The sequence below is a fragment of the Echeneis naucrates genome, chromosome 12, assembly GCF_900963305.1.
Source record: "Echeneis naucrates chromosome 12, fEcheNa1.1, whole genome shotgun sequence".
NCBI lineage: Eukaryota > Metazoa > Chordata > Actinopteri > Carangiformes > Echeneidae > Echeneis > Echeneis naucrates.
This window is the reverse complement of record NC_042522.1, coordinates 713,358-857,536: the sequence shown is the minus strand read 5'-3', so window position 1 is coordinate 857,536 and position 144,179 is coordinate 713,358. Positions and strand designations below refer to the sequence as shown.

Here is a 144,179-nt window from a genome sequence, read left to right as displayed (position 1 = left end):
CATTGTATTTTTTAATTTTCACATAAGGAGTTAGTCCCGCCTCGTTTAATGCAGCCCTAATTTTTTTCATCCATGTCACTTTCGGCTGCACGTCTCATGGTTTGAGCCGGAGATTCCGTACCCAGGTCGACCTTCGGGCCTGACGTCTGCGTCAATCGGCTCAGCTGCTGAGGGTTAAGCAGAAACATCTTCTGGCTCATTTTCTGACTCATGATTTAGTTTTGTGAATCAGACTGCCGAGAAGCTGGCACGGCAGAGAGCAGAGGCAAATGAAAACCTCCGGTCTGTTTTATCAAAACCCCTTGTTTTCTCTTCAGACTAGTTTTTTTGTCTGCCAGCAATCTGATAATTTTCTTCCGGCTTTTGAGTTTTTTATATTGACAAGTGTTCAACGGCACGTTTCCTTTCAACACGTTTAAACAGAGCTCGCTGAGACACTGAAGAAAGTCTGTGGAACAGTGCTGGAAAATGTCTTTACGTTTCAGTGGCGTGGCTCGACTCAAGGCCCTCAGTAAAGCAGCGTTCCTTTTTATGCGCGCCGACATACTGTCTTTTCAAATATGTAAATGATTTCACTTTGTTTTAGGCAAATAAACCACTGGTGAGGTAGTATTCCCGACCTGAATCAGAATTTTTCTGGACAGGCGGGTGTGAGGTCCACCAATAAATAACCGAGTAGCGTCTTCAAAACTTTGAATACTGGGTCAACAGCATCACGCTCATATTTTTAGTGTCTGTATTGCGTGAAAATTCTTACACTTCTGGATGATCCGCTGCTTGTAATAACACGTCGTCTAATATAATGAGATGGTTTCATTGAGGGGGAAATAATTGAGCATCTTCAAAAGAATCCGGCAGTCCTTCGACAAATTTAATATTTGTCATGCGTTCTGTGCAGTAATCCTCAGCTCAAGGGTAAGGGCCTTCGTACTTCAAACACTGCTCAGAGCTAAAACCGTGAGGAAAATAGCCTTTGGTTTTCTCAGCAAAACCTAAAGCTTTGGGCATGGCGGAGAGAGGCATGGCCAGAAAACTCAGGGAATCTATGTATTTATGACCGTAATCGCTTTCTGAAAAACAAATCACTTTGCTACCCTGCATGACCAAGGACGGCTTTATGCACAGCTCTATCATGGCATTGAGGACCAAGTAGCTGTCAAAACCTTTAGAATTATGTGCTATAAAGATGGTTTTCTGATAAGACGCCATTCTGAAATGTCTGACAAACTCTAATGCGCATGTCACACCGTAGGCATTCCATCTAACACCGTCTAAGGTTTTTGTGCATGCCCTGCTCGTTCGTGTAGGTTTCAAAATCATAAAAGACTATTTTCTGGATATGATCCGTGTCTGCCTGTAAAGGCTGCATGTAACACAGATGCTTTTCGCTCCCTGACTCCTCCTCCTCCTCGTCACCGGTGACCTCCCCACATATTCTGCATTTGAATTTTTGACACACGTGAGGTTTGCTCTTGCTGTTCATAGCGACGTACCACAGTCTGACATTTTTCACACTGATTGCACATTTTTTATGCCATAATAGTGATTCTGGTGTAAAAACATAAACACAGTTTTGTCTTTTCTAGGGTTAGGGGTAAGGAATTTGGAGAGGGCTCGTGTGCCTTTGTTTCTATAAAACATTACAATTTTACATTCCAAGGCCCTCTCAAATTTTGAAACATCAAACGTCGCCTCCATCTGATCATCAAAACCTACAATCGTCTGAATCTCTCTGGCCTTTCTCTCAGCCTCTCTATCGCAGAGATGGGAGATGGCAGAGATCCTTCCTGGATTTCTTCCTCTGCTTCTCCATAGAGTCTGTCTATCTTAAGAGCTCCCCCTGCTGGACCCCCAGCTACTATTACGTCTTCTAACCCAAATCCACTGACTGGATCTTACTGCCTCATCTGACATTTCCTTCACTATTTTCCTCACCCTCTGTCCCCTTCCTCCTAACTCCTTCAACAAAGCAACAGCAGATCTTACTACAAACCCTCTACATCCTACTTCCACTGGACAAATCCTAACCTTCCATCCTCGCAGCTCAGTATCCTTACCTAGATCTGCATACCTGAGCTTTTTCCTTTCGTATGCTTCTTCAACTGAATCCTCCCACGGTACAGTCAGCTCTATGAAATATACTCTCATTCTACTCCTAGACCACAAAATTATATCAGGCCTTAGCTTTGCGCAGGCTATTTCCTGGGGAACAACAAGCTTTCCTCATAAATCTACCTGCATCTCCCAGTCACTAGCATCCTCTAAGCTGCCTTGCTTCCTTATTAGATTATTAACTTTCCCTCCTTCCTGAACAAACTGTATTGCAACTCTCTTTGTCTTAGACCCTCCTAGAATTTCCTGCCTCCGTATATCTTCAATGCTTGCAGCTAAGCTTTTTAAAACCTGGTTATGTCGCCATGTATATCGGCCTTGTGAGAGACTAACCTTACAACCGGACAAGATGTGCTTTAGAGTTGCAGCACCTGAACACAACAAACATAACGGGTCATTTACCAAGAGTTTTAGGTTCTGGGGAGTTACATACATCATATGTTGCCCCTATCAAAAATCTAATACTACTTTCCTCCATACTCCACAGCTCTTTCCAACTAAGCATTTTCTTCTCTACACCTTCCCAGTTCAACCACTGTCCCTGCTTAGCCTGAGCCACTGACCTCACACCCCTTAATATTTCCTCCTGTCTACAAACCTGCTCTACAACTGGCTTCCTCATCTCTTTGGAACCTGCTCTACTCCACACCGGTTTGCCTGGGCCAAGCCCCAAGCCTCCCCGGCCTATCTGTACATTACCCACAATCTCTGTATGCCTAAGAGTTGCTTTTGCTTCCTGCACTGCCATTCTTAGATTCCATTTTCTTCCCTTGGTTGGGTTTGGAACTACTTTACTAACAACCACATCTTTACTCCCAGATAACAGGAGCTCTGTCCTAACCTTAGTACATTTAAACTCCTCCACGAGACTAGATACTGGGAGCTGAAGTATGCCTTTCCCATACAGGCCCACAGTGCTTAAACATCTCGGAACACCTAGTCACTTCCTAATGTAAAAGCTTACTAGTCTTTCTATTTTCTCTGCAGCAGATATTGGAATCTCATATACTGACAGTGGCCACATCAACTTGGGAAATAATCCAAACTGCAAACACCACAGCTTCCTGGAAGTCCTGATTTATCTATTCTGTCCAGTCCCTCAGCAAAATCCTTCCGCAACTGCACTACCTGTTCTCCGTCATGCGAAAAAGTGCTGTGAACGAGGAGGAATATGTGACCAGCGGTCCAAACAACCACTCAAAAATTACCGTGGTCTCTCAAAGTTGACTTCTGCTCTCTCACTTGAAACTTTTGGCACAATAGGGGAGGGAACCAGAGTCTGGTTCTGGCTCTGCTGTGATTGGTCATTTCTGAAGAGCAAAATTTGACACCTTACAAATAGACAACCCTCCTTTCAGAAAGCCCGGAAAAGTGAACTCCTTCAGAGTTCACTTTCCACTTTGTCTTCGAACTCCGCTGCTGAGCAGGCATTTTTTTTCAGGTAGGATAACCTAGATTGAATTCCACTATTGAAAGAAAATAGTGGCTTTAGTAGAGTTTCATGAAAATGTTTCTGAGAAATATTTTGTGTAGTGTAGTTCACCTAATTCTATCTAGCTAATGCTACCTTTAACTTTTGTAAACTAACACTAGTGATTAGCTTACTCAAGATTAATATTAACTAGCTCCCATGTCTGGCAGGCAATTTAACAGGGAATATAACCTATTATGTCAAATTACTGCTAGTTACTAGTGAATTGTATATCTAGCAATTTTACTTCTCATTAGTTGTCGAACAGTTTGCTAGGTTGGAAGAGGTTGGCGGTAGCTAAGGGTAGTCGTGTAGCAGACATGAAACGCGGATCCTTACGGACAAAGCAGTCTATGCATCAGAGTGATTTGACGTATGCCTTTAGAAATGGTATCGTTTAAAAGAGGAGGATCTTAGCTTCAAAATTGTCAGGTTTTGAGTTAATTCTGGTGTTTAGTGTTCTGTCCATGTAACTTCCTGTTTTATTTTGTAGTCCTGGTTCCTTCGTGTTCCCTGTTATGTTACTTCCTGGTTGTGTCCCATGTTGAATGCCTTCCCTGCCCTAATGTGGATCACCTGTGTCTTGTCTAGCACGATGTATTTAAGTCCTGTTTTCGGTCTAGTCCTTGTCGGATCATTGTCGTTTTGTTCCTGCCTTGTCGTTGCTTGTCCATCCCCTGCCTTGTTGTTTTGCCCATGCCCTGTCGTTTTGTCCTTGTTCTCTCGTTCAGTTTATGTTGTAGCTATAGTTAAGATTAAAGTCTTTTTTTTCTTTTTTTTTTGTCACCTACCTGGTTTTCCGGCTCCTGCATTTGGGTCCTCCCTGCAACGCACTCGCACCACGTTTCCCAGCCTGACAAAAATAAGCTGTACTGTATTTTACTGTAACTACGCACCACAGGAAATGCTGTGTCGAACGTTAGAACGTAATGGACCTCCAGACAGTAAACAATGCTAAGCATAGAGATAAGTCATGGAATGTTCATGATAATTGGCAGTTTCTCCAATATGATGATATATTTCATAATATAGGATTAACCGTTCGTTTGTCTGGATTCTTGTTCCAGTCTGTTTTGGCTTTTTGGGGTGTCTGGAACATGGTTCCTAACTGCTATATGTGCAGTTAAGGCTCCCTAATTATTCGATGAAAAGTGAGTATCCCTAATTCAAGCAATTATTTCTGGGTTTAGCATGAGCATTTTACAATTTTTTTTTAATAACAAAAAAAAAAAAAAAAAAAACAGGACAAAAATATTCTTAAACATAATTTACTATTGTCTAAAATGACATAGCGGTCTGTATAAATATGGTGGTGTTCAAAAATGCCAAAACAACACGTTCTGGCCAGCCCACTCTCTTCCACCACCACAAAAAAAGTACGATTGGAAGAAGCAGGTGGCTTTAAAATATTAATGTGGGTCCTAATTCATTACATTGTTGTATCAGTAAGTATCTCTTATCTCTCCAGTAATTGGTGTCAGACTGCTGCGCCGGGCAACATAATTCTGCTGTGGTGTTCCACGGCGCCAAACACCAAGTGACCTTAGCTAAACTCGGCCCCAGAAGATTGTTTTGGTGGTGATTCTCAGTCATCAAAGAATCATACAAATATTACAAATGTCACAAAGCTCCCTGCTTCGTCAAGCTTGAAACAGAAACAGTTGAACAACCACAGACTGGTATATAACGGAGATCTGATATTATACTTTTATTTGTTCATTTACGTACCTGTAGTGACCCACAGGATTGGACCTGTGGGTAAAGGATCAGATTTTAACTTGAGGCTATCCTACTATGCACAGGTTGCTTACTTGCTTGCTCAAGCTGTCTAAAATTTAGCTTGTTTTTGGCAGTTTTTTCTACATGGCGGGCCCAAATGAGGTAAATGCTAAGTATTAAACATCCATCCATATAAACAGTTGAATTGCCCCCCTTTACCCACTTGGAATATGACAGTGATACTGGAAGTGTCTTTTAAAGATTAGTAACATCATGAGTGCCAAGACATTTCACCTTTTATCCAAAAGGCTTCTTTTGTTCTAAACCTGGTGATGGGAGACCTAGGAAGTATCTCCATCTCTAGGAAGGTCTCCTCACCAGGTTTAGAACTGAAGAAGACTTTTGGATAAAAGGTGAAATGTCTTCAAACTCACAAAAAGAAGTCCAGCTGCCTACAACTTGGCACTCATGACCACCATGGCCTGGATAAATGTCTTCATAGACATCAGTAACAAATCATTTCTGTACTTAACACTTCTGAGATTGATTCAATTCCATAAAATTAACATGGAATCATTATTTACTTCTAATAAGTGCATTTTCTCTATAGTACCTCCGGAAAATTTGCGCAACATGCGCAAGATGGCCATGATCAGGATCTCTTTGGGCAGTACTAATGGGAAGTTTGGAGAATATTCACACACACTTATTTTGAAATACAAGAGACACTGTATGACACAAATCTCTTTAGTACTGGTTGTTTATATGTCAACCACCCACAAAGACAATGATATGAAGCCACTGAATGAATTGTGTTGAATGTATTTTAACTGAAGGTCAGGGTCAAGGTTCAGGTCAGAGGCAAGGGCAAGAGGACAGGGCAGGACCTTCCACAACACCCATCCAGAACAACATGAACAGGTTTGTATGTTCTTGTAGCATGTAAGGACTGCCTCTCTCTCTTTCTGTGTGCCTATGTGCATTAGTGTAGAGTGTAATTGTGTGACTTTCTGTGTGTTTGTATCCACCTCTCTTTCTCTCTCTCTCTATGAACTTGCGTACAGTGTATTTTGTGAGAAGTGAAATCAAGCTGTCTGGAAATGATTTAGTTAAGGTCTTGAATTAATTTTAATCTACACATTTCATGCAGGCCCGCACCAAAAAGTATGTTCAAGTGTGCTTCAAGTATAGTCTATTTAAACTAAGTATGCGCTCAGTTCACTTTTTATGCACTTCTCAGATATATACTTTGTAAAGTTTGTAAAGTATACTTGGCTTGTACAGAAAATTATACTAAAAGTCAAAATATATTTAACCAATACTTAAACTTTTGATCAAGATATACTTGCAGTAAGTATGTATTTGTGCCTTAGGCGTAAGTATACTTGGCTTGTACTTGTGCTTATCATTTTGAGAGTAGCGTATTATATTTTCACGCATACTAGTTTCTTTGTGGTATACTGCAAGTTATTTTATATCCTATCTTATGGCAACAGGTCAGGTGCTCACTGAGCAGTGGTGTAAGTGAACCTGATCTTTCATGTACACTGTACATGTACATGTACACAGAGACAGATACATTTGTCTGACGTTTATGTGAAATCAAAAATGACAATTTTCATAATACTGGCATAACACATTTGTTTAAAAATACAAACAAACAAACAAACAAAAAAAAACAATACTAGTACCCCCAAAGTAAAAAAAAAAAAAAAACCTGAACTGTGAGGGACACCTGATCGTTACAGTTACATATGGACTGTGAGTGGCATGTGTTTCTGAATTGTACTTTTTGTGACATTACTCATAACCTACACGCAAAGTGGCATTCATTGATTTGCAAGAGAAGTGTTATATTGATGCTAATAATAGTTTTCATTTTCTTCTTGCATTAACTAGTGTCTGCTTTCAGTTAGTTTTCTCCTTTTCAAATCAAATCAAATCACATCAGATTTTACAGTAGGATTATTTATTTTTTAAAGGGGTACTGTTTAATGTGAATACATTCCTCACATTTTGCTAGTGAGTTATTAATATCTGTGTTGCACTACAAGTTAGACAATACTTTAACCTTTAAAACTAAAAGTGTAGCATGGCGTCTCATCCTGACTTATCAGACCTTGATGTTGACACTGAATTTATGCTCCCTCCACCTCAAGCGGCACCAAGTTAGCCCACTGCTAATCTTGAACTGAAAGTGAAGACCTTGCACGCTGAAGTGGAGATGCTTCAATTGTGTCTGCGTGACTCCTTTGATTAACAAGAGAGTATCTTGGAGCACTGTTCACACATTCAGGTCCTCCTTAGACTTAACAGATGCCCAGATTATTAAAGAGCTGCAACATTTCCTGGCTAAAGAACGGAGGAGTTGGTTTGGTGTACTCAACACGTCGTCACCTGGACTCACTTTTGTAAACTATTCAGAGTGGTTTTCCTACCTGCTGATAATCAAGAGCGTATCATGAGAAGCATCTTAGACCGTGTCCAGAGGCCTGAGGAACCCCTCTCCACATTCATTGCTCATATGCTCAGTGAATTTAAGAAACTGAGAAGTCCACCCTCAGAGCAGGAACAAATTGAGCTCATCTGTAAACAAGCTCTTTTATAGAGTTGCACTTTATGGCACACCTGTCAAATCAGTCATAGAACTAATGCTGCGAGCACATGAACTTCACTCTGTCCTTGGCCCCAACAACCCACAGCCACCTCATGACCATACTAACAGCAAGCCAGACAGAGAGACTTATTGTTTCAAATGCTCCATGCCAAGTTTCACTTCCCGCACCTGCCCTAACTGCTGTACAGCTTCCCAGGGGCCTCAACATTCCCCTAGGTCCACCCTTGAGCCACCACAAGCTCCGACTCCTGACCAAAGTCTGGACAATGATGCTGCGAGAGCGGAAAATTAAAATGCTGTGGCGAAGACAAGGCCCTTCAATGGGAAGCAGGGAAACTTCCCAGGGGGGAGGACATTTCACAAAGGCAACCCTCCCCCAGTCACTAGATCCGTCTCCCCTCTTTCATCCACCCTAAATGTTCAACATGAACTTGGCCACGTGGACGACGCAACTTCAGAGTTATCATGGAAGATCCCACTCAAGGCAAAAGTGAACTTGAAAGGTGCAGAAATAGATGCCACATTCGATGCAGGTGCCACACTTTCTTCCATGAGAGCAGGCTTAGTTCCTGAAAATGTTCAAATCTGATCCCCAGCCACCACATGGTGAGGCCCACCAGTCAGACTAGCTAATAATGCGCCCTGCACCCCCCCAGGGACCACATGGTTGACTATTGGGTTTATGAGTAAACTTTTCTATCAACAATTTCCCATTATCCCTGACCTTTCTTCTCCCCAAGTTATGGGAATGGACTTTATGAAACGTGCATCAATCGTCATACATGTACCTACCAGAACAGTGCTCATTGATGATGATGACCTGCCGTACTTTAATGAACTTGAGGAAGACAGTCTGGATGCAGCTTACCTGGCAGGGGAAACCATGATGCCTCTGACTGATTTGCCACCTGCCTTTGACAAAGTGGAGCAGGTAAACCTGGTGGAGAATGAAAAAACCGAGCTGTTACAGCTACTTGAAGATTACAGTATTCTGTTCAGTGGTCATCTTGGCCGCACCTCCCTGGCAGAGCATGCCATTGTCTCCAGGGACGTGAAGCTTGTCAACCTTCCCCCTTATCGCACGTCTCCTGTTAAGAAAAAAATTATTGAGGAGCAGATTGAAAAAATGCTGCAGCACGACATCATCGAGCCAGCATTGGGGCCCTTGGCCACCCCGGTGGTCATTGTGAACAGGCTGCCTCATGACCCATGGTTCTGTGTAGACTTTCGAGGCCTCAATCAAATGACCATGAAAGACTCCTATCCTCTCCCTCGAGTTGATGAGTCTCTTGACTTCCTATCCAGGGGAAAGTTTCTCACCACTCTGGACCTTGCTCGAGGTTATTGGCAGGTGGCCGTCGCAGAGGAGTCCAAACCAAAGACTGCTTTCATCACACACTGTGGGCTGTTCCAATTCAAAGTCCTCCCATTTGGCCTTTGTAATGCGCCAGCCACTTTTCAGAGGCTGATGAACTCAGTTCTTTCTGGTCTCATATACAAATCCTGTGCTGTCTATCTCGACGACATCATCATGGCCTCGCCCACCTTTGAACAACATTTGGAGGACCTGAATGAGGTCTTCACTAGACTAAAATCAGCTGGCCTCACTCAGCATACTCAGCGCTGAGTTTTCCCTGCTGACTTTGAATCCCGGAAATTCAGATTTGGACTGCTCAGTAATCTGTGGTTCACGTGGAAAGTGCACCAGCCAACCTCCAAATGGAGCTGACTGAACTCCAGTGTAGTGACACGCTCAAGTCAAAGTATGAGTCTCTGGGTGCTGCAGTTTCCATGTTTCCTCCCCAACACACTGCCCCAACTCCGTGCCCAAGCTGCTCAAATACTTTCTATCTTCGGCAGCACGTCTATGTGAGCAACTGTTCTCTTTGATGAAGATGAACAAAACACCACTAAGGAGTCGTCTCACTGATGAACATCTTCTCTCAGTCCTGAGCATTTCCTCAACACAGAGTGTGCCAACCAATGTGCATCAGAGGAAATTAGAGCAAACTGAGCTTGAATGAATATTGTGTTAATGCACTTTTTCTACTCCAAGGCATGGGCTATTAATAGTAAAATTTTCATTGAAGGAAAGATTTACATTAAATAGGAACTTGAAAGGCTACAGATGGAGAGAAACAGAAAGAGAAACAAATATGTGTCATACGACTGATATGTGTTTTATTTCAAATTTAAATTCTCATGTTAATAATTTTAAGCTTGGGTTGTTCCAGATTCAATGTTTACGCAAAGCTAAAGTTGTTTCCATATGAACAGGTTCAACATTACATGTCTGGAGAGAAGGGAAAAGATGCACAGTTGCAGTCTATTTTTCAAGAAATATTGAGTTTGGCCCACAACTTCATCCCAGTTTTTAATTGTTGTAAAAAACTGTGAATTTGAGTTTGACATCCTTGGTCTATAAAAACCTGCTCACTCACTTACTCAATGTGCACTGCACATGCATTTATGCACAGACCGCTTCACAAAAAAGTTTTGCTAATATTGTCATGCAAAATTGACAATATTGTACCATACCTGATTATCAGGGTGTGAAATCTGTACATCTGTAGGGTCCGGGCTCCTTATGTCATTTGAGATGACTGATGTGTTGACATCACTGTTGATCCTCTGCATCCCGTGTGTTTGGGTGGCACAGTCAGAAAAAATTGTGATTTCAAAATGTTCACCTCCAATTTGAGACAGGTCAGATGAAACTGTTGTCATCCATCCTGTGGATGGTTGTCCAGTTGCAAAATATAGAGCATGTGTACGTCTAATAAAAGGAGTTGAAGACTCTGTATTCCATGGTACAGCCATCATTCCCGCATAGCACAGTGATCAAATTTTGATGATGCTGCCCCTCTCAAAAATAAAGTAATCAAACAGAGGAGGCTGGTCCATGGTACAGTGTGGCAAAAAAGTATTTAGTCAACCTCTCATTGTACAAGTTCTCCTATTTATGAGGTCTGTAATTTTCATCATAGGTACACTTCAACTATGAGAGACAAAATGACTTTCACTTTTTTGCCCCACTGTATAGATTTTGGTGTTCCAGTAACTCGGAAGAGTCTCAGTGAGCCTGGAAAGATAGCTTAAAAAAAGCTCTCTGCAGTGCTAGAAGTTCATATCACTCAACACTAATAAAAGAAAACAAGAACAACCCCAGGTTTCTCTTCAGCACTGTAGCCAGCCTGACAGAGAGTCATAGATCAATTGAACTAGTGATCCCCTTAGCTCTCAGCAGTGATGATTTTATGGGCTTTTTTACAGATACAATAAGAGAAAGAATTAATCAGCTCTTACCTACATTAGACAATTATCTTCTACTGAATACAGCAACTCCTAAATCAACTGCAATGCCTATACATGTAATCATTTTCACCTCTGAATCTCAGAGCTAGCTTCTATAGTCTCATCATCCAGACCATCAACCTGTCTATTAGACCCAGTACCAACTAGCCTACTTAAAGAGATTTTTTACTTAATTGAGCCGTTCCTTGTATATCTCATTAATCTGACCTTATCTTTGAGTTATGTACCTAAGACTCTTTAGACTGCAGTCATCAAACCCCAATTTAAAAAGCCAAATCTTGATCCAGATGTTTTGGCCATCTATAGACCCATATCCAACCTTCCATTCATTTCTAAAGTCATTGAGAAAACGGTTGCAAACCAATTACACAACAATCTGGCTGGGAACTGTTGCGCACTAGTAGTAGCAATTTGGAGGTTGGCGATTAATATCAATGATATCTAAGACTACTTACTATAATTAGTAAATTTCGGGGCATCACCCTGTTACTAGGGACCAATGTCCAAATTAGCAAACTCAATATACAGTCTCAGAAAGTTAACAGAACAGCAATTGTCACAATTATAGCCACAACAATCACAAACAACAACAGTTTAAATTATAACATAACTTATTCACAGCAATAATTATTCAAAATAACATCACTCCGGATAAATAGCTGTTATAGTTTTATTATCCAATGACACACATCAGCTACTAATCTACAACAGGTAACACACATGTAATGGAGGAATGGATTAGCAATATCGATAGCCTTAGCGATGGTGATAGCTATAGCGGTAACAGTAGTAACATCATATGCAAGAACACTAATAAATAGTGATAGCAATGACAAGACCCATGGATAGACTGGTCTGATTGCGGTTGCTGTTGCTTTGCCATTGTGATTGAGTGTGTGTGTGTGTGTGTGTGTGAGCAGTAAAGATGGCCGGAGAGTCACGTGAATGACATCTTCAATGGCCAAGATGGCAACAGAGTGACATCGATTACACACCCATCTGAGCCAAGTTGGCGACTGATCGCCACGTGTGAATGTGTGTGAGGGGAAGAAAAGAGAAGGAGAAAGAGATCGCAGACAACGGCACCACAGTTGACTATTACAATATCACTATACAACAGCCGAGCCGTTCCTTTTAACTAGTGATATTGCTCAATCACTGATCACGGTGACGGTGATGTGAAGATCTGTAGCACCAAACAAATTTCCAACTTATGGGATTTAAGGGAGATAAAAAAAAAGAAAAGAAAAGCAAACAAACAAATCTGAATCCCAAATAAACAAAAGACACGGTAAAACAAAATGCAATGCACGCTATTCTAATTATCTCTGCTCAGACATAAGCCTCTTACTTTGTTGCTCCGCTCCTCCGGAGTGAGGGAGGAAAAGGGAGCTAGAGAGATCCACTCTGAGTGTCCACAACGCGTTCTTCAGCTCAGTTGAGCGGTCGGTGATGCTCCTCAGATAACAGTGACGTGATAAATTCCTTGGCAGCAGCGGGGAAGATCACGTAAGTTGATGTTCTTGTTAGCTTCGAGCAACAAATTTGCCGTGCTGTTCTTCACAGCACGTGGAATCAGCTGATTGCAGTCCGTGCTGGGTTTGAGGAGAGGAAAAAAAAAACAAAAAAAAAAAACACAGCAGTCTGCACTCATCCCACGAGTTGAAGACTGTGACCCAGGTTTTTGTGGTGGTAGGATCCAAACGTTGCTCCCTTCAGTGGTCCGGTCGAGACGAAAGCTGGGACAGCTCTCGACTGCAACTAGGGCCTGGGATAAAGTGAAGGTGGACGGCTGCCATGGGTCTTTATCACCTGGGTGACATCACCAGGGACCCCTGCTGAGGGCACCTGAGTCCAGCCAATGTCTGCGTTCAGTTCCTGTTCAAACTTGAATCCACACTTTAAGTGTGAATCGTGGGGGGGTTGTGGCACTGTTTTCAAAAAGACAGACAACTCTGGCCCAAGTAGGCCTCTCTATTGTTCTTTTCAGAGCACATGTGAGGAACGGAACGGTTTGCTTGAAGAGTTTCAGTCAGAATTTAGAGCCCATCATAGCACAGAAACAGCGCTGGTTTAAGTCTCCAATGACATTCTAATGGCTTCAGAAAATGGATCAGCCTCCATACTTCTCCTCTTAGATCTCAGTGCTGCATTCGTCACCATAGATCATAATGTTTTACTATAGAGGCTGGAACATGAAATTGGCATTAAAGGAACTGCACTAAGGTGGTTCAAATCCTATTTATCAGATAGACATCAGTTTGTTCATGTTAACAATAGCTCCTCCTCATGCGCTGTAGTCAGTTAAGGAGTCCCACAGAGTTTACTACTTCCAATCCTCTTCACTCTTTATCTGCTTTCTCTAGGCAACATTATGAGGAAACACAGCATCAACTTTTACTGTTACACAGATGACACTCAGCTGTAATTATCAAGCCAAATGAAGTCAGTCAGATAGTCAAACTGCAGACATGTCTTGAAGACATAAAATTCTGGATGAGAAAAAATGTTTTACTCCTTAACTCCTTAACAAAACTGAAGTTATTGTACTTGGCCCTAAGCACCTCAGAGAAACGCTATCTAACCATCTAATCAGTCTGGACGGCATTGCTTTGGCTTCCAGCCAAACTTTGGAGTAACTTTTGACCAGGACATGTCCTTTGTCCCTCACATAAAACAAGTCAGTAGGGCAGCTTTCTTCCAGCTGAGAAATTAGGAAAACCAGAAACATGTTCTCTCAGGGTGATGCAGAAAAATCAGTGTCAGGGAGGTTACAGGGGGACCCAAAAAAGTACTACGTATGTTGTATAAATAAATCTGATTTCATTTCATTTAATAGGCTTGATTGCAATATCGCAGCCACCCCCCTTCTCTACCTGTGGTATGAGGGACATGAAAATTAACATGAGTGGGAGTGTAGCTTCATTAAGACTAACATGCAGCCAAGTTTCCGTTATATAAAATAAATCAATGCGATGATCAGTTATGAGACCATTGACTCGTAGAGATTTTGACAATCGTGATTGATTATTCAACAGTCCACATTTAATTGTGGTATTTTTGAGGTCGAATTTGTGGCTGTTTTGATTTCAGTTACGTTTCTGTTTATAACTCGCCTTCAGTTTAATTTAACTTTAGTAACTTGGTCGGGGGACATACACAGTTTCTATAGACCTAAATATAGACCGAGACTCTATTCCATTCTCGGCAGGGAACCGCTCTGACTGAGGCGCAGAGGAGTGTGTTAAACTGCAGTTCTGCCTCCTGGTCTCGACTCGGGGCTGTCAGGGTTTTAGCTTTTTAACAAACTTGGCCATATTCCTAGATATGAGAGCAGCACCACCCACGGTGGGATGGACACCATCTCTCCTAATCAGACCAGGCCTACCCCAGAAAGTATTCCAGTTATCTAAGTAGCCCACATTTTTTTCAGGATACCATCTCAACAGCCAGCGGTTAAATGACGACATGCGGCTGTACATGTCATCACTGATCCGATTGTTGGACACTGTAGTTTTCTCTGTCTCCCTCCCCATTGTTTTAGCAAAGGTACACACCGACTCCACATTAATCTTTGAGACCTCCGACTGGCAAAGTCGGTTGTCGTTACTGCCAACGTGAATAACAATTTTACCATATTTACATTTTTACATTAACATTTCAGGCATGACTGGATGTTGCCTGTTCTGTAACTAGACATGTAGCACGAAGGACAGGACTTTGAGCTTCGGCGAGGACAATCGCACTCCTCTTCTCTCTACCCTCTCTATCTTGTCTTGTGTCTGTCTCTGTCTCAAATTTGACGAGCCCTATCTCAACTCAGCTGTGAATCCTCTAAACTCCAAACTTCAACATGGAATTGATCAACTGGTTTCTCTGCGCCATTGACCCCATGATTTCGACAAGAAAATCAGGATCGGGGGAGCCTGCTTGCCCGGATGGAACCCACCCCACGGGCCATGTCCTCAGTTCCTGGGGAAACTGGCGTGTTACGTGCTTCGCGCCACTCTCCGTAGAGGAGAGAGCACCTCTACTTCTTTGGATTCATGGTTGGACCTTCTTCTCAGATTAGGAGGTGCCCTCGCATACCGCAAAATTGGCAAGACGATGGCTGTGACCAAATCTGGATCTCCACATCTGCCCGTCATGATTAACGAGGTTGGCAACGCGATGCAACAACAGACTGTGTTAATTCTTGATCTGAAACGCAAAATGGAAAACATCTGCTAAATTGACCAGTAAGTTGTGAATAAGTTGTTGCTGAAGACCGAAAAATATGGCTTATTACATCAACTGGAATGGACAGAAAGAGGAGACGTATCGGAATCTGTGCTCCTCTGCTAAACCCAAACCATGGCAATTTTTATCAGCTCTGAAGGACATCTGCCACATCGTTTATGCTCCTGGAGAATTCCATCTGCATTGGAGACGCAAATCTGCTCCATTTCACTCGCCCCCCCTACATTCTGACCTGCAAGGTCACTCGGAACCTACACACATACAGACAAAGACTGATACCAACCACCTCATGTCACTGCCCCACCCCCATCCTGCCTCTGCCCTCATCAGACTGGATGGCAGCACCTGACAGAGGCTGCAGCCGACCGCCTCCTAGCCCTCTCCAAGCTCAACTAGGCGCGACACATGTCGCGACTGCTCACACCCACAAGGCCTCTATTCGGATGACAGACTGTTCAAAGTTTAGTGTACACAATCAAATGTATATGTGCTGTTATGTAAATTCTGATGTGTGCCATTACAAAAAATGTCGTTGTACTTATGTACAATGACAATAAAGGCACTCAAGTAGAGGGAGAAGGAGGAGGAGAGAGCGCTAGAGGCCATTGCTAATCATTAGCCCAATTAGTGGAACTACACTATCATCTATAAGTTTAGGAAAGGGGAAAGAGATTGAGTTCTTGAGATTCATGACATGTATGCCACTTTCACCGCTGCCAGCATGAAACCCAAAAGTAGTGTGTTGTATGTGCAACACCAGCAACGAAGGACTAAACAATTTCTATATTGAGTTGCAGTCTGTCAAAAATCTACTGTGGTCATGGATGTCAGATAATTCAGACATTGTGTCAAAATTGTAAATGATCATCATCCACTCTGAATGAACTTTAACTTCCTGATGTCTTGACATGTTGCTTCGACATAACCACATTATTTTTCTCCCTGATCATACAGTCCATTGCACTAGTAAATCTCCCTGTGACCCTGATGGAAATGCAGTTGAAAATTAAAAATTTAAACCAGTAACACTTTGAGCACAGTACATCTACCATTACACTGTTACCTCACAGCAAGAAGGTCACGGGTTTGATTCCCAAGCCTGGGGCATTTCTGTGTGGAGTTTCCTCCACTTAATCTGGTTTCCTCCCACCATCCAAAGACATACATTTCTCAGTTAATTAGTGACTAAATTGTCCGCAGGTCTGAGTGTGAGTGGTTGTTTGTCTTTGTCTGTTTCTATCTGTTTGTGCTGTGATAGACTGGTGACCTATGCAGGGTGTAAACTGCTCTTGCCAGATGTGAACTGGTATTGGCTCCAGCATCCACCTCAGCCCAGAAATGGATAAGCAGGAGAAGATGAATGAATGAATGAGACATCCGATGCTTCATGGTTGAGATGGCGCACTTTGGCTCTGATACCCTTTCATCGCCAAAAATATGATGGTCATTATGCACACAGTCAAATTTTGGTTTCAATAGACAACAGGTCCCCTTTCCACAGCATGAGATAGGTGCAGTTCCGTAGTCCCTTTTTATGTTTTTTTTTTTTTTCTTTTTACACTGCATATGTATACACTGAACACCCTTGATTGTTGTTGATTTGTGTTTTCTGCAAAAAAATATATAATTTTTAGAGAATTCCTGTGCTATCATAGGGGTCGTTGCTTAACCATATTTAGTGACTGGGAGCAATAGACCTGAAAATCACAGAGCAAACAGTGTCTTGACAAAGGGGTGCCTGCTTCTTAAATTTAGGACTGATACTGATTACAGCAGATAGAACTCGACTCTCTGAGCTCAGCCAGCTCTGGTTCGGAATACAAACATGCTACCTAGATGCATGGGTAACCATTGCCCCCTGCTGATCACCATGCACACTTGTGGTGCTGCTTACAAGCCAAAATTATTCTGGATTTGGGAAATGCGAATATAGGACTACATTCATTGTAGACACAATTTAATTTCCTACTAGTAGAAACTTGTATAACCCCTTTATCCATGGCTACAGGAAACTGAAAAGACAACAACAAAGTAATAAAAAGTGGGGTTCATTTCAACATGAATTTAGGGTTAGAATCTATAAAATTTTATATTGTATTAGGGTTAGTTAGTTTTTTGAAAATTTTAATTATTCATTTAACACACACGCTTCACATAGACAGATAATTAAACTATCCAATATTCAAAATTTATTGTTTATAGACAAATTTACCATCAAGCTTTAAAACAGTGTTTAAAGCATTTGCTGTAAGTTTCAAAAGAATGTGCATGTATTTAGACATCACGTGTGGAAACTCCACAAAGACTCACACTGGGGATTCAAATTGAGAATCTTTTTGCTGCTGGACAGCTGTTTTTTGCGTTTTTGTTTGTTTGTTTGTTTTTTGTAATTGAATCATATTCTGTTTCCATTGATCCAAGTATTTAGGGAAGATTGTGAGGCAAGTAGGGGAGTGGGAGTGGAACTGACCTGACCTGTGGTTGCCATCCATGGTACAGTTTGTCAATAATGGACTAGCCACATCCAAATTATACCCTATTTAATGGACCATTGACCTCCAAATTGGACCATTAGTTAAAAACATTAACACCATGTTGTATAATACAAGACGTGAAAATAGACTGAGATGATAAATTCATTATAAAAACATTTACATTTATATAAATCAAGTAGTGATTCACTAGTGGAAAACTGGTGAACCAGCGATGGTGTTACAGTCACTGGCAGTGAAAGCTAATGACTGTAATGGTTCGTATGGTCCATTCCAATGGAGGAACTTCTGTAGCTGCTGAAGATATCTGTGCTGGTTCTGATAGAAAGCTGTCTAAAACAGAAAGTGCATCACAGGCTGGAAAAGCTGCAGATCAGGCAAGGAAAACTCCTTCTGCAATATGTTGCTCCCTGTCTCACCGCAACAATAGCTTTAAAAATTTAAATTGTTTGTCTCTTGTCTTATTCTTTTCCTTTTTTTCCGGTGAGAAGTGCATTGTATTCTATTCTATTCTATTTTCATTCATTCACAGGTTTGATGGAAATTCAGGTTGTGTTTGCAACAGGTTATTATGATCTGTTGTTACATTTCATTGCTTAGAAACAATAGTAATAGTAATAGTAATAATGATGGTAGCAATGTAGTTGTCATGGTCTGGGTTTTTGTGTTTGTATCTCTTTTTTTCTTTTGTGTTATTTTTGCAGGGTGTGTGGCAGGGGGCGTGGCTGGCCAAATTCTACCTTCCCAGGCTTCCACGAGGCACACCTGTTTCCCATCTCACCTTCATCAAGCTCTCCATAAAAGACTGGTTCAGATCCCACTATGCTGCCAGATAGTTCTGCCTTGTTGTGTGGTGTGCCTCATGCCTGACTTTTTTGTTTATATCGTTCCTGTGGCCGGCCTGCCTTCTGCTGCCCCCCTCTGGATTTTGTTTATCTTCTTGAGGGGCTGGTGTTTTTGTGTTTTTTTTTTTTTCCTATTGTGAACAAACTGACTATTAAATACCGGAAGACGACTCCCGCTTCCCTTCTCATCTCTTGCTACTCTGATCCATATCTAAACTTATTACCACATCACAGTACTGATGTAATTGAAAATGCAAAATGATGGTTGGCTAATTACTTTTGAATATTGTCCATTGTAGAGCAAGTTAAGAAGGAAGGGCGAAATTATAAAACGAACCATTGCATTTTTATTTATCCTCTATTAACACAAAATTATGCAAAATTACAATGTTATATCACCCTTTGACCCCTGAATTTATTTATTTATTTTGTATTTTTGGTTTCAAGCAGATGCTAAATTAACAAGAGATTGTTAATTTGACTATAGTACATAGAATAAATATAAATGTAGCTAGTATGCAAATTAGTGACAACAGGCAATAATAACCGGTCCTATGAGAAACCAGTGCTTGCAAAAGGCTCTTTAGGCATGCATCGAATATGCACAAGCAGGCATTGGGGAAATAAATACAATATCTTGGCTGGATCCTGAATGGAAGCGGTTAGATTTTTTGCAGGTCAATGCATGAAACAGAATCACATGACACATTTACACAAAGGCTTGAGTTTGAGGTTTACGGCCCATTTATACAATTATTCGAATGTCATTCTCCATTGACTTCCAAAATTTACCACCAATACTCCAGTGCTGGCCATCATCATCAATGCTGGAAAGGAGCAGCAGCAGCACATGAAATAATTATGTAAGTCTTAATGGCTGTATGGAGATTTTTTTGAAAGAAAGTAATTTTGGGAGCATTTTAGAGTTTAATGTTTCAATTTATTCTTTGAATTAATGAAAATGACTGAAAAGAAGTCGTTTTATGGCTGTAATCAGCAATCACTTACAATTTCTAAAGATAGTATCATGCACTTTTTTATAGGGGTTAATAAACTAATTAATAACCATTGCTAATTGTACACTTTTTTTATTCCATTTTCTCCCAATTTAAAAATTTGTTTTTAATACTAGATATTGTGATATTACAATTTCACAACTCCAACCCACTGCACCACAGCTTCTTTCACCTGCTGCTATGATTTGCTGGTTTCAAGGGGAATCAAGCTTCCTGAGGTTCTGCTGAGTTTTCTGAGCTCGTCTGAGTCTCTCCTCAAAGAAACTCTGTTGGTGCTGATTTCTATGATCCAACCTGATAACCCACTGCTCCTTCAGCCTGAAGAGAAAGAGAGACGGGGAGGGAGTAGTGAAGACATGGTTGTCTTTTTTTTTTTTTTTTTTTCAGTTGATACAAATTTATGTATTATTGCTGGTATGATGCCTTTATACGTCAACATATTCTTTGTGACACAAGCACAAGCAAATTGGTCAAATTGGCCTTGGAATTTGCTGGGGTTGTAGTCACACAAATAACACTGATGGACTTAGTAAAAGACATTGACAGAGCAGGTAAAGACACTGGAGATTGGAGATGGAGTAAGGCACAGTGATGAAGCAGTGATGAAGCAAAATCTCAAAAGGTGGAATTCTTTTGAACAATTTGATGTCAAATTAAACAGCTGATTGTAGTTTACCTTTGGCTGAGCTATGTTGACCTCAGACGTTTTGGTACCTAGGGTACTGATTATTTCATTTCAACTGAGACTGGTATGCATTTCCTGATGAAGTTGTATATATATGGTAATGTTTCCCATTTCTAAGTACTCACAACAGTAAATTTGTTTGGATAAGCCATACATACATAGATCATACATTTTGCTGTCACTATATGTTTTATATTTATGTATCTTTTATTGTCGTATTGTCTTATTGTGTTGGTTCTGGGTTCAGCTTTTGCCCAACAACATGTCGCTAATGAGTGTATGAGTTGCACATTTTGGTTGCCACTTGAACTAACAATGTGATAAGGCTGCCAATCTGCTGACAACTGCAACACATTTTTTTATTCCTCACTGCTTTGAAGCAATCTTTTCCCCAGTTTCATTTCCACCTTTACCTGAATCTTGATTCCCTTTTCCACTGGTCAAAAACTCCCCTATACCTTGGACTTTTTTGGAAATAGAACAGTCTGTGATCTGTATAAGACTCCAGAAATATCAGTATTTTGGGGGTATTTACTGGCATTAATTTAAACATCACTTCTTTCAACAAGTGACACTTTTACTTTAGCCCCCTGAAGTAGTTGCCCTAAGAACACAGACACATACCAGATACCCTTTCGTTGAGAGTAAGTTTAAGCTCTAATGTAACTTTTTAAACACCTTACTGATTGATTGATTGATTGATAAGTCTCACAGACGCAAAGCCGATTCTGGAATGATATGGCACACTATTGGTCAATGGCACCCATGTTGACAGTCTTTGTTATACATGACAGTGTTCTCAATTTCTTATTTTGACTTGAAAGCTGATTATTTTGAAATGTAGGTGTGGATTCCTTCATGTACACTGAGAAAAATATGACCAATGGTTACTTAAAAAAATTATGGCAACAAAGTCACACATAATATCATTGAATAGATTTTAAGTTCTACAATTTCGATTAAAAAATATTGAATACATTAACTTAACTTTAACAAAAAATAAAATAAAAATAAGCGCATGTTAATAAAAGCAACAGTTGAAATGTGTTGGATTTAGTCAGCACACCAAATGATGAGTTATATTGCCAAAAAATATTTAGTAAATCCTAGTCAATTTCACAAGCAAAGCTGATTTATATCTGAGCAAAAATTATTGAGATTTACTAAATATCTAGGGGAAACTAATTCATATTCACTGATAATCTCGGTGAAATTGAATTCCATTTATTAATTATATGGTTGAAATTGATTTTCATTTACTAAATATCTGCATAAAAATTATTTGCATTAAGTAAATAAAATTAATTATATCAACTCATATTCTAGCACATTGTTGCTTAATTCAACACATTTACACTGTTGTTCTTATTTATCAGTACCTAAAATAATTGTTTAATTTTAAGTTTTAATTTGCATCACAGGATTTTAAATCTATTCAATAATATTGAATGTCACTTTGTTGCTATAATTTTTCTGTCTAATTTACCCAATATCCTGACCAAACTTGAGTGAACTGTGGCATCAAGAAACATCAACAGATTACAATGCATAAAACAGCAGCAGATCAACATTTATTTATGCAACTTTTTAAAACATTTTTATCCAGCACCCAGCATGTGCAAAATGCCAACATATAACAATAAAACAGAGAAGGGGCAATATATATCAGTATCAAGTCAAAAACATGATGCCACTCCGCTCAAAGTGTGGTTAATATGATTTTTTAAAACAATCACATGAACAACAATTAACTGGGACTCAGTTAAGCCTGCTTCAATAATTTTTATCAATCATATAAATGTACACTTTATGTTTAAAGGGCATGCAGAGCACAGAACAAGTATGCATGTAAAGGTTAACTGGGGAAAACACCTCAGCCATTCTGCATGACAAAATGTGAGAGACGAGCAAGACCCATGTTGCATAAAAACTTCTATTTTCTTTTGTTGTATTTTTATGCTACATGATGTCACTGTATTGGGGCCCTTGACTCCGTGACATTTATTTTCTTATTCTAACAATAAGTTGAAAGACAGAACTCAACAAAAAACAGATTATGTGAAGTGCAAATGATATGTTATAACTCACCAAAGTTTTGCAGCCTGCAGATCATCACCCTTCAGTGGTGAAGCCTGCAGGGACCGTCCACAAAATGTCACAACAAGGGTCATGTGACAGACACGAATGTACCTCAACCTGAACAGATGCAAAGCCATGTAACAGGCCACATTACCACATATGACAACAATGGGTCTGTCCTTTAGAAAGGGTGGTTCTTGAATGGGTGATACCATCCAATGGCATGGAAGCATTTTACAACACAGAAAAAAATCAACATATTAGAACTTGTAATGTACTGCAAGAAAAAATACACATGCAGAAACTTCACGGAAACTCGGAACTATCCAGCCCGAGGAGAAGTTTTTGAAACACTTGTACATGTACTTGAGCTCCTTTGGATAGGCAAGATTCACAGCATACGCCAACCCAACAAGCATGGAGCAAGCCCTTGGAAAGTTACCCAGAGCAGTAAGAACTTTTACGCCCTCCACCACGATACCGATGTTGTCTGGATCCTTTGACGTGTTAGCTTTGATGTTGTAGATCTTCAGGCTTTTAACAGCAAGGTCCTGCGACACACTGTCTTCATCAGCATCCTGTAATAGCAAGAACATTGTGCATATCAAACAGTGCAGCCAAAGGAGAAGGTCCTATTTCCCAAATTGCTTCCAACTGTTAGGACAAGAGAATCTGGAGTTTGTCATAGCTGTTGCTTGTAATGCACTCTATTTATGTCAGTGTTTTAGACAAATCTGAGAGAAAACTTAAAAAAAAAAAAAAAAGGTACATGAAAGCATATTTTCACACCAGGTAAATTGAAAATGATCCAATCAGTTCACCAACAAATCAAAACAATTCAATCACACAATGATGGGCTGAACAGACTTACAGTTGTAAATATTTGTAAATGAAATTTCTGAAATGAAATCAATCCATTACTACATAATTTCTTCCTGTCACTGTATTGATGAATATCTTATTCTACATTTGCAAAGACAGGATGGTCACCTGTCAACCAACCTGTATAACCACGCTTATTTTAGTGTTTCCATTACCATGGAACGGTAACCGTTTCATGGTAACCCGTTACCATATTTGTAGCCCTTTTGGTTGGGGTACCTGCCGCTTCTATCTTCTGTTTGTATTTTCTCAAGAGGAAAATATTGGAACCTGCTAACAATGGAGTGTGGACTGCTGAAGAGGTACAGGCACTGCTCTGTATCATCGTGCAGCAGGAGCTTGATGGCGCAGTGCCTGTACCTCTTCAGTAGTCCACACTCCACCTACTACTGTAAGGGTTCCCTATACAATGGAACCGCAAAGCTACCGCTAAGTTACCGATCCGAACCATTACCATACCGAGCCGTACTGTACTGTACTGTACTGATAGTGGAAACAAGACTTATGTGGCACTGTAAGTTCATTCCTGAAGCTTGAAGTCTTCCACAGCAACTGGTTCAACTCTGCTCTCCTTTGCTTATTTAAGAAGTTGCCTCAGTCTCTCTGTAAAAATGTCTTTGTATTCACAAAGCAGCTCTTTTGCCAGCATTTCTTAGCTAGCTTTTAGGGACAAATTATAGACTTTAAAAAAAACATAAGACTTATAAAAATACAGCTATTAGGTAAAGCATTCTTAGGAAAAATATTACTTAAACTACTGACAAGTTTTAAATTCTGCCAGTTGGTGAAATCAAATTGAGATAGTAAGCATTTAATAACATCTCCAATTTCTGCACTAGCACTTAAAAATTCCTTCATGGAAAACAAAACATTTTAAACACACTTAACAGAGGACAATGATGTAGCTTGCCAAGAACTACTGGGAAAAATATAGTTATTGACTATTTTGTGATTTGACTTTCCCAAGACACCAAGTAGAAGAGATGAGAGAGATCACCTTCTTTGTATTTTAACATGTACTTCAACTTACATCGTACTCTTTTAAGAGTTGATCTGTAGATTCCCCAAGGTACATCATCAAACATCGAATGACAACATCTCTGGTCATGTTGATGTTAGGATTGCTTGGAGTCTGAAATGAAAAAATATAAACACCAGGTGGTTTATATTACTGTTAATAAGCCTCTATCAAGGATCCTTCCTGTGCCGTCTCAGGGACCAGCATAATGAAACACTAATGAAACAAATTATCATACTTTTCATACTCCATTTATAAAGAGGCACACAGGCTAACTTTACCTCCTGTAAATTTAAGTAATGATATTCCAGCAGTTTGATCACAAAATTCCTAGAATAAAATATTAGCAAACATAATGCTTCAATGAAGGATACCTTGAGTAAGATAGCCTGCAACATCAACCCCATGCTTCCACCCTTGGAGTTGAAGAGGTTCAGAAGCCGGGGAGTATATTCATCCAGCTTGACATGAACTTCGATTCAAGATGCACCATTGTGATTCTGTGAAACTCATCCTGGATCTGAAAGACAAATCATGAAACCAGTTTTAAAGCCTCAAATATTGCAAACGTACAGTTTTATGTACTGTACGTACTGTACTGTTTTTACATTTTTCAAAAGGAAGAAGCAACCTACTTCAGATCATCATTTCCACATCATTTTACAACCTCCATGTTAGTCAATTGTTTACCTTCTGGGTTAGACTCTACAGCATGTTAAATGGGTCATATTATGAAAAAAAAAAAAAAACTTTTTTTATTTGGGTCTCTGATATGCCTCCTGAAATAACAACAATTGTAACAAAATCTGTAACTGCCGCTGCATCTTTCTCCACCCCATGGCTCACTAGGTAGCTGAACTCTGATTATAGTAAGAGGTGTGACACTTCCGATAGTCTCTAAGAAGCTGGCCAATCACAGCAGAGTGGGATTTTTGGAAGGGGGGGCTTCAGGCTCAGTGAGACAGTGGGCCTGTATCCATGGCTTGTTCAGCTGTAACTAGTAGCTTTTTCATCATAAAACCATGCTGTTTGTAAATACATCACAGATATGACAATATCAAACTGGGAAAGGGGTATAATATGACCCTTTTAATAAAATATTTCAGTTAGATTACTAACTAAAATAAGTAGTTCCTCTATTATTTAAAATTATTCCTATTAGAAACTGTATAACCATGTAATGCAACAAAAACTATATCATTCTAAAATTTGATCTAGAAAATAGATGACAGTAACATAATACATTTTGTATCTAAGAGCTAAATGCAGAATAACACAATTGATTCAGGATATTTCTAATTAGCATGCACTTGTAACTCACATGAGATGTCTCAAATAGAGCGGGCCATCTGGCTTTGATGTCCTCCATGCTGGGTGATTGGTTGATGATTTCGTTTCTTCTGTGTGCAAATGTTTTGGCCATTTTTTCTTTTTTTTCTTTCAGTGCATTGCATAACACCTCAGGAACACCATAGCCTCTGAGTTTGGTGCGATAATTTGACATCTTGTATTTGAGGCTTTGCTGCCAGCCATAGTAACCTGCAAAGGAGCCGGGTTCCTTGAGACAAGGAGATTTATTGACAAGTGCTTCAGCAACATCACTTATCTGTGAACCTGATGGATAGGCTGTATATACACATACAGTTTCAGCCAGCTTCTCAAGTATGTCTGCCTTGATCTTAGAGGTAGTCAGAAGTGTTCCATTCTTCTTGTAGTCCTCATTGGCTCTTTCAAGGTTCATCTCAGTTTCGTATGCAAACTGTGGAATGGGGAACTGCTTTGGCCATGGCTGACAACATTCTGTGGTACTTCGCCCAGACAGTATAATGGTGTCCTGTGAAGAAGAATTTCCAGCAGATAAATCTGCATTTGATGCAGTTGACTCTGGATTTGATGCAGTTGACTCCGCAAACGATGCAGAGTCACAGTCAGTTGATTGTTGAACAAAGGAGCTGTCCAAACTTTCATCAACTGGATACAAGTTCAGAAGAATCGGAGCAGTGCGAACAACCTTTATGGTGTCTTTGTGTTTGATAAGGTCACTGTTGTGAAGAGTAAAGTAATCTTCAAATTCCAAGTCCAAATACTGAAGACCGAACTCAAAAAAAATCCCAAAGGTCTCCTTCACAATAGTTTGCAGCTCCTCCACAGTGGGCGGGATTCCAACATCTGTATGCATATGGCATGCCATCATCATCTGATGTCTTGTAGAGAGGGTCACCAACACATTTCTGAAGTTCTTTGTGTGCCTCACAACTTTCTTGAACACCAACCAGAGGCCCATACTCTTCAATCAATGTAGGGTAATGTTCTAAAAAATGGTGTTTGGGTGTCAGTGTCTCTTCTGGAAAAACTGTTAATAATCTGTCACGATGCACAGATATTTTAAAGTCAAGGTATGCAATAGTTTCAACTGTATGAACACGGGCAACCACCAATTCAACTATGTCTTTTAAAGTCAGAAGAACTTGCCAGGCAGAATCATCCTCAGGTATGCGTGAACCAACAATGAGTAGCAACAACCGTATTAGGGCTCAATTTTTCATGGGCATTACCACCTATAGTTCTGCGACGAACATAGTTTTGAGGGACTGCTTGAGGGCTGTTGGCTTGGTCTGAGCCCTTATAGTGAAAACGTGTAATTAACTTGTTGAGTTCAGTCAAATGAAAGTACTTCTTCTTGGTGAAAGTCTGAAAATACAATGCTAGTTCTCTTGGAACTATGCCTTCAAAAAGGTCATGTAGTGCATCTGGTGGGTACCCAGATACACAATGAAAGTAATTAAATTTATCAGTCAATGGACACGACCGCTTAACACCAAAGCAATGGATTAAATTAGGATTTTCTCTCACAGTTTGCACATGCAAACTATGGTCCTTCTTTGTCCGAGGTGGAAACACGCCAGTCCGCACTTCGTGTGTCTGGTACTCTGAAGAATGAAGAATGTACGGCCCAGTGAAACTTTCAACTAGTCCACTGATCGAATGCACACAGAGATTATCGCCTACAACACAGTGTACAGTTCCTTTAACACTTTTTCCAACACTGGAAATGAAAATCCCGTCCTGTTCTAGAGTGGCAAGATCTTTCAAGAGGGGTTCCAGAACTGCTTTGTACTGTACTTTGAACTGTTTGACATTAACTTAACTATTAACTTAACTTAACTGTATGCCTATGAGAAATCTGTGATCAGTATTTCTATATTTTCTGCTGCTTTAATCTCAAATTGAGGTTAGAACTACAGGTTTTGAACATCACTAACAATTTAAACTGTAGTAGATAGAAAAATTGTTATCAATTTCTTCTGCAATACAAATGGTGTCTTTAAAGAGACCCAACCTTTATAAAACATGTACTGTATGTGAAATATGGCATCACAGCATATGGTATATTACGCATAATGTAGGTGTGATACATACTTGTTAAGAACTTTTAGTCAGATTCTTCATGTATCTGGAAATAAATTCATATCAGGATTTAATTAACAAACAAACACACACACACACACACACACAACAAGGAACATATTAGCAGTAACTTAAACAATCAAAATTTACACGTGCTTGAAAACTGAGGAAAAAACCGAGAAAGGCCGTTCGTGCCATCTGAATGTAACTAACTTAACATTAATGGAGCGCCTCGGTGAGAGCCGGGGAATTTGGGATTAGCAAAACACCGGCCATTGTGCTCAAAACACATTATCAGACGTTGATGAAAATAATGCCAAATTAAAATAAGAAAGACGAAACAGCACACTTTGTTTCAAAATGTGACGACACAAAAACGACAGATTTTACTTCCGAAATGTTTAACTGTTTAGCTGTTAATTATTCTGCTGCTACTTGAGTAATAATGTTACTCGAGTACAATTTAATCGTGAAAACTAAATGCAGTAACTTTCAACGAAACTCCTCGGTTGATTACTCACCGTTGAGACAAACGTTTGTTCCTCCATCACGGTGTCGGCGCGTGATAGCTTGCTTGTGATGGTGGGGAAGGGGGAGCTTGGGCTGAGACCAGTAAACTAAATTAAATAAAAGATTAGCTTGTATTTTACGGCCATTATATAATGGTATTGCATTACACTTGGGAAAGTCACATTAAATTGTGACACAGAGTCTACTATTTCAATCATTGAATGCTTTAAGTCAAAATTAAGTTATAGGCCCAGTATTAGTGATTCAAAGTCAGCCTGTGTCGTCTTTGATTTGACTAACAGTGTGGTAAAGTTGGCATGTTTGGTAATTTGCAGTAACGCAAAACAATGTTTAACTGCTACAGACACTTGAATTGTTTGTAAGAACAATTAAACAGATCTTACCTTTGCAAACAGTCGTCTGTGAAATTTGGCAGATGGCAAATGGCAGACTTAATGTCCGTGTGATGAAAATTGCCTTGGGCGGGATTGTAGGTGATTAAAATTAGGACTTCCCAATGAGTTAAATGTATCAATTTCTGCACTTCTGACTTTCCTGATAAACATAATTAAATTCTACTCAGTGATTCTCAGCTGATTTTATCAAAAAAAAAAAAAAAACTCAGTAAAAGGTAATTAATAAATTATTCAAATTTGGTGAAATAACCTCAGTGTGATTCCAAACTGTGCACAGTCTTTTTTATTATGTATAATATATATAATATATAATATATAATATATATATATATATATATATATATATATATATATATATATATATATAATATATATATATATATATTATATACGTTTACTCTTATTTATTTAGTAAATATTAATTAACCCTGATCACAGTTTTTGCAGTGTATATACACATTAATCCCATTTGAGCTGTCAATACCTTTCCTTTTGTGTTCTTTGTGTAAAGTATTTGTTTTATATCAGCTACCTGACTATGTGCCTGTATAGATATATATAAATAAATTACTTTAAACTCAACTGAAGTCATTGATATTTGTCTATGACAAAACTGCATTTTGTGTTCAAATCAAATCAGATGAGATTTATTTGTATAGCGCCAAATCAGGCGAGTTAGGTCGATGGAGGTTGTTGTCTTGGTGTTTCCTTCATTGGAGACGATTAAACCAGAGTAGTAGTTTGATTTGGCATGAGCATTAGAGTCCTTGTAGAGTAGAATATGGGTTTTATGGGAGTTACTCAAATTGTCAACCTCTGGCTTTCATTGTCCGGAGCCCAGGGGTATACCAGGGGACAAATCAAATCAAATCAAATCAAATTTATTTGTATAGCGCCAAATCATAACAAAGTTACATCAAGGCACTTTACATATAGGGCAGGTCTAGACCAAACTCTTTATAAATTTATTTAAAGAGACCCAACAGATGCCCCGGTGAGCAAGAACTTGGTGACAGTGGCAAGGAAACCTCAGGTAGAACCAGCTCGGGGGCGGCCATCTGCCTCGACTGGGTGGGTTGAGAGTGGGAGAGAGAGAGAAGCAGGGGGTGGGAGGGAGGGTGTAGGTGTAGGCAGGAACATGATGCTGCATGACGTTCACGTAGATGATGCTGTAATATGGAATTCATGAGGCTAAGGGAGCAGCAGGCGTTGCAGGAACATAGGATGGTAATGAGTCACCACTTGCAGGATGAGGAAAGGGAGAGAGAAGAGGAGCTGGGAGAGACGGAGAACAGGGACAGAAAACATGGTTGGTAAATGCAGTACACGTGCTTAGGACTGGGAGAAACAGGGATTTTTTTAAAATGGTTATTGTCAGCGCATGCAGGTGATGGCATAGCTAAAGAGTAGATGGACTTCAACTTATTAACTCTGTCAAACAAAAAAGTTTTAAGCCTGGTCTTGAAAACTGCTAAAGAGTCCGACTCCCGGACCGATACTGGAAGTTGGTTCCATAGAAGAGGAGCCTGATAACTGAAAGGTCTGCCTCCAGATTTACTCTTGGACACTCTAGAAACCACAAATGAATCTCCATCTAGAGAGCGGAGTGGCCTGCTAGGACAGTAAGGAACTATGAGCTCTCTGAGATGTGATGGAACATGGCCATTATATGTTAACAGAAGGATTTTAAATTCTACTCTATATTTTACTGGCGCCCAATGAAGAGCAGCTAACACGAGAGAGATGTGATTACTTTTCCTAGTTCCTGTTTATATTCATGCAACAGCGCTCTGAATCAACTGAAGGCCTTTCAGAGATTTGTTTGGACATCCAGATAGTAATGAGTCACAGTAGTCCAGCCTAGAAGTTATGAATGCATGCAAGTTTTTCTGCATCATCTTGAGAGAGGATGTTTCTGATTTTCCTAATATTTCTCAAGTGGAAGTTGGAGCTGCCTTACTGACTTGTTTTATGTGAGAGACAAAGGACATGTCCTGGTCAAAGGTTACTCCAAGGTTTCTAACCGTGGAGCTGGAAGCCAAACTAATGCCGTCCAGACTGATTAGATGATTAGATAGCGTTTCTCTAAGGTGCTCCGAGCGGAATACAACAACTTCAGTTTTGTATTCAGTGGGAGTTAAGCAGTAAAACATTTTTGCTCATCCAGACTTTTATGTCTTCAAGACATGTCTGCAGTTTGACTATCTGACTGACTTCATTGATAAGTACAGCTGAGTGTTGTCTGCATAACAGTGAAAGTTAATGCTGTGTTTCCTCATAATGTTGCCTAGAGGAAGTAGATAAAGTGCAAAAGTGATTGGTCCAAGTACCGAACTGTGAGACTCCATAATTGACTACAGTGCATGAGGAGGAGCTATTGTTAGCATGAACAAACTGATGTCTATCTGATAAATAATATTTGAACCACCTTAGTGCAGTTCCTTTAATGCCAATTTCATGTTCCAGTCTCTGCAGTAAAATATTATGATCTATGGTGTCAAATGCAGCACCAAGAGCTAAGTGGAGAAGTATGGAGGTTGATCCATTGTCTGAAGCCATTAGAATATCATTGGAGGCTTTCACCAGCACTGTTTGTATACAACCCAAAGATAAGGTCAAATTAATCAGATCTAGAATGAACAGCTTAGTTAAGTAAAAAATCTCTTAAAAGAGGCTAGTTGGTACTGGGTCTAATAGACCCAAAAAGAGAGTTTTGAGGAGAAATTGTTAACTTGTCAATTTCAATGCCATATGCCAGAACAAGATCGAGGATATGATTATAGCAGTGAGTTGGTTCATTCACATGCTGGGAAAAGCCAATTTAGTCTAGTAAGGAAAGAAACCCAGAACTAAGGCTGTCACTTTCTACATCTACATGAATATTGAAATATCTAGTATAATGATTTTATCTGTACTGAGTACTAACTCTGATATAAACTCAGAAAACTCTAATAGGAATTCTGAGTATGGACAGTATACTGTAACTAACAGAACTGGTTTTTCACCTTTCCAGTTTGAGTGGGAAAGACTAAGAGTGAGGCTTTCAAAAGACCTACAGCTCCATTTTGGTCTTGGGTTGATTAATAGGCTTGATTGAAATATCACAGCCACCCCCCCCCTAAACCTGTGGTACGAGGGATATGAAAATTAACATGAGGGTTGCAGTTTCATTAAGACATGCTCTTCTGCTGCAGCCAAGTTTCAGTTATACAAAATAAATAAATACGATGATAAGCTATGAGATTATTAACTAATAGAGAATTTGATGATAGTGATTGAATATTCAACAGTCCACATTTCATTGTAGTGTTATTTGAGATCGAATTTGTGGCTGTTTTGATTTCAGTAAAGTTTTTGTATTTCGCTCCTCTTCTTTTTAATTTGAGTTCAGTAACTTTTCTAAGTTTAGGTGGTCGAGGGACAGATACAATTTCTATAGACCTAAACATAGACAGAGACATTATTCTATTCTCGGCAGGTGACCACTCTGACTGAGGCACAGATGAGCATGTTAAACTACAGCTCTGCCTCCTGGTCTCGACTCGGGGTTGTCAGGGTTTTGGTTTTCTAATAAAATCGGCCATATTCCTAGATGTAAGAGCGGCCCCATCCATGGTGGGATGGACACCATCTTTCCTAATCAGACCAAGTCTCCGCCAGGAAGTATTCCAGTGATCTATGAAGTCCACGTTGTTTTCAGGACAACACCTTGATAGCCAGCGGTTAAATATCTATGTCATCACTGGTCCGATTGGGGAGGGGGTCAGAGAAAACTACAGTGTCTGACTTAGTTTTGGCAAACTTGCACACCGATTCTACATTAATTTTTGTGACTTCCGACTGGTGAAGCTGGATGTCGTTACTGCCGATGTGAATAACAATATTACCATATTTATGTTTATCCTTAGTCAGCAGTTTCAGATAAGACTGGATGTCGCCTGTGTTTGGGAGCCAAAATTTAGCAGGGGCCAATGTTAACCCTGACACCATAACTCCTGGACTTAAATCAATCATGCAGACATTCAGTGAAATTTGATCTAAAGGCAATGCTGTCAGGGATACATGTGTTATGTGAAAAAAAAGGAACAGCGTGTGTGTGTGTGTGTGTGTGTGTGTGTGTGTGTGAGCAGGTGTGTGCGCATGTGTGTTTGATGTGTGTGGCTGTGTGTCTGTCAACACATTCTGTCAAGTGTCTCTTAATCTGCAGTGATCTGCTTGTCTGTCCTCAGATATTCATACTTATCTCCAGGATTCAAATGTAGAGCTGAGTTGCTTCTAATCAAAATTCTCAGGCTACAATGCGATGACAGACATACAAGCTATAATCATAACCAAGGCATGTTTCTTAAAATAATCAAGTTAAAACCCAAAGAGTTGAATGACTATCATAACGTTTAGTTTTCATTTTCCTTTTACCCTCGGATCTAGCCGGACCCACACTTTATATAATCTAACACATGTTTCAACACGTTTCGACTATATTTTACTCACAAAGAATTGAATTGCTCAATGTTGAATTTAAATTCAGGTCAGGAAGAGTATCAATCCCTTGGGTGTAAATGTGTCTCTTTGATAACCCTCTCAAACCCTTAGAATGTCTGAGCTCCTCACCCTATCTCGGAGGTAACACACTTTTTGTTTGGGTTTGATATCCAGTATTTTTGTATTCAAGATCCATCCATTTGTCCAGATGGGCTCTTACATTCATCTTGCAAAAATGTTCTACGAGAAACTACAAATGTAGAATGATCACTTAGAGATTGGAGCATTTCAGATGACATTGCTAAATATTTTCCTACTAACCGTGCCAAAGCACTGCTCCTGATGCGGTGCTCCTCCTTGTCCATCTGCATGCTGTGCTTACTGATCCTCTGCTCCCAGAACGACCTCAGCTTCTGTTTGTCATGAATTCGCGCTGCATTCATCGTGTGATGACAGGAAATACACAGCAATCAATCAGGAATTGAAATCCACTCTGCAAAGGCAAAAAGGTTTTAATTTTTGAGCCACATAAGTTATTTAGAGATTTAAAATCTATTTCAGTAGTATCTCCATCACAGAAAACACAGATGAATGTCTTTACTTACTGTAGATTTTTTTGTTGTTGTTTTCTTATTTCCTTGTCTTGTTTTTTTCCTTTTTTCTCTCTGCTCCCCACATCTTCTTTTATTTCCTGTATTAGTGTCCTCTCAGTCCTCTTCTTGTTTGTTCTTCTTGTCTTCTTTTTGCATGTCTGTGACTTGTAACTGCACTTCTATTCTCTCTACTTCTCCTTTCTCTTATCACTTTTAACTCCTCCCCTCTTCCCACTCATCTTACTGTCAGCTAAATCACTCTCTCTTTTTTCTTCCTTGTTCTATAATAATAATACGTTTTATTTATAAGCGCCTTTCAAGACACTCAAGGACACTGTACAATGAATAATGGCAAAAATCAACATACATAAAAGAAACAAGAGTTTAATAGCAGTTAAAGTGAGTGAGTAAATTTAACAGGTTAATTTTTATGCTTGGACTTGAAGATGTGGAGAGCAGTGAGTTGGACGGAGGAGGAGAATTGAATGGAAGGTGCCGGATTGGCGATTTCAAGAAGGTCAGACAAATACAGGGGCAAAGTTGTGGATGGCCTTGAAGGTGCACAGGAGGAGTTAGAATTCGATATGTTTGACCAGGAGCCAGTAGAGTTGCCGGATGATGGGGGTGATGTGGTGGTATGAGGGGTTTTGCGGATGATATGTGGAGCAGAGTTTTGAACCAGTCTGATTTTATGGAGGGACATTTTAGGGAGGCCGAACAGAAGAGAGTTGTAGTAGTCAGTCAGGGTGTTCATAAGGCTGTGGACAAGGATTGAGGCAGTATGGGGGTTGAGAGAGGGGCAAAGCTTATTAATATTACATAGATGGAAATATGTAAACTGGGTCATTTTATTGATGTGGAATTGGAAAGACTGTGCTTTTAAGGATGACACCCAGGCTCATAAGGTAAGGAGAGGGAGAAACTAAAACTTTGTCAATGGTGAGGGAGATGGTGTCAGCTTTAGATAGTGTGGATTTGGTGCTGAGAAGGAATTCAGTTTAGTCACTGTTAAGTTTTATCAAGTTTGAAGTGGGCCAGGATTTTATTTCAGATATGCAGGAGATGCGAGAGGAGGGAGGGAGACAGGAGTATGGTTTGCAGGATAAGTAGAGCTCTTCATCCACAAAGCAGTGGAAATGAATGTTAAGTTTGCAGAAAATGTGGCCAGGGGAAAGGAGGTAAGTGCTAAAGAGAAGGGGCCCCATAACAGAACCCTGGCGCACATCTGAAGTGACAGAAGAGGGGTAGGTTTTGAAATTTAAACTGTATGAACTTAGTGTGGCCTAAGAGATAGGAGTGAAACCAATCCAGGGGAAAACAGCTGAGAAGGATGGGATGTGAGATGGTGTCAAAGGCCACACTCAGGTCAAGGAGGATGAGGATGGTGAGTAACCCAGAGTCAGCTGAAAGAAGATTGTTTGAAATTTTTAATAGGACACTTTCACTGCTGTGCCAAGGGCAGAAGCCAGGCTGGAAATGCTCATAGAAGCAGTTTTGAGTTAAATGTGTGTGTAGCTGAGTGGTGAATTTTAGAGATGAATGGTAATTTAGAGATGGTGCAGGGATTATTGTAGTTATTGGGATCTGAACAAGGTTTTTTCAGTACTGGAGTGACTGCTGCATTTTTGAATCGTGATGGAATGGCCAGTAGATAGTGAATGTGAATAATAGCAGATGTGAGGGGAAGCAGAGAGGAGAGGCAAGATTTGACCAAATTAGTGGGGACGGGATTAAGCTGACATGTGGAGGGCTTGAATTTAAGGATGAAGTCAGAGATTTTGGATGCATCAGGGAGTTGAAATCTGGACACTGTGGGAGAGATTCAATGGGGAGAGAAGCAATGGATTTAAACACAGTGCTGGTGAATATTGTGTATTTTTTCAGTGATGAACAGCATTAAAGATTTACAGGTGTCAGTTGAGTACAAATGGGGGGGTGGGGAGTTAGGTCGATGGAGGTTGTTGTCTTGGTGTTTCCTTCATTGGAGACGATTAAACCAGAGTAGTAGTTTGATTTGGCATGAGCATTAGAGTCCTTGTAGAGTAGAATATGGGTTTTATGGGAGTTACTCAAATTGTCAACCTCTGGCTTTCATTGTCCAGAGCTCAGGGGTATACCAGGGGACAAATCAAATCAAATCAGATTTATTTGTATAGCGCCAAATCATAACAAAGTTACATCAAGGCACTTTACATATAGAGCAAGTCTAGACCAAACTCTTTATAAATGTATTTAAAGAGACCCAACAGATCCCCCGATGAGCAAGCACTTGGCAACAGTGGCAAGGAAAAACTTCCTTTAAGAGGCAGAAACCTCGAGCAGAACCAGGCTCAGGGGGGGCGGCCATCTGCCTCGACCGGTTGGGTTGAGAGTGGGAGAGAGAGAGAGAGAGGCATTGGAGGCGGGGGGGTGTAGGCAGGAACATGTTGTTGCATGAAGTTCATGGAGTTGAGCTGTAATACAGAATTCATGCTATATGGGACCAGCAGGTGTTGCAGGAACATGGGATGGCGATGAGTCACCACCTGCAGGATGAGGACAGGGAGAGAGAGGAGAGGAACTGGGAGAGACAGAGACTTTGGCAGAACATGGTTAGTAAATGCAGTATAAATGCTTAGAACTGGGTGAAACTGTTGTTTTTTTTTTTTGTTTTTTTTTTAAGAAGGATGATTTTTATCAGCGCATGCAAGGAGGGAGTTAGAGAGAAAGAGGGAGAGGGGGAGAGAGGGTGACAGGGAGAGAGAGAGAGAGAGAGAGAGAGAAGCTCAGTCCTTCCCCCAGCAGCCTAGGCCCATAGCAGCATACCTAAAGAGTAGAGGACTTTTTAACTGTACGCTCTGTCATACAGGAAAGTTTTAAGCCTGGTTTTGAACGTTACTAAAGAGTCGGCCCCCCGGACGGATGCTGGGAGTTGGTTCCATAGAAGAGGAGCCTGATAACTGAACGATCTGCCTCCAGATTTACTCTTGGAGACTCTAGGAACCACAAGTAAACCTCCATCTAGAGAGCGGAGTGGCCTGCTAGGACAGTAAGGAACTATGAGCTCTCTGAGATACGATGGAGCTTGGCCATTAAGAGCTTTATACGTTAAAAGAAGGATTTTGAATTCTACTCTATATTTTACTGGCAGCCAATGAAGAGCAGCTAACACGGGAGAGATGTGATCTCTTTTCCTAGTTCCTGTTAATATTCGTGCAGCAGCGTTCTGAATTAACTGAAGGCCTTTTAGAGATTTGTTTGGACATCCAGATAGTAATGAGTTACAGTAGTCCAGCCTAGAAGTTACAAATGCATGGACTAGTTTTTCTGCATCATCCTGAGAAAGGATGTTTCTGATGTTCCTAATGTTTCTCAGGTGGAAGAAAGCTGCCCGGCTAACTTGTTTTATGTGAGGGGCAAAGGACATGTCCTGGTCAAAAATTACTCCAAGGTTTCTTACAGTGGAGCTGGAAGCCAAAGTAATGCCGTCCAGACTGATGAGATGATTAGATAGTATTTTTCTGAGGTGCTTAGGACCGAGTACAATAACTTCTGTTATGTCAGAGTTGAGAAGTAAAAAATTTCCAGTCATCCAGACTTTTATGTCTTCAAGACATGCCTGCAGTCTGACTATCTGACTGACTTCATTTGGCTTCATTGATAGGTACAGCTGAGTATTGTCTGTGTAGCAGTGGAAATTGATGCTGTGTTTCCTGATAATGTTGCCTAGAGGAAGCAGATAAAGCGTAAAGAGGATTGGTCCAAGTACCGAACCCTGCGGGACTCCATGACTGACTACAGTACATGAGGAGGAGCTGTTGTTTACATGAACAAACTGATGTCTATCTGATAAGTAGTATTTGAACCACTTTAGTGCAGTTCCTTTAATTCCAATTTCATGTCCCAGTCTCTGTAGTAAAATATTGTGATCTATGGTGTCGAATGCAGCACTAAGATCTAGAAGGAGAAGTATGGAGGCTGATCCATTGTCTGAGGCCATTAGAATGTCATTGGAGACTTTAACCAGCGCTGTTTCTGTGCTATGATGGGCTCTAAATCCTGACTGAAACTCTTCAAACAAACTGTTCCCATCCAGATGCTCGTGTAGTTGTTTTGCTACAGCTTTCTCAATGATTTTAGAAATAAATGGAAGGTTCGATATGGGTCTATAGTTTGCCAAAACATCTGGATCAAGATTAGGCTTTTTAAGCTGGGGTTTGATGACCGCAGTGCCTGAGGTACATAACCCAGAAATAAAGTCAGATTAACCAAATCTAGAATGAATGGCTCAATTAAATAAAAGATCTCTTTAAAGAGGCTAGTTGGTACTGGGTCTAATAGACAGGTTGACGGTCTGGATGATGAAACTATAGAAGCTAGCTCTGAGAGACTCAGAAGTGAGAATGATTCCAGATGTAAAAGAGGCGCCGCAGCTGATTCAGCAGTTGCCGTCTTCAGAAGGGGATTTTTATCTAACGTAGGCAAGAGCTGATAAATTCTTTCTCTGATCATGAGAATTTTGTCTGAAAAAAAACTAATAAAATCATAACTGCTTAGAGCTAAGGGGATCACTGGTTCAACTGAGCTATGGCTCTCTGTCAGACTGGCTACAGTGCTGAAGAGAAACCTGGGGTTGTTCTTGTTTTCTTCTATGGGTGCTGAGTAATATGAACTTCTAGCACTGCGGAGAACTTTTTTATACGTTTTTAGGCTGTCTTTCCAGGCTCTGTGAGACTCTTCTGACTTACTGGAACGCCAGTTTCTTTCTAATTCCCTTGATGTCTGCTTCAAGGCACGGATATGGTAACTATACCAGGGAGCCATCCTCCTCAGATTGAATACTTTCTTTTTGAGAGGGGCAGCATTATCAAGATTCGAACGCAGTGTGGCCATAGTGCTAGTCACAAGGTCATCAACCTGCGTATAGGAGAAATCCTCATTTAAATTTAGATATGGCATTGTTGGGAATGATGACCAAATGTTCTCTTTAAATTTAGCCACAGCAGCTTCAGATAAACATCTTCTATAGCTGAATTTATTCCTCAATGCTGTGGAGCCCATTAAAGTAAACTCAAATGTAATAAGGTAATGGTCAGACAGGAGAGAATTTTGGGGAAGAATTGTTAGCTTGTCAATTTCAATGCCATAAATTAGAACACGATCAAGGATATGATTGTAAAAGTGAGTGGGTTCATTCACATGCTGGGAAAAGCCAATTGAGTCTAGTAGGGAAAGAAACCCAGAACTAAGGCTGTCACTTTCTACATCAACATGTATATTGAAATCTCCCAGAATAATGATTTTATCTGTACTGAGTACTAACTCTGATATAAACTCAGAAAACTCTGATAGGAATTCTGAGTACAGACCAGGTGGACGGTATACTGTAACTAACAGAACTGGTTTTTCACCTTTCCAGTCCGAGTGGGAAAGACTAAGAGTGAGGCTTTCAAAAGACCTGCAGCCAAATTTTGGTCTGGGGTTGATTAATAGGCTTGACTGAAATATTGCAGCCACCCCTCCTCCTCGACCTGTGGTACGAGGGATATGAAAGTTAACATGGGGGGGTGTAGTTTCATTAATGCTAACATACTCATCCTGCTGCAGCCACGTTTCAGTTATACAAAATAAATCAATATGGTGATCAGCTATGAGATCGTTAACTAGTAGAGATTTTGATGATAATGATCGAATGTTCAACAGTCCACATTTGATCGCAGTGTTATTTGAGACTGAATTTGAATTTTAATTACAGTTACGTTTTTGTTTTTAGCTCCTGTTCTGTTTAATTTGGGTTTTTTAACTTTTCTAAATTTAGGTGGTCGGGGGACAGACACAGTTTCTATAGACCTAAACATAGACAGAGACTCTATTCTATTTTCGGCAGGTGACCGCTCTGACTAAGGCGCAGAGGAGCGTGTTAAACTGCGGCTCTGCCTCCTGGTCTCGACCCGGGATTGGCAGGGTTTTGGATTTCTAATAAAATCGGCCATATTTCTAGAAATGAGAGGGGCCCCGTCCACGGTGGGATGGACACCATCTCTCCTAATTAGACCAGGTCTCCCCCAGAAAGACTTCCAGTTATCTATGTAGCCCACGTTGTTTTCGGGACACCACCTAGACAGCCAGCGGTTAAATGACGACATGCGGCTGTACATGTCATCACTGGTCCGATTGGGGAGGGGGCCAGAGAATACTACAGTGTCCGACATCGTTTTAGCAAAAGTACACACCGATTCCACATTAATTTTTGTGACTTCCGACTGGCGAAGTCGGGTGTCGTTACTGCCGACGTGAATAACAATATTAGCATATTTACGTTTACCCTTAGCCAGCAGTTTCAGATAAGACTGGATGTCGCCTGCTCTGGCCCCCGGGATACACTTCATTATGGCCGCTGGTGTCGCTAACTTCACGTTCCTCAGAATAGAATCACCAAACACTAGAGTCGGCTTTTCAGCGGGTGTGTCGCTGAGAGGGGAGAACCTGTTGGAAACGTGAACTGGTCGGTGGTGAACCGGGGGCTGCTGCCTACGACTATGCCTCTTGTCTCGGACAGTCACCCAGCCGCCCTGACTAGATCCCGGCTGCTCGGGAGTCACTGGGGGGGAGGAAACTATCTTAGCTGCCGTATGAACTCGTCTAGGTTGGCCCGCACCGGCTACAGAGGGGGGGCTAGCTACACTAGCATAGGTTGGGCTAGCTAAAGTGCGGAGCCGGGATTCTAACTCATTAATCTTCGCCTCCATTTCTACCATCATCCTACATCTATGACAAGAGGTTCTATCATAAAAGGAGGCAGAAGAATAACTGCACAGGAGGCACAGAGAACAGGAGAGGAGAGGAGGAGGAGAAGGAGGAACAGAGAGTGGAGACAGAGAGCTAGAGGACATTGCTAATTGGGTAGTTTGATTAGTGGAGGAGCAGAAACGGTTATAACCTTTGGAGAAAGGGGAGATATTGACTTCTAAAACCTAGTGTTGGTGTGAAAATAATTTTCTGCCTGATTACTCGAGTGAATTAGGAAATAATAGCAGAAGAACAGTGGACACAACACAGAGATGACAAAGCACAATAGAGAGCACAACCGCCAGACAGTTGAGGAGGAGAAAACAGACCATATTTTCTTTGGGACAAGAGAGTTGAGAGTGTTTTCTAAGCTGTTGAAGTGTGCTACCAGTACATCAGGGTGGGAAAGATAGTCTGGAAACAGAAGATTGTCAATATTGGAACAGAGAGTGTCTATATTTATATCCTTAATCCTTAAAGAGGAATTTCATCAGCAGACCAGTGGAGGGGGTGAGACCAGAGCAGCAGATCAAGTCCTGAGTGTGTCTTTTAGTGCATTGGAAAATGTATGTATTAATAAAATCCAAAACTCTCAAGGCATGACAAAAAATTTCTGCCGCTCTAGTTTTTCATACTCCATTAATGAATGTTCTTGCCATAAGGTGGATGGCATCAGTTTATTGCTATAAACTTGATGACTCTGCTTTTTTGAAACAACAAAGCAGAGTCAATATCAGATTTATTTTTTTTTTTAATGTGTGAGAATGAACACATGGGTGTTCGCCAAATTGGGACATTACTTGCAAGAGATGCTGATGAATTCCATCACAGGTGACATATCACTATGATGTCACCCATGGACTTGTCACCTGCTGTTTTGACCTGCTGCCATAAAAAGAAACTATATTTAGAGGAGAAGGTGGAGCTGAGGAGGAGGCTGGGCTGGATCTAAGCTGCTCTGTACTCTATTTTGAATGCTTTTTTTTCTATAGCCTCAACATATATCACAACATGGTGACAAAGAATTCAGTGTTTTGAGAAATTTACCAGATATCTTGGCATCTGCTTTGACCACTGACTTTTTTGTCAATGTCAGTGTCTCTTACATGTCTGGAGTAATAAACTCAATTATTGAAGTTTTAAATGTAGCTGGAGAGAAGAGAGAAGATATCCTCTGTTACATATAGTGCAACACAGCAAATAAACAAGCATGGTCATCATCTCTTTCTTTGATCGATCTTTTCTTCTCAGTCTGAAGGAATTCACTCAAATGATGGCCAAATACATGACCCATCATGCATGTGTTTTTTTTTTTTTTTTGCATCTGACCATCATTTTTAATGTAAAATGTAAAAATGTTATATTCCTTTTACTATTCATCTCTCAATTGAAATATTATTCTTAACATACAGCACTGTACATGAAGATGTATGTCACTTGGCTTAACCATATGTCACCAGGATCTGATCCAGCATTTATTGGAAATCACACACCCAATACACTAGGGCCTATGTGTGTATCAATATCTGTCTCTGTCTCTGTTTGTCTGTCATGTAAGGGAAACAAAAAGAGATATAGGAACTTTCATGGGAATCTATTTATTGCATAATGTTGTCAAGCATGATTATCTTACATTTTTGTTTCAAATTAATGTCACAACTTTGTGGATCTCCCATCAACTTCAACCCCCAGCTAGTGACGATGTCAGTGTAATTTTATTTATGGAGCATATTCAAAATAACAATAGCTCACCAAAGTCCATCCATCCATCTTCTGCCGCTTTTCCATTTCTGGTTGTGGGGGTTAACCAAAGTGCTTCACAAATATCAGATGACCCGGAGACAGATAAGCAGTAGAAGATGAATAAATGAATGAACTTTACTCTGGAAAATTACCTACACCAGGCAGTGGTGGAGCCATAATGTAACTAATGGATAGGCTTGCAAAAATCTTGATGGGCCTGATTTTTTTTAAAGCTGAGATGTGCGTACAAATTATAGATTTGTATAAAAAAATCTGGCAGACCATTGTCAATTATAATACGCCTTGTACTTAAGTCAGATGAATATCTACACATATGAAAGGATATACAGCAGTCCTAGTCTACTGTATTATTATTATAATTATAATTAATTATACCGCTGTTCTGTTAAAATTCACTAAGACATGACATGATATGGAAAAAAGGAAATAATAATAAATATATTTATTTATTTATTTATTCATTAATCTTACTGGGTGGGCATTTTGTCATAGAACCACCCCTGACACCAGCAGGTTAGGGTTAGGGTTACCCTCCATACAAGAAATTCTGTTTATATATAAAACCTCTTTGACCCTTATAAATTACATTTAATACAAGTTTAAATCAAACTATTTGTATTTGATTTATTTTCCTATTTTATGGAGATTGATTACAGTATTTGCATTGGTTTTGTACTTGTTAACCATTTTAGACCCACATCAAAGCTATTCTATTAAATACCTCAGTCGGTTTCTATCAGGCACAAATGTAGATGAACCCACAAAGTAGATGTCAGGCAGGAAGGAGTTCAAATGTTTAATCAGAAATAGGGCGATATGTGGGTAATCAGTCCAACAGGCAAAGGTATCCAAATAAGCAGCCGTGAGTAGAAGGCAAAGCGAAGGTCGATACACACTAGGAGCAAAGTACAAAATAATGCTGGAACTCTCACAAAAAGTAAAGAATATCTGGCAAAGCAGGAAGGGAAGACACAGACTAATTACATGAGGAGAGGGAAGACAATGAGACACAAGTATAACACATTAGGGCGGGGCAGACAATCAAACAGGCAGGAAACTTGACAGAAAGTGGATCTGAAATGAACATGACAAAATAAAACAGGAAACACAAATGAAAACAAAACCATCAGGGCAGGACAGGCTGTGACAGGTTTCTATATAAGGCTATCATTTAAAAAAAATTAACTTGGCTATTGTCACTGCTGAGAAGTAATGATGAAAAATCAGCTCCAAAGCCTCTAACACTGTAAATCTCTTATTATTATCTCAGTCATTATTCTGTCACTATAATAAACTCAGAGTAACTTCTCCTTGCACTGAGATCTCAAATGCATATATGATCCCAGAGACATTGTTTTTGATTAATTTTTTCCATCAACATGTTCACTTGTAGCTGCACACATGCACAACCTGTATAAAAAGCAATCATCAATGGAGCCCTGATACCATGAGTCACCATGATAACCGAGGAAAAAAAAAGATCCAGTTATTTCAACCCAATGGAGTTGGATGTCTTAATGCAGGCCGATGGAGAGTATGAGCACGTTTCACCATAAATGTAGCACTGCTGCAGCAGCGAAGGAGAAACAGCATGAGAAAAAATTATTACCCAAGTCAATGCGTAAGTGTGTATGTACTCTTCGATTGATTTTACATTTAACCATAAGAGATCAAAAAAGAGATTAACATTTGAATTCTGTTTAGCCATCAGAAAGAAGGCAGAGGCCCGAAAAACAAGTGGAGCTGCCACCACCACCCCTGACAGAGGCTGAGGAGTCGAGGGCATCCCAGGGTCACCCCCCAGGACACAAGTGCCTACATCAGATGTAAGTATAAACTTGTGTCTTTTAAAAAATAAAACTTATATATATACACTTCTTGTGTATAATATCTACACTCGCGCAACAGTTGTGGATGGTGTCATCTGCCTCGTTCAGCCTCCAACTGAAACAATTGAACACCTGGCAGCTGTAAGTATTCCAGACTCAGATCGTGCCTCAGGTGGCTGTTCAAAGTATTCTGAAATACAATACAATACTAGAATCTTTTCCTGTATCACAGGAGGAGGATGATGATGATAAGGAAGAAATGCTGCTCCGGCTCATTGGCTGTAAACACTGGCCTGATTTCTATAGACCAGGAAAAGGCTTTTGACTGGGTTGAACACCAGTACCTCTTGCAAGGTCTAGCTGCCTTTGGGTTCAGCCCAGGTTTTATAGCCAAGATCCAGGTGCTGTACAGCAGCATTGTGTGGGGGCTCAAGCAGGACTTCCCCCTGTCAGGTATGTTATACTCTCTGGCCATCGAGCCCAAGCTGCATAAGCTGAGAGCCGTTTCAGTAGGAGCTAGTTTTCAAAATTAACAGAATCTATTCGTTTGGTATGACTATTATGAGGTTTCTAAATAGTGTAAATACATGGCACACACTGATACACATGAATAGCTCACTGACTCCACAAGTCACACCATTCCAGTCAGCCTCAATTTATCCAACTATAATACTGTTGAAGGACCCCAATAAGCAGGAATAATAAAATAGAATAGGCAAAATTACACAAAAACCGCACGCAAATTAACCACGTGGCTGGTGGCAGAAGAAAGTATACTCAAATAAAAGTAAAATTACAGATTTTTCAATTACTCAAAAAAGCACAAATTACACAGAAATGCAACTCAGTTACACTAACGAGAGTAAATGTAATTCATTACCACCCCTGGTCAAAGCCACAGCAGCAGCAGCAGCAGCACAAAACTGAATTTGTAAGAAGCATACTGCAGGCCTAAACCTACAATTTGCAGACAGTTTTATAGCCATTAAGGCCAATGAAAAATGGCTGAGCATAAATTACAGAGTTTTTTCCTTTTCCCATTTCACCTCAGGAGGTGTTTGTGTTACAGTTTTGACAGAAATGTTAAATTTACATTGAAATTCAACTGTGTCTAAGCTGAAACAAACGAAAAACATTGGACCAGCATTGGGTCCATCTTTAGTTGTTGAACAGTAGCTAATGATTTTTCTAGACATTTTACTTTCATTCCAGCTAAACAAATAGCCGAAGAAAGTGAATGTATCATTTGCTTATTTCATTTAGTTTTTGTAATTAAATTATGTCATGATAGCCTGCTTTGTATGTCTGTTTTTCCAGAATCACCTTGGTGTGTTTTGAAGCCAGTTGGGGCAAATAAACCTTTAATATACTGAACATCCATGTGACAGGGCTCTGGTTATTTGTATTGCTATGTTTAATCTAAAAAAGGAGAGAGGAGGAACTGGGAGAGACAGAGACTTTGGCAGAACATGGTTGGTAAATGCACTATAAATGCGTAGAACTGGGTGAAACTGTGTTTTTTAGGAAGGATGGTTCTTATCAGCGCATGCAAGGGCGGAGGAAGGGAGCGCGAGCAAGAGGGAGGGAGAGAGAAAGAGGGAGAGGGGGAGAGAGGGTAATAGGGAGAGACGGGGAGCGACAGAGAGAGAGAGAGAGAAAGAGAGAGAGAGAGAGAAGCTCAGTCCTTCCCCCAGCAGTCTAGGCCTACAGCAGCATAGCTAAAGAGTAGAGTAGTAGACTTTAACTTTTTAACTATAAGCTCTGTCATACAGGAAAGTTTTAAGGCTGGTCTTGAAAATTGCTGAAGAGTCCACCCGAGTCCCGATACTGGAAGTTGGTTCCATAGAAAAGGAGCCTGATAACTGAAAGATCTGCCTCCAGATTTACTCTTGGAGACTCTAGGAAACACAAGTAAACCTCGAGAGCAGAGTGGTCTACTAGGACAGTAAGGAACTATGAGCTCTGTGAGATATAGCATGTGTATTGCATTTACTAACCATGTTCTCCCGAAGTGTCTGTCTCTCCCTGTTCCTCTCCTCTGTCTCCCTTTCCTCTTCCTGCAGGTGGTGATTCATTGCCATCCCATATTCCCGCAATGCCTGCTGCTGCCTTATCCCCATGAATTCCATGCTACAGCATCATCTCCATGAACTTCATGCAGCATCATGTTCCTGCCTACACCTGTTTTGAATATCCCCCTCTCCTGCTCTCATTCTCACCCTACGCTAGCCCCTTCGTGCCCCACTCACTCTTGCTCCCTCTCGGTCTAAACCTGCTCTAAAAATAAAGGAGGCAAAGACCCCAAACTTTAAGAAGTCAATTGAATGAGTCCGATGAAATCCAGTGACAGGTAGAAAACCACAGTGTGTAAGTCAATAATGTGTAATGAAACAGTTAATTCTTATGAGACAACTAGACTTGGATGTCTTTAATACTGCATTAACAGGGTTCCCCTACTCAACACTTGAAATTTGAGATAAACCAAGCACTGTTGCTTATAGCACATTTGATAATAAATTTAAGCATTTCTTGGGACAAATGCTTGTTCTACTAAAGATACTGCCATTTCTGATTGACAGTACTGAATGGTATGCAATCATTCTTGAACTCTTAGAGATAGTTCAAATTTTGTTTGCCCCTGTTATTGGTATACAGACGATTAACAAATTGAAAAGTCTTATTGAGCAGCACTTAAAGGAAAGTGAAGCACCTTTTCCCATTTTAACAGCATCACTCATTTGACTCATGCTCCATCCCAGATTAAATTACTGGGACCACTGATCCGTCATATGTGCATGAGATTTGAATCAAAACAGTTTTTTCAAACAATGGGCCTCAAAAATACATTTAAAAAATATCTGAAAGTCATTGATAAGGCATAATCAAATTCATGAATGTTGTCAGAATGCAAGTAGTTTTGAAAATCCCATTTTTTTTTTTCAAACAAATGTTCATTGGAACCAACATCAGAAATAAACATGTCATACCTAAAAGAAAAATTAGAGCCTTGCTTGGAAATGAGTAAGTAAGTTAAAAGACATTCATTGCAAGTGCTATTAATTCTAATGATTTACCCAAATTCTGTCTTGTGAGAAATAATAAATTCATCATTATACTGTTGTGAATTTAAGTAGTACAATACTATTTGTTACAACAGAGATTACATGACATATACGATAGAGATTCCAAACTTGGCAATGGCAACAGACCTGATATCTGCTGATAACCTTTACTGCATTTTATAGTTTTACTCACAAGGATATGACAAATGTCCTTATGAAGTATTACCTGGCTGATGGGACTACACAAAGCCACCCATGATGCGTTGTGAAAAATACACTGTTTCATGTTCTCAGGTGGGCAGTTTGATTGGAATACTGTTTTTTGGCTGATTTGCATTATGGACACTTTTGCATTTACATTTTTGTATTGGCCAAAAAAAGCTGATTGAAAAGCACTACTGCAAGAATTGCAGTAATACATGGCCCAATATATGACTCTTGTTAATAATGTCAAACTTGTATGTTATGTAGCTCAATACATGAATCTGTTAATGTGAAATGGGAAGCTTTTTAACAATGAATAAAAATAGATTAATTCAACAAATTGCTGTCATTTCACAAATGTCTTAAATTTAGAAGTTGTACAATTGCTCTTTATCTTAAAATAAGACAAAATCATTGTTGCAGCTAGTTACTAGCAATTCTTGTTCAATATTAGTTGTAATATCCTATGAAGAATGGGTTAGGTCAATTTTCATAAAACGAGATTACTTTTTGTAGGAGCCATTTTTTTGTGTTGTGCAGGTATTTGCTTTTCCACTAGGGTGCAGTATATTTCAGTTATTTTCTTTTACCTCAAGCCGTGCCCCAGCTGCTGTTGATCAGAAGTGTTGATTAGTTTGAGTTGAGTGGTGGTGGGACACACACACAGTTTTTACACGGCAGGCAGAGAAACAGTAGAATCCCTTTTTGTTTTGTCAATTTACCTTATCCTTTTTTGGTTCAAATAAACGGGAATCTCACCCAAAGATATTACTTTTGCAACTTTCCCCCTTTTTTTTTTTTTTCTGTAGTCGAGTCAAGAACAACCATCCCAAACCACCACAGGTGACAAGTTTTGTTTTTTGAATAGTCACCACACAAGTAAAAACTGTGTTTCCTGGATGGAGGACAAGTGAGCTTTGCCCTAGGTGGAGGAAACAGCATTGTTGGAAAGAGGCTGCTTGGATCAAGAGGAGGTTCATCAGACAGAGCCAGATGAGAGAGGTAAAGGACGCAGCAGACAATAAAACTGCATGATTGAAGAAACTGAGCCTGTTAGAGTGATTTAATGGAACTGGACAGTTTTGATGCATTGGATTGTGGAACTGGATGTCATGGATGATGATGAAATGAAAGTTAATTGGAAAAAGGAGGAAATAATCAGCACCTGTGAGTGACTGCAATTGTTCTGCTGCTGAGGTCACAAGTTGACATATTTACAGTGTGGAAATGGATGAAAATGCTAATGTGGAAAATGTTCTTGAGGAGCGTGTTGCAAAAAGTGATGTTCCAACTGCTAAAGGTGATGTTGCAAAAATTGAGGAGCGTGCTGTAAAAAGTGATATTGAAAAAAGAGAAAGAAAATTAACTGCAAAAGGTGTTTCACTTCTCATTGAAAACCTGCAAAGGAACCGGAAGTTAACCTTGAATCAAGCATCCGAAATCAAGTTGCAGATCGATAATCTGTTACGTGACAAAATAACAAAAATAATTGATGGAAATGCCACTGCCTGAAGAAGAATACAAAAGGCAGCAAACGTGGTTTGAACAAAAGTTTAAAGCAAATGAAAAATTCTCGTGTGATGTGCATAAATGGTTGAAGGATGCAACAGAATATTGTGACAAACAGTCTGTAATGCAGGACGATGAGATTCAACTAAATGCTGACCAGGAGGATGAGATTCAACCCAATGACAGTGTTTCAAATGTTCTCCCCCCTGGAAAAACACGGGTCTCATCAAAGTCTAAATCTTCATCCAAATCTTCCATCACAAGTTCTGCATGCTTACGAGCAAAGGCTGAAAAGGCAGCATTGATCCAACACATTGCTGCTTTGGAGAAAAAACATGCACCGGAGGCTCAGGAGGAGAAACTGCATGCAGAACAGGAACGATTAAAAAGACAAAAGGAACAACTGGAAATGGAGACCCAACTAGCTGCTGCTACAGCTAAAATAGCCATACTGGAAAGCAGTATGGTGGGAAGTGGCTCTACACCATCTGATGGAATGAATTAATATTTCGATAAAGCCACAAAATCAAAAATGGAAATGTCACAAAGGTCAAAGTTTGAAACAGTGCAACTACCACTCTCACAGCAACCACCTTCACACTTTCAGGATACACGCCCTAAAGAAAGTATGTACAAACACAGCCTACAGAAACCTTCCCTTCAATACAACCCATGCAATCCCTACCAAGACCACCAGGAGGCAACACAACTGTCTTCAACTCGCTGCAAGGTCACAGGTCAAGCAATGTTTGTACCACACCACAAATGAAAATAAAATACAGGACATTGGCAACATTATGCAGCAACAAACAGAAATCACTGCTCAACTGGTTCAACAACACACAGCATCTCTTCCACCTCGAGCAATACCCATATTTGATGGTGACCCTCTACAGTATGGATCTTTTATCATGGCATTTGAACAGGGAGTTGAAAGAAAGGTCAATAATCTCCAGGACTGCTTGTACTACCTAGAACAACACACCAGGGGGCAACCTAGAGAACTGATCAGAAGCTGCTATCACATGTCAAATGATCAAGGCTATCACAGAGCCAAATACTTGTTAAAGGAACACTTTGGCAATGAAATGAAGATTGGGGCTGCTTACATGGAAAAAGCTTTAAGTTGGCCACCAATAAAAGCTGAAGATGTTGGTTCTCTTCAAACATACATGTTGTTTTTGAGAGGATGTTGTAACATGATGGAAAGTCTACAGTATATGGCAGAAATGAATGTACCATCAAACCTGAAACAGCTTGTGATGAAACTGCCCTACAAAGAGAAAGAGAAAGATGGAGAGCAGCTGTTTGTGACCTACAGGAGAGACGTGGAAGTAGAGTGTTGTTCTCTGATTTGGTCAACTTTCTGGAACATCAGATCAAAATTCTCTCTGATCCTGTCTTTGGTAACTTGCAAGATACGCAAACTGCTACATTTAAAGGAAAAGCTCCCACAAGATTTTCACTCAGGAATAAAAATCCAGCAACTGTGGCAGCTGTAAGCACTTCAGCAGGTATAAAGTCTGCACAAACACCGTTCTTCCATGCCTTGTCTCTATCAAAAAGCAAGACCACATCATGTTGCATATGTAAAGAGGATCACGCAATAGAAGATTGTGTACATCTTAAGAACAAAGTGCATCGTGAGAAACTTGATCTTTTAAGACAAAGTGGTGTTTGTTTTGGTTGTCTAAAACCAGGTCATATCAGCAAAAACTGCAAGAAACAACTAACGTGTGATGTATGTAACCTCAGACATCCCACAATGCTTCACAACCCAGCTAAATTCAGAACAGTTGAGCAATCAAGCAACACTGTTGTCCCTCAGCAGACCTGTGCTCACACTGGGGCCGGTACGCAGAAATGTGTTTTCTCAATTGTACCTGTACAAGTAAAGGCTAAGAATGGAAACAAAATTTTGACCACTTACGCTTTTCTTGACCCAGGAAGCTCAGCTACCTTTTGTACAGAACGCCTGATGAGACAGCTGCACATGGACAGCATCCAAACACACATCTCCCTGCGAACAATGGGACAAGCACATAATGTAAAGACTCATGTTCTGACTGGACTGGAAGTAGCTGGTTATGATGAGAACAGGTTTCTAGACCTACCTGAGGTTTACACTCAGCAAACCAGGCCGGTTACAAGACACAATATTGTAACAGAAAAGGATCTGAGAAAATGGCCTTACCTGGAAAAGATTAAAGTTCCCGAGCTTGAGGTTGGAGTGGATTTGTTGATTGGCACAAATGCCTCAAAGCTTTTGGAACCGTGGGAAATTATTAACAGCTGTAACGATGGACCCTATGCTGTTCGGACCCTATTGGGGTGGGTAGTGAACGGCCCACTTAAAGGAAGTGGAAGTGATGCAGGGAAGAAGGGCTGCCCTACTGTCACTGTCAATAGGATCTCCATTGATAAAGTGGAACAGTTGTTAATCACGCAATACAACCAGGACTTCAATGAAAGGTCATGTGATGACACTTTAATGTCAAGAGAAGACATGAGATTTCTTCACATAATGGAAAAAACAATTTGTCTTGAAAACAACCACTACTGTGTTGATTTACCCTTTAAAGTTGATAACGTCATAATGCCAAACAATCGTTGCATTGCTGAACAACGTGTTATGAGTTTGAAAAGGAAGTTTCAGAGGAACACAGAGTATCATCAAGAGTATGTGCACTTCCTAAATTATGTCATCAAAAATGGTTATGCGGAGCAGGTGCCTCAACAGCAACTGAATGGAACTGAAGGTAAAAATTTGGTACATACCTCATCATGGGGTCTATCATCCCAAAAAGAAAACCTTGAGAGTTGTATTTGACTGTGGAGCTAGTTTCAAGGGCACATCTTTGAACAGCCAGCTGTTGCAAGGTCCTGATCTCACAAATTCCCTTTTTGGCGTTCTTCTGAGATTTAGACAAGAAGCAGTTGCCATCATGACCGATGTGCAGGCTATGTTTCACCAGGTTCATGTTTCTCAGAAACACGTTGATTTCCTTAGATTTTTGTGGTGGCATAATGGAGATGTGACACAACCTGTGGTGGACTTCAGAATGAAGGTTCACATTTTTGGAGCAACTTCATCACCGAGCTGCGCCAATTATGCTTTGAAAAGAGTTGCTGACGACAACATGGCTCAGTACAGTGACGAAGTGTTAGACCATCAAGCAAAACTTTTACGTGGACGATTGTTTAAAGTCTGTCATCAGAAGAGGAAGCTTTGCAAATGGTACAGGATCTCACTGCTGCATGTGCCAAAGGAGGCTTTCGGCTCTCAAAGTGGATGAGCAACAGTCGAGCAGTTATTGCAAGCATCCCTGAAGAAAATCGTTCCAAAGCAACCAAAGAGCTCAATTTGGATAAAGACAACTTACCTGTTGAAAGAGCTCTTGGATTGCACTGGTGTGCGGAATCAGACATGTTCATGTTCAAGATTGCACTGGAAAGTCGTCCATGTACCTGCCGTGGAATCTTGTCAGTGGTTAATTCTATCTATGACCCTCTTGGTTTCTTGTCACCGTTCACACTGCCTCCCAAGCTGATGCTGCAAGAGCTGTGCAAAAGAAAAATTGGTTGGGATGACACAATACCACAAACCTTTCTGCAGAAGTGGACACAGTGGCTGACAAATATGCATAAATTGTCACTATTAAAGGTGGAACGGTGCATCAAGCCAAAGAACTTTGGAAAGGTAAACAATGCACAGCTGCATCACTTCTCAGATGCTAGTGAACATGGATATGGCGCTGTTTCTTATCTGAGATTGAAAGGCATCTCTGATGAAGTTAACATTGCTTTCATGATTGGAAAAGCCAGAGTCACTCCCATGAAACAAACCACAATACCAAGGCTTGAACTCACTGCTGCTGTATTAGCTGTCAGACTGGACAAGATGATTATAAAGGAGCTTCAACTGGAATTGGACCAGTCAGTGTTCTGGACCGATAGCACGACTGTGCTTAATTACATTTCAAGTGAAAAAAAGAGATTCCACACATTTGTGGCGAACAGAGTGGCTGTCATAAGAGAAGCCACAGAGGTGGCCCAGTGGAGGTACGTTGGCTCTAAGCAGAACCCCGCTGATGAGGCTTCAAGAGGACTGTCAGCTGATGATTTTTCTGAAATGTGAACGATGGCTCAAAGGACCAGAGTTTCTGCTGACTGAGGAAAGAACATGGCCAAAACAGGAGGTAAACAAACCCGCCATCACCTTGGATGACCCTGAGGTTAAACAAGACCTCACAGTTAATGCTTGTGTTGTTGATGATGCATCCAATACCATGAACAAGCTCTTGACCTACTTTTCAGACTGGGAAAAACTGAAAACTTCAGTCGCCTGGTTTTTGAAGTTTAAAGATCTGCTTCAACAGCTAAGGAAAAAAGGTAAAACATGCAATAAAGGACATCAGCAACACAAAGCAAATATGAATGTTCAATCATTGACACGGGATGACTTACATACTGCAGAACTGGAAATTGCACGCCTCTGCCAACAGCAAAGATTTCACAGGGAAATCTCTCTCTTGGAGAAAGGAGCATCATCTGTGCCAACCAACAGTGACATCTACAGGTTGGATCCCATACTCCGAGATGGGCTTTTGAGAGTAGGAGGTCGTCTGAGAAAAGCATCCATGCCTGAGACAGTAAAACATCCAATAATTCTGTCTAAAGATCAACACATATCCAAACTTACCTTACAACACATTCACAAGCAAGTGAGTCACGCTGGACGCAATCACATGATATCTACACTTCGAAAAACCTACTGGATAACAAATGCAAACTCAGCCTGCAGAAAAATCATTGCTGATTGTATTACCTGTCGTCGTCTTCAAGGGAGAGTTGGAGAACAAAAAATGTCTGACCTTCCAGCTGAAAGACTCCTGCCAGATTTACCACCATTTACTAATGCAGGTGTGGATTATTTCGGCCCTATTGACATCAAAAGAGGTCGTAGCATGGGAGCGGATTATTTGCCTCATAAGAAAGGTGCTGTATTCCATTGTCAAACAGTAAACTATGGATGATGAAAGCTTTTGCACTATCCTTTGTGAAATTGAAGCCATTCTCAACAGTCGCCCAATAACCAAACTATCCAACACAATTATGGGGCCGGTGTGTAGGAGCCATTTTTTTGTGTTGTGCAGGTATTTGCTTTTCCACTAGGGTGCAGTATATTTCAGTTATTTTCTTTTACCTTAAGCCGTGCCCCAGCTGCTGTTGATCAGAAGTGTTGATTATTTTGAGTTGAGTGGTGGTGGGACACACACACAGTTTTTACACGGCAGCCAGAGAAACAGTAGAATCCCTTTTTGTTCTGTCAATTTACCTTATCCTTTTTTGGTTCAAATAAACGGGAATCTCACCCAAAGATATTACTTTTGCAACTTCCCCCCCCCCCCCTTTTTTTTTTTTTTTTTTTTTCTCTCTGTAGTCGAGTCAAGAACAACCATCCCAAACCACCACAGGTGACAAGTTTTGTTTTTGAATAGTCACCACACTTTTCTAATGCAAAACTTGCTAATCGTGATTATTTTTCTTCAAAGACAAACAAATAAGAAAAAATTCACAGAAACAAGTTTTTTTTTTTTTTTTTTTTACCTTCTTGAAAATCCTTTTTTGCAGTGTAGTATCAATGACAGCATTCAAAAGGAGAAATTTTTTCATTTCAGTGTTGTCTTTAGGAAATTTTGATTTATATAATGAATAGTAAAATGATTTAAAAGTAGCATTAATTTCCAAAGGATCTGGAGTAACAAGGGCCTCTTTAGTTGAAATGAGATCGAATTCTGCTTGCAAATCAAGACACTGCTTAAGTAATTCAGGAGAGGGGTTCAGTGCTTTGATCAAGGTTACTAATCCCAGATGTTAGATAAGTAAGCCTAGTATTAATCTTTTTATTAGATAGCTGAGAGGTCAAATTATTTCTTACTCCGTTCTAACATTTAAGTGTTTCCCATAGCAATGAATATGAAGAGGATTCATTTTGATTGAAAGACAAATTTTTCATCTGCCAAAAGAAGTCAGTTGCATCTCCAAAGTGGTGGGCTATGTTTATAGGTAGAAAGTTGAATATCTAAAAACAAAAGTGAATGATCGGTTATTACAATACCTAAATAGTCAGAATAATTTACATATGAATTAAGAGTACTGCTAATAAAAAAGTAATCAATCCTATAATATTACTGGTGCACCTGAGAGAAGAAAGAAATTTTTTAATAGAATGGTTACGAGATCTCCATGGATCGAATAAAACCATTCTGTTTCATAAAATCTGAGAATATTTTAAATATAGCAGATTGAGTCAGATTATGAGGATTAGACCGATCCAAGATTGGGTCAGAAACACAATTGAGACCCCTTCGGAGGATCGGCAGGTGAGTATTAAAGAAGGAGATGTTTCTCAGCAATCTGTTAGCACATTCAACATCATCGAAGTTCGGGGCATATACGTTTACTCACAAAACCTTACTTTGCATTAGGTATCTACCTATCAGCGATAACATTGGTGGATGAGAACCGAACATTCTTCTTACCAAGATTTACAATCTTATATCAGGAAATGTAAGATTAATGATCTTGTTACAAGAATTATTCACTACTTTCTTACCTTTGTGCCTATAGTATAGTTTTAAATTCAACATGAATGTGTCTATCTTATCTTACTTGGTCAGAAAATCTTAAATTAAGTATATTACTGATAAAACAAGTAAGAATGCATAAATACTCTTCTATTCCACAACACAAAATTTATTTCAGGATTTGGCCACAGAAACTGAGTTTGATTTCAAGGTTAAATTTCTTGATTTAAATTCAATCTCTTAATTTGAAAATAATTCACTGGTAGATTCGTAAAAACAAATTTTTCATAACTGAATTTATAACTGAAATTGAAGCCAACAAATCTTTATCAAAATGCAATGTTTCATAACGCTGATACTCAAAAGCAACAAAAGAAGAATCTACTAAAAAGATGTTTCTCACAAGTCCAAACACAGGCAAAGTATCATTCACATCTGCAATAATCAGAGACCTCCCACTGATGTACTTATTTCCATTGAGAGTGAGCCACAACGACAGATTGACTGATGTCCATATTCAAAAATTCTTTAAATTTGGACTTAACATAATCAGTATTTAAAATATCTGCAACAGGCCCCAATTCTCTCTCAGTTGCAAAAATAGGATGTTCAATGCCAATTTCAATTCTGACAACATTCAAGAAATTGGTTATGTTTAGCAAGTAACTTACAAACATTTTTAAAATTCAACTTTGGAGCCCACTGTTTAAAATAACTGTGCTTGGCAAAATCAAATCGCATGCACATACTTCTTACTAAAGGACCGAAGGATTAACTTTGACTGGGCAGATGCAACATGTAATGCTGCTTGGGTATTACATTAGTTTCGGGGGAATAAATGTTTAAACTGACTAAGGTGTTCTTCAATCATATGTTTAAGCCGTATTACTGTTTGTAAAGAAATAAGAGGAGCAAGAACAATCTGTACAATTTCAATCAACTTAATAATGAATGTAACATACTCATTGTCCAAGTCACAAAGAATGAAAGGTAGTACTTTTAACAATATCAACATCTGCCCACATGATTGTTTCAATTTGTGGTCAATTGCTGCCAAAGTGCTGACACTAACAGGACAAGGCTTATCACGTATATCAATAGGCAAGTAAGGAAAATTCTGAAGAGCCGAATTGAACTCATCTAACTCTAGATTGCCTGACAGTATAAGACTTTTTAACACAAGCTTAATTTCCATTGGTGCAACACCTTCAAAAATCACATGCATTATGTCCTGTGGAATTTGTCTGATTGTGTAAAATGCAGGAACAGCAACAAGTCCGCTTCTTCTATTAATTCCATAAGTAGTTTTGAGGGAGGCCTTCAAGTTATCTGTCCTTGCTTTGTCTATTTCAAGACATTGTCTAATATGCTTTTCTAGAATTCCTCTGACAAAATTATTCTCATCAAAATGTACTTGCATATCCTCAAAGGTGCATTCACAGTGTCTGCACTTGCTATAGGCAAAACCAACACCTTCTTTAAAGCCAGCAAGCTCATGTTGAGCAAGTGTATCTCCACATACAGCTATCACAGCTCAGAGCAAGTCCATTTCACCATGTGGCGTTTCAATCCTGACACTGTCGTACAACAGAATTAGATATTTTATAATTCTTTGTAAAATAGCATCTGCACCACATTTAGGAAGATCATTAGATTTTTGCAATAGCAAGGAATCTTGTTGCAGCTAACTTGGACCAAAATTTTGGATCAATATTATCTAAACTGTAGTAAACCATTAACAGCTTATTTGAATTCGGGCATAGAGGGTTAGACATTTCTATATTGTCAGAGTACAGAATGATCTGCAAAGCGTTAAGTCTCACAGAATATAAAGGATGAGATGTAAAAAGAGTCCCAATCTGAAAAGTCATAAAAGAATCCCTCTCTGCTTCTCTGTGGTATAGTGTTCAACATGGAGAAAAGTATCCAATTAGTCAGCATCTGCTTTAGACTTTCAATTAGTGACACATAGTAAAAACTTTTGTTTCTTATGGCCATGACTTGGCCATGACTGCTTTGCTTCACCAAGCAAATCTTCTGAGAGACAACTACTTTCTCTAGGCAGACTGGATTGAAAAGTTCACAAATATTTCTATTTTGTCCATACGCTGTAGTTGAGAAAGGATCTATGAACGTATCAGATATACCCAGAGCCTCATCTTGAAGCTGAGTGGATGCCTCTGGATGTCTGTCAAAAACTCTTCTCATTCTTATCCTTAATGTATCCATGAGAGTTGCTTGGTACTGTGGACCATCCTCTGTGAAAAATTATAAATTGGTCTTAATTTTTATTACGATAATGTCATGACATCACATAATTAAATGGAAAACAATTTTACATTACAATTATCAGTTTACCCATTCTTATTACATTCATGCACCCATTCTGCAAAAATGACCTGTGACAGGTGGCATTCTTCCCGGACACTGGCTACAAAAGCTGCTGCAGACTTGGCAATATCTGGTTCACTCACAGATGTTCTAGTCCCATTATTTTCTTTTAATGAATAAATAAGATTATAATATTAATTGAAATAAGAATCTCTCAGTCAGAACAAATGAACACAAATCCATGATTTAAATTAAGATTCATATTCACTTTTATAGTCTATTCAATTTTAAAGCATACATTTTGACTGTTTCACTTTCCTCCACACTTCACCATGCTGAAATCATGTAGCCTAATGTTAATCAAGAATCATAAAACTGCATCATGGAAATCAACTTTGTAATTTGGCAAATCAAAACTTATCTGAACGGAAGATTGGGCATCAGGCAGAGTTTCAATTTGACGGTCATGTGACTGTTCCTCTACAAAGCACGGTCTTGCAGGAGTAGTTGCAGAGGTAGTGGCTTCAGAAAAAATAGATACACCAACATTTTCTCACCCAAGTGCAGCTGATGTGGGTGTTACCATCCATCCGCTTGGTGGGCATCCGGTCGTCAAATACAAAGGGTGTGTTCGTTTAAGATGACGATAAAATTAGTTAAAAACTCTATAATCTTGTTCAAAGCCATCAATTCCACAAAGCACCCAAAAATCCTGGCCACGGCCATGGGTGGCATTAATGTGAATGAGGAACGATTTTATACTTAACGCAACAAAAACGAAACAGATCATACACCGCCACACTGCCATGATCACTCACTCCATTTGTAGGCTAACGTTACTGCAAAGTACTTCTAAGGCTACACCAGTGCCTCTGATCTGCTGGCCAGATTTATAAATATAAAAGTGGCTTATGTTGGTAATTTCGTCAATGTGAAAACGTTTGCGCATGCTGCTCTACGTCGCTGCTTTATGCTCTGCTCTCCGCTCACCGTCTCGTCACAATGACATCAGTCATATAAAAGGAAGATATTTGGCGCCTGAAGATTTCAAAGGTGTTCAACGCAAGAAGGGTGCAGTTCAGGTGAGTACGGATTTAACATCTTTTTTGATATTGTATCATATTGTATGTTACCGTATTATGCATTTGTTACTATTGATAGTATTTAATATTTTACCTGCTCTTTTAGCTTACTGGCTAGGGAGATTAACGTCGATGTCACCAAGCCTAGCTAAAGCTGAATAGTTTTGCTAGGCAGCATTAGCCTAGCTAATTTATGGATAGAGTTGGGCAAGTTAACACGCTATTATCGCGTCAACGCATTCATTAAAAAATATTTTATCCTGTGTTAATGCAGTTTTTATAATTTTTTTCACTAGCCCACTGTAAAAGTCTATTGCGAACAGACTTTTCTTTTGCAAAAGTCTGTTGCTCTCAAGAGAGAAGCCAGTTTCCGGATGGAAATGAATAATTTTGATGAGACTACACTGTCGGTGCTGCGAGGTAAGTTGAATTCATATGACTGTTGATTAATTGCAAAAACAAATATGATGTGATGCTGATGCCAGAGTATGTGGTGTACACAGACTCAGAGTTGGACATGGTGCACAGCCAGTATTTTGACTTGCTCCATAATGGAAAGGAAAAAGATTGCAAGATGTTAAAGGAGTTAAGTTGCAGGCTCATCAGGAACACAATCACCAGCATGGTTGCTATCCTGCGTGCTAGTCCCCTGGGAAAAGAAGAACAATTCCCCTCAAAACACAAACTGAGGGCAATGTCACAGAAGATTGTTGACTATTACCCAATGCTGCGCGACCCCTCAGATCTGCCATATGTAAGTTCTTTTGCATCACATTTAAGGGCTTGGTGGGTGGCACAATGGCTTAATCTGTTCAACTTTACATTTCCACAGCTGATGATTTACTCTAAAATGTATAAACGACTGCAAAATATGAAGTCTCCAAGAAAGCAGCAGGGCCCAAATCTGCTTCAACAGCTTCAACTGTCATTCTTCCAGAGAGCGATGTTAGCAATGAAGACTTAAGTCCAGGTCTTACAGCATGCGGTAGTATTTTTGTATTTATTTATTTATTTTTTATGGAATTGTGTGTGTGTCTGTGAGTGTTTGTTCCCATTTATTTATGTTTTTGTATTCTTCATGAAAAATGTATTTGTCTGACCTTAACTCTTCTGTTGTATTTTAATAGATCAAGACAGTCGGAAAATACAGACAAGGCACTATAAAACCCTTTGCAACATGTACAGCAAGTCCAACACAAAACCAAACCGAAGTGACGTCGCTCAAATCTTGGACCTGGAATTTGAGGCGAGACGGGCCTTCATTGACTCCAGTGCGTTGAAGGAAGAAGACCAAGTTACAAAGATTTTTGAAGCTTACCCCTGCCCCTCAATATGTAAGTTACATTTACATTTACACATTTAGCAGACACTTTTATCCAAAGCGACTTACATTTGTCAACTATCAATTAATTCAGGGCAAGTCTCCCCTAGATCAATTTAGGGTTAAATGCCTTGCTCAAGGGCACAACAATGGCAGCCGGGATTCGAACCCACAACTTCCAGATTTCTAGCACAGTTTCATATCTCACCCTTTCTGTGTGCTTCAGGGTTCCCATGGGTCAGGGAATTTGACCATTTTGCTTGCAAAGTCAGGGAATATCAGGGAATTTTGTTCTTATGTGTATCACCACACATCCTTCTATCGTGTTTCTCAATATTTTTCAATTTATCTGGAATAAATTTACACTCTGATTGGCTGATTCATGCCATTTAAGTGTTAGGACATAGGCTCAAGGGAGGACATTAGGACTAGTGTATCCATTTTGAAAGGCCTTTCTTCTCGAAGCCCAATCATTTCTTTCAATGGGAGTCATGGAAATTCTGCTTTTTGGTCAGGGAAGGTCATGGAAAAATCATGGAATTTTAAGTCTGATCTGGAGTGGGAACCCTGGTGCTTGTATCTGTATTTGTGATATCAGCTGTACTCAATGCACAATTTTCACCTAGGCAATGGATGAGCTGCGTAGATTATTGGGTGGCAGCAACCCCAAATACGTCGACGAAACCAGATGGGAAAACTTCTTTGCTAATGTACAGTTCTATGGTGTGTTGAAGAAAGTCCTGAAGCTGCCAATACCTTTGCATATGCGTGAAAGTATATTGCTGTTCTGTTCCAAATCAGAATTTTATAAACCTACTGTAATTCTTCAGTTTCCTATTCTGTCTCTGTAGAACCACTGATACACGTGTGTTAATTTGCCCAATTTTGCCTCCCCCAGTGGGTTTCACCATTGCCCTCTTGAATGGTCTCCCGTCACTGTTTCCCTCACCAACTTCGCCACCAAAGCGGCTTGGGAATCCGAGTGAAGCACTGTTGCATGTCCTTCAGGTGAAACTGCTGCGCATTTCAGTTAATACATAGATTTTTCACGTAACTTTTTTTCTCTTAAACGAGTACAACTTTTTGTTATCAATTATAGGCAAGGGAGGATCCATTGCTTTATTTGGAGAAGCGTCCCCTCACCAGTCCAGTGTTGCTGTTCGATGGAAAGGTTTGCATTCTTGCCGTGGGAAACGTACTTGTAAGCACCATAACAAAGGAGGAGTTCTTTGATGGGATGTTGATGTTAATGTCATACTACTACACGATGCATCTGACGTACCCAAAATGTATTGGAACCCTGCTTTCCGTTATCCAAACCGAGGTACTCTGCGATTCCATACATGACCGAGATGCCACAGGTTCTTACAAGAAAGCAATATCTGAGTGGAAATCATTTATTGAAAAATAGTGTAAAAGTAGCATGGTTTGCTGATTTTCTTAAGTTACATGAGAGGCTATTTCATTACCTGTAGTTACCTGTTCAAATGCTGTGTACCTCATTTGCTCGCTGTCTACTGCCTCCCCCCATCCCCATCATAACGTCATTTGTTGCTCGCTGTCTATTGCACTCCGTCTTTCTTTTTTCTCTCCTCTCTCACTCACTCTCATTCACTCACTCACATTCTCTCTCTCACACTTTCTCTCTACTCTTTCTTTTAACTCTCACTCTTTCTCTCTCTCTACTCTCACATTCGTTCGCTCTACTCAGTTATTCACTCTCTATCTCCCCCCGTCCTTACCTAACTGCTCATCTCACCCACACACCTGCCCCTTACTCAAACAAGTGGTTTAATTGAGCAATCACACAGAGTGGAGGTCATTTATTAAGATTTCTTTTTTTGTGCCTCTCAGTATACTTTTATTCCCAGTTATTGGGAAGTTTACACTGTACTTGATGTTCCCAAATGCTGTTTACCTCAGCTGTTCACTGTCTATTGCAACCACCCTCCCACCTTTCTTTCTTTTTTTTTTGTCTTTCTTTCTGTCGTTGTCTTTCTTTTTTCTCTCTTCCTGACTTTCTTTCTCCCTTTCCTTCTCTTTCTTCCTTTCTCATTCTCTCATTCTCACACACTCGCTCCCCAAACCTCCTCTTGTTGAGTGGTTTAGTAAAGTACATAATTTTCTCTCAAATGTTGACAGGTTTTTTATTTGTCAAGTGGTTTAGTAATTGACAGAATTTTCACTAGTAGTTATTGGTGGTGATTTACTTATGGGTGTTCTGTTTTCAAGATGTATGTTCTTGGATTAAGACCTAGTTTTAAGGCAAATGTTGGTGTAAGAGTACCGGTTACAAGATGGGCTGACTGGTTTCAAGTGGTCATGCTACCCTAGTACTAAGTACTTTAGATTACTTTATATTAGTGAATTATTTCCTTGTTTTTTGGCTATTAAACAAGCTAGAATTAAAATGCTAAAAACTAAATATTATTAGCTTATATTCAGTTTTTTATACTTGTTACTGTGCTCTACCAAATCTGATTTCAAGTATTTTTTATCAAAAAATTTGTCTGCCAAGAACTTAAAATAAGTATAAAATACTATATAATATATAATAATAACTCATATAATAACTCATATAACTACAAAACAAACAAAGGTAAGAGAGAAAAAACTCCCCCCAACATCAAATTTAACATGATGCGCGTGAGTTGTAATGACAAAAAAAACCCCAACAAAACTCACAATACAAAATATTGTTTTATCTACAGGCTAATGGTGCTCACCCAGAAATCACGGTTTTGACATAGTCACTGGCTTGCTCCGCTGAAACAAATTCCTTCTCAACACTGTTGTGATGCAAAGTCGTGCTGGATGAATCGAATCATATACTGAGCACCGTCAATGCCACAAAGTTGCCGCCTGACCTTGTTGAACGCAGCCCGAGCCTGGGCTACCTTGGCAGTGTGGTCATGGAAGACTGAGATGGTCAAGTCCCTGACTTTAATCTGTTGGAGCTCTCTAGCATGGTGTAAAATGTCAACACAATCATTGTGGTAATGAAATGTACATACAATGGCTTGTTGGCGCTCACCAGGCTTGGGGAATGGTCCAAAAGCTGCTCATTTACTAGGTCAAATGCTTCCTTTAATGGTGCAGGTTTCAGGACCCTCCGGTACTCCCTCTATCTGAACGTTGTTCTGCCATGACCTGGACTCCAAATCTTCACATTTATTTTCCAGCTTGGCTATGTTAGCTGTGAGGCACTTGATAGTAGTTTTCATTCATTTCATTTCATTGGAGAAAATATCTGCTCCCCGAAAAAACAAATTGACTTACTTTTCAAAAAAGTGGGCACCATTCATTGACTCCGTAAACCTGAGTCTGCATCTTGACCTTGCCTGTTAGCATTTGCCATCTCTGCTCTTACATTTACCTATCCTGCACTACAATATTGCTCTCTCTGCTAAGGTTATCACTCCTGTTTATGGCAATGTTTTATTATGCTCCAAATCCAGGAATGGTACGATGGATCCCTGGACTACAGCACCTTGATCATGTATTAAGAGTGTTCCTCTCCTCTCCTCTCCATTTCACTCAATAAAGCTTAACAAAGCTTCCACGGTGTGCTGCTAGTGGTCACACACACATGCAGTGAAATTATAAAATATTTCACTGCAAAACTAAAAGTGCATCAATCTCATAAAATTGTGACCCACCCTGTGGTGTTAAACTAGGAGGGCAAATATATATATATATATATATATATATATATATATATATATATATATATATATATATATATAAAGCATTTATATGCAGTATATTTCTTAGTATTTCTTTCAAGACATTTTTCACTACATGTCACATTCACACAGTGCATTTCCCCCAACCTTAACAAACTGCCCCAATGTCCAAGGATACTTCAAAATGCAGACTGGAGGACCTGGGTATCAGTTCTTTGACCTTCTAATTGGTGGAGAACCCACTTCACTACCTGAGACACAGCTCTACCTTGATGGAGTGGGTTTCATATAAATCACTGATTCTTGAGAGTCAGGATAAAATATGTCCGCCATAGAAAAGTGTTGACAAATCCACCAATAACCACTTGATGTGCTAATATTATACTATTTTTGAACATAGTAAAGGAAGAGAATGTTATTTTATGGTTTTATCTGCACATAGGTGTACATATATAGCATGCAATTGCAGTATTTTACAATGTACTTACAATTTGTAGAGCATTGGCAGGCTGTGGTCTTCTCGATTAATTTTCTTTTATCTGCTTACTATTGAATAACTTTCCATCACGTGTTATATATAGCACTTGTCAACATGGTTGGTGCAAAATCTAAATGGTCCAGTGTGCAGTTTCCACTGTTGAAAATATACGCTTCTTATAGAACGTGGAAGAAGTTCTGTGTTGTTTTTTTCAAATCCAGTTACTTGGATCCATCACCACTCATATAGGCCCGATCGGGAGGATGGTAAGCAAAACACAATGCGTTATAGTGGTAATAGATGAAATATATTTATTAAACCAAATAAAAATAAATCATCATCATCATCATCATCTTCATCCACTTATCCGGGGCTGGGTCGCGGAGGTAGTAGCTCCAGCAGACAACCCTAAACTTCCTTTTCCCCAGCCTCATCGGCCAGCTCTGACTGGGGGATCCCAAGGCACTCCCAGGCCAGTGTGGAGATATAATCTCCCCACCTGGTCCTCGGCATGCCCCATGGCCTCCTCCCAGCTGGACATGCGAGGAACACCTCCCTTGGGAGGCGTCCCGGTGGCATCCTTATCAGATGCCCAGCCATACTCCTTAGGAAGCCCATTTCGGCCGCTGCCTGCAAGCTCCTTCTTTCAGTCATGACCCATCACTCATGACCATAAGTGAGGGTAGGACCAAAGACTGACCAGCAGATAGAGAGCTTTGCCTTCTGGCTCAACTCCCTCATCATCACAACAGTACGGTAGAGGGAATGCAACACCGCCCCTGCTGCTCCGATTCTCCGGCCAATCTCAGGCTCCATTTCACCCTCACTCGTGAACAAGACCCCAAGATACTTGAACTCCTTCACTTGGGGTAAGGACTCATTTCCTACCCGGAGTATGCATGCCACCAGTTTCCTGCTAAAAATCATGGCCTCAGATTTGGGTGCTGATCCTCATCCCAGCCGCTTCACACTTGGCTGCAAACTTGTCTAGTGAGCACTGGAGGTCACAGACCGATTGAGCCAATCCCAAGCAGGGATGTAACCCTCAGCTCCCCGAACTGCGGCCCTCCTCCCCCACAACTACACCTCGATATCCTGTCCATGAAAATCACAAACAGGATTGGTGACAAAGCGCAGCCGTGGCAGAGGCCAACCTCCACCGACCAAGGCTGACTTAATGCCAAGAACTTGGACGCATCTTTCGCTTTGGGAATACAGATTGGATGGCCCTCAGCAGAGAACACCCCACCTCCAACAACATATCCCGGGGAACCTGGTCGTACACCTTCTCCAAGTCCACAAAACATGTAGGCTGGATAGGCATACTCCCAGGTCCCCTCCAGGATACATGCAAGAGTAAAGATCTGGTCCATTGTTCCACAACCAGGATGGAATCGGCATTGCGCCTCTTCAATCTGAGGTTTGACAATCGACCAGACCTTCCTTTCCAGCACTTTGGAGTAGACTTTCCCAGGGAGGCTGAGGAGTGTGATGCCCCGGTGATTGACACATATTCTCTGGTCCCCTTTTTAAACAAGGGAACCACCACCCCGGTCTGCCACTCCTTTGGTACTGTTCCAGACTTCCATGCAATATTGAAAAGGCGTTTCAAACATGACAGCCCCTCAACACCCAGAGTCTTCAACATTTCCGGACAAATCTCATCAATCCCTGGGGCTTTGCCACTGTGGAGTTGTTCAACTACCTCAGTGACCTCCTGGGAGATTGACACTGATCCTCCATCATCCTCCAGCTCTGTTTCCGCCCTAGAGGACATGCAAGTTGGATTAAGGAGTTCCTCAAAGTGCTCTTTCCACCTTTCGACTATCTCCTCAGTCGAGGTCAACAGTGAACCATCCTTGCCATAGATGGTTTGGATGTTCCCCTGCTTTCCCCTCCTGAGATGCAGAAAGGTTTTCCAGAAACAGCCTGATCTCTCCCGAAAGTCCTTCTCCATGCATTCTTCGGGCCTGTCGGTACCTTGCAACCGCCTCAGAAGTCCCCTGGGTTAACATATCCCAGAAGGCCTCCTTCTTCAGTCGTACAGCTTCCTTGACCACCAGTGGTGGTCACTAACGGGCCCTCCTTCCAAGACTGGCTCCAGAAGGGGGCCCCGGTCTTCCTCCGGGCAGGGTGACTATTTTTTTCCTACGCTGTTTCATGGGATCTTTTGAACCACTCTTTGTTTGGCACCTTACCAGGGGCACTTGGCCCCAGACAACACAGCCATCCATCCAACCATCACGATAAGCTGATGGTTCTTCGGGAGGATAAAAATAAATTAATCAGATTAAGATTTAAAATAAAATAAAATACATCACTTTCTTTGCAGCTTTCAAATCCCAAAATTACCTTTCAGATCAATAAGAAAAAAAAAATTGTCCACCTTTCCAGTTTTGTTCCTTAGGTAGTATCAGAAGTAGTGTTTCCTCTATAACCCCCCTTTTTTTTAATTGACTCTTGAAATTGTCCTTCCCACTAGTTCTTTAGGTTAAGTCAGATCCAGTTTAGTTAGTTTAGTACAGTTATGTAGTTCAGTGTAATTCAGTTTAGTTATAGTAGGTCAGTTTAGTTGTAGTAGGGAACCCTTTTTAGATATTTTATTCCTTTTCACTCGAGCTTATCTGATCCTTGAAGTGGAAATCCAGTGCGTCCTTGAACATCAATTTGGCTCTCTCACTCTCTCTCTCATGCAGTGAGAGAGAAGAGTCCTAGTAGTCGTCCTCTTCTTCAGATAGCAACAACCAAACAAACAACGACAGTATATTAAAAAAATAACAACAGCTCAGAACTTTATCAACTCAAAAATAATTTTTTTTCTTCTGTTCTCCTCAATATGCTCAATGTTGCTCCATGTGCATGCCAGACTCTCACTTTTTCTTCTTCCACCACCCCGTACTAGCGTACCCTCCCTCTTCTCTGTCTGCTTAGCTATTTTGAAAGACTTACTCTATGGGCTTTTACTGCCACCCTTTGGCGTTTTAAAGTAACACATTTTATTTTAATTGAACTGAATATCTATGAAATGTAAATATATTGTGCAAATGTAAATAAATTTAGGTTAATTATGAATGTATGCATATACAAAATTAACTGAACTAAGTATAATTAAATATTATCTTATACTAAGCGTAATCACTTATAAACAAAGGGATTTATACAATAACAGTAAATGTGTAGAAGGGATTTAGGACACAGAATGAAGTGCCGTGTGGTACCTAGAGGAAATCATTGTGGAAGTTAATAATTGAGTCTGTTAGTATCATTCTCTGCTACTACTTATCAGTTGTCACAATTATGTTGGTTGTTGCACATGCAGAGTTCAGGAAGAAATCATCAACATTTTGTGTTATACTCTTAGGAATATTGTAATATGCCCTATCTCCCTCTACTTCCACTGGGCATTAATTTGCACAAGCCAGTATGTAGATGTTTTCAACATCTGGTTGTAGAAACAAACACTGTACCTTTTAAGATTTTCCATCCATCCATCCATCCATCCATCCATCCATTTGTCACTTTCGTCACTACCGTCAGATCTTTATCAGCACCATCAGATGTATGTTTTTTGTAATTTTTTGAGGAAAAATCTGATTCTTTCTTCAGTTTTTGTTGTTTAAGTAATAAAGCATCATCAGATCTGCATCCTCTTGTCTTATTCACTTGAGGAATTTTTCTATGGTGGCAAAATAAAAGATAAAGTTTGAAAATGCAATTTTCTTTTAAATCTGTGTATTCATAACAGTGTGAAATTAAGCCTTAAGTTTATGCATTATATTTTATTGCATATCAGAATAGCTAAATACTATTACAAATACATCAGAACTTAAAATTCATGCTGGGCTATTATTATTATATAATTATATACTTTTAGTGTGTCTGATGGAGTTGACACAAATCAAGTCTTTAAGGTAAGCATGTGAATTTGTTAAAAATGTTTTTTAACCTCCAGCCTGCACCTTTACATGTATGATTAGCACAGATCTACATGAATATATAACCCTGATCAGTATAGTGTAAATTTTCAAAACGTGTTTTGTCCCGATTCTCAAGAATCAGTGAAATATGAAATAACGCGGACTAAAATTATTTTATATTATAATTTTGATCAGTCTGTGTCTCCTCCGCTGTCGCATTCAGCACCGGGATGGACCACTGTCAGGCAAGAAAAAATGCGTAATGCGCCAGTCTGTGCCCTAGCATTTCCTTTCAGTTCCACTATTTGACATAAAGAGGCAGGGGAGGGAGAAAGAGAGTGAAAACCGTCATGTTAACAGCAATGTGATCGGAAATAAAGACAAAAAAATAAATCGGAATTAATACCATAAAAATATACAACCACGATGTCCCAAGCCTGGACTGCTATGACAGCCTCATATTTGTTACTCCTCTACCACTAATGTTATAAATAATGGATTAATTTCTTTTATGTTTTACTGCTCCTTTTAAATCTTGGTGGTGATACCTTCTTACAAATCGAAGATTTTTGTCTTTTTTGTTGACAGTATAGTTAGTTTTAGAGATAGAGACAAACGTACAAAAAGCTCTAACACATGCACATAATTAATTGATATCCTTCTCACTTAGGATATTTTAAACAAGTTGCTGTATATAATATTCCTTTAAAGGTTGTGGGCACAGGATATAAACTCCCTACTCTCCTCTCCTCTCCTCTCCTCTCCCGAGTGTTTATTAGGCTAATCCCTTATTGTGAAAAGATTAACCGGAAATATTACATTTCCTCATGTTTAACGTACTTTTCCACGGTGAAATGGCTGAAGAGTCCCTGCTAGTTCCTGTGAATTCGAAACGGGCTCTGCGGACAGACAACCCGCCGCTGCCCCCTTCGACCTCCATTTTTGAAATACAGTAACGGTAAGACAGAATCAAACATGCACCGTTATGTTCGCTAGCTTGTCAGCCTGCAGCCACAAACAACACGGTGAGTGTTAGTTTTGTCAGTTGCGTTCTCCTGCTGACGGTTCGGGAGCGGGGGAGAGGCTGAGTAAGGCAGCCCAGGGTGCCGCTGTGTTTCTGTCTTTTTGCCTTCTCTGCAGAAATGCTATTAGACAGCCCCCTGATGTCTGCCTGTCACGGCTCCCCCACCTGATCTGGACCACGAAATATTAGTAAGTAAAAAAGGCAAACAACATGGCTGACGCTGGTCCTGTAGAACCTGTTTGGCTGTTGTAAGTGGAGATGATGACAGTATATTTATTTACTTTTGGCCTTGCCGGTTTGTTAGATACACCATACCTCATTTAACAATAGAGAAAGGCAGAGTAAAAACCCTGCAATAGTTCCCGGTGAAAGCAGTGACAACGTGTACTCTAGTCTAGTTTAGCACAGTTTTCTGTGTCTTGCATTCTTTCATTCTAACTCAGCCAATTAAGTAATTTTAAAAAGTCAAGTAGTTTTAAAAATTAGGGAAATATATTTTGCCTCGGTCTAACCAATTCGAAGCATATGTGTGTTGGTGATGGTCCTGAACTCACCTGCCCCCAGCTGTACTGGTGCTACCTGCCCCCTGCCCCACAGGAGTTACCTGCACCTTACTATAGTTGGACTGTAGAGGGCAAAGTGAGCGTCACGGACAGATGGAGGGCTGAGGGAATCCACATCAAAAGTTTCCTGTGTTTTATGAATGTTTAAATTTGATAGCTTTGGCTTTCTTAAAATTTGATGTTATTATTTATAAAACTATTAATGAATTATCACTGCTAGCACATTGGAATAGTGGCGCTGTTGCCTCACAACAAGAAGGTTGTGGGTTCGGTCCCTGGACCTGGGGCCTTTCTTAGCAGATTTTGCATATTCTACCCATGCTTTGCATGTGTTTCCTCCAGTTACTCAGGATCACTCCCCCGGTCAAAGACATGCATGTTGAGGTTAATTGGTGTATCAAAATTGCCTGTAGGTATGAGTGGTTGTTTGTCTGTGTCTGTATGTTGGTCCTACAATGGACTGGTGACCTGTCCAGGGAGTACCCAACCCTTGCCCAATATGAGCTGTGATTGGCTTCAGGAACCCATGTGACCCAGAAATGGATAAGCTGTAGAAGATGAATAAATTAATGAATAATTACCACTGGTATATAGCTGAGCACTAAAATACAGTGAGAGAGAACCTCATCTGCAAAATGATTGACTGCAGGATTGCAGGATGCACTGAATTTATACTCCTTGAAGTAAGTGAAACATATTGTAAACATTAGGCAGTCACTTTTAAAATAAAAAGAGATGTTAGCTTAGTTGTAGTTGTTGGTCCACAGAGCTTAAGTCGTAGCTCTGTGTTAGGGAAATTATGGGATTTGATGAGATCAATATGAATTTAATGCATTTTTCAGTTCATAGTTCCTTACACATCCATCTTTGAACCTAATGTGGAAGTAGACTCTACCTCTCTGCTTGCACTACACTGCAAGTTATGCACTCAGCAGAATGAGTTCAAGTGATGAATGAAGTCTCTCCTGTCCACAACATTGCTCATGGACAACATGATTACTCGTCAAGTTTTACCCACAGCAACAGGAATGATATTGCTACCAGTTGCATCTGCAGGTAACCAGTGGGTTTGAGAGATGAAATTAATCATGTAACAGAAAAAACAGAAAAATATAAATAAATTTGTAGCGATGTCATCAAATGCAAAAATATATTTTGTGTCAATATTTTTTCCATCAAGTAGCATGCTTCACTTGACCACCACTATTAAGCACTTCCCTTGGCATTTAGTTTGACACACAAGAATATACATATATTAACTTCAACTGGTTAAGAACTTTGCTCCCCGTATCATCAGCAAAACCCCCTCATACTGCCACATCACCCCCATCATCTGGAAACTCCACTGGCTCCTGGTCAAGCAACATATACTCCTTCTGTACACCTTCAAGGCCATCCACAACCTTGCCCCTCTGTATTTGTTTGACCCTCACATCGCTACTCCAGCCCATTCCCTTCGATCCTCCTCCATTAACCTCACTGTCCCCTCTGCCTCCCTCAGCAGCATGGGGACCTCTTGTACTGGAACCAATAATAATAATAACAATCATCATCATTATTATTACAAGAATTTCTGTTCAAGAAAAACCTTTACTGGAAAAGTTAAAACAAAGTCACAAGATTCTACATAGTCACATGGTCAGAATCTGTGTTGCTGCTTGTGCTGCTTAACCTATTCTGCTTTAGTGGCAGTCGTGTCACCAGCAGCATCATTTAAAGCAGCATTACAAAATTTTTAAGGAAGACTTCTAGCAATTTACAAGTATTTTTTATTTTATTTTCTAACATTTATTTGTAACATCGTATGCAGGCCTGAGAAGACACCAAGGTGTGAAAAAGTGTTTGATGGCAGAGCAACAGGGAACTCGCATTGACCGTAACTTCTTACAAAGCAGGTTTAGTAAGTCAAGTAAAGTTCAGCAGCAGGACCAAAACCAAAGTCTGCAGGACATCAATCCCCCTGTTCCAGAGGAAGAGGAGGAGCCAAACATAGAGGTGCCCCACAAGCCCAACCGTCTGCGCTCGAGAAGAAGATCCAAGGGCAAAAACCACAAATCAGGTGGCCAAAATCCTGTGAGAAAAAGGAGTGGAAGGTGATTGACACAGACATCAGCAAACTCCTGGGGCAACTGAGGGGGACGGCTGTGAAGAAGCTTGAGAGAATGGGAGACCTGATTTACAAAAGAGGAAGAAAACATCCAGGAGACAGCAGGAGATCCAATGGCTAGTCAAGGAAAGAAGGCAGCTGAAATGGAGGAAAGCTCCAGAGGAGGAGAAGGAGGGAATAAACCTGTTGCAAGCAGAAATCAAGAACCGACTGACAACCTTGAGGAGAGCTGAGAATCTGAGGAAGAGGAAGACTCTTTCAAGTTTGCAAAAAGCCTTTTCACAAAGGACAAAAGTGGCAAAGTCATAACATCAAAGAAAGATCTCGAAGCTTACCTCGAATGGAACCACAATGACAGCCAACGGTGCAGACCAACAACTTTTCCACCTGATATGCCACCGATACAGTCCCCAGAATATCACCTGGTCATCAGCCAGTGGAGTGAAGTGGTGAGAATTGTACGTCGGGCAAGAGCTGCACCCGCTCCAGGACCCAATGTTCTCATGTTCTTAGATCTTGTAAATGCCTTTGAGTCAGTTCCTCACAGTCTCCTCTGGACGGCGTTCCACTATTTCCGGGCCTCTAGGTGGGTAGTAGGAGGACAAAGGCTCCTACCCAGGTTGATGTGGCCACTCACCATCTTTGAGGTCCCAATCTCAAAGGTAGGAAAGCTGGAGAGGTTGGTGAGCTCATTTGGCAAGAAGTGGCTGGGACTCTTAAGATATTTTAGCAACATCGGACTATATGGTAGAGACATCCTTGAGCTTCCAGTTTCCAGCCTTGCAGATGTTGTGCACTAGTTGGGGCAATTTGGAGATTGGCAATTAATATCAATGATTATGGAAAATGATCATTGATCTCTAAGAATGTTTACTATAAGTAAATGTCAGGGCACCACCGTATTACCAGGGACCAATGTCCAAATTAGCAAAATCAAGATACAGTCTCAGAAGGTTAACAAAAAGGAGTGACTCTTAGCACGGACTGTTATGAATCCAGCAATTGTCACTATTATAGCCACAATTATCACAAACAGTGACGGATTAAATTATAACAGAATTTATTCGTAGCAATAATTATTCAAAATGACATCACTCAGGATAAACGGCTGTTATAGTTCAATTCTCAAATGGCACACATCAGTTACTAACTACAATAGGAAACACGTGTAATAAAGGTGGATTAGCTGTGTCGATAGCCTTAGCGATGGTGATAGCTATAGCAGTAGCAAAGGTAAGCCTAGCAAATAGTGCTAGGAATGACAATTGCAAGCTTGCGAATGGCATGAACAAAGAGATTGAGAGAGAGGATGAGATCCTTGGGCCTAGTTACTGAAGTTGTGGTAACAGAGCTGAGATCACGCAATCACAATCAAGGCAAGGTGAATGCAGAGTGTGTGAGGTGTGTGTGAGGGGGAGAACAGAGGAGGAGAAAGCAATCACAGACGATGGCACCACAGTTGATAATTACAATGTCACTACACAACAGTGAAGCTGGTGAAGGGCATTCACTGGTCGGGTATTGGTCCTTTAACAAGTGAGATTGCTTAATCAACGATCACGGTGACAGCCAACACGAGAGATCTGTGGCACCAACCAAGTTTACAACTTATGGGACTTAAAGAAGCTAAAACAAACAAACAAAGTAAAGCATAACAGAACAAATGAAACAAGATACCAAATAAAACAAAATACACGCTATTCTAATTGTCTCTGCCCAGACGTAAGCCTCTTACTTTTGTTGCTCCGCTCCTCCAGAGTGAGAGAGAAAAAGGGAGAGAGAGAGAGATCCACTTCAGGTGTCTGCAGCACGTTCTTCGACTCGGCCGAGTGGTTCAAGTTGCTCCACAGACAACAGTGACGTGATGAGTTTGAGGTTGCTCCCTTCAGCCATCCAGTTGAGAAGACAGCTGGGACGGCTCTCTACTGCAACTGGTGCACTGGGAAAAAGCATCAGCAGAGGGTCGCTGTGCGTCTTTATTACTTGTATGACATTACTGGGGCATCGAGCCAATATCCACGTTCAGTTCCTGTTCAAACACAGATTCACACCTTAGGTGTGGATCATGGGGCTTATGGTGCAGTTTTCAAACAACTCTGGCCCAGGCTTTTGGAAGGACATATCGGCCTCTCTATTCTTTTCAGAGCACATGTGAGGCGATCCCAACACAGAGGAGTTTAAGCGCTCTAAAATAAGGTTGGAAATGACACTAAGAGAGTCCCATGACCTATACGTTTCCCAAACAGCTCCTACCTTGGTGACCGGTAAGAAATGGACCCCAGCTGCAGCTACTCAGCAGGCACATCAGACCTCATGCACAGAGACACCGTCTGCCTTGTGTAACAGGGTAGAGGGTGCCTTGGCCTTGGAGAGAGCAGAACATCATGGCATCGGGCAGTTCCATCTCAGCAATGATGGCTGGTCATCGAGGAGGTGCATCGGCCCGAGCAGGCAACGAGGTGTGCAAAGGCTGTCTCACAGGCCCAACGAGGGCAGTGGATGAGATGGGAGGGAGTTGAGCTAATGGGCATGGAAGCATTTCATCTAACCTTCATTGTACGTGCCATGTATGACGTCCTGTCTTCCCCTGCTAACCTTAACCGATGGTACGGAGACGATCCCACATGCCCCCTCTGTCCATCTCCCTCAATGCTCAAAGACATCCTGGTTGGCTGCAAGACAAGCCTGTCACAAGGCCGTTACACCTGGCGGCACAACCACGTCCTTAAGTACCTAGCAGCTACCTTGGAGGCCAGATGTGTAAAGATCAATGCCCTTCCTCCCCCATCATTCAATCCGACAGCTGCAAGGGAGTTCATTCAAGAAGGTGCAAAGGCAGGCAAGGTTCATAGAACATCGGACATCAGCCAGCTTGAATAGGCTCATGGTTGTAAGATGGCGGCAGATCTCAACCAAAGGCTCTGCTTTCCGTCTGAGATTGCCACAACAAACGTCAAACCAGACCTCATGCTCTGTTCATCCTCACTCCGCGCTGTGTACATCATTGAGCTTACCATTCCCTGGGAGGCTGCGGTGGTGGAGGCATTCGAATACAAGACCCTTAAAAACACTGAGCTGACAACTCATGCTGAGCAACGTGGATGGAAAGCCAAGGTTTGCCCAGTGGAAGTCGGATGCAGAGGCTTCGTGGGCAAGTCAACAAAAAGGCCACTGAAGGACTTGGGAGTTCAAAGCCAAAGCCTACACCAAACCATGAAAGCCCTCTCCGGGGCAGCAGAAGAAGCAAGTCGGTGGCTATTGGTGAAGAGGCGTGATATCACCTGGACTTCTACAAACACCAGCGGGACTAAGGATTGAAATCAGAGGGGGGCACACCTGGGATGCCAGGTGTTGCCAATGAGCTCTCTGGAGGCGTTGTGGGCCTATCATCGAAACACCAGCTCAGGAGGGTGCCCACCTGGTGACCGCAATTAAGCCTACAACCCGCCCTCTCCATCCCACTCAATCAGACCTGCCACCATCACAGCATTGGAACTTATCACCACCACTTCCATCTCAGGTTTCTAAATAAGGAATTGTTTCACCTAGTCCTAAAACACAACTATAGTTTTATTTCCTAACTCCACACTTATTTTCCAGCTTGAGTTGTTTAATACACATAGATCTGATGCTGAGAATGCAGATTTTAGAATCTTATTAGGCCTACATAAACTATTTGCATTCTATCTATGTTCTACTGCCTATTCTTGTCTGCAACCACAGGGGTAGACATGCACCTTTTTTATTGACAATTCAGCATCTACTGAATGGCTCAAATAATATGTAGAAGATATTCAGATGTTATTAATACCTTTAATTTTTTACCCTGATCAATTGAGTCATTATTTGTGTTACATTTAAAATAACACCCTAATTAAAACTTAATGTTTTGATTATTAACTGTTATACCTGTACAGTCTGTTGAACAGGTAAAATCTGTACATCTCATCTGCTGGTGGGTCCTCCTGCCACCTATCCCTTTATTTGAATATAAGAGATTGATATACAAAGAGCTGGGGAATAAATGAGACATTAGGAATGTAAGTCTCCTTAAATGAATAAGTAAATAAATGTCTATTTTAAAATAGAAAGCTACTCATTTATTTATTTACCAACTTATTTGTACATTTTAAGGTTTATTTTATAGCTGTATTTATTTGTTTTTGTGTTGTGTTTTTCTTGACTTAAAATGTTATTTCATTTCCTGAAAGAGTAAATTACCATGGCATGCTAACAACAATTTCTTGCGTAAAACTGAGCAGTTAAACTTTTCAAAAATACAAAACAAACAAACAAAAACTCTTACTCTTGCTGCAAATTGAATTGCAATTCTCTTAGCTGTTGTCCAGACTAAGAGTATGGTGTATAAAATGTAAAAAATGTTTTCCTACAACTGAAGCTCACCACATAAGATTTGTAATTCATGGATTCCTATGAAAATTCTGATATATCAATTTTTAAGTACAGAAAAAAGTGGCTAAAATCATTCCAATATGAAATGATTGTTGCACCCAATAGGCAACACTCGCCAAATGGGTTCAAACCAGAATCTTCTTGCTATGAGGCGACAGTGCTGACCACAACTTTCTGTACAACCAGATGGAATAGTTATACCAGTGCAGTGAAGTGATCTGCATCCTGATATAACACAGAATTTATGAAAATGTATGGAATTTTATTAACCTATCCACCGAGCATCCTGATGTTGGGCAAAGGACTTAATGCAATGACACCCAATGACACCCGCCACAACTAACGCAGCTGTGTAACGTGCCAGCATAGATCGTGTTATCAGGGAATATGAACATGATTAATGTTCCAGGGCAGCATGGCGGCATAGTGGTTAGTGCTGTTGCCCCACAATAAGAAGTTCGCGATTCTGGCTCCTGGGCCGGGCGCCTTTCTGTGCGGAGTTTGATTTGTGGTTTTACGTGGGTTTCCTCTGGGTACTTCGGCTTCCTCACACCGTCATTCTGTCAAAGACATGCATGGTTTGGTTAATTGGTGACTCTAAATTGTGAGTGGATGTTCGTCTCTGTCTGTTGGCCCTGCAATTGACAGGCGACCTGTCCACGGTGTACCTTACCACATGTGAGCAGGGATTGGCAACCTGGCAACAGATAAGCAGTTGAAGATGAATTAATGAATTAATGTTGTATTCAAAAGTCAACATAACTTTATATTTATATAAGTGCTTAAATATACGGTTAGGCCCAGAATTAGTCATACCCCAGGTAAATTTTGACTTTAAGTTACTTTTATTCAACCAGCATGTTTTTTTTGTTTTTTTTTTTATTGGAAATGACACAAGCTTCTCCCAAAAGAAAATAAGACCACATAAGGGGTCTTTCGGGAAATACATAATTTCTCAGCTTTTATGTCCAAAATTATTCTTTCCTTTATCGATAATCAATAGATTGTTTTTGTCCGCTAACAATTTCTTCACCACTTTTGATGTGTGTTTTGGGTGGTTGTCGTGCTGAAATGTCCAGTGGTGCCCAAGGCCGAGTTTCTCTGCAAACCAGAAGTCTTCTTTTTTGTCCAGATGAGCTTTTGCAAAGGCAGAGTGGGCTTTTGTGTGCCTTATCTGAAGAAGTGGCATCCTCCTTGGTCTGCATCAGTGGAACCCAGCAGTGTGTAGTGTCCATTGGACTGTCTGCCTTGAGACGTTGCCACCAGCAGGGCTCAGATTCTCCAGGATGGCCTTGGTGGTGATCCTTGGATTTTGTTTCACCTCTCTCACTATCCACCTTATCAGCACAGGTGTAACATTTGGCTTCCAACCACATCCTCTGAGATTTTATAGTGTGGAATGTCTTGTATTTTTTAATTATAATTTGCACTGTAGCCACTGGAAGCATTTAGACATGGCCTTATAGCCTTTTTGTGGCATGTGAGCAGCCATAATGTGCACCCACAGGTCCTTAGTGAGCTCATTTGTCTCGTTTGAACAGCTGTTCCCAATAGGTCTGGGTAATTAGGATGCTTTAGAACAGCTTAGACTATCTGGAATGGTATAGAATTATGTATTTTCCTATAGTCTGTGACAGTTTGCAATGAATAATTTTTGACATGCCACATTTTGTTCATATGTAAATAAAAGCTGAGATTTTTTTTCACACTATGATGCCTCTTGAACACTGTCTTATTACTCACTTAAGACAGTATGTTCTAAACAGTAACTGAGTAGACGTTTTGACTGGATGGAACAGGAAGTAAAGAATAGAGTTGGAGTGATTACTGTAAATACTCTCATTATTATGTTTAAATTAATAATGCTATGCTTGCAATGACAATTTTATTATTTTGTCACAGTAGATGTCATGCTCTCTGTCATCCTCTGTTGTTTTATCCCTGAACAGTTTTGTGTTGTAGCTGTGTCTGGCAGCAGGGCTGCCTCCCTGCCTCCAGATGAATGAAGAACGCCGCGGGACACAGACACACAGCTGATAAAGGTCAGAGGTCACCCTCACTGCCTGGGCAAACAGCCACAGTGACATGTTATATCATTAAACTATTAGTGTTTTTCCTGGTTGATTTTCTTTTGTTTCAATTACATTATCAAAATCAAGGAAAGGTGTGACAGAAATCATTTCATATTAGCAAGCAGCAAGCGATTGTAAAAAAAAAAAAAAAAAAAAATTGGCATATCACGAAAAAATACCAAACACAATAAACTGATTGTGGTGAATTGCCATCTTGGGGAGGATCATGAAAATCTTCATGAGTGACTTGTCTAGCTTGCCTTTCCATGAGGCCGCATGACTTTTCTACAATGTTCTGTGCCATATCTAGGCAGCACAGCGGTATAGTGGTTAGCGCTGTTGCCTAATCACAAGAAAATCGTGGGTTTGATTCCCAGCTCTGTAGTCTTACTGTGTCGAGTTTGGATGTTTCCTCCCTTAGTCCAAAGACATGCGTGTCTTGGTTAATTGGGTACTCTAAATTGCCTGCAATTTGAGTGAATGGTGAATGCAAGTGGTCTGTCTTGGTTCTTTGTCTGTCTATATGTGTTGGCCCTGGAAGAGACTGTCCAGGGTTTACTCCCCACATTGGCTAGGATTGGAAATGGATTATCCAGTAGAAAATGAATGCGATCAATGGTCACTGAAAATGATGTGGTCTGTGATTAAAGAAAGTTTAGACGCTGTTTTTTTTCTCATGGGAATTGTCATTATTTTAGCTCAGGATAATTGTCGCATTAAATTTTCCTCCTGTTGCAACAGCTCCATTTAAAATTTTTGAAAAACTAATAAAAGTTGCCACCACATGCAGTTTTTTGTGCAAAGTCACTGATAGTTGTCCATGACCTCACAACATAGTTTTGAACTGTCCTCACAAATAAATATATATTTCTTATCAGTTTTACCATGACAAATTAAAATATTTTCTTCAGTAGACAGGCTCCAGGTGGAAAATCAATAAATTGAGATTAGCCTAGATAAAGCTTTTTATGACAGCCTTTGGACTTTTTATTATGTTATAAGACCATCACCTGGGCACTCCTAAGGATATTGGCAGAACTAATCAGCCAGAATTGGCGGGTTAGGAAATCCCACCAATTCCATACTAAACGGTACTTTTGTAAATAATATTGTCTAGCAGTCAAAATAAAGCAGTGGGATGTGAGTCTGTAAGGCTGGCTATGACTGAGTAATCTGAAGCCAGTCAGTAGAAAAGCAGTCTGAGTGGAACTTACCTATCATCAATTTAATTTTTGTTTAATATAATTAGTTTGATAAATGTGCTGAGATTTGTTTTTCTCTTCAGGGCATGCAGGTGTTTCTGGAAGTATGATGAAGAAAAAGAACCCCCATAAGTGAGTGATTAAGATGTTTAATTTGCTGTACTTTAGTTGTAGCCTGAATAATCAAATTTTATTCAGATTTCATCTGTAATTCTGATTTCATTTTCGACTCCAGGAAATGTATTTTCCCAGATAAGGACATCAAACAGATGATGAGATGAGATTTCGCTCACTGTTGTTTTATGTCACTGTGAAGGAAACATAAGAGCAGTATGGGTCCAACTACTAAAGCCCTGTCCTCACCACGACGCAACATCGTTGGCTGCAGGATCCAGCACGTATGGAAGGAAGGAGGAGGTCATGTGGTCTGGAAAGGAACGGTGCTTGACCAGGTAAATTAAGTTAAGTAATAACTGAAAGAATGTGGGATTAGTGGAGGCTGCAGTGGCAGACAGGCAGAGAATTTATGTAATAATGGTGTTTGATATGATGCCCAAATTATGCAGTTCTCTTAATACTGCAGTCCATGTTAAAGATAGTGTGCCCATTCTGTCTATATAAATCTGTGCTGAGTTGTGTCTTTGTTGGTTGCTCTGAGTTTGTTGCAGACAGAATAAAGAAAAAGACACAAGGACAATCAGATAATTAGCACATTAGAGGCTTTGGAGCAGATTTTTTTTTTCATGATTACTGTGTGTGTGTGTGTAACTTGGTAACTTCTTTTGGTCTTGCCCCCCTATTGCAATGAAAAATAATTAGCTGAGGTTTTGCTGATTCTGAAAATGTGGAGCACTCCATGATATTTTTAATGATAGCAACTTGGGAAAAATATGATAATATCTTCCTATGGGTTTAAAAGGTTAAAAGAGGGAACTGTTTATTGATGTTATTCCAATAATTTAACAATAATGCTTTTTAAATTGTATGTATTTTAACCAGGTGCCAGTGAACCCGGCCCTCTATCTGATAAAATACGATGGTTTCGACTGTGTTTATGGTCTGGAGCTTCATAAAGATGAAAGGGTTCAAGGGCTGGAGGTGCTCCCTGACAGACTAGGTAAGATAACATCCTATATACAAGGATAAGCCCATTTCATTTAACTAACAACATGACTTCACCTTTTGTGCATCATTTTGAACAAATAACAAATACATAATTTCCTATCCAGCTAGTGGAAAGAAATATATATATATATATATATATATATATATATATATATATACACACACACACACACACACACACACACACACAATACAGGCCAAACGTTTGAACACACTTTCCTATGCATTTGAATGAGAAGGTGTGTCCAAACTTTTGGCCTGTACTGTATATGATGGACAGAAAAGGAACAGATAAGTAGCCCCACTTTTCATATCTATTATCCCTGTTTGGAGTGGGTGGAATGCACATTATTAATATTAGTATTTCTTTTTATGTTTTTCAGCTAAATCCCGTCTGACAGATGTCAGTCTAGCAGATGCCATGATAGGTAAAGCAGTGGAGCACATGTTTGAGACAGAGGAGGGTCCAAAGGAGGAGTGGAGAGGGATGGTGTTGGCCCGTGCTCCCATTATGACCACCTGGTTTTACATTACATATGAGAAAGACCCTGTTCTCTATATGTACCAACTGTTGGACGACTATAAAGAAGGAGATCTCCGTATCATGCCTGACTCAAGTGAGTTAAGTTACTTTATTAAACAGGTGGGTATTATACTACTACTTAAACGTCCTGGATGAATCTTCACTGCCTCCCAGAGCTCACCTTCTCCTTTTGTGTATCATGAACATCTGGGTAGTAAGTTTAGTAATGTGAGTAGGCATGTGTAAAAGGATGCTGCCAAAATGACTATTTTTTAGAAAGTAAATGCTTTGACAGTAAAAACTATCTAACGACTCAATAACAGGTTTAGTAGGCCTCCATAAAAATCATAAATGTAACGATGAATTTAGTGCCAGTTGGAAATGGCTTTTTCTCTTACAACCACTACAACATATACATCTCAGCCTTACACAATATCAGATAAAGGATGAATGTAAAAAGTAAAAAATTAATAAAATAAAATGAATAAGAATAATACATTATAAACAGCTAGATGGGTTAGGGTTGGGTTAGCACCATCACTCAGCTCTCCCCCTGCTGTGCTCTGCACTCCTTCACTTTTTTCCACTTCTCCTCCCTGTCAAATGTTAATTGTCTAATACGATTACTTAAAAATTTGAGTTTCATCAGATAAATTACACTCAAATCTGATTACAAGTGTGAACATTAAATTACAATTTCTTACCTAACCATCATAATTTATGAGTCTTTGAGAATTTTAACAACCCCATCTGAAAATGCAGTCAGCAGTTACTACATCATGGCGTGTAGATATTAGATTAATGCTATCAGTTAGTTTACCCACGTTAGCATCACTGAGTTGGCACCGGGCCCAATTAACTTAAGCTACCAGTATGTTAAGTAACGTTAGCTGACCATCACTTTGCAAATCTCTGTTTCATTTGTAAAATCTATTATGGGTTATCTTAAACTAATAAATTTACCTTTTCTTCAGTCAGTCGCTGCCCTATTTTCCAGGACAACACTCCTCTGACTCTCTGACCTGTTGCCTTGGTACCATGTCACTTTCAAGACCTAACTAAGCTGTATTGCACTCAATAGTTCTCTGACATCAGGGAGGCAAAATTCCCCCTGCTTTCAACTTCAGCCTTCTCATAAACTGCACCCTTAGCTTCAGCTGCGGCAGCTTTTCTTTAGCACTTAAGAAGATGAAGATTGGACTCAAAATTTGCCATTTTACTGTAGCATTCTTGCTTCCAGATGTGTTCTCTGCTTCATCACGTCAGCTTCTCTCTCAGGGCCCGGGCAGATTTTGCCTTAGCATAGGCTTTTGCGGCAGAAGAGACCATCGATAAAGAGACTGCTAATAATGACCACTGCAAGTGTACGCTGGATGCTCTAGATGACTGTGACCTAGCATCAGGTGCTTGAGGAGTGTTTGTGTTCTCAGTTGCTTCCCCGACACCTCTAGCTTGATTTTGCTGTGTCATGGCTACTTTCTTCCAGACAAGTTTTTCCTAAGCATACACTCATATTTTTTCCAGGTTCCTGATCTTGTGGTTCGCATCTGTTTATTGTACTGCCCTTGCCTTGTATATTCTTCTGTGAGGCGAGACAGCCAGCTGACAATATTCCAATTAACACACAAGGCTCCTCTTTTCTGTATTTTTACTACTGCAAAAATAAAACATTACACAAATAAAACACAAATTAGTACCTAACATTAAAACAATAACGCTGTATTCACACGAGTATATTAATCCTCCTATTATCCTCAAATATAATAACACATTTGATCCTTGGGGCTGGTTTGACCCCAAGGATATCTACCTCCAGAAAATGACTTAACGTAATTTCCGGATTATACGACGCTACTTTTTTCACACGCTTTGAGCCCTGTAGCTTAAACAACTACGCAGCTAATAGATGGATTTTTACGGGTAACGAGCTTCATGCCGCCAAACATTTAGCGTCACATCAGACTAATAAAATTACCAACAGGTAACAGGTCACAATAAAATAGTTTGAATTAAATTAAACGCACCCACACTAAATGCTTCAGATTAGTCATTTATTTTGCGCTTCATGCACACACCCTTATCGTGGAAAATGCACAAAGCAATGCATATGATGCAGCTTTCAAGTTAAAGTCGATCGATCTGACGAAAAGGCAAAATCTTTGTGTGTAACATAATTCCTGCCATATGCCATTTCCTCCCATATTTCCGACACCTGCGGCTTATAAACAGGTGTGGCCTATATATGTACAAACCATTTTTCTCTTTAAATTTAGCAGTTGCGGCTTATATTCAGGTGCGCTCTATAATCCAGAAATTACAGTAAATGAAATTATTGACCAGGTTTTCAGGCATTTTGGCTACATAAAAGAGTAGCTTGATAATGTTTCAGCAAATTTCCTGTAGTACCACCACAATCTTTTCATCTGGATATAAAATTTTGTATCCACCAGAGAAGGATGAATGCTATTGGTTTTGGTGACCCCATGACCCTTCATTTACCTATTTCTATTGCTTTTATTTACTTTTTTAGGAACATGTTTGTGGTCAGTCACCATATTTGCATATTTTTTGTTTAGTTTTTAGTTTTTCTGGCTTTTTTTATGTGTGTGTGTGTGTGTGTGTGTGTGTGTGTGTATATGTGGATATGTGGGGGTGAGAGGAAACAAGAGGAAACCCATGCAGGCACAGGGAGAAGATGCAAACTCAAAAGAAAAGGTTCACACGACCAGGAATCAAACCCACAACAACGAAGCAACAGTCTAACTGTTATGCCACTGTGCTTCTTTGCAGATATATTTTTTGGACTGATCACAGTTCATACTCCTCTTTGAATCCTTTTGGGTGTCACAAACCTGGCACCTGTCTGTGCTTTGTACCATTTGAGATACAAATAAATCTGATTTGATTAGATTTGATATGCCCCACAATTCCTCAGCTGTGGGACATGCTGGAATAATAACTCAACCAAGCAATTTCCAAGACTTTAAGGACCTGCTGCCAAAGTCTTGGTGCCACTTGCCACAGCTCACCTTAAGAATTCAAGTGTAATCCATACCTTGACAGAACAGGGATGTTTTGAGGACCCACTCATTATGCAGTGGTGGTCATAATGTCATGGCTGACCAATGTATATTTCTTAAACTATTTTTTCTCCACACACAAGACAGAGCCTGAACATCAGAGTCAGTCTTTAAACTTGATCTGAGATAAATCCTGTTAAAATGATCTGCATTTGTAGCTTAAATTATTGACTTTTTTTATATCATTAAAATACAGCAACCAGTTGAATTATCAGAGCACCTGATGAGGTCTTCTTGTAGGTTTTCATGGCATTTCAGTCTTGCACATTTACTTTAAAGCAGGGTATGGTTTCCTGACCATCACCTCCTGATTTCCTAAATTCAAGTATATAAAGCAATTGACACTAGAGGATAGGATCAGTGGTAACATCTCTCTTTCTGTGTCTCCGTAGATGATGGTATTCTGACAGAGAGGGAACCTGGTGAGGTAGTGGACAGCTTGGTAGGTAAGCAAGTCGAGTACGCCAAAGAGGATGGCGGCAAACGAACGGGCATGGTCATCCACCAAGTGGAAGCAAAACCCTCTGTCTACTTCATCAAGTTTGATGATGACTTCCTAATTTATGTCTACGACCTGGTCAAAACTTCATAAACTAAGTTGATATCATGAACCACTCTGAAAAACATTGTTCAACATGCGTTGAAACATCTGAAGCATTTGATCCAGTGCTTGTCCCTCGGACCATCAAACGAAAAAATAAACTTCAAAATAGACTCTTGCTGTAGAAGAACACAGGATATAAATACTTCTTGAGGATAAGCTTGGTTAAGTTGGGGCCTTTCATATATATATGCCTATCCTAGATTGCTAAATGTCACAAAATTAATAATGTAGTTTTGAATTTCACCAACAATGTCCTAAACTTTTAGAAAACACTTTATTATGTACAAAAAGCTGTTCAAAAAAATGCTGTATGACCTCGGGAAATATTGTGAAAATATTAGACTAAAAAAAAAAAACGTCACATCCCTCACACCTAAAGAAACTGAGCCTTCAAATTCATTGTGTCTGACTTTATCCAGTGAAAGTTGGAAAAAGTGAAATGTGGTACGTCTATTGAAGATTTGAAAAGTTTTATCTTCAGGATCTCTGGAGTTACTGGCAGCACAATAAAGATATCCCATTTCTTTCATGATTCCTACATGAAATCTAACCACAGAAAAATGCTGGAATCCCACTGAAGAAGCCTGGTGGAAGGTGCCTCCAAACTAATGACTACAAGGTGCAACTTTGGATCACAATGTGAAATGGTTGCCGTGATGTTATAAAACAGGCTTGTGTTTGTTTTTGGGACTCTTCAAAATAAAGCAAACAATACAGCTCAGTGATATGAAGGACTTCTGTAATCTCATCTGTCAGTTCCAGTAAAGAGTGGCGTCACCATAGTATGGGAGCCCGTTTCTGATAGATTATGGAATTTCTCAACCTTTTTTTTTTTTTTTTGGTTATAATTTGCTTTTGTAGAAGCATTATCTGCACTCACTCACTCAGTGTCACCAAATCGTTGTCTGAATCATAACCTTAACAAAACGGTCACACCATTGACTCTTGAAGTTTACTTGCCAATAGTAATTTTCTATGTGTCATTACTAACAACTTTATCAGGCAGAAGTGGACAATTCAGGTGCTCAACGTCAGAGTCCTGTAATTCCAGCTGACTGCTATTATTCACAAATGTACTTTTAATTGATTACTCATGACTGGCATGTTTTTCATAAAGTTGTGTTGTACGGATTTGCACTTTTAGTTTGAGAGGAACATATTGATTGTAATTTGCATTTGCAGTTAGACCAATCAGTTATAACATAATGATCACTGAGAGGGAAATGAGTAACATTAATTAACTTGCTTGCAATGACACCAGTCAGTGAATGGCATACAATAGCCATGAAGTTAAGTTGAACTATCAAGCTTCGGGAAAAATAGGCAAAAGTAACAATGTTATGGCTGTATGATGGTGTTAAACCAAATCCAGCACTGCAGCTCTGTGTGATGTTCCCAGTCTGCAATGGTCAGTACCTATCAAAAGTGGTCTAAGGAAGGAAAACTGGTGAAGTGTCACCAGGGTTTTTGGCGGTTAAAGCTTGCTTGCTGAGCTTGTTGCATATGGGGCCATGGAGCCACATATTGGTCATGCTGGTGGGTAGTCCCATGGTGACCCCTGTCGCCACCAAATCCCCCTACAGGAAGAAGGTGTCCTGGCTCATCAGGTTTCCTTGAACATCTTTTGACTGGCCGTGTGCATGCATGTTTACTTGATGAAGGCATGGCACGAGGAATCCACTCTGTGTTAATGAACTAAGGCAAATTCTTGGGGGTAGTGTGAAGTTTTTGGCAGTGTTCTGCAGGGAGACCATTCATGCAGCTGTTACTTTGACATGAGCTAGTCACCTTAACACTGTGCCAGACAAAGGCCCAATCCCAATGTTCACCCTACTAACTACCCCTATTCCTCACCCCTTACCCCTAACCCTAAAAAAGAAGCCACAAGGGGTAGGGCTTTGTAATCTTCCCTAGGAATTGGGACACCACTTGCTACGTCACTGCATAGTCCCAGCAGTAACATGGAGGCTATGGTTCATGTAGGTTTCAATGGGCATTATTTAATTTTCATATGTACCCCACCTCACCCTTTTTGTACTCTGTCAATGTAAATTTTGTCAATAAAAAAATCAACAACCAAAAAAAACAACAAAAAAAAAACAAAACACGGAGTCTACGGTTGTGGTCATTTTTTTAGCGCTCATCATGCTTAGGTTGATTAAAAAAAAAAAAAACAAGAGCTACATGGAGAAGAATACACTGAATACATCTGTTGTCTCTTGTGAATTTTTTGTGGTTTTTCTTCTCTGACTTCTCCATATCCTCTCGCTCTCTGGGGCTTGCTCTCTGGCCCTTCCTCAGAAACTCAGCATCTGAAAACCCTTGATCTGAAGGGCTAGATTCATAGCTCCTACCCCTACGTGAAAAAAGGAATTGGGACACCACTACCAACAAAGTTCAGGGGTGGGGCTAAAAAGTAGGGTTAGAGGGTGCATTGGGACTGGGCCAAAGTCTTACCCTTTGTGGAATCTATTTAGCAATGGCAGTGGCCTCTTTCAGGAGGATAATCATCCTTGCTGTACCCTGTAATTAGAATTTAAAGAATCTCCTGCTAACCCAATGGTGTTGCAAGAAAAAGTCTCCGAACCCTGTGGTATTACTTGGATTTCTGCATAAATTGGTTATAAAAGGTGTTCTGATCTTCATCTAAGTCACAACAATAGACAAACACAGTCTGCTTAAATTAATACTGCACAGAAAATTATGTTTTCATGTTTTTGCTGAACACAACATGTAAACATTCACAGTGTAGGGTGGAAAAAGTATGCAAACCCCTAGGCTGATGACTCCAAGGGCGAATCAGAACCAGGAGTCAGCCAACCAGGAGTCCAATCTATGTGATGAGATTGGATATGTTGGTTAAAGCTGCCCTGCCCTATAAAAAACACATGCCAGTTTTGAGTTTGCTGTTCTCAAGAAGTATTGTCTAATGGGAACCATGCCTCACACAAAAGAGCTTTCAGATGACCTACAATCAAGATTGTTGAGTTGTATGAAGCTGGAAAGGATTACAAAAGTATCTCTAAAAACCTTAATGTTCATTTGTCCATGGTAAGACTCTACAAATGGAGAAAGTTCAACACTGTTGCTACTCTCCCTAGGCGTTGTCGTCCTGTAAAGATGACTGCGAGTGTACAGCGCAAAATGCTCATTGAGGTGAAGAAGAATCCTAGAGTGTCAGCTAAAGACTTACAGAAATCTCTGGCACGTTAACATTTTTGTTTACAAATCTACATTAAGTAAAACGTAAGGTGCAGTCCATCAGGGGAGAAGCGTATTTGGAAGCAGTAAAATTATAAAGAGTTTGGTCTAGACCTGCTCTATATGTAAAGTGCCTTGATGTAACTTTGTTATGATTTGGCGCTATACAAATAAATCTGATTTGATTTGATTTGAGTAAAAAATGAAATATCAAAACATCATTCAAAAAGGTAAGGGATATTTTGTTGGGCTATGATTGTTTAATAGCTTAAGTCAATTAAAAAAAAAATAAATAAATAAATCAAAGTGAGGTACAAAGTAAATATTCATTTAATTTAATTTAACGTCATCTCATTTAATGGCCCACTGAGTAGATGAAGACATCATTCAATCTGTACCCATTTTTATTGAAGTAATTCAAAAAGTGACAATGTGTACACGAATGAAATAAAATCTATTAATCTAAAAAAACATAACATTTGAATTCTGCTTAGCCATCAGAAAGAAGGCAGAGGCCTGAAAAACGAGTGGAGCTGCCACCACCACCTCTGACAGAGGCTGAGGAGCTGAGGGCATCCCAGGGTCACCCCACAGAACACAAGTTCCTACATCAGATGTAAATACAAACTTGTGTCTTTTAAAAAATAAAACTTACATATATACACTTCTTGTGTATAAAATCTACACCCCCCCCGCAATAGTTGTGGATGGTGTCATCTGCCTCGTTCAGCCTCCAACTGAAACAATTGAACACCCGGCAGCTGTAAGTATTCCAGACTCAGATCGTGCCTCAAGTGGCTGTTCAAAGTATTCTGAAACAGAATCTTTTCCTGTATCACAGGAGGATGATGATGATGGTGACGATGATGATAAGGAAGAAACGCTGTCTGCTGCCACAGGGAGAGCAACAGAATTTATATAATTTAAAATAATAGAATATATGATGTCTAAATCAGTCACCTGCAATCCTGTTTAATTCCTCTTCCTATCATTGGGAACAGCCGTTTCAGTGCAAGATTTACTTTTCTCACAGCTATACACACAGTTGCCTTTCCAAAGTGCTCTGCATCACTGATGTAAAGAAAATTACCATTTGAAAAAAATGAATTCCTCTTCCCATCATTGGGAAGTGCAAGAGTTAATTTTCTCACAGCTCTACACACTGTTGCCTTTCCAAAGTGCTCTGCATCACTGATGTTTTAAAGCTGTGATGTTAGCGCACGTCCACAGTGTGTGAGGTTGGTGATGTATGTAAGGTTATTGAGATAAATGACAGATGCTCTTCTGGAAACGCCAGGACATCTAATCTCTCGCCACGTAAAGCATTTCAAATTACTTGGCCTTCGATATCAATCGGCTTGGGAATGAATGGGCAATCCATGTCCAACAGCTGTCTTTGTGTGGGAGGAAAAAGGTAGAAACACTGGGTTTCTTAAAGAAAACCTGCCAGTGAGTAGGTTATTCCTGCAACACCTCCTGGTCCCATATAGCATGAATTCTGTATTACAGCTCAACTCCATGAACTTCATGCAACAACATGTTCCTGCCTACACCCACCCCCCCTCCAATGCCTCTCTCTCTCTCTCTCTCTCTCTCTCCCACTCTCAACCCAACCGGTCGAGGCAGATGGCCGCCCCCCCTGAGCCTGGTTCTGCTCGAGGTTTCTGCCTCTTAAAGGAAGTTTTTCCTTGCCACTGTTGCCAAGTGCTTGCTCATCGGGGGATCTGTTGGGTCTCTTTAAATAAATTTATAAAGAGTTTGGTCTAGACCTGGTCTAGACCTGCTCTATATGTAAAGTGCCTTGATGTAACTTTGTTATGATTTGGCGCTATACAAATAAATCTGATTTGATTTGATTTTGATTTGGTTATGTTCACAGAGTCTGTTGCTATGGTGATTTACAATGAAGATGTTAACCCTGAGATGAGGGAAACTCGAAGTTATTGGTTCCAGAAAGAGGGGTATCTGAATCTCAGAGTTTTCACATAACCCACTTCCTGGAATACCCCTCTGATCTACAACTACAGGAAAAGTTTGTTGCTCCAAAGGAGGGTCAACAAGTTATTAAATCCCAAGGTTCTCATACTTTTTTCCACCCTGCTCTGTGAATGTTTACATGTTGGGTTCAATAAAAACATGAAAACATAATTATTTTGTGCGTTATTAGTTTAGTTTGGTCTTAAAATGTATTCTGATCTTCATCTAAGTCACAACAATAGACAATTTATGCAGAAATCCAAGTAATCCCAAAGGGCTCACCTACTTTTTCTTGCAACTGTATCTTCAGAGTTCTGACTGTCCATGCCTCGATAGGTCATGGTTTTTGTAACTAATGGCTAAATGGGGCCTGCAAAAAATTTGTCAAGTGATCCTCACATTATAGCTAATGAGTGTATATAAATGTTTGGCCAGTAGATACAGATTAACTGTTGAACATGACACTAAACTGATCATCCACAACTATGGCAATGACTAATATCCCTAACAGAGTTTCCATATATGTATATATATATTTCATTTTGTTTATTATCATGAAAACTGTTTATTTTTGTTGATGTTAGAATGTCATTGGCCTCCTATAATCAATCTGCTTTGTTATTGTTTTCTATGTTAATGATTTTATTGTCAATGAAAAACCCTTCTGGCGTGCTTTGTTTTCTTTCCAACATTTTGAACATGAGACTTTTTTATGTCAGCATGGAGGATCAATGTGACATTTTTATGCAAGTGTAAAGAATTTTGCATCAGTCCTGCATATCAAACACATGGAAGCATTCATTCCTGTTGTGAAGTGTGTTCAAAATAGACTTATTGAAAGGTTCAGTAGTTTTGGCTTTCTTGAGTGGATTCCACCTGCCACCACTCTTAGATTACCCAGTGGGTTATGTGAGGAGTCTATTCTTTGATTTATTTATTTTTTTTTTTTTCGCTCATGCGCCTTAATCATCCAACCCTTATTATCAAGGACAAGCTCAAGGAATTGTGCTAGATTTTTCCTTTATGTCCTGAATAAAGACTACCATGTCAAGCTGGTATATTGTATTGTAAGTGGGGACAAAACTACTGTAGCTCTGTTGCTCATGTATATGGCAGACTTTAAATTCAACCCATGTCCAGAAATACTTGGATTTGTTATTGTGTTACACAGTTGTTGTGGCCTGTTTCCCTAAGTGGAAGTGGAAGTACAAGGATCTGGTGATGGTCTTCAGTGAATGCAGGAAATGCCTCCTCCTTAACAGCGCCTCCTGAATGTAATCTCCAAAATTCTAAACATTAAAACACCTTTGTGCTGTGAAGCATTTGCAATACATTGCACAAAGTTCTAAGACTCTGAAGTCTGATATCCAGTCATTTTTCCCTTTCAGAAGACTGGTGTTTAAAATGCTATACCCATTGACCAGTTGACCAAAACAGATGCCAGTTCCCCCAACTCCAAACTTCACAACTATTGGCTTACAACAAGGAGTGGAAGAGGAGGAGGAAATGTGAGAGGTGGATAAGAATTGAAGGAAGGATGATGAGGACAAGGAACAAAGAGGAGAACAACTTTATTTGAAATCCCTATTTGACCATGATCTCAATCATAGGTTGACACGTGACCTCACGCTGAGCTGGACAAATGGTCCTGTTGCCTTTGTCATCCAGACATTTAGGTGGAGCACAGGTAAGTAACCAGAATACCAGTTACTTTGCACAATTTGGGATTCCACCAACGATGCATATTGCATTACGTTTGGAGCTGCCATCACACAATAGCACTCTATTTCCATGTCAATTGCGGTCAATACAGCAACTAAGGTATTCTCACATTTTGGACATACAGCACAACACAGCACAGCCTTGTTCCAAGCTGTTTTGTTGACCCAGCAGCCATATATGAACATGACTCTTCTGCAGCATGTGATGACACTGATGTGGGTGTTGCCCATTGCTGCATATGGCATTTTAAATGCTTCTCTTACTCTCTTGCAAGTGAAGCTACAAGTGTGATGTTGATTGGTGAGATATTTCAATATTTTTTATTATCTTTTGTTTAAAGAATGTTTTTGTGTTTTCTCCTTTCCTTTTGTGGTATTTCATATGGCGTTTTTGTATTTGTACATTTGATCATTTGACTGATAATTTGGATCAAAAGGATTTCTTCCAACAGCATCTCTCTGCTCACGTTTCTATAAACTTTATTTATTTATTTTTTTTCATGATTCTCATGTGGAGATATGATGACAAAATTGTCATCAAAATGTCATTACTTTGCAGAGCACCACTCAGATTGTTGTAGGCCATTCTTCCCTCTCAAAGGGCACAGTGTTGCTGTGTGTGGATGTTTGTCAGGCCTGGCTCACTGATGCATCTTGACCTATCTACCATTTTGTACATGTTGCAGCAATATTTTCTGCAACTGTAAATATGAGAAGGAAAGCAAAGTCACACATCATAAATCCATTTGCACAACACACCCTAAGCCATGTGCTTCGGATTCTTTAAGCAGAGCCTGAGAAATACATACATTACACTTCATATGGCATGTCTTTACTGGTGCTGCCCTCACTTCAGCCCAACAGGATACCTCCTTTCAGGCTGCTTTTGTTACTTTTGTAAACAAGGATATCGCTGTTTCATATCAGCATTAATAGGTTGAACAAGGAATTTAAATTTTTACTGAGCCATGGCCTGCAGATCTGCTGGAATTTTCAAAAGATTTCTGAAATTGAAATGTTGCCGACAAATTTGACCAGTTAATTAATCGAGCAATGAATGGTTGAAAAGTCTGGCTTGTTGATGCACACTATGAATGTACATTTATTGTCCAAATTTAATGCCACCTCAATACAATAATTAGGAAATGTGAAACAATAAATAAGCAAAACCATGTTGTGAAACAAAAACAGGAAGAGGTCACCTGAACTTCTTTAGAAACAGAGTATCAACCACAAAAGACAGAAATCCTGGATGAAAAGCAAGATCAAAAATGTAATCCAGAAAGTTTTGGAGTAACTAGAATTTTTTAAAATATATTTTAGGTTCAAATTGACATCATCCTTTCATCTAGCTCTGAGATAGAAAGTGCAAAAAATACACCCTGGCCCTGGTTTATTCATCATAAAAGCAGAAAAAGCAAATATTCTTCCCTAAGTTTAGACTTCAGACATTAAATTGATGCTCTTCAGCAGCACAAAGAGCCTGCAGGTGGTAGCATTTTGGTTACGAGGCATTCCTCACACCTGGATCATCTTTGTTTTTCTTCAAAAATGAATTAAAAATAACTAAAGCACTTCTATATAACTCAGGCACCAAAACTCAATCTGTTTTTACCAATAGGAAACAAAAAAAGCTGAAATTACAGAAGTTTAATACTTTCATTAGACCTCAGTAAAGATGAAATGGACTTGGTTTAAAAAAAAAAAAAAAAAACAATCTTAAAAATTACTTGAATTTCTCAACTCACAGTTTATCCAACTTGGTCATGTCCTTAATGTGGCCTGAATGCTATGAAAATATCTCTCACCATATAAACAGGCATAGTTAATCTTTCTGTACAGGTATTACTCCATACAGCACGGCATGTCTTGTCCGTGTATGTTGGCACTAAGGCAGGTGTGTATGTTAGAAACATAGCTTGCAGCCCTCATTCGTCGATGAATGTCAACCGCCCAGGTCCCTCATTCTTCATCCACCGACGGTATCTCTTCATTCTTGGGTCAGTTGCCATCTTTACCTTCATTTGCTCCTCCTGCTCCTTTTTGTACGTCTGGAACACACCCATGAGATTGAGGGGACAATTTTAAAGTTATACCTACAATCATTTGGTTTCGGTTGGCTGAAGGGGGTTGGCTAACATATCAGGGTGGCAGGGAGATGGTTTCAAATAATCTATGTATCTCATAGTGCTGTAAATTGTTAAATCTGGCCTTTTCAATAAACTTGCAACCTTGCATTTTTAGTGCCAAAAATCAATAAATGATAGATCGAGATACTTTATTAATCCCAAAGGAATTTTAAGACATCCAATAGCTTACACAGAAACATACATTGCACCAAATTATAACAGACACACAATACATATCAATCATATAACAATAGACAGACAACCAACAATCACACACCTATGACAGCTACACTACCCACATGTCATCCACATAAAAATGATAAAGCAACAGTGAAATATAGTAGAAAAAAAGAATAAGAATTTAGGACAATGGTTGGGGGAGAGATGCAAAGGGCTAACGTAGCCTGTAAGTATAGTCCTAACAGTCTGTAGCAGACATCACATTGTGATGAAGGAATGGGGGTAGAGAGCTAGACTCGTTCTGTTGAGTCTATTTCAAACCTCCTCTTCTGTGTAGTGTTAAAAAAAATTGGATGGCCCTGGGAAGAAAGGGCATCCTCATTCTGTCTGTAGAGCATTACAGAGACAGAAATCTGCCACTGAACATGCTCCTCTATATTAAGAATATGTTGTTTAGTGGATGCCAGTCATTGTTATAGATAGATCGATAGATGTACTTTATTGATCTCAAACTGGGAAATTCTCATGTCACAGCAGCAGCAGACACAATGTCCATCAGGATAATAACAATAAAAAAAATGTGAAAAATATATACAATAAAAACTATAAACAGACAATTATACAAACTATAAAAATATAATGAAACAATTACATAGGGTGTTATAGTTACAGTTTGTTTTGTTTTTATGATATATGACTTTTCTCTGTCAGACAGATGAGAACTATTGTACAGTGTCATGGTGTGTGGCAAGAATGATTTCCTGTATCTGTCCCTTTGACAGTGGAGCTGTAACAGTTGGTTTGAGAAGGAGCTCCACTGTCTGTCCAGTCTGTGGAGGAGAGGGTGATCAGGATTACCCCTGATGGATAACAGTTTGTTCAGTTTGTTCCTCCTCTCCACCACACTTTCAACTATGTAACGTTTGCAGCCAATAACGGCGCCAGCCTTCCTGATGAGTTCATTCAGTCTGTTGCTGTCACTGGCTCCAATGTTGCTCCCCCAACACACCAAAGCAAAGAAAAGTACACTGGCCACCACAGACTGGTACTAGTTGACAGACATGTCCAACATCTTGCTGCACACGTCGAAGGATCTCGGCTTCCTGAGGAGTCTCCCCATCCCCTTCTTGTAGACAATTTCGGTGTTGGATTTCCAATCCAGTCTGTGGTTGGTACTTGTAGTCCTCCACCTCCTCCATATCCTCTCCCAGAATGCACAGCAGCATTGAAGTAATTCTCTTCTTCCCAAAGTCGATCACCAGACAGAACCCTGCCCAGATGGGCAAATTGAGGCCTGACTGTCAGGTAGTCAGTAATCCAGGAGGCAACAGAGGTGTCGACACCCCTCACCCGCAGCTTCTCGCCCAGCAGCAGTGGCTGGTGTTAAAGGCACTGGAGAAATCAAAGACAGTGATTCTCACAGTGTTGCCTCCACTATCCAGGTGCTTATGAGCCGGTTGCAGTAAGTACATGAAAGCTTCATCAACACCCAGATGGGGCAGGTAAGCAAACTGTAGAGGGTAAGGCAGAACCTTCACCTGCAGCCCAATGTGGGCCAAGACCAGCCTCTCCAGCACTTTCATCAGATGAGATGTTAGGGCAACTGGTTGGTAGTCTTTGAGGTCTGATGGAGTCGACTTCTTTGGGACAGGAACCAGGCAGGACATCTTCCACAACAGCGGGACTGATGACACTGGCCCTGACAGACTGGTAGAACATGGCAGGGAGCTTGCTGCAGCTATTGAAGGACATCAGTTTTATCAGGAGGTAAAAGCCAGCTCTGCCCTTTCCTGTAGAGGGCATCCGTGTTTGTGGGGGAGGTTGGACTTCCTGAAGTCCACCACCATCTCCTTGGTCTTAATGGTGTTCGGCTGGAGATGGTTGAGCTTTCACCTTTCCACAAAGTTGTCCACCATACATCCACAATTGCTGTGAAATATACGAACTTCTGCAGATGGCTTATCTCTGAGTTGTGGCAGAAAACAGATGTGTACAGGGTGAATAGGACCGGTGAAAGCACAGACCCCTAAGGTGCTCCACTGCTGCAAACCACAGTCTCAGAGAGGAAGGTTTTCAGCCTAACGGACTGTGGTCTCAAGTCAGGTAGTCCATAATCCAGGATGCAAGGTGGGCATCAACCCCCATTTGCATGAGCTTATCTCCCAGTATGAGGGGTTGGATGGTGTTAAAGGCACTGGGAAAATCAAAGAACATCACTCTTATAGCACCTCTTCATGTCCAGATGAGAGTAAACTCTGTGCAAGAGGTAGATGATGGTGTCTTCAATGCCCACCTTCTCCTGGTAGGCAAACTGGAGCGGGTCAAGTGCATGGTGGACTTGAAGCTCTGATGAAGTGGAGCAGTAGTCGCTCCATGGCCTTCATCACATATGATGTTAGAGTGACAGGCCTGAAGTCATTCAGCTAACAAGGATGAGGCTTCTTAGGGCCAGGGACGAGGCATGGAGTTTCCCACAGTGCTAGGACCCTCCCTTGTTGGAGGTTCATATTTTAAGATGCGCTGAAGAGGCTCTCCCAGTTCCCCAGCACAGGACTTGAGTAGTTTGGGACACACACTGTCTGGGGCAGCTCCTTTCATGGGGCGTAGTCTCAGCTCACCTCTCACTTAATCCTCTGTGATGATGGGCGGGGAGTTGAGATGTCCTCACTCTGCACCTGGGGGAGGGGTGCATCTGTCGATGGCCGCTAGTGAGAGTGTGAGTGGGGACACACTAAGCATGTTTACATGCACAGTTAAGTCGAGCTATGGTTATAGTGAGATAAAGCCATCTAATCAGACTTCTGTTCTTGTCCCAGTATATATGCACTGGAGTGAAATCTATTTATTTGTTGAAATCATGTCGCCTCCTCTACGATAGGTGGGTATATGCACTCTTTTGGCTTGTGGGTAAAGGGCCACTACCGATTGACCTATAACGTCACAGACCACAACAGAGGTTGAAAGAAAGTTAGCCTCTGTATCCGTCCAAAAATGAGCTTTGCCATGGTCAACGTGTAGCAGTTTGACTGCTCCTTTTGCCTGACCTCCTAAGTTTGCGTTTACATTTTAAATGCTGTTTGACTTCTGGGTCACAGCTTAGCGCAAACTTTAGCATATGTGCAGATCTCCTCCTCCAGTTCCAGTCTGACTGTCTGTCTACATGCAGCAGTAGTTCGACTTTAAATTGCATTATGTGTTAGTCCAACAATTTTCAACTCGATTTCAGTTGAACTAACATGTTTACATGTACTTTAAAAGTCCATTTTTGGTCGGACTAAAGCAATAATTTGTTTTGTAAGTTCCTGCCGCTTGTGATTTTCATGCCGTCCCACACCTCCTTTATGTCTTTCCACTGCAATTTCTGCTGTACCTTCCTTCTATATTCTTCTTTTGCCTCCAAGAGTCTGGCCTTGAGTTCCCAATGTACATTCTTAAACTTAAACCTTCTTCCTCCTGTTGAGGAGGTCCTTGACACCTCTGGTAATACAAGACTTGTTGTTTGGCGTATAGTTCTTGTGGGAACATACATACATTAGATAAATTGTCCTGTTATTCCTTGTGGGGCAGTCAAGAATTTGATGGAAGGTAGCCAGGATTGAGTCCAGTGAAATGTGGTTAAAGTTTCCAGAGGTCGCAATGAAGGCTTCAGGATGTTGAGTCTGAAACCTCACGGTAATGGTGTGGATGACGTCACACACAGTTTCAGCCAGAGCACAGGGAGAGTTGTAAACAATGACAACAATGGTGTGAGAACCCCCGGGGCATATAGAATGCATGGAGACTGACTGCCACCAGTTTGATATCCAGGCAGTAAATAGTCTCCTTCTACTTTGTTTGGTTTTTTGCAATGATGCATATAAAGACTGACTTCAGGAAAAATCTTTCATCTACTTTATAAGGCTGCCCTATCCAACAGAGGAGCTACTCTAGCACCTGGAAAAAAATATGCTGATTTGGATAGAAATGTGCCAGAACACAAAGTATCAGTGTTTTGTTTGTGGGATTGTGTAGCTGCAGACTGGTTAGGGTAAATTTCATAGAGAAATGAGTTGACAACGGTAACACAGAGAGACAGACTGGTTGGCCAGGAATTGATCCCCGAGGAAGATAATGAGTCGAAACCTTAGAACAGAACCAGGCGTAGGCTTCATGTGATGAAGACAAACATCAAGCTATTGAATGAGTTTCAAGTTTCATTAAATTTAGCTAAACAACATTTCATTCCTTTCATCTCTTGAAATAGCTTTTTTTACTTATACTTTAATTTCAGAAACACTGATACATTAGGAAAAAAAACGAGATGGAAACATTTCTCTAGTAGTACAGGGGGTGTTTGTTGCAGAAACAAGGGCAGGAGCTGTGTTAGCTTTTTGTTTGTGGGGTAAAGATTATAAGGAAGCAGGCTTACAGAGTTTACAGAGGATGACTCACATCTGACCTCAGGGCAACCTTTTGGGATGAAGAATAAAGTCACACAAGAGCTGAAAGTGAGTAAGAATGACAAAGTCAAACCTCATAGTTTTCTTTGATCCAGAGGTGTTTCTCCAGGAAGGACTGTCTGGTGTTTTCATCCAAACTGTCAAACTGAGGTTGAGACATCTTCATGTATCTCCTGAGAGTTGAAACACAGTAAGAGTCTGACACTGCCAAGATGATCACAAAACAAACAAATAAAAAAAGGTGCCTAGATGAATCGCATTTATCATTGTGAGAGGTCACAAGAACCCATTGTTCTGTACCAGGAAGATGCCAAAATTCTAATGGCACAGTTTTTCCAAAGTGCCATGGATACTGAATAGATGTTTTTGGTACTGATTTCCTAAAGACTAATGGGGAGTATAATATCAAAATTTTTGGGAAAATTGGCACAAGTTACAATCAAAATGTAGTATGCACAAATACTACAGGTACATTAATCCTGTTGAGTCCACAGAAGTGTATACATTCCCAAACATCACATTGTCTTTAATTCAACTGCTCCACAATGGTTTGAGCTAGAGACCTGCTGTTTCTTTGGAGAATCAGCTTTTTCGAACAAATTAGTGAACAAAATTGGTAAGATTTGGATCAGTCTGATCCTTTGATTGGAGGATTGTTGATTTTCTATTTGTTTCTTCACAGATTTTCATTGGCCATCTTTGTTAATGATGTCTGGAATCACACTTCTACTTTGGACACTTCAAAGGGTGATTTCACCCATTAGTGTCTCATTGAAAAGGTCTAGCTGCCACTTGTTTATATACCCAAAGCAAGCCTGAGTTTGTGGATAGAATTAAGAATGAGAATAAGTCATTCTCGGTGTGCCACCTTTTGTGTTGAAGTTGTTGGGTCTGTTTTTTTAATCTACAGAGTAAGGAAAATCCATATCTGCTTTCTGTTTTTATTTTAAGAGCCATTATTCTCTAATCCCAGTGAACAGAAGTCTTTGAGTGATATATATAATTGACAGAGTTTGTGCTAACTGTGCATATGTGGAGACTTGGTGAACAAAAAAAAACAGAAAAAAAAAATTAGAATGAAAAGCAAGGCTGTGAAAAAGCAGATATGTGGGTCTAAAAGAGTTATATGAGAGGAAACACTTGAACTTAAATAAAGCAATAAAAGTGTGACATCCAAATCTATACATAAGCATAATGAGAGCGAAAGTTTCAGTTCTTAACTCTGTTAATGTCCTGAAATGTTACTGTTGGTATATCTGAAGTACAACAGTTATCATCCATCTTATTAGTCATTTAGTCAAGTCACTGTGTGTATGTGTGTGTGTGTTAAGGCACTCTGTATAAAGCAGCTTCTGTTTCCTGCTTTTTGCTGTGGGACCAAATTTGGTATCAAGAATCATGGAATTTCATTGGTACTGGTACCAACAACCACAACTAGAGAAAATAAAGTTAACATTTGCATAAAAACTGGCCTGATGATGTAGAGCTTCTCCTCATCGCCATACTCCTCTCTGCATATGGTGAAGCGATAAATCCAGGAAACATACCAGGCCACGTAGTTGGTCAGGTAATAGGGGAAGAGCACAATCTGACATAGGAGGATGTCTGACAGGTTGGGCTTTTGATAGCCTCCTTTAATATCAATCTTGTTTTTGATGATATCACGGATCACCTCCTCTTCCTGCTCCCGAATCTCCTCTTTGGAACGGCGGTTTTTCCCCTTCTCCTTCGTGCGGTTAAGGAGGCCCTGCTGTTTGGCGATCTCTGTGGCCTGGATTCGGTATTTGGGAACAGTCACCAGGTAGTTGATTGCCTCATTATAGCTGCTGTGCCAGCTGTAGTACTGGAAGAGAGAGGAATGGTTCTTAGCAGTCTGTGTCATCAATATGAATATAAAATGCTATAGAGAGCTCTGTGAAATGGAAGCAAGCAACATTAGCTTCAACATCAGAGCTACATATGATATGCTCCCATCACTAAAAAAAAACCTCCATCCCTGTTTGGTGTGGGCCCAACCTGCACTGTCTGCTCAAGTCCAGAAACGCTCCAACACATCTTGATTGCTTATATGATCAGCCTCACACAAGGTTGCTACATGTGGAGGCACAAGTCCTCAAGTACCTTGCAGCAACTCTTGAGATCAAGAGGAGTATGACCAACTCCTTGCCCCTGAGAGCAAACAATACCATCAAGGCACCAACATCCGTCAGAGAGGGACAGGAAAACTCCAAAACTCCTACGAAACCAGAAATTGGACAGCTAGACATGGCCTGTGACTGCAAGTTGTTAGTGGACATGCTTGCGATTACTCTTTCCACCCTGAAGCAAGACATTATATGATATGATGGTCCCCCATCAGTTCAAAAGCGAGGGGGACAAATTGTTCAGACGTAAGCCGGCTTTTTATTGAGTCATTTATCACCCTGTTGTGTTCAGCTGTGCCTGTTATCACAGCTAAAGAATGAGATAACCATAAAAAAAAAAAAAAAAAAAAAAAAAAAAAAAAAAACACACACACACACAATGTACAAGGGACTGGCTTTAGTTTTTTAAATTACAGTAAATATATTATATACATAAAAAAAAAAAACATTTGAACTGCCAAGCTCTGGTTGAGTTGAGATGGAATGACTTAAGCTGCACAGAGAATGTGCAAAATACATCCTCAAAATAAACTTGCCTCTCAAGTACTATTTAAATGTACTCAAGCATGTGTAAGTGCACAATCTTCAGTGCCTTTCACTATAATAACCGATATATTCAATATAATAGAAGGAGAAAGAAACAGACCCAGTCACCAGGAGGCCTTGTGTATGTACTAGAATGTACACTAATCTAGCCTAAGGGAAGCACCAAAATGTGTTTCTGTGATGGACTGCAAAGAAATCTATTTCAGGTTTAAGTTGTCCAGTTTATCTTTGTGAATATGACACACAGCAACACTGTTGAGCCGGAACTGTGTCATTTTGCTTTGGAGTTAGGATTTTAACCTCCAAAGACCAGTGAAGCATCTTTCAGCTTTAGCGGAAGCATTATCTCTCTTTCCTGCCTGGTCTTTTTCGGCAGCATAATGCAAAATTCCATCAAAATGCCATCCAAAAAAAAAAAAACGTTCAGGGATAGTTTGAAGAGCACAACGACGAATTTAAGGTGTTGACTTGGCCTCCAAATTTCCCAAATCTCAATCATGTGGAGAATTTGTGGGGTATGCTGGATAAACAAGCCTTAAAGGATCTTTTGCTCAGATCTCGGTACCAGATAGCACAGCACATCTTCAGGAGTCAAATGAAGCCCATGCCTCGATGGGTCAGGGCTGTTTTGCAGATGCAACAACAGCCAGGACTGAACAGAGCCTGTGTGTCCTGTAAAAATAAACTGCAAGACATTTCCTTAAAGAAGATGGCTGATATTTTGTATTTATCTATTATTAACAAATCCCATTAATTTGATGTTTCATCTATGATCCAGAAAAACAAGTCGGACATATGGAGGATGCATTTCTTTGCTGGAGATGCTCCTATCCACTTTTTTCAGTTCTGAGTTGATTCTGATACCTGAATTTGGATTTCTGCCAATACCAATGCCACAAAAATAAAAAGTCTCAAATTTTATTTTTACCAGTTATTATTGTTGTTTTTGCTGGTATAATGATTCAATTGGAGTTTATTCCAAAGCACTTAATTTGAACTGTAACTTTGAATATAAAACAGTGTAGGAGTGCAAATTGCAATGACAACTCTTAATGATTTGAAAAACATGTACACATCAGGTGCAAAGCAATGCATTATCAAAAACTATAAGTAAATTTCTATACAAGACGACTAATGGTGAAGCACTTCACCTGTACGCCTAACTCATAGAATTCTGGAAATAAAACAAAAAAAAATTAAATATGGGGACTATTCAGTGTCTCTGTGGAATTATTAGGGCTGTACTTGACTTATAATTCTGTAAGTCGATTCTGATTTGGCTGTTCAATATGAAGATTCACCTATTAGTCATTTTTTCCACATGGACTTTCTGGAAAGTCTGTTGTTCAGCTCTTATTTTGAAGTGACTGCCCAGATTTCACTCTGTCTTTTGAGCAATGCTTGCTCACTGATGGATCAGAGATCTGATTAATTTGCGGCATTTTTGCTGTGGACTTAGAATTACATTGCAACATTTTTATAATCCATAAAACAATAGACTACGTAATCTGGATCAGTGCAATTTGGTATACATATTGGCAACATCATTCCAATGTCCAATGAAAGAATGTCAGTATTAGAACCCCATACTAAAATTGGATTGGATTTGTCCTAACTCTAGTTATTGCAACCAAAATGTCCTGAAGCCGTTACAAGCTGCAATCATACCTGGAAAATGGAAATAGCACAGATGGTGACCAGGATGACAATCCTGACGTCCACTTTGGGGGTGAGCTGTCGACGGTAGTACGCGTAGTAATGCTGATAGTACTCCTCAGGGTGGTCCAACATGTAGTCATAGTCCCGCCGAGTATCCTCATCCTGCACACAGATAAAGCCTTATTTCTGTTTTTACCAAAGTTGCTAAAGAAGCAGGAGGCGTTGGCACCATATAGGCAAATTAGATCTAAAAAGGTAATAAATACAGGCCCTAACACAAATGTAACTGATGCACATTTTCCATGCACTTCATATTTTATAAAAACATGTATTAGGTTTGTCAAGTTATTTTTCATTTCTTGTCTTTTCAGTGAATACCACTTTCTTCATCTCTCTCAAACTGCCCTCACTTGTCAGGCGTGAATACTTCTGAGCAATTCCTCTGGCCATGTGGATCCAAATAAAATAATTACAATAAAATAATTAAATATGATTCAATAGTGCATTTTGTAATATGTTATATATACAAAGCAGAAAAATGATCTCACAGAGAGGAGAAATTGGTCTCAGTTTATTGTTGTGACAGAATTAAGAGAGAGAGGTATTATAATAGAATATTTAGAGCATTAGAGGCGTTGGAGCTGATTTTTGAGGGAGAAAGGAAAATTAAATATCTTTCAGTGTTGATATTTCTTTGGTTATTATGCTTTAAAGTTTTTATCTATTAAATATGGAAAAATTCAATATCACTCTTTTGCTTTACCAATTCGAATTCATTGATGGGGTTACACAGGTGACATTAAGTCATGAACACTGCAGTAAAGAGGATTAATGCTGCTACTGCGTACGCAGAAACATTGCAGGATGTGATCATACAAAGTACCTACCTTGGCACCGCACTGATGTATGAAAGAAAAATAAGCTAACTGCTCTCGAATATATTGCAGGAAAACTTGAGGGTTGGTAGGAATATAACGAAGATCACGATGACACATTTTAGTGCTGGAAGAAGTACTCGGGAAACTTTAAAGAGTCTCTGACAGAGACAAACCTTTAATGTCTCGTACGCGGTTACGATGAGCAGGAATCTTTTTTGAGCTGAATCCGTTGTCTCTCTCTCCAACCCCGGTTCTCCTGGCCTGAAATGGTCGGGATGGTACCGGCGAGCCAGCTGCCGGTACGCCCGAGCGATCTCCACTTTGGAGGCCTCCCTGCTGACACCGAGCACATCGTAACAGACCTCTGTGCCACAGTACAGGCCCTCCACCAGCGCCGTGACCGTTGGCATGGAGGCTACGGAGACCAGAAGCACTGCGAGCCGCCACCAGGGCTTCATCGCCCTCGAACGCCCTGCAAACCGGCCACAGCCACGGCTCCACTCCGGACAAAGAACCATCTCTTCCGTCCAGGACGCTGCTGCCAGGACGCTGCTGCCAGCTCGCGGCTCAGCCTCCGCTGTCGCAGGCCGCATGCATCATCACTCTGCGCCGGGACAGAACGATGATGCAGGCTCATCTGGGACACAGCTCTACTTCCCCTTTAAATTGGCAAATCGTTCCGTTGAATTACTGCTCCCTGCTGGCTTTACCCATTCATTACAATAAGTCATTCACCCTCGCCTCTCCACTCTTCTTCAAATTTCGGACATTAAATATTTCACACAACCAGTTATCAATTATTGTTTTGTTTCGTTTGTTTCGTTTCCTTCAAAGTTTCAAGTCCATTCAAAATCAATGCCATTGTTGTGATTTCTCTAAATCTTCCTTACCATGTATATTCTTTTGTAAGTTAGCTGTTAGTGGCCCCTACATTCCATCAGTAAAACACATAAATATTTTAATTCTTATCATTTAAAAAATCGAAAAAGGAAAAATAATATTTATATTTGCATGTTGAGAAAATCGGCATTGAAAGTAGCTGTTATTCTATTTCAAATAATTTTCTAACAAGATCCCGTTCTTTAAAAGCCATATAAAAAAAATAGCCACACATTTAAACACACACATATATATATATAATATAATAATAATAATATAATATAATGTAATAATAGTGTGTTTTATATATATACATATAATAAATATATATAAAACACATTTTCAACACCTTAGGAATTAATTAACATTTGAAGCCTCTAAAACATATTTCTGTCAGACTGTTTTCGTCGTCTTGTTCCTGCTTTATTTTGAAAATCTTGTGTTCCATGTTGTTATTTGCCATTTACTTCCCCTCTTTGTTCTTTTTCCCTCCATGAGTTGATTCCTAATTTGTTTCACCTGTGTTGGTTCCTGTGTATTTAAACCCCGCCACATTCTCCATGTCTCTGCCAGATTGTCTTTGGTACCTCCTGTGTGCAAAGCGCTCTCGCGTACCCAATTGTTTGCTCCCAGTGTATGACCGGACTGTTTTTTTATGTTTCATTTTCCTGCCGTCTCCTTGCCTGTTTTGTCTGCCTGATCCTGCCAGCCTTTTTGTGTATGACCCCTGCCTCTATTTGGATTAAAAGCTCTTGCCCTACGGGACTCACTACCTCTGCTTCGCTTCCCCTTTTTGCACCTGGGTTCACTCTCATCAGCTCTGACAATTTCAATGCCATGATTGTCTTATTATTGTATGTCATGTTGGTCTCAAACAAGTACACACTGACTTGAAACCCATAAGGTCACTCCACAAACAAGTCCTGAAAATCTTAGATAGAAAATCACAACAAAATCATTGTGGAATACTCAACCAATATAAAATGCCTAGCTTTGATAATTTGAAGTTGTATTCAGATGTCCATTTAGTGTACAAAATAATTTATAATGTTGGTCCTCCCCCACTGAGAAATTTTGCTAAACTCTGCTCTGAACATGGTCGCCCCACAGCAAAAAGGTCGCGGGTTTGGCTCCAGGCCTGAGTCCTTTCTGTTGTAGAGTTTGCATGCTCTCCCCGTGTCTGCATGGGTTTCCAGTCCCAGAAGAACGTGGTGTCCACGGTACTTAGATGTTATGGTTACAGCTACTATATCAGTATTGTCACTGAATTATTTAATCAAAATGTATAATTTATAAAACAAAGGGAATAATGAAAATTTTAAGGAGAAGTAAGGAAGGATATTTTCACTATAGGAGCCGAACCAAACAGATTTGAAGTCATCCTTTTAAAAAGGTGTTTTTGAAGAATTTGTTGGCTTGGCTGCAACTCTTGATGTGTTCTACTGTATATTAGATGTCAACTAATATATAGTATATCATGTTAACTTTCATATCCATCTTACCACAGGTTGAGGTGGGTGGCTGTCAGATTTAAGCCACCTAGAGCATTATTAAACACACAGAAGAAAGACAAGGGACAAAAGCGCTCATTTTACTTGCAAGGAGAACAGATAGAGATATGTTCAGTTACACTCTCCATCCATCCTGACGTATCTCTTCTGTTCTCCCATCTTTATTTCCTTAGGGTGGTCCCTAGTTACATGACGTTGCAGCTCTAAAGGGTGGGGAACACACAGCTGCAACATAGTGGACAGATACTTATTGTATAATCATATTCAAGGTACACCTCTGAAACATGACACACCAAACACTTTGAGAAGCTAGTTCATAACCGAAGTAATCTGGTTTCCGCTTCCTCCCTGTCTTCATGTTCCTCTTCGAAGGTCATTGCTTATCTCCGGAGGTATGATCTCAGCTCTTGTTAGAAAAACACAAGTTTCTGCATTCTTGCAGGGTTAGTACAAGTAGAGCAATACTGTAATAATCATTCTATGTACATTTATTCTAACAGTGGCTGTGATATTTCAATAATCAAGTTTATTAATCAACCCAAGACCAAAATCTGGCTGTAGGCGTTTTGAAAGCCTCACTCTTAGTCTTTTCCACTCAAACTGGAAAGGTGAAAAACCAGTTCTGTTAGTTACAGTATACTGTCCACCTGGTCCGTACTCAGAATTCTTATCAGAGTTTTTTGAGTTTATATCAGAGTTAGTACTCAGTACAGATAAAAGTCATTATACTGGGAGATTTCAATATACATGTAGCTGTAGAAAGTGACAGCCTTAGTTCTGCGTTTCTTTCCCTGGTAGAATCAATTGGCTTTTCCCAGCATGTGAATGAACCCACTCACTGCTACAATCATATCCTAGACCTTGTTCTGACATATGGCATTGAAATTGGCAAGTTTAGAGTAAACACAAGAAACTTCTGCAACAAAAAATGGACCAGACTCAGTTTGAAGTTTGTTGTTAGTTTTAGGGAGTTAATCACTATCACTGCTACCTAACAACAAACTTTCGCCCTGCCTTATGTGCCCTACAGATAATATCTAACTAGGCCAGTGAGCAGTGATAGCTAATATGTCTTTGGGGTCATCAGGTGGGAACCGGTGTGTTTCATCTAGTTGGTCCCACAGCACCTCCAGGAGGCTAGACAGAGATCACAGGTGTCCGAGAGTCACCCCTCTAATGCCAGCCATCTCTGCTCTTCACACAAAGACAACTCTCTCAAACAGCACTACTGTCAACTACGCCCACCTCTCACCAACTGCACCAGTGAAAGCGAGGTGGAGATACAGACCCACGTTCAGCTAGGGGGGAGAAAGAGAAGAGTTGGAGATAAGAGTAGGGATTGGATACAGACCCTGGTTCGGGTAGGGGGCATGAAAGTGTAGAGGGTGCAGGAGGTGGAGGACAAGCTACACTAGCAGATTCAGCAAACAGACTCACCTAAACAGTCCTATACTCCAACCAAATCAAACAAATACAGGCCAACTCACCTGGCCTAACCGCATGGTCTCAAAGAGGCTCAAATAGGTCACACCCTCCACTTAAACACACTTCCTCTTCCTGGATTTCTTCCTCTGCTCCTCCCTAGAGTCTGTCTATCTTAAGAGCTCCCACTGCTGGGAGCCCATTTCCTTGACTATTTTCCTCACACTCTGTCCCCTTCCTCCTAACTCTCAACGCAACAACAGATGTGGCTACAAACCCTCTACATCCTAGTTCCACTGGACAAATCCTAACCTTCCATCCTCGCTGCTCAGCATCCTTACGCAGATCTGCATACCTGAGCTTTTTCCTTTTATATGCTTCTTCAACTAAATCCTCCCACAGCACAGTCAGCTCTATGAAATATACTCTCATTGTACTCCTAGACCACAAAATTATATCAGGCCTTAGCTTTGTACAGGCTATTTCCTGGGGAACAACAAGCTTTCCTCCTAAATCCACCTGCATCTCCCAGTCACCAGCATCCTCTAAGCTACCTTGCCTCCTTATCTTATTAACTTTCCCTCTTTCTTCAATGCCTGCAGCTAAGCTTTTTAAAACCTGGTTATGTCACCACGTATACCGTCCTTGTGGCAGACTAACCTTACAACCTGACAAGATGTGCTTTAGAGTTGCAGTACCTGAACACAACGTACACAACGGGTCTCCATTTACCCAAAGTTTTAGGTTCTGGGCAGTTGGCAATGCATCACATGTTGCCCCTATCAAAAATTTTATACTACTTTCCTCCATACTCCGCAGCTCTTTCCAACTAAGCTTTTTCTTCTCTATACCTTCCCAGTTCAACCACTGTCCCTGCTTAGCCTGAGCCACTGCCCTTGTACTCCTTAATATTTCCTCCTGTCTACAAACCTGCTCCACAACTAGCTTCCTCTTCTCTTTGGGACCTGCTCTACTACAAACCGGTTTGCCTGGGCCAAGCCCCAAGCCTCCCCAGCCCCAAGCCTCCCCAGCCCCAAGCCTCCCCAGCCCCAATCCTCCCCAGCCCCAATCCTCCCCAGCCCCAATCCTCCCCAGCCCCAATCCTCCCCAGCCCCAATCCTCCCCAGCCCCAAGCCTCCCCAGCCCCAAGCCTCCCCAGCCCCAAGCCTCCCCAGCCTCAAGCCTCCCCAGCCTCAAGCCTCCCCAGCCTCAAGCCTCCCCAGCCTCAAGCCTCCCCAGCCTCAAGCCTCCCCAGCCTATCTGTACATTACCCACAATCTATGTATTCCTAAGAGTTGCTTTCACTTCCTGCACTGCCATTCTTGGATTCCACTTTCTCCCCTTGGTTGGGTTTGGAACCACCTTACTAACTACCATATCCTTACTCCCAGATAACAGGAGCTCTGTCCTAATCTTAGTACATTTAAACTCCTCGATTTGGACTATATACTGGGAGCTGAAATATGCCTTTCCCATACAGTGCCACAGCGCTTAAACATCTCGAAACACTGAATCTCATATACCGACAGTGGCTACATCAACCTGGAAAATAATCCGAACTGCAAACACCACAGCTTCAACTTTCCTGAAAATCCTGATTTGTCTATTCTATCCACTCCCTCAGCAACATCCTTCCGAAACTGCAATACCTGTTCTCCGTCATGCAAATCTGCCTTGTACCACCTTACTGGTTTTTCCCTAATTATTGTAATTTCATCTAAAGGCTTCATCTATTACAAACTTTCAATCGCTTAATCTTCCTCTACTTATTGAGATACTTCTAGATTTACTAGGCTTGATTTTCATACTAGCCCACTTTCAGTTTTTATTAAGTCTCTCAAGTACTCTTTTCATACATTGCACCGATGTATCAATGTCATATCATCATTGTATGCCCTAATTAGTGTAAGGCACATCCCATCCTGCCGCCTCTCTCCACCTAGAAGCTCTAATAATTACCTCCATTGCCATTGTAAATGCTAATGGAGAAATCGTACTCTGCCAACCTGTTGTAAAGCCTGCTGTACTTACGCATGGTCTGATATCCTGGAAATATGTTCTTACTAAATTGACAACTACTCCAGGCATTCTAAAATAGTCAAACGCCTCCCAAATAAGGCTATGTGGCATTGACCCAAATTAATTTGCTAAGTCCAAGAATATCACATGCAAGTCTCTTATCACTCTTGGCTGCCTGAATCTGGGGCCAAATCATACTAGTGTGCTCTAAACACTTTGTGAAATCTGGTATTCCTGCCTTCTGTACTGAAGTATCTATTAACCCCTTGATGCAGAGGCTCTTTTTGGCAATTTCCGCCTGTTTTGATATCACTGTAAATAAAGCTTTATAACTTCAGAAGTACTAATCCCAGAACTATGGCTAATGGCTTAAATGAAAGAAGACATCTGTACCTTTACATCTATTAAAATGTTGAAATGAGTAATTCTCTAAAAAGTAGGGCCATTGAAAAAAATTATATTTTAGGGAAATATAAAAAACAAGTTAGACAGTTTTTGTGAAAACAGTGATATCTCAAAATTTTCACAATGAAAAAGTAGAATTTTACATATATGGTTCATACACTCCCTGTCCACATGTGTACCCAATTTTAGGCTGATAGGTAAAACTACTGAGGAACTATAGAGTTTTTACCAAACAGTGTCCCTTAGTGATCTCCAGCGTGCCAAACCTATCCAAAATGGTCCAATTTGGCTAAAATGCACGCTGCAAGATTTCAGTGATATATACATTTTTTTTTGATAGATAACTTTTTGGGGCCAATCACATACATGACTGCTTTTAGGAACACCAGTTACAAAAGTAAAATTTCATTTGAAAATAGTACTTATAGGGCTGAATATATGGTGTCCAAAGCCTATCCAAACAAATCTAAATTAGACATATTTTTGCCTGTTTTACACCATTAACACCATAAACACCATATTCGCCATGTTGGTGCAAAAAAGTGTCAAACTTCTTCATGACAGTAACAAAAACGACTGTAAAAGCCAATTAAACACAGAGTTAAAGGGACATCCGGGCCATCTGGGTGCGTCACTGTGTGCGACACCGCGTGAGTGCATGTCCCGTGCGGCTCTGGTCCAGTTATGCAGCCCTTATTTGTGGTGAAAAAAAAAAAAAAAAAACGGCCCAATCAGGGATTGTTATACGTCAGAGGAAACCTCAGGGCCTCTGCTATTGGAGGGAAATTTTGTTTTCAACATAACTTTGATTGACAGGAGACGCTGCCTGCGCGTAGTAGATGCGCAGTATGACGGACCTTTAAATTAGCATTAGCACAGAGGGAAAAAAAAGACAAAATGTCCGATTAACTGGACACGATGGATAAAATTGAACTGTGGGCACATCTTCAGCTTTAAAATGAGGCCAAGCTTGTGGTTTTATTCAATGTTTTAGTTGGGGTTTGATCGAAGAATGTTTGTATTTCACGGCGATAGAAAACAATGTACGACTGTTTTTGATTTTGGCGAACAGGCTTGTTGAAACCTTTACTGGCAAATTAACTCAATTTTTGCACTTTGGTGTTGTTTCTATGACAGTATACGATTTTTTGGAGGTGAAAGAAAGGTGTAAAGATGGTACACATGTTTACAGTCCCATTGTTGTTGACATGACATCACTTGTCTTTGCCGTTGTCTCATACTGTCCGACACATTTTCAGTAACTATGATAAAACCAGAGCACCTAGAAATGTCAAAATTTTTGTGCATGTAGCTGAAAGTGTGTTAAAATGTCCACTAGGGGGACTGAGCCAACAGGTTAGGCTATTCCTTCCAAAATAACTAGCTTGTCTCTGTGCAACTACACTAAAGAAAATCTTCCCCGCTACATTCAGGAGAAAGATCATACGAAACTGACTCAGGTTTTAAGACTCCTTCTCCTTTGGAATAAGACCACCTCCTGCCCTATGCCATGCTCTGGGAATAGACTGTTTCTTCCAAACTATTCCTAATTGCCTCCACAAAAACTTTAGGATATCAGGTGCGCTTTTATAAACCGGGTAGGGGACTCCATTTGGCCCTGGGGCTGAGGAAAAAAAAAAAAAAAAAAAAAACCTTTGCACATCTGACTACCTCCTCAACCTCCTTCCACCTAGGTGGTCTAACATCTATTTCCTGAACTATCTTCCCTAATGATGGCATGTCAGGTGGTAACAAACTTGAATGAGTCCCTGTAAAACGCTGTCCTTACATATTCTTTCTTTTTTCTCTTTTTCCTAAGATATTTGGCCCTCCTGAGTACTGCTAGCCTACTTCTCAACCCCTTTTGCAACACATTAATTTCCTCCCTCTCTTCCTCTGTAGCTCTTTTCCACTCCGTTCTTAATTGTCTTCTTCCCTTAACTAATTTCTCCATTTCTCTTTGCCGTCTAGACTTAGCTACCTGTACTCTTTCAACCCTCTTTCTATCTTGCACCCAAAATCTTTCGACATCATAGGAGTAAATTATTTCTCCTACCTTCTCTAATCTATTGCTTGTGTTCCCTCCTAGTCTGCTCAGAATTATTGACAAGTCCCTGTTGACTGTCTCCCATTCTTTGCTACTATTTGCCCTAGGCCATTTCACTATAGCTATCTGCTCCATATTTCTCTCTTTGACTGGCCTATTCACCTCAGTATCAGCTGCATCCCTTCTTTAACCTCCTCTACCTCTGTGGCTGTGTTGTTGATATCCTTCGAACTGTGGTTTTCTACATGTTGCTGGATTTCATCCAACTTACTCAGTTGATTTCTTAAAAAGTTCTGATCAATGCGGCCACACTGCCCTTCCTTTCCCACACATCTCTTTCTTCCCTGATGCACTCTAAGGCCTCTAACTGATGTTACTTTCTGCCAGCCACAAGGACAAACCTGGAGCTTCTTTCACTCTAATCTACCATTTTTATTTTCTACAGCCATGCTCACTTTGCCCTTCAAACAATTCTGCCCACGTCTAGTCCTAGAGAATAGATCCATGCCCCTATCCTTCACTGAGTCACATATCCAACTCGTAGTCTTATCCGTTCCAGTGTCTATTCCCAAACCCCAGGTTTCTCTTCAGCACTGTAGCCAGGCTGACAGAGAGCCATAGCTCAATTGAACCAGAGATCCCCTTCACTCTCAGTGGTGATGATTTTATGGACTTCTTTACAGATAAAATTATAACAACCAGAGAAAGAATTCATCAGCTCTTACCTACATTAGACAGTAACCTTCTACTGAATACAGCAACTCCTGAATCATTTGCAACACCTATTGTACACTTATAATCATTTTCATCCCTGAATCTCTCAGAGCTAGCTTCTATTGTCTCATCATCTAAACCATCAACCTGTCTTTTACACCCAGTACCAACTAGCCTCCTTAAAGAGATTTTTTTTTACTTAACTAAACCATTCATTTTATATCTGATTAATTTGTCCCTATCTTTGGGTTATGTTCCTCAGACTCTTAAGACCGCAGTCATCAAACCCAGGCTTAAAAAGCCAAATCTTGATCCAGATGTTTTGGCCAATTACAGACCCATAGCGAACCTTCCATCCATTTCTAAAATCATTGAGAAAGCAGTAGCTAACCATGTACATCACCATCTGCATAGGAACATATCTCAGAGCTCATAGTTCCTTACTGCCCTCTTCCATACGGGAAGAGGATGAAAAATATCAAAATATATTCACCCCACTAAAAGCAGGAAAAACACAATAGGCTATTAAACGTTATCAGTAAATGAAAATCACTTCAGGTACAGATGAAAACAAAAACTAGAAATAAACAGGCAGAAATAATGAAAAACACTCCTGAAGACTGGAGGTACTATTCTTTTTAAAGGTAAGGAAACAAAAGATCACTGCACACAGAAGAAACAAACGGCTATGAAAACATTAACTATGGAATTAAACTGTGATATAAAACTTACAACTCAACACTCTCCAGACAGGGCTGTGGTGAAGGCTGTGGTAAAGGGCTGGGGTGTATGCACAGGGACTAAACATGCTGGCACAAGACAAAGGGAGACGCAGACTATTTCAACACAGGGTAATGGGGAACAGGTGGAAACACTCAGAAAGCAATCAGACCGAGACACATGAGGAAGGGCCAGTGACCTGAAACGAGAGGAGGGTTACTTTTCAAAATAAAACAGAAAAAGACAAGACAAAACTTGGAGACAGAACAAAAAACCCAACTTGACCTCACCACGGTGTGACAGTACCCCCTGTTGTGGTGGAAAGAGGAAATTAGGTTGTCTGGATACTCCTCCACATATATATTTATTAATAAGTGAGTACAATTTGGGTTGGGGTTTCCCGGTAAACAGTATAGCCGCCCAGTGACTTCACAGTAGCCCCACTGATTTACAGCGCTTCCCATCTCATTTAAATCCTCAGCCTGCAGTTATCGCACACACACAAACCAGGGGGCTCCTGGCGCCGGCTCTTCACTTATCATACAGCACTTAACAAAACTCTTATTTCCACAGCACACAGCTCAAGCATCTCCGGCTCCGTTCTGTGGTTGGACAGCTTAACTTTTCTAACACACTACAGGGACCCAACTTGTCCCTCCTTTCTCTCAGACAGCCTATCCAAGCACTATGACTGGCCAGTCGCAATGCCAGATCTGTCCAATCAGCCAAAATGGAATTTACACCTTCGTTTATCAAGCTGTCATAGAGCACCTTCCATGCTTCTCATAAATACATAAACACACTTTTACAGAATTTGCTGGCAGAACCTCCACTTGCAGGTTTCACCTGGGATCTGTGTCCCCGCTGATCCTCCTCCACTCTTTCCTTCAACAATGTTTTTGCGCCAATAGCCTCAATTCAAGGGTATTTCGAGTGCATCGACAGACTTTAGCCGTCACCCCCGCAGCGAGTGTACTAGTGTAGGTTTAATTTAACCTACCTTATGCTGCATCACATCAGCCCTACTAACAATCTAGTCAGAGACAGAACAACCAGAAAAACATGTGACATGCTTCTTATACCTAGGACAGTTTACGTGTCAGTGTTATGTGGATAGCCTTCACCCTTATCTTGAACTTAAACCATAGTGATTTTGCAGCACTACGTGTGTATGTGTGGTGTAGTTCTCTTCCCTGGCACCCAGATGTCTTCTACTTATTTTTTTGACTTGTTCGGCGCCAAAGCAGGTCCTGATGACCTGACTCTCATATTGACGTATGAACAGAGACAAGACCTCTGAACCTTTGAAGTCTTTGTCCCACACCCCCATTCTAGGGCCGACATCCGACAGCCCAGGCATCTCTGGGTGGTCTCTATAAAAGTCTTGAATAAGGGATGGGTCTTCTGTGTAACTCCAAGGCATCCACTGTCTCTCCTCAGGCCCCTATCCCTCCCAGTCCACAAAAATTTGCTTTCCCTGGCCACTGCTGCGTACAGCTAACAGTTCCTTAACTTTATAAAGTAGACCACCATCAGCCGCTTCCAGTGGCAGTTGTGGTTTGGTGGCCGGGACCATGGGGCTATCTTCTGCAGGCTTGACCAAATTCAAACTGCCAAATGTCTTAAAACATATGTGTTGTAAGCTACATTCATCACATCAAAAAGACACAAATAATGGAATTAAGGACACATCTCAGTTACAGCTTCCACATATCCCAAGTAAATATAGTAGATGGTTTTAGGAGTCCACTCTAGATTCTGTTTGAGCCGACCCCAGCTCACACAGGGCGAGGGTGGGGTACACCCTGGATAGGTTTGCCCGAGACAGACGCAAACAACCACTCACACCCACGTGTTTGAGTGGAAGGAAACCCATGCAATCATGGGAAGGACATGCATATGCTTATTGTCATAACAGAGCTAACCACTATGCCACTATACTGCCACTGAGTCCAAAATCACTGCCATTGATTGCCCTTGAGAGTGTTGCAGTAATTAAAATTAGATTGATTAAAAAAATTTTTTAATGACTTTTGATTTGCAGAACAGTGCTTAGTGTTGTTGCCTCACAGCAAGAAGGTCACAAGTTCAGCTCCCGGGGTCTGGGCACATTCATTGGGAGTTTGCCTGTTCTCCCCATACTTGTGTAGGTTTCCTCAGGGTAATCCTCCCACCATCCAGAAAAATGCACGTTTAGGTTAATTGGTCAATTGCCTGTACGGGTGAGTGGTTGTTTGTCTTTGTATGTTGGCCCTGCTATGGACCTGTCCAGCGTGTATTCTACCCTCGCCCCAACGTAAACTAAGATGGCTCCCACCCCCCAGAAATGAATAGGCTATGTAGCGTGTGCTAATCTTAAATTAGAGGGCACGGGTTATCCCGTGACAGCCCATAATGATTTTATCTGTAGTGATGACTAAGTCAGAAAAACTTGGAGAAAGGACCAGGTGGATGATATATTGTGACCAGCAGAACTGGTCTCTGTATTTTCTAACTTGAGTGCGAAGGATGGTAATGCTGTCAAAATACATAACTGTAACGGGCTTGTTTAAAAACCTAAATGCAGCAAACAGCAGTGGAAAGTTGGTAGTGCCTGTAGGAGCCGCATTTAAGTTTCCTAATTTGTTTATTTTAGGCATATAATATTTTAAGTTTGACGTTGAATTCTTATTGAGTCATACCTGTGCTCTCTCTAGGTCAGTGTTTTTCAACTACTGTGCCGTGAGATATTGTCTGGTGTGCTGTGGGACGTTATCCAATTTCACGTAATTGGTCTCAAAAATATTTTTTGAAAACAAATTAATTATTGTCCGCAAATAATGTGCCGTTGTCGAGTGTCAGTACTGCGATCGGTAGGGTAACTATGTGATACTCTTCCACATCAGTAGGTGGCAGCAGGTAACTAATTGCTTTGTACTTTGAGACAAGAGAATTAGTGATACCTGGATGCGTCAGGTGGCGGTGACAGCGGCATTGTGGCTAGCGTGACTATACGGTGACAGTGATGGAGAAGTCTTTGAAAACGAAAGATGCTAACTCCAAACTGGACATTGGACAAAATTCGGACCCAGGTGAAGGCCTAAGTATGAGTGGAGGTCAAAAGAGCGCAAAGACGGTTAGCTCAAGCAAACTGTCTGGCGCAAGGCAATACAGCGAAAGCTGTCTTTCATTTGGATTTACTTTCACCGAGGATGCAATGAAACCAACTCCGTTGTGCTTGGTGTGCTATGGTCCTAAGTAAGCTTAAACGCCATCTCCAAACGAAACACCCTTCGCTTCAAAACAAGAATGCTGACTATTTTGTTCGCCTGCGTGAACACACTTTCTTGAGAAAACCCAAAGATAAGCGAGATGAGAGCACTTAAAGCTAACTATCACGTTGCTGAACTTGTAGCTAAGTCCAAAAAAAAAATCTCACTGTGGAAGAGACATTAATACTTTCCGCCTGCAAAGCCTTTATAGAGGAGATGCTCGGACCTGAAGCAGCTAAAGAAATAGCCAACGTCCCTCTCTCAGATAACACAATTTCCAGACGTATTAATGACATGTCTGCAGACATCGAAAGTGTGGTTTTGGAAGAGATCCGTATCAGTAAGAAATTTTCATTGCAGCTTGATGAGTACTGATATTAGTGGACATGCTCAACTCTTAGCCAGTGTGTGTTTTGTAGATGGAGATTCAAAACAGAGAAACTTACTTTTTTTGCAAGGCTTTGCCAGAAAAACAACAGAGGGGAAACTTCTCGGGTCACATCCTCTTGAACAAGGGTGACTTGAGTGGGAAAACCGCACGAGTGTCTGCACTGATGGAGCTGCAGCCATGGTCGGGCGCACCAAAGGCTTTTTAAGCAGAGTGAAGGAAAGAAATCCAGATGTGATTGTTAGGCACAGTTTTTACACCGTGAGGTCCTCGTAACCAAAACTTTACCAGCAGACCTAGTTCTGTGTTGCATGATGCTGTGCGCATGGTAAACTTTGTAAAGTCACGACCCATGAAAATTCGCATTTTTATGAGGAAATAGGAGCGAAGCATAAAGTCTTGCTGTTTTATACGGAGGTCCGGTGGTTGTCGCGTGGCAAGGTCTTGGCCCGTGTGTATGAGCTGCGGGAGGAACTTAAGTGTTTCTGACAAATGAGAGGTCCGATTACGCAAAGCTGCTTGCAAGTGATGAGTGGTGTGCAAGGCTGGCATACCTGGCAGATATTTTTCATCATCTGAATGAACTAAACCAAGTAGTTCCCGAGTCCCTGAGGCTTTAGACATGGTCCACAACAGGGAGTGAGTCCAGAAGTGAGAGCTGGACAATCTTGCATGAAAGGCAAAGAACAATCTGGCAAAGGAGTGAGTGTGGAGCTGGTGAATATATTCTGGGTTGATAGTAGTAGATGAGGAGCAGCTGTGTTCACAGGTGAGTAGAGTTGGCTTAATAAGGGAGTGTGGCTTGGCATGCAGAATGAAGTGGGGGTAGGTGAGTTAAAAAGTACTGAACAATACCTGGGTGGCAGAACTGTGCCAGTAATTAAGTTTGGGTTTGGGGTTGATTAATAAACTGGAGTGAACTATCACATGCACCCCTCCTCCTATAGACCATCTGAGCACCACCATTGGCCTTAGAACCTTGAAACTGCACAAACGCTGAAAATGTATATCAGTTTAATATGTGCTCTTATTATTTAGAATTTTTTTTAATTTATCGTACAGGCATATATTTTGACTTTGAATTTCCTCTATGTTAGCTGTATAAAAAATATTTAAGCTCTTGATAAACATAGTTTGAAGAAAACATTCTCATGCTAATTTTTTCTAACTTTTCTGTCTTAAATTGTGAGACAGTGTTTTCTGTTTTTAAAAAGGTCTGATAAAACTTTATTTTGCATTTCCTGTCTTCCTGAGTTGTGGCTTTCCCTTTTTTAGGTAATATTTTTTTTTAGAATAGTCATAATAACATTTTTGTAATAATGATTTAATTGTAATATGATACACTATGTTGAACACAGGGATGTAGTTCAGTGGTAGGGCTCAAACCCCAGCCACAAGGGATACCAGTGGCCGGCTTGTGGCAGTCCCAACCCGGATAAATGGAGAAGGTTGCAATGGGAAGGACATCCAGCATAAAATGTTTAGCCAAATCATTCATGTAAGTCACAGAGTTGACTTGCTGTTGCAACCCCAACTAGGGAAAAGGTTAAAAAAATAATAATAATACACTATGTAATGCTTCTTCAACCCTATCCCTAGGATGTATATTTGTGAATATGGATTAAGAAACTGAAAAGTAAAGTCAATCAATGAGTAGTGAAGTTACTTTTCAAATGCAGTAGTTAGTAAAGAAATCTCATGATAATTTACAAATGTTACTTGTAACTCATTGCTTTTTTTAATAACTACACAGCAGTTTACTTTAGTTTAGATCTTAAGTGAGGCAAGGTGACATGGATTAAAAATAAAAGTACTTTTTTTCACAGCAAACTTGCTATGATTTTAATAGATTTTTTTAAAACAAATTATAAATGACAAAGAAAGTATTCACAGTTATGTTTTGCTTTTATTTTGTCTTTATGGAGGAAAAGACTCTCAACCAACGTAAAATGGGATTGTCTCTCATGCCCTGTGACCTTGCAGTATACAGTGCTCAGTGTAAATGAGTTCACCCCCTTCAAAAAGTAACATTTTATATATCTCAATGAACACAAAAACAATTTACAAAATGCTGACAAGAATAAGTTTCATACAACACCTATTTAACTTAGCATGAAAGTAAGGTTAATAATATAACTTAGAGAACAATGCAAAAATGAGTACACCCTAAAAGTCTCTGAAGCAAAGCAACATTTTAGACTGCAAATGTCTAATTTAACAAGAATCAACCAAAGATGAGTCTAATTATTTATTACACAAGTGTCCAGCAGACAGTTGACTATAAAAGGCTATTACTTAAAGAAAACCCCTTCCCATTTCATGTTGTCAGCAATTGCAATGAGAAACATCACAAGACCTGAGAAAGAAAATAATTTCTTTACACCACAAAGGCTACAAGAAGATCAGCAAAGCTTTACCTTACTTCAGTCAGAATACTTTCATGTTATAAGTTGATTAAATTGATGTGATATAAAACTTATTCTTGTCAACATTTTGTAAATTGTTTTTGTGTTCACTGAGATATTTAAAATGTTACTTTTCGAAGGGGATGTACTCAAGCTGAGCACTGTATACTGCAAGTTCACAGGGGGTTAGAGACAATCCCAGTTTTCGTTTGTTGAGGGTGGAGCACCTTTTGAACATCTCACTAGTCTGTTGTTGGGCTGATAAAATACATTTTCATACAAAGGGTTCGTTGAATTACAGTCATAGTTGTACTTTGTCAGTTTGTCTTTGTCCAAGTTTACAGGCCTAGGAAAAATTAGATTTATTTGCTGTAGTATGTTTGACTATGCATCAATAGGTGACAGTCTGCTCCTTTGAACTGGTTACTGTTGAGCCACTTTCTGGTGACCGTCTTCCTTTCATCCTTATATTTCAAAATGTTCAACTCTTAGAGCTGACGAAACATAAAACAAGTTTCTTTGTCAATCCACAAGTATGTGCTTGTTCTTGAGGACGCATGGTGTAGTTGTTTCCGGCAACAACTGCTTTAGTTATTATGACGTATCCTCCTAGCTCAGGGTAAAGCCTCAGGAGGAAATTCTTGAGCCTGTGCAGAAAGCAAAATCTGACACCTGCACTTCTTTGATCAAGTGCTTCACATTCTTAGATGTGATTGGCTGGTCTCCAGACAGTGAGTGTTGTATTGAATTTGCAGCATTTTAGCATTTCTTCATTAATATCACTATAATATTTGAGCTTGGTTAGCTTACAGCACTGGGTTTCATGCATGTTTACAGTTGTATGTTGACTAAGTGAATTATTCTGTTAATTCATTTAATTTCATTCATTTCATGTCATTTTATTTGCATTCAACCAACTGCTCATCTTGTGTTTGGCATTGCTTCACATTGCAGCACTAAATTTAGATTTGCAGCTCTGGATCTGTTAACATGTAATGTAAAAATAGCAGAGAGGAACACCTGCTCAGCACAGAACAGTTATACAGAGCCAACTGAGTGCAATTTGGTTAACATGACACTACACTGAACATAGACAGACACAAGCAGAGACAGAGAGAAACAAGTGGCCTTCCTTCTTAACTACAGACAGACAGTAAACACATCCCGTAGTTGTCCATAGCATATGCTATTGCACAGCAAGGTGTATAGAGAGTCAGAACGCTGACACAAAGGCAGAAATATACCAGGTAAGTTAGAACCAATTTACTGCACTTAAATTTGTGTAAGATTTTCCTTTGGTTTGGCGTGAGTGTGTTGAAACAGCATTTGAGTCTGGGTCTTCTGTCATTTTGAAGGAACAGAGTTAGCAGTCTTTGTGCTAAGCTAGTCTAGGCTAAACACTTTTACACGCACTCATGTAACTGTTGAAGCCTGGAGCTATGTGAAGTATGACATAGCATCAGCACCTCTTCTTTTTCATGGTGTCTAGTAGACACAGGATGATGTGTTGAAATTTCAACTGCCCCCAAAAGCAATAATTTCATCAAGTTCGTTTCCCAGGTGAAAATTGCTGGCTACTGACTCTGCTATCCAATCTAGTGTGTGCAACAGGTATTAACTAAAAGCCATAATAACACAATGTGCATTACTATTTTTGCTACTTATTGGAGACTGGTTTCCTTGGCCACTTATTCTTTGTAAACACAGCACATCAGCAAGAATTGTCAGCAGTGTTCTTTATTAAAAAAAATCTCAATTATATTCACCAGCAATGTTTTTTTTATGTCTAAAGCAGTACTTTTATGAGTTCCACTGTGAGGTGATGGAAGTGGACAAAGAACAAAACTGTGGCACCAGCATTGCAACTCGAAGGATGTAAAATCATACAGACACATTTAGTTCAGATCGTTATGATCCAGAAAGACAAGCTTCATCCTAAAATGACTCTCATGTTAGCAGGTCTGTGAAATCAGGATTGCGAATATTTAGCAGGAATAACGTTTCCAAGTTTACCTCAACAGGATACACCATCTCATTGTTCACTGGTATGTCTGAGGAACATGCTAAAAAATCATTAAAACCTTTTTTCAGGTAGTCAGTACAAATTGTATCCGATCAAATGAAAATTTAGATGACCAACTGCACTCATCAAATAATATCCATAAGCATGAATGAAGTAATATTAACAAAATTTCCTCATTAGAAACTGTTATTCAGCTGTAGTTTGCTTCCTTCAAGGCATGTACTTACTTTATATGGAGTTAATGTCCTTCATAGCAGACAGAGTTGAGTTTCTGAAAACACTTAAGGATACTGTTATATGATTCTCTGCCATTTCCATTACGGTCTGATACCCCAATGAGGCGATCGAAGAGGCCTGAGCTAATCTTCTAATTTTAAGTTATCATTTGGATAAGGCATTCATATTTACAAACACAGAAACTGCTGAGTCCTGGAGAAAAATCTGGGGAGTTTATTTTGCACAAGTTGTCAACTAGAAGTTGTGTTTTAAAATTAATTTAAAGAACAAAAATGTTAGTATGGCTACTAAAACCAGATAAACATACAGTATGTGGAGGATGTCGTTGATTACTTAAGAACCAGATATCCAAATGATCCAAAGTGTAAGTTATGAAAAATTTAGCCTTAGAATTGGACAACAAGTCAATTGTGGCACTTCAAAAAAAATATATTTAAGGAAACACATATAATCTACAATATATAAACTTTTCAGAGCCATTAATATAGATGTATGTTTCAGGGTATTTAGATTGAATTTAATGTGATTTTTATCTTTCTGAAAATAGAAACTCTGAAACAGAGACTTGAAAGGCGTGGCAGTAAATTAATCACATTTATGCTATCCTCTCATGATGGTACACTAAAGAAACTTGTTGATGCACTGGATGACAGTTTGACATGATTTTGTTTCAAACATAAATAATGTCACTGTTTGTTTTACCTGACAACACTATTTATTCCTCAATAAAATGCTGATGATGGTTGATGTGTGGCTGTTGTGTCAGTAGGGGTTTTCATGTTGGCATTGTTGCCCAGTGAAGCATGTTTAATTTTAGAGTGATACTGGTCATCTTGTGTAAGCTTGATGAGTCAGTCTTAAATTGAGAAAGGGACCAGAAGCAGACTTAATAGATATTTGACAGATAGATAAATAGATTAATCTGCACTTGTTTAATGTACCGTATACACTCTATATGCTTTCTTTCCAGATGTGGCCAGTTCTAACCAAGGAAGTCAGGATGCTATGAATGTGTCCAATATTTACAAAGAATTTTATGATCTAGTGATAAAAATGTTTTGCTTTGTCCCACTTAATATTATATCATATTTCTTCTAAAGTATATCCCAGTATTTCATTTGTGGGTTCAATGTTCATGATGATTATACCTTTGTCTGCACTCCATTATCATCCAACATATTCACCAAGTTCAATATGACAGGTTCACTATAATGGGTCACTGACATCTGGAAAAGTAGATTTTTGCCACTGTAGTAAGATTAAATGAATCAACATGAGTAAAATCTATAGCTGTATAAATGGTCATCACGTTTGACAACTGAAGCACAATAATGAGAGGTCCCTTGTTTTTAGCATAAATGAACAAAAATCTCCGTTGTATACTCACTTTCAAATTCAGCAATGCTTTCATATGGTAGTTGAGTTGCTACTGAGCCATTCCATAACTTCTGCGCTATTGGATTTTGAACAATGGATGTGCCTTTCACAGTCTTCTCTTATGGCATTTTTGCAGCCAACTGAAGTTGATACTCCCAGTGTGTCTTCCTTCTTCTATAACCAGGGTAGATTTTAACCTGTCATGCTGATAAAGACTAGGATCAGGCGTTTACATTTACATTTAATTTTGTAATTTGTGCTTACACATTTTCCACTCAAAATACATTTTTTGTTAATATTTACTGGTTCGAGTCCAGCTGTAACCAGGAATATGGACTGACTTGTTGCAGCAATCCGAACCAGACTCTGAGTAACGTTCTTAATTTGAACAGTCCAGTTTATTTGTCAATGAATCTAAATTTATTTTTGTCTGTGTTTCTTAGGAAACAGGATGTTGTCCAAAAAAGAGGAGCAGAGGTCATTCAGCAATGGGAAACTGAGAGACCAGTGGGAGAAGAGAGCTCAGAGCATTGCAGATCAACGCAAACAAGAGGCTGAATGGAGAGAAAAGAACTCTGTCAAAGTGTGAGAGTGAATGATTTTGGAAACTAGGCTACTGCTAATCTGTGGTGACAGCCCCATCAGTCTTGAATGTTTTGAGGTTTTCTGCCATTCATTTATGGAGAGATTGTTTGAGGACAGAAAAATCCCCAAACTGTGTTCCCTTTCCCAGGTAGAAATTGTTTGCGTTTGTTTGCAAGACATCCATGCACAATTTCCAGTTGTTTGTGAGAATTGTAAGGATTTTGGGGGGCTTTGTGGACCGCTCACAGGTGATGTGCATAACAACGATAATCTGGGTACAATTAGGTAGAAAGTGCTGAAGGTTGTGTTGTGATGTCAAGGTATTACAATGCATTGGTATCAGAAAAAAATCCAGGTTTAAGGCTCTAAGGGCAGCCTAGATGGTTGGGTTACAGCATTTCCAAAGGTGCACCTTTTTGGGAAATTTCTGGTCTGCAGAAGTCAAAGGTCCTATCCAACAGAAGAGCAACAGTGTGTGTTAACTTAGCTGAGAAAGACGTGGCATTTGAAAAGCAGGCAAAGTTCTGGGGAACTGTGGGTAAAAGTGAGTGTTTCTTTGGTACATAACACTGATCTAAATATTGTTTTAGACTAAGTGCAGCCCTTCATGGAAATATTATTCCCTCATGGCAATGACCTCCTTCAGCAGGATAATGCTCCCTGCCACACTGCAATGGTTTGAAGAAAAGGACAACCAGTTTAAGCTATTGATTTTAGCCTCCCCATTCCCCAGGACTTAAACCAATCCAACATCTGTGGAAAGTGGTGTTGATCTATGGACTTTCAGACTTCAATGATCTGCTGCTAATGTATTAGTTCCAGATAACACAGTGTACCTTTAGAGGTCTAATTGAGTTCATGACTGAACAGGTCAGCGCTGTTTTGGCTGCAGAAGGGTTACAAATGGCTGCAGGTAGTCATTATGGTATGGCTGATGAGTGTATGTTCTTATTTAATTTCAGATTCAGAAGCTTTTCTTAGTTGACAAAGCACAGATGAAATGATAGATGTTAATGACTACAAATACCTATAACCTTGAGCTATTTCATATAAATAGAAAGGGGCCATCACAGCATTAAAAATTTAACCTGTGCTTTTCTTGTCAAAATGTCTCTTGTGAAGATCAATTATAATTCCTGAATCTCTTAATTTTGTGTTGGCTTAAATTTGAGAAAACCTTCTTTAAATGATCTCTATCTCTTGTATTTTCTTGCATGAATGTAACACATCTAAGCATGCAAGAATGTATATGTGATGCAGTTAACCCTCAGTATGTCACGCTGGAGCTGAGGCCTTATGAAGCTGGTTTGATATGTAAAATAATTGAGATAAATGTCATTTGAGGGTTTTTTATTCAGACATTGGACTCCAAAATTCAATCAAAACAAACAAATCAGTATATTTTATATTTGAAGATAAAACACAATAAGATCACTTCAGTTGCATTTCCAACATTCATCATATTTGTATCCATTCATACTGATTATTTAATGATTGATATTTATATTTGTATCTGCAGACTTTTCTCAAAGTGGAACTATCACTGGTCAGTGATTGGTCAAGCTGACATGTCTGACTTCAGAAGAGTGACCACCAGCACAGATGAAAGCAAGCCAAAAGTTAAATTCAGAATTGTCCCTCCTCCTCCCAAAGTCAAAGCTGAGCCTCCCCCAGCCCCGCCGACACCCAGGAGGAGAGCTTCTCCCAAACGCCATAGGCCTCAACGGAAAGTAGAGGTGGATGTGTTCCGTCTGTGCTGGAAAGAGTCCTGGATGAGCCTAAAACCTCCAAAGTATCTTTACCTGAGGGCTAAAGAGTCCAAAACCAGGATTCCAGGATTCACCACCATAGAGCTGATTAACAACAGGGAGTACAAACCGCAGGTGTATACATCAGTGGCTGAATTCATTTATCCAATTAACGAATGGAGTAATTCATGGGAAAAGGTACCTAGACTGACACTCAGCCATATCTTCATATTTAAACATACTGGAACCTTAAAACTGCTTTCAGATGTTTGCAAGTTTTTCGATGTTAGTGTAAATTAAAATTACTTTTATCTGCAGCAGAGGGTTAAGGTTTGGGTTAGCAGAGAAAATGGATGGAAAAGTAAATAATACTCTTTGTTTATGTTAACATGTATCACAGCCATGGTCACTATGTTTGTTATACAGCCATGGTCCTCCATTGCTTTTTATTGAGAAACATGTTTGTGACATTTTCAATGGTCATTGTCAAAAAAGTACAGAGGAGGTGCTGACGCACCTTCTCATTTAAATGAATAGGAAAGTGTGTCCAAATTTTTGCGTGTACTGTAGTTATCCTCAAATATAGGCCAGTCAGAGCAACTGAAGCGGTCCTATAGCTGCAGAAACTCCTTTGAGCCACACCTGTTTTACTCTAATTATTGGTTTGACTGCACTGGTCAGTGGTTTTTATGCTGGTGTCAAAAACAAGGAGATGTATTGAAATCGCCCCAGATGGGGGAGAAGTGGTGCCTTAAACCCATGCTTGATGTTGCTCTCTGGATATATTGGACATGCTGGTAAAATTTGGAATGAGCAATTTTAATTTGGCTTACCTGCTATTACAGAAACTTCATTTGGATGGACCTTCTGTCATTTGCTCATAACAGTTAGCAGATAGGCCAAAATTGTTGTTTACAACAGAATACATTTAATTACAGTAAAGGTTTTTGAATCCAGTGAGCCCCTATATATCAAATGTCCCATAGTAGGAGACCATTAAAAACCACATAATGTTCCCTTAAATAATATACTCAGACTTATTCTTTAAGAGATAGAGGAAGAATTTATTTTCAAACAGAAAATTGCTTTGCGTGTGACAATAATGCATGAAACATTGAGAGAGAAGGACAAACGCACTAAGTTCAGTAACCAATAACCTTTTTTTTTATTGTTTTGTTCACAGATGAAAAGATTAGGCTGTTTGGAGCTATCTGGGGAGAAGCAATTCCAATGGGGGATTTTGTCTGATAAAGAATTGGTTAGCAAATCTAAATTAGAAGCATATTCCCTTCCCGTCTGGGCTGGCACATGGAAGATAATGAACTTTGCCTTCAGACAGCAGAAAAAGGACTGGGATTGTAACTGGCCCAATTATCCAAAGAGCTGTCACGACAAATCTGATGAATTACGGCATCTAGAGCAGCAGGTGGGCATCAACAGCAGTTCTCTATTTGTCATTTAAGCTAAGAAAAGTGCATCCACAAGCATGCCATTAGTTTGCATTGTGGGATATGAACCTGGCACTTCTATGTGCAAAGCATGCACTACACTGAGCTATGCCCCCGGGCTAAATGAAAACATTTATTATGATTCTCAAACAGGACAGGCCTTCAGGTTGGGAGGAGTCATGGAAACAGTCTGGGGCAGAACTTACAGCAAAAAATGCTACTGATGACAAAGGAAGGACGAGAAGCTTTTTGGGCACAGACATCAAAGTGATTGCGAGGATAATCGATGTGTTCTTGCCTGATTGGAACAACTCCTGGCTGCTTTCTGGAGCTGCTCCACAGAAAGAGAAAGAACATGAGAAGAACTGGTTTTCTTGCTGGGGATTCAGGCAGCAGATCAGGTGGGCTTTGCTTAATACCGACACATGCTGATGTCTACTACTTACCTACTCATAATAGTAATCAGATCGACTCCGTGGCCAAAAGTATTGGACCGTCTACAAATTTCACCTACAGGAGCTTTATGAGGCCTGTAGGCTAGTCACGGAAACATAGAATTGCATTAAAAGGGATTTCACAAATAGTGCCACATGGCTAGTGCGTCATTCTAATCACCCATGTGAAGAGGACTAAATGATGAAACCCCCGAATTCATTGGTTAAGAGGTCCAATACTTGTAGTATGTAGTATATTTCAGGCTGTGGATCATAGACTATGTATAAAATTGGACATGCACTGTTGGTCAAGCTGGTGGTGCTTTAAACCTGTGTTCTATGTAATTAACATCAGCAACAAGTCCATTGATAGACAGATTGTATTGAGGTATTTTTTTCTTTAAATTTATGTTCCTTTATTACCACAGTAAACATTTTTTTAAACAATGGTTGAATGTTGAAGAAAATAGAACATATGGAAGGGGATGGATTGGAGGTGTGGCTACGCTGTGATTGACAGACTATGGCACAGATGGTGACTTACCAGAGCAGTGCAGTTCAGATCCACACCTCAATTCTCCTAAACCCAAAAAACAAAGATACCAACATTCAAACAATAAATTCAAAGTCTCATAAGAGCAGCTTACATTGTTGTCACTATGAGTTGGTCAAATGCTGTATCACACATTTTCTGTGTTTCTTGCAAAATGTGTCACGAGAATGCATATTTTACTCTCATGTTGATGTCATCCCTTTTCAATCCACATTAAGAGTTTCCCATTTTTTTATCCTTTTCATATATTTTTTCTTATCCTGCCGAATTTATTGCTCCACATTTTCAAAATCAGCACAGGCTCAGTCAATTAAATGCGTCAATCAAAAACACAAATTTGCTGGTGACATTTAGGGTCACAACTCTCCATATTCTCATATATACCTATTAGCTCTAGTGCTTGTGTGGCTAAAGAAAATGGGACTTTTTGTGAGGAGAAGTTACGCAAAAATATCAAAAGATACAGACAACAAGATAGAGCAAGCTTTTTTAGGGAGGGAAAAAATAAACATCCACCATTACTGCTCGAAAGAATGAGCAGAACTCACGATCAGATAATGATAGAAACTTCAAATTAGCTGTCCAAAAAATAGTTGTAAATTACTGTCCTTGAGTTTGCTTTGGTTATAACGGCTTGCACTATTTCTATGTATAAAATGAGGGGGGAAAAAAATTGATTTGATTTGTGAAAGTGACATTTTAATTTTTTGAGGTTGTACTGATTCCGAATATGCGGAACCCTCAGTTTAATTTTTAAAATCACAAATTTAAAGGAAAAAACACAAAAACATGAAAAAAGTAAAGCCTTAATCATATGTGACTGGCTATTCAATAAATCTACCATTCATTAAAACATAATTGTCTTTCAACTTTTCAACAAACTGAAACTCATCCTACACTCACAGATGGTGTAAGGCTTCACTGCAGTCCCATCATCAGCACAGTGACATGATGATGATGATGAGAAGTAAATCCACAAACCTCTTCCTCACATCACTGCTAGATGAGGACATCAAAGACAGCACAGAATGGACAGATGCTTGGAGGATTCCTAAAGGGTGGATGCAGGTACTGGAGGATGAAGTGGCGGAAGAAGAGGAGAATGACACAGGAGATGACGAGGATGAAGGAGTAGATGAAGAGGAAGAGGAGGAGGAATGCATTGATGCTGATGAAAATGAATATGAAGCAGTTGAAAAGGACGAGAGAGATGTAGTACATCAAGAGAAGGAAAAGAACAAAAATGACTCCATAGATGAAGAGGATGAAGGAGTAGAAGAGGAGGAGAATGAAGAAGGAAATGAGAAGGAAATGGAAATACACAATAGAGAGGAAGCCAAAGAGGAGGAAGATGAGGAGGAGGATGAAGACATAAATGAGGAAGAAATGGAAATACACAAAAGAGAGGAGGCTGAGGAGGGGGGGGGGGGTGAAGACGTAAATGAGAAAGAATTAGAATTATACAAAAGAGAGGGGGCCGAAGAGGAGGAAGAAGAGGATTCAATAAATGGGGAGAAAGGTATAAAAGTGCAGGAGGATGAGGAGGAACAGAAGGAGGAAGATGACAGAGGGGATAAAATAAATTGGAAGGGTGAGGACAATGATTTTGAAAAGAGGGGGGGCTGTACGGATGAAGACAAAGAGAAAGAAAAGGACATAGATGAGAAGGAGCAGGACCAACAAGTACCCAAACAAGAGGAAGATATAAACATAAACAGTGATTGTGAGGAAGATGAGGAGCAAAGGAAAGAAAAAATAGTAGATGATAAGGAAGAGGAGCTGGGGAACGAGGAGGAAAAAATACATGAAAAAGGAGAAGATGATGATGATGAGAAAGAAGAAAAAATAAATGAAAACAATAAGGAGGAGGGTAGCATTGCTGGATATGGAAAGCCAGAGGAGAGTGGCAAAATAATAAATGAAAAGGGGGAGGAACATAAAGAAGATGAGAAGACAATGGCAGATGAAAAAAACAAGGAAAAGACAAAAGATGTAGACAAGGAGGGTGAGGACAAAGAAGTGAATCAAGAGGATGAGAGCCATGAAGAAGAAAATGAGACTGAAGATGAAGGAATAGACAAAGAACAAGACAAAAGAGATGAAGAGGAAATGGATGAAGTAGGCAATGAAGATGACCACAAGCAGGAAGATATAGACATCATAATAGATGAAGAGGAGGGGGATGATGAAAAGGAGAACAAAGAAAACGAGGTGACGAATCAAAGTGGTGAAGAAGATCACCTCAATGAGAAAGAAATAGAAGATGAAGAAATTATGGCCAGAGACCAGAGGAAAGAGGCAGATGATGAAAAAGAGGAAGATCAAAAAGTGGGTGAAGAGGAGGACAACGATGACGATGAGGATGACGAAGTCGATGATGAGGAAAATGATGAAGGTGATGATGAGGATGACGATAAGGAAGTGAGTGACAGTGTTGACACAGTCAACGAAGGGTACAGAGAGGATGACTTCAAAGTAGAAAAAGAGGAAGAGAAGGAGAAAGAAAAGAAGAAACCAAATGTCCCGCTCCATCTGCAGTTCCATAAACTCAACACCTCTTTCTCCTCTTGGAAACAGTCATGGATGGTGGCAGTGGCTCACAGAGCAGGAGACGAAGATGAAGAGGAGGATGAGGATGAGGATGCGTTGCGGGCCTGGAGGGATTCATGGAGAATTTGTCGCTGGCAGAAACCGGACACAGATGAAGTGATGTGTTTCTCCACTGAGCACCAGAGGCAGAGATATGTGGGAGTGATGAATGAAGAAGGTGAGATGAGTCAGTGGACTCTGAGCTGGAAGCTTGTCAAGCCTGCAGCAAAAAAAGAAAACACTGAAGAAGAAGAACAAGAAGAAGGAGAGGGAGAGGAAAAGTACTGTTTTGAAATTTGTAGGCTAAAAGCATTACTATTACCACAATAGGCTCGCCCTGTACATCATCATAATAACTGCCTTGAACACAGAACATTCAGCAGTTTGAATAACACTGGAATTGGGAATCCTGCAATTAATCTTTAAAAGATTGAAAGAAACCTGAATGGTCAAATAATCAGAAAAGATTAGTCAACTAATTTCAAAGAAGACATGACTAATAATATAACATTAAGTCAAATTTTCAGTTGGAAAGATTGTGATTTCATTCATAATTTGTAATGACGTCCTACATTAGCTTATTTATCTACTATTGAAACTGATATCCTATGTAGGGAGTAACTGATTTGACTTTGCTTTCTGGTTTGTATACCCATATATGTTGAATGATAAATGATTACCTATAACCTGTATAATTATCCAGCCTCAGCAAAAACTTTGGTTTGTGGGGAAGCCAAGAAAAGCCATACTTTTTTTCCCTGTTATCTTGAAATAAGAAGATATTAACCAGGAGAGAACAATATTTTGTTGCATCAAGATAACTGAGCAAGTATTCCAATATCTTGAGAAAATTGTTGTTTGTTGTCTTGAGATAGCAGGACACAAATATATTTGCAAGCATGACGTTTATCAGCCTCTGTAGGTGTGTGCAAATCATCATTAACCTCTGAAAGTAAATGTAAACAATAATTAAGGTTCCCTGTAAAGTTTGAGAGGTTGAGGCGGGGGTACACCCTGAACAGGTTGTTGGTCCATCGCAGGGCCAACACACAGATACAGACAAAAGCAAACAACCATTCACACTCACACTCAGGCCAAACAACCCAACGGGTAATTGTGAAGTTAGTCATTGATGTCTTCTTTTTGATTCCTATTTTTCTTTTGATAGAAACATGTGAAGCAAGCAGTCATCATATTGAGGTGGTTCAAGCTGGGAATGTGAAGCACTTGTGATTATGCCGAAGATGGATTTGTCACACTGTGTAGAAAGTTTTAAGTGAGAAAGTGTTTGGTGGTAAAGGCACACAATCCAGAAAGAGTCTTAAGAGTTTGTATAACTATGAGTATTTTTTACAGTGTTGTTTAAATATATATAATTCACAGCAAATTCTATCATGAATAAATCTATATAAATATATATGTATGTATGTATGTATCTATCTATCTGTAACTTTTAAAATGGTTGTCCATTTAAAACATTTTAAGTATCTTATTTCAGGAGGGATAGCTGTAAAAAAAATTCCTTCCTTGTCACAAAAAATTTATAGGCCATTCTATAATCTTAACAGTGTATGTAAACATCTGACTTATGAAGTAGATGTAAAGAAAGAAAAAGAAACAAATCTTTAATTCTACTACCTCAACAGTTTACTGACTTCAGCAGTGGATGTTTGAATGTCTGTGTCTATGTTAAAATTTATTTAATTATAAGTATATAGACCTCTAATTATATTTCTGAGTGCATTATTGGAAATTATATTATTCCATTGGTGTCTCTTCTTGATTTCTGTTTCTTGGGAGATAGTTTTGCAGAAATGTATTTGACCATGTTTTTATTCCATGAAACTATTTTACTTTCAATTTGAATTAATCTATGTCTTCAACAAGGGACAAAGAGGACTTAGCTTAAAGATCCTGGATGTCTTATTCTTCCCCTATGCGTTTTCCAGCACTCTCTGGGCTTTCACTTGCAGATTTCTTGTTTTCAGATCAGGTTTTTCCTCCTGCTGCTCACTCTCCTGCTGTGTATTGTGTATTAGCATGAGACCAGACTACATTGTGATCTTGTGCAGATTACAAAGTACCCATTTCCACCTCTGATTGTTCCTTTGTGGTCAAACCAGTCAGATTGACAGAGCTGCATGAGTGTGAGGAGATTTCTCTTTTTTTCCCAAAAAAGTTGAATGAAAAATACAGATCAACCACAAAACATAAAGTGAATGAGACATTTTTATATTCCAATGTCAGGGCCAGCATAGTGGCATAGTGGTTAGCGCTGGTGCCACACAACAAGAAACTTATGAGTTCGATCCCTGTGCCTGAGGCCTTTCCATGGATATTCTCCTTGTGCTTGCATGGCTTTCCTCCAGGTTCTTCAATCAACCTAAGCATGCACTTTTAGGTTGGTTGGTGACTCTAAATTGTCTGGAGGTGTGAGTGCAAGTGGTTGTTTGTCTCTGTAAGTTGGCCCTGTGATGGACTGGTGACCTGTCCAGGGAGTAGCTCCAGCACCTGGAACCTGCAACCTGGAAACGGATAAACCGTTGAGGATGAGTGAGTGAGTGAGTAAATCTAAATGCCACAGAGTCATCGCATATATCATATGATTCTCATACTAAACAACCAGCAGTAATTGATTAATCACTAATCTACAAATGTACATTAACATTTATGTGGAATACTCATCAGGGCTACTTGTATAATGTAAGGATATAGATATAGGCCATTATTTTCATGAGTCATTACCATGTAAATAAATTAATTGCAATAGTCTGGAAAAATAAGGTGACTGAAGAAACCTTTTCAGCTTACGAAACTGGGATTTAAACTTTTAAGATATTTAATTAAATGCTATCTCGTGGAGAGCTACAATTTCCACAACAGTTACAATGACAAAGTTCTTAAAAAAAACCTATAATAAATTAGTAAAATAAACAACACTTAAATTTGTGAAGGTCTAAATGTTCTTTCGGTGCATTGTTGAAATAAAATTCTAAGGTGAACTGCTTAAGCTTCTGTTGATTGTGTATTTACCTTGATAGCCAAAGAGTATTTTAATTCAAGAAGACTGAAATTAACTGTTTCACATCTCAGAAATTCTAGTATTTGTTATGAAAAATTTTGTGTGACATAACGTATAGTGGGATATTTCACAAAAGGGTTACTGAACTAGATGTCTTCTCTCTGTCCACAAAAAGAGAAGCATGTTTTTGAAGTTGGATTTCCTTCAGGAACAGGTTCATTAACATATGAAGACAACAGGGTTGGCTGGGTTAGTGAGATTAACATACATCTTTACTGAGAGAGGGGGCTGGGCAGAGAGAAACAGGATCAAAAATGGATTAGAAGGGAAAGATTTAATTTTACTTTTGAGAATTTGAAGGTTGCTCCTCAAGAAACATTATATAGAGTTATAGAACCATGATTTGTTGATGATTCACACATGGAAATTGATTAATCTGTTTTTCTAATTTGTTTTCAAATTTTGTATATTGTTGGGTATTTTTTCCTGCACATGTTTACAAATACTGCCAAACAAAAACTTCCCAAAAGGTTCACCCTGCTGATTCTATCCAAACATTTGAGAGAGACCCAGTTTCATATTTTAATACTTCAATTACATATAATTCAATTACAGAAGATAAAATACTGAAATTTAAGTGCTCAATAACCAGGTAGCTGCTTCTTTTCATATTTCAAAGTACTGCAATGGAAGACGTTATATATTGTATTTATTGTTGGAAAGAAAAAAAAAAGTGATACTGAACTAAATTTCTTCTCTTTGTCCACAGAAAGAGAAGCATGTTTTTGAACATGGATTTCCTTCAGGAGCAGGTTCATTAACATATGAAAATAGGGCTCGATGGGCAAGTGAGATTAACAGACATGTTTATTAGAGAGAGCGTCATTCAAATAGAGACAAAGGGTGTGGGTTTGAAGGGTGTGAAACAGACTCACTTGTTTTTTTTTTTTTTATTTTGTCAATTTTACCTTCACTTTTGTCTACAACTGCTGCCAAAGTAAACTTCATAAATAGTTTACAATGTATATTCCATCCAAATATTTCGGACTGACCCAGTGTCAACTTTCCATGATGTTAGCCATTAATTTGCGAATTCCCGTTTTGAAGCTTCAAGTGTGTAATTTTGTTGTTGGCCATCTAACCACGTTAGAAAGTGGAACTGAGGAATCAGGAGTCACTCTCACGTGGCCACGCCCCCTTTCAATCCCCGGCTTTATGGTCTCCTCTAAATAGGACCAGCACTGAAAATCAAGAACATCATATTGTATTGAAGAAGATTTAAAACCAGAGACCTATACCATGAACTCTTATAATAATATATACTGATATAATGAGACCAGAGAGAAGTAGGGGCATTTTCTCACAGACCTCTTTAAAAGCTGACTTCTATTAACAGCCTCTGGAGTCGTCTGATGGTCATTAGAAAGAAATGCTGTTTTAAGGTACTGGCTTCATTTTACAGAAGAACCGAAGTTCACTTCTACTGACGAAACACTGGGCAGCGGAAAGTGGGTGGGGTTTGTGGAGCTCCTCCCCCTGGTTGAGAATTACCTGGCGAAGAGAAACAGAACGGTGAACTCCAGGCCTCTTTGGCAAATGACGGGATGGGATTGATGAGGGCTTTAATGACTGTCTGACAATCTTTTTCTGGAATACCAACGAGACGAAGGAGATTTTACCCCTTAATAACAGCCGGGGGGAGGGCGGTGCATATTGACTCACGGACAATTTTGCCAAAGATTGTTTTAGAAACTGCTTTTTTCCTACATTTATCTAATGCGCATCCATTCCCTTTTGGGTTAAGCCCTAAGGAGTTCACTCAAGGTTCGTGTCGGTCTCCGGTAAAATGAACTCAATTCAGCTGCTCAGGTGAGTCAGGAGACGAAATGTACCCGAGAGATGAGATGATTTTTTTTGGTCAAGCTAATTTTTTTACGCAGTAAAATGTGTTATTTTCTTTACAGGAGTTTTTTCTGCACGGTGATCTGTCTCTACTGTGTCGCTACTCTGCCGGTCTCAGGTCAGTCTATCACACAAACAACACACTTCTCACGTGTTCGGGTTTGCTAATAAATTTAATTTGTTTGTTTCATATAAATCTGTTAAAAGTACACCCCCTCCAAAAAAAGTATCACAGTGCGCTTTAGTAAAAGCCGACAATCAGTGCTTTTTTTTTTTTAAATTATTCTTTATTTAACTTGAAATTTATTTATTTCAGTTTCTAAAATACAGTAATATGATTTCATACGTTTACACAAAGGAAAAGCGGCATTGAGGACGACACAGAAATAAAACAGAAATTGAAAGATTACATGCTGATGTTTGTTAGATGTCCTGCAAGACAATGTGTCCAGCCCCCAAACTGTGCCAACACACAAAAGCACAATGATTTCCACATGAATTCCACATCACGTCTGCTCTTTCCCCCAGGCTGTAAAGGTGAGAAGTGCATTGAAAGCCAGTCATCTTCACCCTCTCCTTTGGCAGAGAAACCCCAGCAGCCTTCCCAGAATTTCCTGAGTCAGTTTACCCAGGTGAGCTCATCAAATAGTGGGGAGCGTAATTACCGCGATGCCAGTGCTGTCCTGCCCTTCATCGGCCTCACAAGCAGTAAGTTCACACTTAGGTAATATATGCTCGGATTGAGACGATGAACCCAGAAACTCAGACAATAATGTCTCACTGTACCCAAAATTATTTTCTTCCTTTTCCCTTTCCTTCCTCCCCCCCCCAAAATTCTATTCTTTCTGTAACTGAGCCATAGTAGCTTCTTATTTTGGATGTTTCAGGTTGGGGTGAGTTTTTACATTATTGCCAGATATTTGTTCTCACTGACGTGTTTGTCTACTGATGTGAAACAGAGGCTGGCAGGAATGTGTTGCCAGATGGAGAGTCTGGTTTCTATCACAGATACAGAGAGACAAAGGCTTACTCTGAGGTGTGAGGGCCTGACCGGGCCTTCAGCCTGTGTTTGAAAGTGTAAAAAAAAATTACTCTGTAAGGTTTTTTTTTTTTTTAATTGGTGCTTACAGTAATATAATCCCACAGCACTAAACGATTCAGTGCAGGGTACAGTGTAGAGTTCCGTGTGACCAGACAGTTTCGGGTGTTTTTGGTTTCTGTTCTAATGTCTATTCTTTTAGGTGCTGAGCAGAGTCGCAGTTGCTGCAAGAATGGTGGAACTTGCATCCTGGGAAGTTTTTGTGCCTGCCCTCCATTTTTCATTGGAAGGAGTTGTGAATATGATCAGCGCATAAGGTAAATGACAACAAATTACAATGATGCACACAACTGTCATTTACCTCAAATGACTGAATCAGAGCAACTCACTATTAGCTTAATTTTGGGCATTTCTTTATTATCAAAAATGAGTAATGTCCATTTCCAAAGTTGCATTTCTAACAGGAACTAAAAGGGGAAAAATGCAGGCTCAGAAACTAAGCTCACATCACCCAAAGCATGATGAGAACATGATTATCCCCTCAACATGTGTTTTTGCCCATAAACATGATTAAAGAGTGCAACTATTATATTATTAAAGCTTCTATGGAAAAAAAAATGTAGTTGTGTTTCCTGGAAATTGTGAATGAAAACTATGAAGTGTTGCTTGTTTCCACATTGTGTAAAAATTTGAATCACTTAGTTGAAGCAGAAACATTGGACAGGAGTGGGGAAACTCACAGTAATCAGTACTCTATGTTGTAGGTTTGAAATTTGAGCCTTCTCCATCTCTGCAGGAGCTGTGGTCTGATTACTCATGGCGAATGGGTTCAGAAAGGATGTGCCTACTGTCGCTGTGGTTATGGCATCCTACACTGCTTCCCAAACGTTTTCCATAAAGACTGTGGTAAGATGAATTTTGCAGACACATGTGGCCTGATCCATGACAATCTCTGATTAGGGCCAATTTGTTTATATTTGTAAAACAAAAATATCCACCCAGATTTATGTCAGGGTCCTACTATATGTGAATGAAATCCCGAAGGACCACCACTCCTTCAATTCAGAATGCAACCATTAAGTCCTCTATCACTCAGTACTATATTTAAGTACTAAGTAGATGTACTCTTATTGTCCTCTCTGGCCATTACATTCTGTTTTTTTTCCCCCATGCATTATGTCAAATGTTTTCAGCGAAACCAAAGTGTCTGAGGAACTGGAAAAGTTAGGATTACATAATACAAAATGTGCCACAACAACAAAAATAAGGTTCATGCGTGCTTTTATGAAATTGATAAATAATCCATTGGAGAATGTTTTTAATAATGAAGCCGTTCTTCATTGTATTCCTTCTTTTTCTTTGCAGATGACTCTGAGGATGTGCATTGGTATCACTCATCGGCTGTCAGGTCAGAAAAAAAATGTTTCCTGTATCTAACACTGCTGCTTCTGCTGATCCTCTTTCTCTGATGGTTAAAAAAAGAAAAAAGGACAGAGTTTACATTTCTCAAGCTGGATTGTTTGATAGTCAGGAGTTGGACATTCAACAGAAAAACCAAGCTGTGCATACCTGGATCGTGTTTGACGGGATGCTTTTGAGGACTGGAGGTTTAATGGCTTTTACTGAATCCTGGAAAATGTTAATATTGTTTCGATGATATTTGCACAAAAATTGCCATGGAAAACTGTTCAGCTGGTGCATTTCAATTAAGGAAGCTTTTCCCAGTATATTTCCAGAAAAAAATATACAGGAAATATGGTGTTGATTGTAACAAAAACTGCACCAGAAATAGATGCAATTTATGCTCAATTGCTTCTGAAATCTTTAGTTTTTTTTACCAGTGAACATGGCAGTGAAAGTGTGTAATTGTTTCTCAAAACATTTACTGCCAGTGGATAATTGTCTTTGTGTCTATGATATCTTAAAAAACACAGTGTGCCTGAAGGAAGTTGTAAATAAGATTTTTATGGAACATGTATTTTTAGAATCTGCAACTGTATATGAGTTGTTTGGGTTTTTTTTTTGTGAAAGAAGATGCACATTTTACAGTTTTTCACTTTGCATGTTCTATCTGTTTGCACATGCTGAGCTAATATCACATTTTGCCTTTTAAATATAACCATTGGTGCATCATGTGTTTTATTAAAGATCTATTCTTTTATGTTTGCCTCTGGGAAAAAAAGCATTTTGATTTTAAAACTGACTGCCTCTCTCCATTATCTATAGGCATCTTCAGGGGTAGCTGTTATCTCTGTCTCTTATCGCGAAAGTTTCTTGATGGGGTTTGAGTTGATTATCAGCTGCTCTTTTGTCTTAAACAAACAATTGGATGTTGCTCTGGTATGCCAACGGAAACCACTGAGTTTTGCTGTGAGTCGCCAAAATAAAAACACCAACTGACTGAATAAATTCAAATTGTTTTGTCCTGTACCAGTTTCACCAAAATGAGTAACAGCTCATGTTGAAGCAACAAGAGATCAATTTCAATTTGGACTTTACTCTTACTCTTACCATAGAGACTTGGCCCCTCTGCCTCCAAAGTCCCAGTAAAAGAGGGATTTATTTTATTGTATTTTATTTTAAGTGTTTACTTGGAAATGCCTCTGGCCAAAAGATATTAACTTGTATATGCCTGAAATGCAATAAATTAAAAGTCACAGGGCTTCTCTGAAATATAAAATATTAAAATATTAAATTGCAATGAAAATGTCAAATAGTATAATAAGCTGTCAAATAAATGCTGTTTAGTAAATATTGTCACATGAAATGTAACATTCAGTACTTAAGTATGGTACATCTACTTGGTTGACATGAGTGAACCTGCCCCCACCACAGTCTGTTAGTTTGCATCTCAGTTCAACAAAGCAACAACAATTGAGGAGTGAATGAGAGAAAAGGATGGGGAAATGCTTGTCAGTGCTTTTTTTTCAAGCCACAAAGAGTCTTTTCTTAGTTTAGTACCACTGTGATCAAGCTATAATCTCTCCTTTGTTGTCAATATCCATATCTTAACACCATGTACAATTCTGGTATTCGGATTGGAGAGACGAATTCCTTACACAAAACTTGAAACACTTCCTGCTGTTCTGTCTCCGAACTAATGAAGATTTAAACCTGTTGGCTATGGGTCATCAGAGCTGCTGCTTGTCAATCTCCTGAAGAGGGATTAGGGATTGGAGGAGATTTAAGGAGCTGCAGGTGGACATAGAGGAACTTTAGAAGCCTACAAAGAGAATGAGCAGCAAGAGATTGCAGCATTAATTAAAATGTGAATGACATATGGAATGCAATAGATATTACTACATTTCCTCATACTGTCATCACAATCGTCAATGAAAATAAGAAAATATTTTCTACATTTTTCAAATATGGAAACAAAAAAATGTTCCAGTGTCAGACTGTCCATGATATCCAACAACGTCTCAATGCAGTACCTTTGAGTTACCATATCAATTTAATTAATTTGTTATCCATACCACTAGTCCCTTTTTGGGTAATGTGGAGGCTGTGGTCAATCCCAGCTAAAACTGTATATTGCCTGTCCATTTTACATGTAACTGCATGTTTCTGGTCTGTATGAGGAAGCCAAAGTACCTGAGAGTACCAGGGGCAAACATACTGGACAAGGTTTACTCAAACATCAAGCTGTGTTTTAGGGCCAAGCCACTACCATACCTGGGCCAGTCAGACCACCTGTCCCTGCTTTTAATCCCAGTATTATGCCCCCTTCAGGAAAGGTGCTCTTGCCACTTCCAGAATGTTTAAAATCTGGCCCGATGGTGAATCTCAATAGCCGCACCACCACTAACCTGGGACAGTACATTCCTGCTGTTCTGGATTACATCAGGTACTGCACAGGCAATGTCACTGTGGACAAGCGCATGGCTCAAGCTGCTGTCCCCTTCCTGAAGACCTCCACAACTGTCCCAATCCTGAAGAAGAAGAACATCAGCAACCTTAATGACTACTGTCCAGTAGCACTTACACCTATCACCATGACATGTTTTGAGGTGCTGGTCAGGACACACATCATCTCAAATCTTCTGATAGGACTAGACCCTCACCAGTTCACCTACAGAGCCACCATTCTGCTCTGCCCCACCTGGAGTGGCAGGGGAATTACATGCAGCTGCTCTTTGTGGACTTCAGAGGGGTATTCCAGAATGCGGGTGAAAACTCTGAGGATATTAACCCTGAGATGAGGGAGACTCAGAGTTATCGGTTCCAGAAAGAGGGGTATCTGAAACTCAGAGTCAATCACCATGGTAAGACTCTGGGAACATAACCTGCTCACTGGCACGTTTTCTTTAAGAAACCCAGAGTTTCTACCTGTCTCCTCCCACAGAAAGACAGCTGTTGGACATGAATTTATCTCAATAACATTCTCCGGTCATACATCACCAACCTCACACACTGTGGACGTGCGCTCATGTCAGAGCTAATTTAAATTTTAAGTTTCTTTTTTCTTTTTTCAAATGGTAATTTTCTTTACATCACTGATGCAGAGCACTTTGGAAAGGCAACTGTGTGTATAGCTATGAGAAAAGTAAATCTTGCACTGAAACGGCTGTTCCCAATGATGGGAAGAGGAATTAAACAGGATTGCAGGTGACTGATTTAGAAATCATATATTCTATTATTTTAAATTATATATATTCTGTTGCTCTCCCTGTGGCAGCAGACAGCGTTTCTTCCTTATCATCACCATCACCATCATCATAATCCTCCTGTGATACAGGAAAAGATTCTGTTTCAGAATACTTTGAACAGCCACCTGAGGCACGATCGGAGTCTGGAATACTTACAGCTGCCAAGTGTTCAATTGTTTCAGTCGGAGGCTGAATGAGGCAGATGACACCATCTACAACTGTTGCAGGGGGGAGGGGTTATTTTTATTTTTTAAAAGACACAAGTTTATACTTACATCTGATGTAGGCACTTGACTCTGGAGGGGTGACCCTGGGATGCCCTCGGCTCCTCAGCCTCTGTCAGAGGTGGTGGTGCCATATCCACTCGTTTTTCAGGCTTCTGCCTTCTTTTTGATGGCTACTCATTGGGCTATTAAATGAGATGACGTTAAAACATTTTGTTAGGAGTTTCATTTAATATTTCCTTTGTTGAATAGCTTAAGTCAATTTAAAGTGCGGCACAATCATAGCCCAACAAAATATCCCTTGCCTTTTTGTGTCCAAGTGCGTTTCTCCCCTGATGGACTGCACCTAAATGAAAATCTGATTTTATTTCCATTTATATTTATAACTGAAATGCTTTTAATTTCAAGTTTCAAGTTTTCATGAGTTTTCTTTACTGTTTTATTGTCCTTTTTGTTGTCATCTTCAGTTATTTGTTTTGCTGTTTTTGGGTTTTCTGTTTTATTTTGGGGTTTTACTTTGCTTTTGTTGGTTGATGTAATGAAGATGAAATATATGATATAAAACAGCAAAAAATTCATGTGTGGTAAATACTTTGAGTTAAGTGAATGTGAATCTCCTGGTGCTAATATTGTAAGACTAAATTATCTCTTTTTACTATTTAAATGGTTTCTGTTCTGGTGGCTAACCTTCTAGCTAGCCTTCACAATAGCTTGGGAACATTATTTAATATATATTGTGTTTGCTTTCAGATGTGGTAGAGTCGTATGTTTTATAAGAGTCACAGTAAGGTCTTTTCGGCCTGTTTATCACTCTGTAAAAGATAGACGTAGTTCAGAAATAATAGCATTAGCATTAGCCTGTAGCTAAATGTGTCTTTGCTGGCTATTGCCGCATTACTGCGTGTGCAGCTTTGAATGAACCAACAGTATTTTAGGTTAAAAGGCTGCAACACGAGTTTAATAACAATATATTGACCATGGCTACTGGTGCTGATGTTAGGGATATTCTGGAGTTGACCAGATGAGATAATGATGGTCCCGTCAGCAAGAAAGACCTCATCAACTCTGACAATAATTTGTAAAATACAGATAACTACCTGCCAAATATTATCTCTTTAGGTTTTGTCCCCCATGAGGTGTATTGAGGGTCCTGAGAACTCGACACATTGCAACATTGACAACATATGTGCAGAACATTAAGAAAACACAAAGTATATCTAGGGACACTTAAGGGTGACTCATAAAGACATGGTGACTCATGAGGCACGGCATCATTGAAATTGAGTCTGCCTCAGTTGTGTTGGAGAATAACTAAAATCTAAGTCTTTTTTGGTTTATTTTATGATTGCCATTGCATGGTTCAGATAATGGATTGCTGTAAAATCTGCTGTTGAACTAGTAATTAGCCTGGCAATTCAAATAGGATAAACCAATACACACAATTAACTGTGAAACATGCTTTGATAAAATGCTATGGTTACTTTCAGAACTGCCATCAAGTAACATTCAAGGACAAAAATAAATTCTAAATTGTTTAATTTGTGGTTAAAACAAAAACAAAGCAAGTGGATTCAGTTAAACACAATGGATAAGATTTGAAACATATGCTGACTCTCTGTAAAGCAAGAATGGGCAGAATAAGACAGTGTAACAAACAACTGTTTGAGCAATGGAACAAAATGTCAACCTGTCCTTTAAGATTTGCAAATCAAGTGATTTAATGTCTTTAAATTATAATCATTAATGTGAGGAATAGACCACTTTATGCCTAAAATGTTTAGACACAGACTTATTGAACCTAAGGATGGATGGAGATTCTAACCCCATGAGATGGTTTACAGTGGCATGCATCAGAATTGGTCAGTTGACTGTAGCCACCTCTTTACCTCATTGCATTGTAAGAAAGAATGGTGCAATGTATGATTTTTGCACAGATTCCTATATGTTAGTTATAATGCACCTAGAAGCCTATGGAAGACAGAAGAGGTTTAGATATAGAAAAGCCTCACCCTAACCCTAAGGCAGTACTTCTCGGTTACTTTCTGTTACGCCCCCGCAACACACTCTCAGCTTTCACAAAGCGGGATCGTTGTTGGCAATATTCGGCACGTTTCCGCTGAAAAAACTCAAGTGGCTTATCCGCGTGATTGGAGTGTCATGTCTTTAAGTGATGCCTTAATTTATTTGGCTTCAAGCTGTCCGCTGCCATACTTTATAGACACAGTTTCTTCGTCTCCCATCGTAGTCACAGTGAAGCCAAGCGCTTCGTCATATTTCCTCGTCTTAGCTTTCGGGCGATTTTAGTTTGTCTTATTTTCTCCGTCTCTCTCCGCCGTTCTTTGTTAAATATTTCTCCATGGTATTTCTTGAAGGTTTGTTCAATGCACTTCATATCGCCTGCTCTGTGCTGCGTGTGCGCATGTTCGGTGTAAAAAAAAAAAAAACTAAACAAAACAAAACCCTACACCATAGAGCTAATACTCCCTGCGTACCCTCTGACAACGAGAGCGCCACTGCCACCTACTGCAGTGGATGTGTAATTACATTTTATTCTAGTACGG

At 40.0% G+C, this 144,179-nt stretch overlaps 4 protein-coding genes and 1 pseudogene across 8 annotated transcripts; 3 read left to right on the top strand and 2 right to left on the bottom strand.

Annotated features, from left to right (window-relative positions):
- Positions 1-20,020: 20,020 nt before the first annotated feature.
- Positions 20,021-32,126, bottom strand: LOC115052325 (uncharacterized; annotated as a pseudogene).
- A 37,135-nt stretch (positions 32,127-69,261) lies between these two features.
- LOC115051643 (spindlin-Z-like) lies at positions 69,262-85,587 on the top strand. Of its 4 annotated transcripts, none has more exons than XM_029515158.1 (8): positions 69,284-69,398; positions 77,680-77,897; positions 78,497-78,589; positions 79,905-79,953; positions 80,138-80,273; positions 80,821-80,938; positions 81,330-81,563; positions 84,942-85,587. In XM_029515158.1, the coding sequence occupies exons 3-8, from the start codon at positions 78,550-78,552 to the stop codon at positions 85,139-85,141; spliced, it is 777 nt and encodes a 258-aa protein (XP_029371018.1). In that variant the 5' UTR covers positions 69,284-69,398; positions 77,680-77,897; positions 78,497-78,549; the 3' UTR covers positions 85,142-85,587. The 4 variants fall into 4 exon arrangements, with proteins under 4 accessions (XP_029371017.1, XP_029371018.1, XP_029371019.1 ...); XM_029515159.1 differs by lacking the exon at positions 69,284-69,398 and adding an exon at positions 69,406-69,652; XM_029515157.1 differs by lacking the exon at positions 77,680-77,897 and having other exon boundaries at positions 69,262-69,398.
- Positions 85,588-93,592: 8,005 nt separating this feature from the next.
- On the bottom strand, positions 93,593-104,623 carry dnajc25 (DnaJ (Hsp40) homolog, subfamily C, member 25). Of its 2 annotated transcripts, none has more exons than XM_029516243.1 (5): positions 104,201-104,623; positions 103,159-103,311; positions 100,273-100,643; positions 98,874-98,973; positions 93,593-94,103 (listed from the first exon to the last, which is right to left on the bottom strand). In XM_029516243.1, the coding sequence occupies exons 1-5, from the start codon at positions 104,618-104,620 to the stop codon at positions 93,981-93,983; spliced, it is 1,167 nt and encodes a 388-aa protein (XP_029372103.1). In that variant the 5' UTR covers positions 104,621-104,623; the 3' UTR covers positions 93,593-93,980. The 2 variants fall into 2 exon arrangements, with proteins under 2 accessions (XP_029372103.1, XP_029372104.1); XM_029516244.1 differs by lacking the exon at positions 93,593-94,103 and adding an exon at positions 94,124-97,066.
- Positions 104,624-120,905: 16,282 nt separating this feature from the next.
- On the top strand, positions 120,906-133,680 carry LOC115052324 (myb-like protein X). The gene is made up of 8 exons (XM_029516392.1): positions 120,906-121,035; positions 123,869-124,010; positions 125,530-125,893; positions 126,942-127,184; positions 127,360-127,607; positions 129,099-129,528; positions 129,727-130,960; positions 131,951-133,680. Exons 2-8 carry the CDS (start codon positions 123,877-123,879, stop codon positions 132,013-132,015), a joined length of 2,718 nt encoding a protein of 905 aa, XP_029372252.1. The 5' UTR covers positions 120,906-121,035; positions 123,869-123,876; the 3' UTR covers positions 132,016-133,680.
- A 1,970-nt stretch (positions 133,681-135,650) lies between these two features.
- On the top strand, positions 135,651-138,977 carry tdgf1 (teratocarcinoma-derived growth factor 1). Its single transcript, XM_029516390.1, has 6 exons — positions 135,651-135,673; positions 135,769-135,824; positions 136,235-136,414; positions 136,948-137,062; positions 137,542-137,651; positions 138,111-138,977. The coding sequence occupies exons 1-6, from the start codon at positions 135,651-135,653 to the stop codon at positions 138,212-138,214; spliced, it is 588 nt and encodes a 195-aa protein (XP_029372250.1). The 3' UTR covers positions 138,215-138,977.
- The last annotated feature ends 5,202 nt before the right edge of the window (positions 138,978-144,179 follow it).

Coding starts and splice junctions, on each gene's coding strand:
- dnajc25 (XM_029516243.1), bottom strand. CDS start 104,620: ATGCGGCCTGCGACAGCGGAGGCTGAGCCGCGAGCTGGCAGCAGCGTC. Junction 103,312..104,200: donor CCGCGTACGAGACATTAAAG/GTTTGTCTCTGT, acceptor ATCTGTGTGCAG/GATGAGGATACTCGGCGGGA. Junction 100,644..103,158: donor GTGCTATTTCCATTTTCCAG/GTATGATTGCAG, acceptor TCTCTCTTCCAG/TACTACAGCTGGCACAGCAG.
- tdgf1 (XM_029516390.1), top strand. CDS start 135,651: ATGAACTCAATTCAGCTGCTCAG. Junction 135,674..135,768: donor AACTCAATTCAGCTGCTCAG/GTGAGTCAGGAG, acceptor TTTTCTTTACAG/GAGTTTTTTCTGCACGGTGA. Junction 137,063..137,541: donor GAATATGATCAGCGCATAAG/GTAAATGACAAC, acceptor CCATCTCTGCAG/GAGCTGTGGTCTGATTACTC.
- LOC115052324 (XM_029516392.1), top strand. CDS start 123,877: ATGTTGTCCAAAAAAGAGGAGCAGAGGTCATTCAGCAATGGGAAACTG. Junction 127,185..127,359: donor TACGGCATCTAGAGCAGCAG/GTGGGCATCAAC, acceptor ATTCTCAAACAG/GACAGGCCTTCAGGTTGGGA. Junction 127,608..129,098: donor GGATTCAGGCAGCAGATCAG/GTGGGCTTTGCT, acceptor CTACACTCACAG/ATGGTGTAAGGCTTCACTGC.
- LOC115051643 (XM_029515157.1), top strand. CDS start 78,550: ATGAAGAACGCCGCGGGACACAGACACACAGCTGATAAAG. Junction 79,954..80,137: donor AAGAAAAAGAACCCCCATAA/GTGAGTGATTAA, acceptor GTCACTGTGAAG/GAAACATAAGAGCAGTATGG. Junction 80,274..80,820: donor AAGGAACGGTGCTTGACCAG/GTAAATTAAGTT, acceptor TATTTTAACCAG/GTGCCAGTGAACCCGGCCCT.